This window comes from Denticeps clupeoides, chromosome 3 (assembly GCF_900700375.1).
Source record: "Denticeps clupeoides chromosome 3, fDenClu1.1, whole genome shotgun sequence".
Taxonomy (NCBI): Eukaryota; Metazoa; Chordata; class Actinopteri; order Clupeiformes; family Denticipitidae; genus Denticeps; species Denticeps clupeoides.
Window position 1 is genome coordinate 27,853,195 of NC_041709.1, and position 121,896 is coordinate 27,975,090.

General features: G+C 41.2%; 4 protein-coding genes across 15 annotated transcripts in view; 2 read left to right on the forward strand and 2 right to left on the reverse strand.

Annotated features, from left to right (window-relative positions):
- The window catches only part of LOC114785188 (uncharacterized), a 3,742-nt gene extending 2,561 nt beyond the window's left edge, over window positions 1–1,181 (forward strand). Inside the window, exon 5 of the mRNA XM_028971041.1 lies at window positions 1,065–1,181. Within this exon, the coding sequence (XP_028826874.1) occupies window positions 1,065–1,181 (117 nt within the window). The remainder of the gene's footprint in view (window positions 1–1,064) is intronic.
- A 2,054-nt stretch (window positions 1,182–3,235) lies between these two features.
- On the reverse strand, window positions 3,236–24,682 carry pik3r5 (phosphoinositide-3-kinase, regulatory subunit 5). 3 transcript variants are annotated; one of them, XM_028974730.1, is made up of 18 exons: window positions 24,159–24,682; window positions 19,040–19,152; window positions 17,519–17,616; window positions 17,049–17,117; window positions 16,115–16,253; window positions 15,598–15,667; window positions 14,874–15,048; window positions 14,571–14,739; window positions 11,334–11,402; window positions 10,278–11,125; window positions 9,983–10,108; window positions 9,475–9,603; window positions 6,766–6,859; window positions 5,901–5,977; window positions 4,815–4,908; window positions 4,618–4,700; window positions 4,341–4,459; window positions 3,236–4,136 (listed from the first exon to the last, which is right to left on the reverse strand). In XM_028974730.1, exons 2-18 carry the CDS (start codon window positions 19,137–19,139, stop codon window positions 3,989–3,991), a joined length of 2,607 nt encoding a protein of 868 aa, XP_028830563.1. In that variant the 5' UTR covers window positions 19,140–19,152; window positions 24,159–24,682; the 3' UTR covers window positions 3,236–3,988. The 3 variants fall into 3 exon arrangements, with proteins under 3 accessions (XP_028830563.1, XP_028830564.1, XP_028830562.1); XM_028974731.1 differs by having other exon boundaries at window positions 4,341–4,441; window positions 17,519–17,619; XM_028974729.1 differs by having other exon boundaries at window positions 17,519–17,619.
- A 13,554-nt stretch (window positions 24,683–38,236) lies between these two features.
- Window positions 38,237–79,621, forward strand: ntn1a (netrin 1a). Of its 3 annotated transcripts, XM_028974362.1 has the most exons (6): window positions 38,237–39,394; window positions 64,833–65,021; window positions 70,276–70,425; window positions 71,508–71,561; window positions 75,729–75,803; window positions 78,302–79,621. In XM_028974362.1, exons 1-6 carry the CDS (start codon window positions 38,416–38,418, stop codon window positions 78,628–78,630), a joined length of 1,776 nt encoding a protein of 591 aa, XP_028830195.1. In that variant the 5' UTR covers window positions 38,237–38,415; the 3' UTR covers window positions 78,631–79,621. The 3 variants fall into 3 exon arrangements, with proteins under 3 accessions (XP_028830195.1, XP_028830196.1, XP_028830197.1); XM_028974363.1 differs by lacking the exon at window positions 70,276–70,425; XM_028974364.1 differs by lacking the exons at window positions 70,276–70,425; window positions 71,508–71,561.
- On the reverse strand, window positions 44,615–121,579 carry stx8 (syntaxin 8). 8 transcript variants are annotated; one of them, XM_028974366.1, is made up of 10 exons: window positions 121,438–121,579; window positions 120,526–120,625; window positions 119,783–119,877; window positions 119,353–119,463; window positions 114,705–114,832; window positions 113,777–113,869; window positions 93,672–93,767; window positions 90,251–90,352; window positions 81,514–81,580; window positions 80,530–81,411 (listed from the first exon to the last, which is right to left on the reverse strand). In XM_028974366.1, exons 1-9 carry the CDS (start codon window positions 121,452–121,454, stop codon window positions 81,516–81,518), a joined length of 807 nt encoding a protein of 268 aa, XP_028830199.1. In that variant the 5' UTR covers window positions 121,455–121,579; the 3' UTR covers window positions 80,530–81,411; window positions 81,514–81,515. The 8 variants fall into 8 exon arrangements, with proteins under 8 accessions (XP_028830202.1, XP_028830200.1, XP_028830199.1 ...); XM_028974369.1 differs by lacking the exons at window positions 80,530–81,411; window positions 81,514–81,580 and adding an exon at window positions 44,615–44,640; XM_028974367.1 differs by lacking the exons at window positions 80,530–81,411; window positions 81,514–81,580 and adding an exon at window positions 65,120–65,661.
- Window positions 121,580–121,896: the final 317 nt, after the last annotated feature.

A 121,896-nucleotide genomic window follows, 5' to 3' on the forward strand; every position in this document is an offset into this window, starting at 1 on the left:
TAGGAAAACACTTGTCATGCAAAAAACTGAGGTTTTGCTTTATGTAACTTTAAAAACCATACATTTGTGTGACTGAGTCATTGTTTAATGTTGGAACAAAATAAATGTTAATTGTCTATGTCGTGTGTGGGCTTATTTAAATGCAGACAAAATTAATATATTTAGAAATTTATTTAAATAAATTTAATAAATTTATTGAAATATTGAATAAAACTTACCTTATAACAGTAAATAAAATGTACTATTTTAAGGACAGCTGTGGGTTTATATTTAAGAAAAAATATATAGACTTTATCTAAATGGTTTGAATAAATATAGTTTATACATTAAATAGAATTAAGTAATATTTACTTAATATTTTAACTCATTTTAAGTCATAGTAATGCTTCGCTTTTACTTGATTCTGGTAAGTGCGTTTTATTTAAAATTATAGCAGTAAATTTTACTTGAACATTGTTAGTCCAAATTGTTACGAGGATTTTATTAAGTAAATTTTACATGTTATTTTTTTCAGTGTATATTGGGTACCTTATTGAAAGTACACTGTCCCAGCTCATTCTTGCCAAAGTGGATGAAAAGGTCATTTGGAGATGATGCATCAATTATGTCATTGCTCTAAGCAAGGAACTGCAAGCAAGGCTCCCAGACAATCTCGAAATCTTACAAAACATGGCTCTGTTCAGTGTAAAGGATACACTGAAGCACAATAAAAGCAACACTGAAATTATAAATGTAGCTGAGATACTGGGGTACCAGCCCCAGACAATTGACAAAATTGTTTCACAATGGAGAAACATACATTTGATGAGGTGGGAATAAACTGAAAATACCATTGAGTTCTGGAGTGAAGTACATAACTACACAGATGCTTCTGGGTCAAAACTATTTGAAGAACTTTGCAAAGTGGCACTGAACAGCTGTTCAGCCAAATGAGTGTGGTCAAGTCAACGTTAAGAAACAGACTGTCACTGCACATTCTTAACTCCATACTCCCTGTGCGGTATGGACTGATCCTGGCTGGTGAAACCTGTTAAAAGCATAAGTTACCCTATGACATAAAACAGTTTGGTACCACTGCAGATTACAGTTTTAAAGCTACACCATCCTCTTCTGCTGATGCCAGCTCAGTGACAAAGCAGCTGGACAGTGAAGATGAAGATGATTTACTTGCTAATCTGTGAATCATCGAAATGTAAACCAAAGAATGCCAGATGAAACACTGTACAGCTAACAAACCAAGAAGAACCACCTTCCTGAGAGATGACTAGCAACAAGTTAAATTTCTAGCTCAAATTGTTTTTCATAACTGTTAATGTACTGATATTTGTTAACATGTATAATTGTTGGTATTTTAGGTAACAATAAATTCCAATAGTGCTATAATTGTTGTCAATTTCACAGATGTGTTAATTTCCAATGTTAAAAAGTGTAAATATACAAGTTGTGATTGTTTAAAAGAATGTAACTGTTCATTATCAGTGTTATATTAAAACAAATCTTATCAAAAAGTGTTTTTACTACTTTTACAAATAGTCAACTATATTTTTCATACAAATCTAAATGGACATATTTCAAATAATGTTTTTGCTGAGATGGCCAGTCAATTGGAAACATTAATTATTTTGTATACTACAAAGATGTAGTTTGGAGTTGCGATTACTCAAAAGACGTCATCATGCAAAGTAATAAATAAATAAGAACCTATTTTTTGTGCATCTGGATATAATGTTTTAATGTAATATAATACACGGCGCCTCAGAGTAGAGACATGACGGGCTTACGCTTGTCCGATCATACGTGATGACGTCATTGATATGCAAATGTCATCTGGCAACATTTAGCTACTTTTCATTGGAAATAGTTGGCAACACTGCATTGTTCTGTGGTCGAGTTCTGTGCTCTTAGATAACTGGCAAGCCTGTACTCCCCATGTACATTAGTGATCCTTGGTCACCCATTACCCTGTTCACTGGTTGTCCTTTGTTGGACCATTCTATGTATAGCGCATTACTTTTTTCCACATTCTGATATGTTACAGCCTTATTCCAAAATGAATTAATTAAATATTTTGCCTCAGAATTCTACACACAACAACCCATAATGATAACATGAAAAAGGGTTTTGGCAAATGTATTAGAAAACAGGTTCTTATTGTTTCCTCTGATCTTCCTGATGTTTATGCAACTTGAGAGATGCTGCAAAGATGAATGGGTAAAACTGGCCAAGGAAAGGTATGCCAATCATATTCAAAATGAATTGACTGTGTAATTGCTACCAAAGATGCATTGAGCATGTGATTTATGTACATGTGATTTTCTCAGTTTTTTTATTTTTAATAAATTTGCCAAGACCTAAAGTAAACTTTTTTTCATGTTGTCATTATGATGTGTTGTGTTTAGAATTCTGTGTAACAAAATGCATTTTGTCAATTTTGCAATATGGCTGTCACACTTCCCATTCATGTTCTCTCCTGGATAACAGCTACATCTGCTCATCTTTTGTCGACCACATTCCCTTTCCATGAACATGAAATCCCTGCGTCTCAAGGCTCTCTTGTGACTTTCCAAGTGACGTAGTGATCTTAACCGATAGCAGGTCTTGGGCTGCCTCAAGCCAAAGCGGTTGTGTTAAGTAAGTGACGACTGGGGTCAGCTGACCATATTGTGTTTTTTTTTTTTTTTTTTTTGCCTTTCTCTCTTAAAGCCTCAAAGAACAACCATGCTGCGAGGTGACACAGTGAGAGTGACAAGCATTCCTTATAAACATGTTCCTTCTTCAAAAATACATGTCAGACCTTCTTCAGAAGGAAATGCAAGGTCACTGCGCTGCATATGCATAACCCTGTACATATTAAAATCCCGGTTCAGTCAATGAAATTACCTCTCAATACAGGAGCCAGTGATTGTAATTGTGATACACAGCACAGCACATGGTGCACAGAATGAAATGTGTGCACCCATCACACTTGGTGAGCAGTGGGCAGCCATGACCGCCATGTGGGGACGGTGCTTTGCTCATTTATGCCATTTATCAGCTCAGTGGTACCATGGCAGGTCAGGATTTGAACTGATTACAGAGCTGTTTCCTTACCTGCTAGGCAACCACTGCCATGCTAGGAAATTAGCAGAGGATGGTTTCGGTTTTGATCCACCGGGTTATTATAAAATTTTCCATATTGTGGAGAAACTATGCTCCAAGAAACAAGCAAATGAACGTCCTCAAATAAAGTCAAACACTAGAACAATAGATGCTTTAATACAGTTCTTTATATTAATACAATAGATTTTATCTTTACATTATTTTTACAAAAAAATCAAAAAACAAAAACAAACAATATCAATATGACAAGTGACCAACGCTGTGCGCCTGGATCCCTCATTCATGTTGTACCTCATTCCTGTGTGTACAGTGACACCAAATGTACCTGACAGTGCAATCACCCTGGACATGCACTCACATGTGGAAGGTGAGCAGTGGTCATCCAAGATGTCCACACATACCACGCTACCTGCATTTGTATTTTAAAATAAAACAAAAAATTATTCTCAGAACAGAAATAGGGATCATCTGTCAGTTGGCAACTTAATAAATAGTTCTATACTTTAAAGGCATGGCATAGTTAGAGATAACAGGCTGGAGAGGAACATGGTACTTCATTTTGTTTTGTCAATTCCTGCACTGGTACATCTCTTCAGTAAGAGAAACAGCTGCCTCTGCTGGTCGATAAAACGCTGATGGTGTTTAGCTCTATGCTAAATAAAAATACACTGGCCACTTTATCAGGTACAGTTTAAACAAAGTTGATCATACATCCAAAATTGACAAATTATACTAGTATTGACAATAAAGTGACCAGTTTTTGAATTATGTATATATTGACAGTATGCACTTATATACAGACATATATAGTGTGTTTAATTTACAGGTACAGTTCAAATATGTTTACTGGATGGGTCAGAGTGGGGTCAGTGTGAGATGCCGGAGGAGGTCAAGGCTGGGGACCACCAAAGGTGGAAATGGGCAGGCAGAGCAGAGAGCAGAATGTGGGATGCAGAGGCTGGATCTGGGTGGACAGTGCGGGGTTTCGGGTCCAGTCCACCGATCTGTCTGGCTTGTAGCACACCGAAATGTCACACCTGTTGCCAGACAGAGGGATGTAATCCAAACAAATGTTTTTTGTTATTTGGAGGGGCCGTAATTACAATCAATAATTCTAGCAAATGAAATTGATTTAATCAAACAAAGAGAGGAAACAAAACAATGATAGTTGAAAACATCTATGTTTTGTGAACTTTTTTGTATCAATTTTAGAACTGTTCTAGAGAGCTAGTAGACCCAACCTGGTGACACTTTGCAGAATCTTCTTCTCATCTTGATCTAGGCACACAGCAAAGGTGGTGGTGCTGCTGACACCGCTCACATGAACCTTGTCCACTTTCACCTGTGTGGTTGTGAGTTGCTGTTTGAGAGACATCGGCCATTTTACTTTCAGACTGTACAGAGCATGTCTCAAAACTACATACAGGCTGTTTATTCCAAACTGCGGCAACCACAAGCAGTGCCTCAAGTCTGAGCACGGTCTCCATTAAACCACAGCTTTATGTATTTCCTGCTCACCTGATTATAACCCTTCTTAGATTTTGAGTTCTGCCTCTTGAGCACTTCTGTCATTGTCAGCTGCAGACACTCCATTTTCGAGTCTAGTAAACCACAGAGAGATGCTGTTAAATGAGGCAAAAACATTAAGGGTGGGCCATATGAAACACTGCCATCATCTAAAGTATCATATTTCAGGAAATTCAACTTCTGCATACCAAGCTCCTCTGGATTTCTGCAGGCTTTTGTCAGGTTTATAGATGTGCAAACTTTCTCTGCCCTGGTCAGGTGACTTCTGCCACTAACAACAACCTGAGATAGATGAAAAGGATGGAGGTAGGCAGGAATAGGGCAGCGGTAAGAGAAGGGAAACATTCACAAACTCACATAAGGAAGCACTGATGTTAAGACATTTGGGTTAGATTTAGCACAAAGTAAGAATATCTGGTAGTGTGAATATATATCAGTGAAGATGCTTGGTGCTTTAAAGGTCCCCTGACCATTTTTTTGCTTTTATTTTGGTTTTAGTGGTCTGAAGTCTCTTTCTGAAATTCAGCCTTGGTGCAGAATTACAGCAACTTTGAGCCAGTTCCACAATGAGATTTCCTCAGGACGTGCTGCTTCAGTGTCTGTAGCTTTAAATGCAAATGAGGAGAAGTGAGAAATGTCATCAACACCATTCACCAACCACAATGTTTGGTGCCAACACAACATTTCCCCTTATGAGTACATAAGGGGAGAATTTCCAGTTCTGCCCATCTGAGCTGCTGATCTCTGAATGTGTGAAGCAGAAAGGTGCAAAGCATGCTTTGACCAATCACCATTTCTTGTCACTGCAAGGACCATAGTTACTTTTCATGTCTGGGGACCTTTAAAAACCCTGGATTGTACTTGTTATTAGGTGTGTAGGAATTACTCTAAATCCCTGACAGTGTAAATTCTACAAAGTGTAAAATATGTAAAGTGTAAAAATATTTGATGCTCTACACTGATCTTACAAAATTATTTCCTGCCCAAAAGCAGAGGCAGAAAATGCATATGAAATAGGTTGTTTTCAGAGTGAGTTGTCACAATTTGCGTTGTCACAGTGAGTAGATACTTAGTACATAACTGACAGTGAACTTAACTTTGACATTGTTGTAGGTATTATTTCGTTGTATGAGTTAGAAAAAAATTTAGCAAACCCTGTGGACATTTATGGAGGTTTACAAGGACAAACTTTAATTATTACAGAAAAAATAAATGTTTTTAGAAGTCTCATTTCAGCAAAGGTGCATGCGAGGCTAGATTCCACACTCCCTTACCCTGTTGTAAACAACATCCAGTGTCAAAGGTACTGCCTCTCGGTCTCCATCGATCCCAAACCTTTTGCTTGCAGAACCTGAGTAACCACAAGGATTGTAAAGTTACACCAGGAAGCACACAAAAATATTAGTCCATTTGTCCATTAGCAAACATGTCTGTTTCCCCAGTAAGCAAAAGAATATATGTAAGAGGCTATCAGACGTATTTTATTCAGAACCGATCAGTGAGGCGTTTTGCTGCTTTATTCCAGATGACAGTTTGACCTGCCCCCTGCAATCAAGAAACTACAATGTTTCAGATGGAACAAGATGTTCCTCTTAGATATAGACTTATTGGAGACAGACGGCAGCTAACACGAACACACGTATGGATGCACGCAAAAAACTAGTTTGGCTGTGAGAAAAAGGCTATGCTAAGTTGATGCCTACTGGAATATCAATCAACAACAGTGTGCTGTTTATTACATAACTGTAGCCTGAAACACCATTATATAAAACCAAACCAACCTACCAACAAATTAAATAACTTCATCAGAAAGTCAGTTCATGGATTAAACCCAGTCCTGAACTAAAAGCATTTTTGAATCGAGAACTTCATTGAATTTCCAATTTCTCAAGTATTTACTATTTTTATTATTTAATTTTATTAAAATTGAAGCAGTCAATGATTTAATATATTGTATACAGAGATGGTTACCTCATTTTTTTGTTATTTCCTTCAACAGAGGATTGTGAGACATGCCATAAAATGTTGTCACCGTGACATATTTCAGAAGGAGGGCATTACTGTTAAAGGAAATTGCTAAATTGATAACAGCCAAACCGGCATGAACCTGGGAAGGACGTGCTTGTGATGTAAACTCACCCATGGACTTGATTGCGCGAGTCCCTGCTGTGTGCCCAAGCTCTAAAGAGTGGATGAACACCTCACGCCTCTTCTCACCCCCAGCCAAGGTTAACTGAGCAAAACAATATATATATATATATTGTTTTATATATATATATATATATATATATATATATATATATATATATATATATATATTTTTTTTTTTTTTTTTTTTTTTTTTTTTTTTTTTTAAACACACACAACACACAGATTTTCAGTTATTCCAACAACGTGACCAAAGCATCTACATTCTGGTGCCACAATGTCACATCATCTCACTGAGTGCAGCTCGTCTACTGTTTGGCCTACCAGGAGGTCTTCTCCATGCCCAGCACAGTTAGTTATATGCCACTTTTTACAACGTAACAAAAATACAGTGGGTTGCAAAAGTATTCGGCCCACATTTTGTCACATTACAGCCACAAACATCTATTTTATTGGAATTCTACATGAAAGACCAATACAAAGTGGTGGAACAAAAATCATACATGATTCCAACCATTTTTTTTACAAATAAATGACTGAAAAGTGGGGTGTGCGTAATTATTCAGCCCCCTTTGGTAAGAGTGCAGTCAGTTGTTCATAGACATTGCCTGATGTGTTAATGACTAAATAGAGTGCACCTGTGTGTGATCTAATGTCAGTACAAATACAGCTGCTCTGTGACTGCCTCAGAGGTTGTTTAAGTGAATATTGGGAGCAACAACACCATGAAGTCCAAAGAATACCTCATATTACTCTGAACACACCACTGTTTGTAACACGTACCACCTGATCTTGAACGCAGTCAGCTTTCAAATTATAGACCGATATCAAACCTTCCATTTATATCAAAAATTGTAGAAGTAGTCGTAGCCCAGCAGCTGTGCACATACCTAGACAGTGCAATATCAATGAAGTATACCAATCTGAATTTAGACTTAATCACTGAGACAGCGCTGGTTAAAGTGGCTAATGACCTGCTGTTGGCCTCTGATCAGGGATGCATCTTGCTGCTTGTCCTGCTTGACCTGAGGGCAGCATTTGACATTTGACACAATCTCCTTACAAGGTTAGAAAATGTTGTTGGGATTAAGGGACCTTAATCAGAACCTTTTATGTTTCAGATCATATCTGACCTGATCAGTTTTTAGACATCAACGGTGATTCATCTTCACATAGTAAAGTAGAGTTTGGTGTTCCAGAAGGTTCTGTCCTAGGTCTGTTGCTATTTTCCTTAGACATGTTACCTTTAGGTGACGTCATTCGCAAAAACGGTATTAGCATTCATTGCTACGCTGACGACACACAGTTGTATCAGCAATGCCAGACGAGAGGCAGAAGTTGAACAGAATTGAGAATTGTCTGAAGGACATTATACAGTGAATGCTCACCAACTTTCTTCTGTTAAACAGGGAGCAGATCCTTCTTATATAGAGCTCCGCAGTTGTGGAACTGCTTGCCTGTCAGTGTTTGGGACTCAGAGTCAGTCTCAGTGTTTTAATCTAAACTGAAATCACATGTGTTTCTCTGGACATCTGTTAAAGTCAAGACACACTGTTAATTATTAAGTCCACTTTCACACAGTCACCCTGTCAAACACAGACAGTGTTAAATTCACCCTAGTAAGGCTGTCCTAGTTAGGGTACCGGGCCACTGTAGCACCAATATAACCACTATAACTACATATTTAATTATCAGTCGTACAATGCCACCATCTGTCGCTGCTTCTGTTTGATCTCCCTGAGATACTGAATCAAGCGCACAGACTACTGGTAGACTCCAGTGAAGAGACCAGCAGATAAATCCTGGTTCCTGAAAATGGCTAAACGATGACTTAGCATGAAACGACCAGAGGGTCACCACAGCCACCACCACCATAACAACTAAAGCTTCAGGGATTTTCAAATGGACCAGTAGCATCATAATGGACATGTATTGTACACCATGACACTGGACTTCATTTAGGACTTCTCCACCTCTACAACTGTAAGACATTTTTTTTTCCTTATTGGACAATGACAAACCCTGCACTGACACCACTTGCAGGCTCACTCTACCCTGGAAGGGGATCCCTCTCTGTATCACTCCTTCCCAAGGTTTCTTCCTTACTTTGTTTCTCTCTCCTAGAGTTTTTTTTTGTGTCCAGAGGGGTCAAGTGTGGGGGGTGTCAACTGAAGGGCCTGTCAACTGGGCCCATTGAGACATACTGTATGTGATTATGGGCTATATAAGAAATAAATGTTTTTGTTTTTGGAGTCTGCAAAAGACTTGAGACTGGGGTGGAGGTTCACCTTCCAGCAGGACAATGACCGTAAACATAAAGCCAGGGCAACAATGGAATGGTTTATAAAAAAAAAACTAATTTGTGGCTGTAATGTGACAAATTGTGGAGAAGTTAAAGGGGGCTGAACCCACTGTAGAACAGTGCTCAAAAGATATATATTTCTTAAACTTAGCCCAGCTGGTGTATATATATGAAAAGACCCGGTGTTGTTAAATTAAGAGAAAACAGAATAACAAGGCAATATCACTTCCTGTGCTGCAAGGGTGTATAGCATACATATAGCGTGCTCAGTTCACAACAGAACAAGCTCAACCTGACATCATAAGAGCCTGGATGAAACCCGGCCAAACATCTATATCTGCAATTTCTGCTAGACTAAGATGGAGTAATCAATAGAGAACCTCCAAAAAGACCCTCACCTCTGCCTTGTACAGCTGGATGAGCACCGGACGAGCTGCATTGCGGCAGTAGTACAGAATAAGGTCTGCTAATATGGGCAAACGTTCTTCATTGGAATCATACAACTCTGATTCTATTTTTGATGTTTGCTGTGGGGACAAGACAAAAAATAAATAAAGTTGTACATAATCAACTCAATCAATTACAATTATTAATTGATATTAAAACAAACAATTACACTGAATGCACAGATAGCAGAGACTTTGTGACACTGTACATTGTTAAAAGCGCTGTATAAATAAAATTTCATTGACATTAAATCCTACAAAAAAATGCAGTGGATTTTCATTAAATCTGAAAACTCTTGTCATGGGCACTGACCCCGTAATTAAACTTAATTTGTTCTAAGCAATATGCACATGGAAAATACACAGTCTATGTGTTACCTTTAAATAGCAGCCAGTGAAGAGGAAAAAAATAAACTATAAATGTCAGAGTATCATACTCTGGAGCACAACGGGCTCATACCTGGCACACCACGTCCACAGGCAGATTCAGCAGACTGAGGGTGTTGTGCTCATACCAGGGGTCCAGCATGCCAATCAGCTCGGCAATGTCATTAGTGCTGTCTTCGGAGCATGTGGCTCTCAAGTCCTGAGCGAAAAGGAGCACTTTAAAGCGGTTTTGTTAATTCAATGCTTACCATTTGCATTAAGATTTGAAGGAACAAAGTGGATTCAGAATAAAAATATTATGTATTTAAATAAGAAAGTAAAAAAAAAAAAAACACCATATTTGAGACAGCCCCTCTCAGCGAACTTACAGACAGGTGCTGGACCCCCCAACCGGTACTAGTCTTCCCAGTCTGCACTCCAGCCATGTCCCTCCGAACCGGCACAAAGAAGAAGCGCATCCTGAAGGCCCTGCTGAGGCGTGGGCAGGCCATCTCCTGGTTTCTCAGGCTGCTGTATGCCCGCGCAAGCCGACCGGCCACATGGTCCGCCCCAAACACCACCACCCTGAGCTGTGTGCCTTCCTCGCTCCACTCCTCCTCATCGATGCTCAGGATAGGCCTACGGCGGAAGCAGATGTGGCGCAGCTGCTGCACCTCAGGGACTGTCTGTGTCAGGGTGGGCATCTGCAGCTCGCCGGCATGCAGCCGGACCTGCTGGGGCAGCGAGTTAGAGCGGTGGCTGCGGAATGCCACGTCAGGGCTGCCCAGGCTCTTGCTGCGGCACAGCGAATGGCTGCTGCGCGACTTGAAGAGGCGGGAGAACCGCTGGCTGAGCCGTCCACATGGCTTCACCTTAGCTCCATTTGTACAGGTGGGCAGTAACATAGAGATGTGGCTTTCCTCCTCTGGGTCCTCACAAAAGTCACTGTCATTGCCTGAGGCAGAAAGGGCCGAGAGGGTTGAGCACTCAAACGACGCCACCGACAACGTGGAGAACATGGAGTCTTTGGAAGCGGTGGACAGCGAGGACAGGGTGGAAAAGGTGGATGCTCGGTTGTCCACAACTGTACAGCCATTGCCCATGAATGCCACCTCATCCAGGTCCTCTTCATAATAGTCATCACCCTCATCTTCTTCCTCCTCCTCCTCCGCCAGGCCATTGGAGGGCTTGTAGGCAGACAGCATGAGCTGAATCTCTGGGATGTTGTTGAGAACATCTAGAAGTCACAGAATGAATCAGAATGTTCAAAAAACATCAAGTCAAAACGAAGCGCACGACTTACAAAGAATACAAAACTGCCGAGATGTGCGTAAATGAGTAATTCTGTGAATAATGGTGAGAGTGGCAGGAAGTGAAATTCATAAAGACTGAGGCGTGTAGGTGTGGGTGAAATGTCAGGTGATTCACAACTCTGGGCTGCTTACCAAAGTTGTCCTTATCCCAGTGAAACATGTAGCACTTAGAAGCCGGAACTGGAAGGGTCTGCAACATGCCTAATAACAAGGTTAAAACTTCCAGTTACTCACCCTGAACTTGCAAAGCCATCACCAAAAGAACAATCAGCCATTTATGATTCATGTTTGATTTATTCTTGAAATTATTTCTGGAAACTAATGCATTTTTCCCAGTATAATATGGTAAAATTATTTTGTTCCACACTTCTGCCATATAAGTGAGTATGCGAATACAAATTGTTAACTATAAAATATTAAAAAGATCACCCTTCTTGAGAATTTTATCAAACAATTAATTGTCAACATGTTTTTGGCAAAGATGTTTAAGCATTTAGGGCGGGCGGGCCAATTACAGCAGTCTCCGTTCCGCGCGGCCCTCCTCAAACCCTCCAAGCGGCGAGGTTAAACCGGGTGATGGTGTAATAGTGAATAAAGTCATATTTATTTAGAATTTCAGGGGTAGCATGGATTTATGGGCGCTGCTGCTTTTCAGCAAGGGGTACTGGCATACTTCATATTTGTCAGGTTTGACTGCAGCTGGGCTCATCACCTGAGCCCAATCCGGACAGCAAATAAAAGACAAAGATTTCCGCCCCTTCGAGAGGGACAGCATTTTCGTGGACTCTGAGCACGAACTTCAGTTTCGGTTTGGTATTTTGAGTTCTGGCAATCGCCACACGCCTACGGGCAAGTTTATGTTCTATCCTTTGTTTAAATTGTTTTCGGCCACTGAGCAGCGTTTATGTTTATTAATAAAAACCCATTCCCAGCATGTCCTGCTTCTGCGCTTCCCTCCCCCGTCAGCACACAGAGGAGACAAAATGCTGTCCCTCCCGACAAAAGCGCAGAGGAAAAAAGCAGGGGGAAGGAAGCACCGCGAAGGACGCAGCCCGGCGTGACGAACGCGGACGCCAGGGGAGAGACGCGACACCCATTCTGGTTGAGCGCTTCCTCCCTGGTAAGCCATGGTACGCGGCGCCGCGTGATGTCACCCCCGGGAGAATCCGCGAAACCCGGAAGCGACAGCGTCGGCGGGTGAGGGGGCAGAGCGAAGACAATGGCGTTGGCAGCAGCGAGGAAGTGGCGTGGGCAGTGAGCGCAGACGACGCGAACCCCACGATCTTCGCCATGTCGAGCCAGGAACTCTGCGCTCTGTTGGCCAGGCTCCCCGTGGACTGGGACATCACGGACGATGACAACGAGAGCACGGGCTGCCAGCAGGGTGGACGACCCTCGGAGTCACCAGTGGGAGGACACGTATGACGTAATCGACAATGACGTGGATTTTCGTTGAGTGGTCGGGGCCTGGATGGCTCCACCCAGCGCGCGCGTCCAAGATTGTCATGACATCCGTGAAGACCCACGTGACTTCAGAGGGAACAAGGTCGACACGGACTAGGACGAGGATGACGCCAGGATCGTCGTGAGGTCCGTGGAGACCCACGTCACTCCCAAAGGTGCGACAACAGCGAGGAGGAAGACAGCAATGCGGGGGGTAAGCTGGTGGAACAGGGTGACAGGAGGTCGCCAGCCAGCAACTGCACTGCCGGAACTGCCTCGCAGGGAGTACGCCTTCCCAGCTCCAGTCGACGACCTGCCTTCCCTCTGCCCGGACGTTCCCAGCACATCACCAGCGCCCCCGCATGCTGGAGAAGACGTCCACCACCCCCCCCACGCCACACGCCCTCCACCAACGAGCCCAGCCCCGTGTGGGACAGCCCAATGGTCCCGGGACCCTTCAGTGGGGCAGCAGACACTGATGAGATCACCACCATTCTCGTGTGTCTGCCTGGGTCAGCATGGGGCTGGGGCGCAGCCCTCTGGCAGCAGGGAGAGACAGACAGAAGGAGTTTTTGGGACTTCCTGCAGAGACTGAGCCAGGGATCAAACTCTGCCCCTCCACCACATCCAGCGGCAGTCAGGATCCGGGGCAAAAAGACTCAGCACTGGTGGGCGACGAGAAGGTTGCGCCTCCCGAGATCCTGGCTGTGCCTCCTGAGGAGGTCCCGGAGATCCCAGAGAGGGAGCCAGACGACCCCCCTCTGCTGTTTGTCTCTGTCTGTATGTCGCCCCCACTTCCCCTCTTTGTGTCCACCAGATGGCGACCCAGCAGCGGAGCCGAACCCAAGGGAGGAAGTTCCTGCTGGGTCGTCAGCCCGAGGGACCGAGGCCGCCACGCCTCATCACCTGAGCCCAATCCGGACAGCAAATAAAAGCCAGAGATTTCCGTCCCTTCGGGAGGGACAGCATTTTCGTGGACTCTGAGCACGAACTTCAGTTTCTGTTTGGTATTTTGAGTTCTGGCAATCGCCACAAGCCTGTGGGCAAGTTAATGTTCTCTCCTTTGTTTAAATCGTTTTCGGCCACCGAGCCGCGTTTATGTTTGTTTATTTATTGTTTATTAACCCTATGATGCCCCTTTAATTAATAAAAACCCATTCCCAGCATGTCCTGCTTCTGCGCTTCCCTCCCCCGTCAGCACGCAGACGTGACAATATTATTTAAGGCAAGATGAATGGAGAGATGTACCAGGAAATTCTGGAAAAAAATCTGCTGCCATCTACCAGAAAGCTGAAAATGAAAAGAGAGTGGACATTTCAGCAAGACAATGATCCCAAACACAAGGCCAAGGAAACAATGAAGTGGTTTCAAAGAAAGAAAATCAAGTTGCATGAATGACCCAGTCAATCCCCTGACCTAAATCCCATATAAAATCTATGGAGAGAACTGAAGATCAAAGAGGCCAAAGGAACCATCAAGATTTAAAGACCGTTTCTGTGGAAGAATGGGCCAGAATCACTCCTGAGCAATGCAGACGATTGTTCTCTCCATACAAGAGACGTCTAGAAGCTGTAATCGTAACAAAGGATTTTCTACTAAGTATTAAATAAAGTGTGTTTAATACTTATTCCCTGTGTTATTTGACTTTATTTATTATGACTCAACTTGTACACTTAAATGTTCTGATATCTTTGTATGAATTCAATATTCTCTTTTGTGGAAAATAGGTCCAAAAGGCTTTTTGAGTGTTCAGCGCATATTTATTAGGTAAAAGGGGATTGGTGTAGTGCTGTATTTTGTTACCTGTAAAATTAAAGGATGTTTTAAGGGATTTATGTCACCTCTGCGGAAGTGAAATAATTCACATTCTGAGTAAAACTGTTTTAATATTTATTAAATAATTTTATAATAATCAGTCTTCCTCACCATCAGACTTCCTGCCATTTGATGCTGGGATTCCAAGGCTCTCCCTCAGGTTTTCCAGACCCTGTATCATATGACCTTTGGCTTTGTTAGGGTCGTCCAACGAGACAGCCATTTGTAAAAGTTCTGTCACCAACGAGAAACCTCTCTCCAGCACCTCCATGCTAACAGACTGCAAAAGACAGAAGCTGTTAAAAGAGATAACATATAGGCTGAAAAGATCAGAACAACATTAAAAACAGTGATTGTCATGGATTAAACATAAGCAGAGCAAATACAACAGTGCCTTCTGCTGATGTGGAGTACCTGCAGACTCTGGTGGATGCCGTCCAGTGGGTACTTGGTGCCCAGATTGGACTGGAAGGCGTGTTTAATGAGAGTTATGTAGGTGTTTCGCTGGGAAAGCTGTGTGTTACTCAGCTGCTCTGCAACAGACAGGAACTCAGCAGGAACCTCCGCCGGGTTAATCAACAGCACTGTACTGGAGGGGTGCACATATTTATGCAATGAGAATGTATGCAAATAATAACGAAATAGGTTTTGCAGTGTTGTGTGCTGCTGGTCACTAAATATTAAAAGTGTATTGTGCTACCCAGCTTACAATCAGCCATAACAGTTGAAGAGAACAACATTTATCATCTTGCCACAGGCATCGTGTGGGAACTAGTAAAAGATTTTTCAGGAATTTAAATGTGTAAAACACAAATAAATATTTAAAAATGAAAACTGTCAATAAACAACCTTTAAACTAATGAATGAATCTCCTTTAAGCAAAAGTCTACAAATGAAGAAATATATTCTACTGCTGCTCAGAGAAGAGTCTCTTTCTCTATACACATCATGTCATTGTTTTGTGAAAACAAAAAATTGTGTGTGACTATACTATATATTTTATTAAGAACATTAATATGTGCTCCGATAGAAAAAGAAACTAAAGTCATAGGGAAGGAAGTGAGCCTCACTGGCATTAGTCATCATATACACATTACGATGGTCTTGTCCGTCATTGGAAGGACATTGCAAGACTTACATGGTCTTGGAGCAGTGATGATCAGTGGAGAGACCCTGCTCTTCTCTCACCAGCCGGTGGTATAAAATACCTAGCAAGAACAACCGTGAATGAATGAGGAGAAGGGACATAAATTGCCCATTATCTGTGCACAATGATTTCTTGGTGCCAAAAGAACAGTCATGACTTTTACTTCTCCATTTTATTTATTCATCAACCTGCATCGCTCAACAGTGACACTCAAGGTAAATTGCAGCTTCCCTGCTCCCCTGAATTCAACAAGCAAAATAATCTCTACCAACATATGCACAGTTTTGTTATAATCTGATTTCATTTGTTTTACATTTAGTTAACCTGGACTGCCAGTAGATGGCAGCAGAAGCAGTAGCACAGTGTTACCATGAGGGACATTCTCCACAGTGATAAAGATGCATTTAATCAAAGGTGTGTCTACAGTCGGCCGGCGGTCTTCCTGTGCAGCGCATCTTTGGGTGCATTTTTCCATGGAAGTGTGTGGTTGTGAGAGTGTGGGTGCTACCTGGGGCCCTGACTTCCTGGTACAGCGTGGATAAGAGGCCGCGGCACACGCTGGCATAGGGCTCGGGCCAAGTCAGGAAGCCATGGAAGACCTCAGATGCCTCCACCAGCAGCTCCTCCTCGGGTGGACAGTAGGGGTTCTGGGACAAAGACAGATCCACATCAGAGCAGCACAAACTCACCAGAACACAAACATTAATAATAGATTCCAATAAAGTTGGGATGTTTTGTAAAACTTAATTAAAAACAGAATCTAATGTTTTGCAAACATTTTCCTGCCTAACTAATGTTCAAAATGGATAAACTTTATTGTTCTTTGAATTTGATGCCTGCAACATGTTTCTAAAAAGCTCAGACAGAGTGGTTAATATGCCAGTGTTACATTACCTTTCCTTCTTACACTCAAAAAGCATTTAGGAACTGAGGACTAATTGTTGAAGCTTTGTAGGTGGAATTCTTTCTTGAACTTCAGTTGATTAACTTTGTTCTTGTCTTTTATGCTTCATAATGGACCACACATTTCTAATGGGAGACAGGTCTGGACTGCAGGCAGACCAGTCTTGAACCTGAACTCTTTTACTATGAAGCCACGCTGTTGTTTTTACAGCATTTATCAAAAAAAAATGCCCTTATCCAGAGCGACTTACAATCAGTAGTTACAGGGACAGTCCCCCCTGGAGCAATTTCGGGTTAAGTGTCTTGCTTAGTGACACAATGGTAATAAGTGGGATTTGAACCTGGGTCTTCTGGTTCATAGGCGAGTGTGTTACCCACTAGGCTACTACCACCCCTGTTGTAACACATGCAGAATGTAACCTTGCCTTGTCTTGCTGGAAAAGACGTTGCTTTGATGGCAGCATATGCTGCTCCAAAACCTGTATGTACCTTTCAGCTCTACCTTTCAGCATGCCGATTGTCCTGAAGTCAACACTCACCTGCAGGAGGCTGGAGGTGAACATCAGAGCCAATGGTGCCACCAGTTCATACAGACATGACTCCTGTACCTGAGGACAAATACTGACTGTCACAACACCACAACATTTATTCTATCACCCCAAAAAGAACTGGCCAATAATAAAAGGCATAAATTAAATGAAATGATAAAGGACATTTCATTGCCTGTAGATTTAAAGGTGGTACTGAATTAAGCTGACAGATGTGAGAGGGACGTGGATTGCAGTGTGGATTTTTTTTCTTAATCCGTGTAGTTATGAGAGTATTATGGTCTTGTAATATAACAACCACAAGAGGGCATTATTTTCATCAGCGCCTGCTCTTATTTGCATCAGTGCTTCATGCAAATGATTTCCCATAACTCATGACCTCAGCTGACCCCAAACACTGAATATGGTGAAGTGTGTTTAATTTAAATATGGTCTGACACAGTGCCTTGTGGATCATCTACCTCTTTGGTCTTCTTCAGAATCTGCTGCAGGAGGATGAGGAAGTTCTCTGGATCCCTTTTAAGCAGTTCACCCAGGCTCCAATGATTCATAGACCAGCCTACTGGACACACCCAGAAATATAAACAAAGTGCAAATGCAATGTTAAAGGCTGAGACTCCTAGGACAGAGCCTGTATGCCATCCACGTCAGGCCGTGTGCAGGTAGGATACGAGAGAAGAATCCATGCATAGAAATGTGCTGCACTCAGCATCTGCACCAGTTTAACCGGTGCTGGTTTTTATTTTTCTACTCAAGCAGCAGGAAATGTAAGAAATGAGCATTGATATAAATACGCATCAGGTGGAGCGTGTAGGCGCAACGCACATAAAGCTCCGCCCTCCTGCCTGCACGCTTTGCCCTCTGCCCTGCTAATTGTGGTCGGTGCTTCAGTTTCCCCCAACACTGAGAATGTCAAGTTTTAGACTTCCTTTAATTAGTATCTTGGTGTGACAAAATAGCAGCATCTCCTCAAACAAAACCTGTTCACGAGGTGGATGAAAACACACAACATGGAGAAAGGAAGCAATTTTCATGTAAGTTTTAAAACATTGTGGCCTCCTCAATTAGTTGATGCAGCCATAAAAATCCATAAGTGCTTTGTGCTCACTTGCATATTGGATGGCATCAGAAGGTATAACAAGTACCAATCAAGTACTTCACACCTTGAGGCATTAAAGCTAATGCGTTTTAACAAAACAACATCCTACTAAAATAAGATCCAGTCTGAACGTTTCATCAGCATAATCACGCAGGCATTTATTGTTGGGACATTGACATTTAGTATATGTCCCAGGCCGGCACCAGGTAGAAAAACGTGAAGTGATTGTCATTGTGAAACACTGCAGCACAGCACACGGCCCACAAAACAAAATGTGTCCTCTTATTTTAACCAATCATCCTTGGGGATTCAAACCAGCAACCTTCTGATTAGGGGTCCACTTCCTTACACTCTAGGCCACCAGTGCCCCAATTTAAACTTAGCAAGACTTGTGGGTGATGCACACTGCTTTGAACCAGATGACCACAAAGTTGCAAGTTCACATCTACAACCTGAGCAAGACAGTCAAGACAGAGCTTCTTCAGAGGGACGGTCCCTGTAGTCTCTCTGGTGAAGTCACTCTGGCTGATATATCTTGTCTATGATAAACATGAATGTAAAAAGAAGGAGTATCGCCTCATCATGCAGGGCATGCTGGGAAGGCATGAAAGACTGACCTCTGCCACTAAATTACTGTTGTTTTAAAATTACAATCATTTTATGATGATAGCAAAATGAGATGCTCTAAAGATGCACCAAACGACAACATTCCCAGAGGGTCAGAAGCAACCGAAAACATGAACAGCTGTCGACAAACACTTGATTTTCTTGGGTGGTCCTCCTCAACGCAGGTTCACAACAGAAAATGGCAAAAATAACTGACTGACTTCACTGCCAGCAATTCTGTGTTAGACAATAAGTTAAGGGTAGAGTGTGGTCTTACCATTCCAGGGCTGAGCTTGACCATTTTTGAGACTGAGTCCATCCAAGCACCTGTCAAGGGCATGTTGAATCCGGTCTTCCGTGCACGTGGTGTTTTGCATCTTCAGTCAAAGCCTAGAACAGGAACATTGAAGAACATCATTGAAAAACCCTGGAGGAACTGCCTGGGAAAACTGGTACCTGTTGCATTTTGTTGTCATCCTCTTTACCAGTGCCAAACACACACACAGTGTTCCTACAAAGAACTACTCCACCATCAGGAAGTAAATTGCAGGCTTGTTTTGCATGATTCAGATGGGAGATAAAATGCAAGTATAGGGAAATGCACCAGCCTGTTTCTAGGAACGATTCCATTTATTTCCTGATTGTCTTTAAAGCGCATGTCTAGATTAATAATTAGTCTTCCTATTAGACTCCATTACATTTATCCCAGAAAACCCCAGGTTTCTACCATTGTTTCCCTGAGCAAGACAGTTAACCCTGAATTTCTCTAGGAGGACTGTCCCTGTATCTATTGATTGTAAGTCGCTCTAGATAAGGGCAACTGATAAATGCCAAAAATGTAAGAGGTCATCCAGGGTCAAGGTTTCAATGCTAAATATGTGGATCTGTGGAAAACCTCAAGATGACAGTGAGATTTCCATATGACTTCTATATTAAAAAGGCAAAAGTAAAATCCCCACATCAGTCCCACATTAAATTATTTAGTTCTTTTCCAGACGAAAAAACCCAGGTGTAGTGTGCAGGTCTGAGAAGTTCAACGCTAAGATTAAAGGAAGAATTCATTAATAAATCGAGGTATAGTTTACGTAAAATTACTTATTTTTTAAGACTTGAAACGCCTATCCCCGAAAAAAAAAAGTCCTATTTCATCCGACTCGGGACGATCCCCAAGCACTGACCTTGTGCGCGTCTTGTGCGCGTCCTGCCGAACTGCCACGCGCGCTATCGCGCGGGATCACTTATATTCACCCAGGGCCGCTATCATGTACTTCAGGCTTTATTTAAACCAAAAAATATTGTACATTATGGCTAATGAATATAGCACCTCCCGTCAAACCCACATGGCTTCCAACCTGCCACCTTGATAATTAGACTAATTTAGATCAGGCTGGCAGCTGACCATCATGCATTGCGCTCCGTCAACGACTCGTCTTCTCTTCTTAACACAATAATAACATAAATGTTACGTTTGCATGAGATTAACGCTACTTGATTGTATTTACGATGGGTATATGCATTATTACCTTATAAAATAATTTGCAGCAGTCCCCACCATGCCCCATCATGAGAATATGAAAAGGGTATTTTGAAGATAAGTGTTTTGCCAGCATGACCTGAATTCATCATGCAGCAGATGCATTAGTATATAAAATAGAATTCTTCTAAATGCATTTGGAGGGAAGGACACAGGACTTTGTTGCATTAAAATTGATTCCATGTCCTTAAAGGACAATAAAGAAATTAGATAATCTTGTCGCAAAATTTATCATGATAATACACATCAGCAATATCTGAATATTTTATATAGGCCACTTTTTATATTTTCCCCCCACCTTGCTGAAAATGAAAATCTTACATTACACTTCATTTCTATTTTGAGTGCTAGCTACCACTTATCAGCCAATGCATGTATAAAAATTAATTGGATCAAAATTTACAGTGCAGTACTGAGCAAAGGGTTTTAAGCAATTGTAAAACTAATGAAAGGTTTTCCCAACAGTAACTATGTAATCGCAGTGTAAAAAAACACTAATAAAAATGATTAAAATGTGGCAATAATTTCATTTAATGTTCATATGTATACATATCTCTATAGAGATGTGCTAGAAGAACTGGGGGTTGGTCTCTCTCAACTCTGTAAACTAATGAATGATCTCCTACAAGCAAATGGAGTCTACATGTGGAGAACAATATTGAAATTTATGTGGAGTACAATATGATTTCTATTGACAATTAATTGTTAAATGAAAATAAGGAAATTCTGCAATAAATGGTTTAGGTACAATAAATATTTAAATATTTGGCAGGATTTTAACAAAAAAAATTTTATAAAATTTTTAATTCAATTGGAAATTATTAAAAAATGTTGTTCACAACAACAACAGTAACAAGCAGTAAATAATGTAACTGGCTCACAAGTTTAAAAATCAACTGTGGGATGTGTTCCTCAATCAGCCGCTATTTACAGGTAACTATTTATTCCTGTTCATTACATGACTTCCTGAAACAAAATTCCACACGGATAGGAAGCAGTTGGGTTCCACCTGATGGAAGGTTTAATGCTGGAGTTTTTGGTGACAGTTTTCTTGTGAACAGAGAGTTGAGCCATAAGGATCATTGTGTTGAACCCAGAAGTAGAACAAACAGGTACATCTCCACAAATGGAATTCTTGACAGAAGCAAAAAAGCATGAGCTGGGATGTTTTGAGTATCTACTGGAAGATAAAGTCACAAGAGGATGTGTGCACTAACAAGGCCACTTCCATATTTTGAGAGGTTGCACAAGGGGAAGGAGGAACACAAAAGGGCAGCAGAGTTTGTTGCTCAAAACCTGTTGAATTGTTTCATAAATCAGCATCATCGAATGAAATTCCTTCCTGTCACCTTTTGACCTTTTTCCTAATTGTTATACTTAGATGCTGTGAAGTTAGAAGAGTTATGATTTATAACATGGAAAATAAATCACCAAATATAATGCAAGAAAAGTTCTATTTAGTCCTGTTGGCCAAAGGTTGATAAAGGAGATGAGTCAAGGTATCCTGCACTCTCAGCAAGGAACAGTATCCTGCACTCTCAGCAGTCACTCTGACAAGGCCTGGGAATCTTCTCCTGAGTGCATTTCCAACGGCTCCAAACAGGAAAATTGCTCCCCAGGTCTGGCGAGGAAGCAGGTGCCACTCCATTGTTGTAGTGTGATCGACTCCCACAGTAGTGCAGGCCTCTGTATTGTGCTGCAGCTGCAGATTGATAGGCTGGGATATCCACCCCCACTTGCACAGGCCAACCTCAAGACCACCATCCCAACCCCCCTTCAGTCCCTGGAAACAATTAGACCAAGACCTCCTTCCCTCATAGGAAGCAACTGTCAAAAGACAATGCTACTGCACTGTAAAGGGCTTCCCTTTTCTTTCAATTGGCTACACACACCACCAGGTACAGTAGGAATGCCTACAGTAGGGCATTCATCAAGGAGCAATATTCACCGCTGTCCATTGACATTTTCCCAGCTCGGAGGTCTAGTTTCAGTGGACATTTTTGGCCCTATTTTCACACTGACACTAGCATGGGGATGGTTCCCTGGTGTAAGGTCTGGTCTATAAGCAAATAGATAAAAGAAACAGAAAACATATTCTTTCAATCATCCAGAATGAGGAAGTAGTGTGCATGGTCCTCCAATTAGTCTCTTACCAAGTGGTTCTTTCTTCTTTTATGTCTACTGCCCTGAACATTCATAGCACAGTGCTTAGTGCCAGTTCAAAAATAGCACCTTTCGTGTTGATTTCTCCCATTTGTTATTATGTTCATGTGGTGGAACCCCAGTCCTGACTCTGCAGCCTTCTGAAGGTGGTCATTTGTGGAAAAAAAAAACAATTTGTTTCAGGAAGGTCATCCATGCAAATGTAAACAGTGGTAAATGTCTATTTAGTGGACCGGCTTGAGAGTCACTCGCAGCAAAGCAAACAGGATGAGGTGAAGAATGCAGATTCAACAAAACATATCAACATAACAACAACTCCTAGGTGTGAAGCTCTTTTTTAAAGATGTGCACCATTATATACGTACCATCAGACATCATGTTTGCAGCAGAATGCTCCACTGTTTGCTTTTGGTTGATGGTGCATTAGGATGTATGTCTTGTTCCTACATAAACACACTTCCTGGTTGTGCATTATTAGAATAATAATGATCATGTCAGTGGCTTGAAAGGAGAACTACACTGGGCACTGAGGGAAAGGGTGTGGCCAATGTGAAAACCTCAGTCTATGTTGTTCTAAATTCATGTCGATCCAGCTGTTGAGCAGACTCAGTGCCCCACACCTCTGCAAAAATAGAGGGTTGGACAACTTTGCACAACATTTCACCAAGTTTGCATGTGATATATGGTGGGGGTGGATGACGTGGCCTTTTGGATTATATCAATAATCTTTTGACAGTATTCCGTTCATCATGCTTCCATATATTATGTAATATTCTGGTAAATGTAATTTATGACCAGGTGCACATAGTACCATCACAGACTCTTACTTCCACTCTTTCCTGGAGAGTTGTTGTATTTGGAAATTAGCTTACCAGGTCGACCACCAAACACCAGAAAATTGCAGTTTTAACTGAAAATCATACTATGGGATACAGTGAGTGGGTCTTTACCCACCGTCACCATGTTGTATGTATCATTTACACTGATCCCCATGACATGATACAAGGTGTTGAATGTGTGTGGAAGGAAGCAACTTTCAATAGATGAATCCAGGCCATGCTGAAAAAGGATGCGAAAATTGCGAAAGAATCACTGACATATTTAACATGGTGAAATTGTTCAAGCATTCCACCAACAATAATCATGTGACGATGATGATGGAACCTTTTAGTCATTTGATCTTCTTACACAACTGTTGTCTAACATTTAAATTTGAACTGATCGGGTCATTCTTTTGCCACTTGTTTCATTGCAGTTGACATAAAAGAGAACCACCACTGCATTCTCAAGACCTGGAAGTGTGTATAGGATGCGTGTTTTGAAGAAGGGGTTTTCACAAGACGACCAAGCAACCAACGCTAAAGTCCTTGAAAAGCCCCGGGGTCTCAGGGTGCATTTGGACAGCCACTCGTCTGGCCCAGTTCTCAATGTAGTTTTTGGCCAGGAGTCTGTAATGAATGTGGACCTCTGCCAAATGCCTAAGGAAGGTTCATTGTAATGACACTCCAAACACAATGAGCACCACAGAAGCCTCTGTCCACAACTCTGTAGGACTCTCTTTCAATTCACAATTCCAATACTTTTGCTTAAAATCAAATAATGTATTTGTTCTGTCAACTGAACTTTGTCTAATGTATAAATTGTAACTTGAAGGACCAACAATCTGCAATTATGCGCCCATCCAAGCCCTGATTCCTACCTGAGGCCACTGGCCATGTTGGTCTTGGGTTCTTCAGCTTTGAGCAAATGCCTTGTCTTAAATCCAGCTAGGGAAGAGACTGCATGACCACATCCTCTACCACGGCACCATCACGCTCCTGAGACAGAGAGAGACAACAACAGCCTGGCCACTCGCTGACTCGGGCAAAACAGGAACTTGGGGAGAAAAGGTGCATGAAAGCACAATGAGGAAGGCACGAGGTTGGCTGTGGTCGCCTCGGGGGAGGGGGTTAAACGTAGCAACGGAACTTGTCCTTTGTGTTTATCTAGTTTTTTATGAATTGGCCATGCTGCTTCAAGTTTGCTCAACATTAGTGCTTTTCATTCACCATGATACTGTTATTGACTTTTCCTATTCAAATGCACATATCATGCTGCTTGAAAGTCACCTCTGCATTGGAAATAGTTTATGGAAAAACTGATTATTTTATGTTACAAAGGCATGAAACACATGATGGAACAAAATCTTGAGAACATTGTAACATTTCCCTTGGATAGTGTAACTCATGGACATGCAAATGCAAATTTGTGTCTTCCTTAGTGGTCATCATGCCCAAGATTTGCATTTCACGGTTTACCAGGAAGCTGCCTGTATTTCTCAATGTTCCTTACAGTCAAGATATATCTATGCCCATGTCAAACTCTTCACACTTTAGTGTTGAAATGTTGAAATGTTCAGTCTGGAGCAGTCATCATCAAGACCAGGGAGCTGCAGACAGCATACGAGAACCCGCAGGTGCACAGCGGCAAGGCGGACCCTGTTTGATGGAGAAAGGCCGCCACCTGTGGGTTACAGTGCTGCTGAACATCTCTAACAAGGTTCGATATTGACTGTACTACCTGCCAAAATGAATAGGATGCTAAAAATGTTTTTCAAGGAAGATCAAGCTATCTGGATTGTGCAAATTGTGTATAATCTTATAAATTTATTCATACTAATATATATATATATATATATGTGTGTGTGTGTGTGTGTGTGTGTGTGTGTATGTATATGTGTATATATATATATATATATATATATATATATATATATATATATATATATATATATATATATATATATATTTAGAGGTGGGCATAGATTAATTGGAATTAATCTAGATTAATCTCACTGTAATATTGGAATTAATCTAGAGTAAGAAAGATGAATCTAGATTCTGGATGAATCTACATTAATCTAGATTAATCTAGATTAAAATGGCTCATTTGAATTCTGCTGAAGGCATTCAGAATATGTGTGCTACCCAATTACTAAAAGTAAGTCTTTGAGAACGGGTTTCTCAAGCCAGGTGGCGCTTTAGAACAGGGGCTCATCTCCTGTTTCCAAAATGCATCACAAACTGCTTGAGAAAGCTGTTCTACTATGATAATTGGTGATGAAAATAAATTATGTTCAATAAGATGTACTTGTGTTTACCAACTGTTTATTCAGTTAAATAGCTGCATCCATCTTACCACGTCACGTTTGATGTGGTAATTTCACAGTTCGAAGACTCGTTCTCGCCCCCTACAGTGCAATTCGGCTAGGTATACATCCGCGCTAAAATATCAAGGTGAAAGTCATCATAGTGTAGCAGTTCTTCTTCTGTGTTGTGTAACTTTTTGATTTCGTTTCTTGAACCACAAATGATGAGCTGACACCCAATAGATTTTCTGTGCAAAGTGTATTCTGTTCAAAAAGCAAGGTCGCGTCAGAACATCGCGTCATACATCGCGTCTTTCTGCACCTCTCTACTCACGCCATGTGTCCAAGAGAACTGAACATTAACATAAAGCATTCACAATTTCCAATACTGCATTCCTGTACAAAAAGCAAGGTCGCGTCAGAACATCGCATCACACATCGCGTCTTTCTGCACCTCTCTCTATAATATACAGTATTAAAAGAACATAAAAAAATATTCACAAAATAACACACATGCAAAATATTCCTAATATGTACATAAATTAAAATGAAAGAAATAACTTTTTGCACACAAACCCCACGCACCTCTCACAGCTCACGCCATGTGTCCAAGAGAACTAAACCGGGTCTCAAAAACAAAATAAAAGTCTTCAGGAAATAAGAAAATAAAAAACACAAGAAAGAAGAAATATACTTATAAATCTAGTGTAACCATTTAACTCCGGCACAATAGCTTGCATAGTATAGACCCAGCTCCCAACCCAACTTTGTGAATAGATTAATGGCGATATTTTTTTTATCGCCCGATAAGAGTCTCATGTTAACGCAGCACGTTAATGCCGATAACGGCCCACCACTAATATATATATATAGATTTGTCAAAAACTATAGACAATGACAATATATACAGGTGTCAGTACAGAAGCTATGTAACCCACCAACATCCTGCTTGTATAACTTTGGAAGATCTATAGACAATGAACTAACTATACAAAATATACAGGTGTCAGAACAGAAGCTGTGTCTTTCCTATAAGGTGGGTACATTTACATTTACGGCATTTATCAGACGCCCTTATCCAGAGTGACTTACAAACAATAGTTACAATGACAGTCCCCCTGGAGCAATTTAGGGTTAAGTGTCTTGCTGAGGGACACAATGGTAGTAAGTGGGATTTGAACCTGGGTCTTCTGGTTCATAGACGAGTGTGTTACCTACTAGGCTACTACCACCCACAGACTTGTATGGTTCAGACAAGGCTGGTAAGGGAAGACTGGCGCACAAGGAAAAACTCCACAGAAAAAAAGAAAAAGAAGAAACCTTGGGAAGGAGTGATACAGAGAGCGGCCCTGTGTCAAGGAAAAGTGAGCCAAGTGGTGTCAGTGCAGAGTTTGTGTTTGTCCAATAATAAGGTCTCTTCACTGGAATCTGCCAGTAGTCTGTGTACTTGATTCAGTGTCTCGGAGAAGACAAACAGAAGCAGCGGCAGACGGTGGCATTGTACAACTGATACTGATGTAGTTATATGTAGTTATAGTGGTATATTGGTGCTACAGTGGCTCGGTACCCTAACTAGGACAGCCTAACTGAATTTAACACTGTCTGTGCTTAACAGGGGGACTGTATGGACTTAATAATTGACACTGTGTCTGGGACTTTAACAGTCAACAGATGTGTTTTCAGTTTAGATTTAAACACTGAGACTGAGTCTGAGTCCCGAACACTGACTGGTAAGCCATTCCACAACAGCGAAGCTCTATAAGAGAAGGATCTGCTCCCAGCTGTGACCTTCTGTACTTTGGGTACCAGTAGTGACCCCTCACCTGTTGATTGCAGGGGGCGTGGCAGTTTGTAAATAACTAAAAGTTCACTCAGGTACTGCGGGGTAGCCAGTGCAGTGATTCTAAGATCGGTGTGATGTGGTTGAATTTTCTAGTTCTAGATAGAACTCTGGCTGCAGCATTCTGAACTAGCTGGAGTTTACTCATGCACCTGCAATGACAGAGGTCAAACATTTTCTGTAAGTCTTCACAAGGTTTTAACACACTGTTGCTGGTATTTTGGCCCATTCTTCTATGCAGATCTCGTCTAGAGCAGTGATGTTTTGGGGCTGTCACTGGGTAACATGGACTTTCAACTCCCTCCAAAGATTTTCTATGGTGTTGAGATCTGGAGACTGGCTAGTCCACTCCAGAACCTTGAAATGCTTCTTACGAAGCCACTCCTTCAATGCCCGGGCAGTGTGTTTCGGATCATTGTCATGCTGAAAGACCCAGCCACGTTTCATCTTCAATGCCCTTGCTGATGGAAGGAGGTTTTCAGACAAAATCTCACAATACATGGCACCATTCATCAGTCGTCCGGATCCCTTCGTCCGGACACCCCCAAAGCATGATGTTTCAACCCCCATACTTCACAGTAGGTATGGTGTTCTTTGGATGCAACTCAGCATTCTTTCTCCAAACACGACAAGTAGAGTTTTTACCAAAAAGTTCCATTTTGGTTTCATCAGACCACATGACATTTTCCCAGTCCTCTTCTGGATCATCCAGATGCTCTCTAGCAAACTTCAGACGGGCCCGGACATGTACTGGCTTAAGAAGGGGAACACGTCTGGCACTGCAGGATTTGAGTCCCTGGCGGCGTAGTGTGTTACTGATGGTAGCCTTTGTTACTTTTGTCCCAGCTCTCTGTAGGTCATTCACTAGGTCATTCACTCCAGCTTGCTGACGGGGGAGAGAAGCACAGAAGCAGGACATGCTGGGAAGGGATTTTATTAATAATAAATACAAATAAACAATGTCGCGGTGGCCAAAAATGGGAAATAAAGGGGAGAACTCAAATGAGCCCACAGGCATGTAGCGATTGCCAGAACTCAAAATACACCACAGAAACTCAAGTTCGTGCACCAAGTCCACGAAAATGTAATCCCTCCCGAAGGGGCGGAAATCTCTGGCTTTTATGCACTGTCAGGATTGGCCACCGGTGATGAGCCCAGCTGCAGTCAATCCTGACACCCCGTGAGGTTCTAGGATTTTTGATAACCATTCTTGTAATCATTTTGACCCCACGGGTGAGATCTTGCGTGGAGCCCCAGATCGAGGGAGATTAACAGTGGACTTGTATGTCTTCCATTTTCTAATGATTGCTCCCACAGTTGATTTCTTCACACCAAGCTGCTTACCTATTGCAGATTCAGTCTTCCCAGCCTTTTGCAGGTCTACAGTTTTGTTTCTGGTGTCCTTACACAGCTCTTTGGGTCTTGGCCATAGTGGAGTTTGGAGTGTAACTGTTTGAGGTTGAGTTCAAACAGGTGCCATTAATACAGGTAATGAGTGCAAGACAGAGGAGCCTTTTACAGAATAAGTTATATGTCTGTGAGAGTCAAAAATCTTGCTTGTTTGTTAGTGACCAAATACTAATTTTCCACCATAATTTGCAAATAAATTCTTTAAAAATCAGAGGTGATGTGATTTTCTGGATTTTTTTCTCATTTTGTCTCTCATATTTGAGGTATACCTATGATGAAAATTACAGGCCTCTCTCATCTTTTTAAGTGGGACAACTTGCACAATTGGTGGCTGACTAAATACTTTTTTGCCCCACTGTACCGTGTCTGCGAATGACGTCATCAAAAGGTAACATGTATAAGGAAAATAGTAACTGACCTAGGACAGAGCTCTACTTTTCAATATGAAAAAGTCTCCTGTCTCATAATGGCCTCCATGGTTGAATCAGTGCCCAGAAGTCAGCACTAAAAAAAAGACAATTGAAAAAAACATATGGCATTTGCAAATATTGCAGGAGACCTAATGGACCCCTCATGGATCCAAGATTCACCCAGAAAACAGTGAAGTTTGGTGGCGGAAAAATCCAAGTCTGGGGTTACATCCAGTATGGGGGTGTCTGAGAGATCTGCAGGGTGGAAGGCAACATCAATAGTCTGAAATACCAAGATATCTTAGCTACCTTTTATATTCCCACCATAAAAGAGGGCAAATTTTGCAACAGGATGGTGCTCCATCCATCATAGCCACTCCTTAATCTCCGTAAGATGTTCTAATAATAGTTGGATAGAGTTGAATCATGGTTCAAAGTCATCCCCAAAACAACGAAAAGCAATACCATGTTTTCTCAAGATGGTATGTGGGTCTAGGAGATATATTGAAAAAAGAAAGGGCCCAAGAATTGAACACTAACGGAACCCATACTGGATGGGGACCGCAGAGGACACATAATCATCAACTGCAACACAGAGAGTCCTGTCAGGGTATCACATAAAGGTAAGATTATTGCAACGCATTACTGTGTGGATGCTCTAGTAGGTGCATGAGTAAACTCCAGCTAGTTTAGAATGCTGCAGCCAGAATTCTAACTAGAACAAGAACATTTGACCACATCACCCCAGTCTTACAATCATTGCACTGGCTACCCATCAAATTTAGGATTGACTACAAAATCCTACTTTTGACCTATAAAGCTTTGAATGGTTTTGCTCCACAGTACCTGAGTGAACTCTGAAGTTACTAACGACCCGCCACGCCCCCTGCGATCAACGTGTGCGGGGTCACTACTGCTACCCAAAGTACAGAAGGTCACAGCTGTACTTTGTGTGTGTTTGGGAATCAGACACAGAGACTGAAAACACATCTAAACTGAAAACACATCTGTTTTGTCTGGCCTTGTGTTAATCCCAGACACAGTGTCATTTATTAAGTCCACTTAATTACACAGTCATCTATTCAAACACAGACAATGTTAAATTCACCTTAGTTAGGCTGTACCAAGCCTCTGTTGCACCAATATATCACTATAAACACATATTTCATTATCAGTCGTACAATGCCACCATCTGCCACTGCTTCTGTTTGTTCTCTCTGAGAGACGGAATCAAGCACACAGACTACTGGCAGACTCCAGTGACAAACCAGAGGGTCACCACAGCCACCACCTCCGTAACAACTAAAGGAGCTTCAAATGTACTAGTAGCATTATAATGGACACGTAATGTACATCATGATCCTGGACTAAAACCTACTCTGCACTGTACAGTACCTCCAAACATGGACAGATGCTCTATACTACACTTTGGACCTCTACAACTGTAGGACTTTTTCTCTTCTTGGACAAATCATCACAAACCCTGCAGTGACACCAATTGAAGGCTCACTCTGCCCTGGAAGGGGGTCCTAATTTGGATGGTCAAATTATTTAGTATGAATAATGTTTTAATGGGTGTCACTCAGTACAAAATTTCTAGAATATACTGTATAATTGAAATGTAAAGAGGCAGCATGGGAATAGTGTAAAGTTTGAGAGTGTATGTGCACGTGTGGTGCCTTTTAAAAAAAAATTTACGCAAAAGTGTCTCTCATTTTTTCTGTGTTGCATTTAGGTCAGATATTCCAGTCAAAGTAATAAATAATTACAAATAAATTCATCACTGCAAAATGAATCCACAAAAATGGGTTTTGTTGTGAAGCAACATGTTGTGAAGCTCAATGCTCTGATTTGTGATGATGAAATATTGTTTTTAATTAGCCCAACAATCTAGCCCCATTCATGATTAGACAAAGAGAGGAGAAAAGGTAATGTAATTGTGTCGTCTTAATAAATTTGTATTTGTACCTTGTCCATGTTATGAAGCATTTTAAACCTTTTAAAATACCACTATATGTAGCACCTGTTAAGTGCCAAGGGCACCCATACTGGAACTCTACACATGTGCAGGGGTCATGTAGGGACTTGAATGGCACTTTTAGGGTGTAGCACATTTCCACTGTCTAACCAGACACATTTTCACATTTTCTCAATATAAGGGCACTAATCTAGAGGACACTTTTACACTCTCAGAAAGGGCATGATGGGAAATTTCCCACTGGTTAAATGGCCATCAAGTGCATTAGCCAGCGGGCGAGTAAATGTCAATGTCAGAGACACCAATTAAGACCCCAAATAATCAAATGAATGGCGTGGAACATCGGCTGTTTCTGAACACACCCCACATTTCTCAGTTGGTCCATGAGAGTCTGGATGGGTCAGGCTGGAATGTAGGTGGTATTATGGCCGATTGCTGTGGGAACGGTAAAGAAAAACGGATTTATTCTTTGGGACTGACAGATCTTTTGAATGGCTGTCAGGTGGCATTTAACGGCGATAGGCGCCCCTTTCTGCAAGATTGGATTCACATCAAGCTTGGGGTCGTGAATGCGGCCATTATGCCCTGACCTGCCAGGGCTTCTTAAATGCCAGCTTCATTACCAAGAGAAGCTGTGACAACACGAGTTGAAATTGTCCACTACAGATATATTATAATTCCAACCCAGTTCGTTATTGTCTCATCAAACCTGTCGATCAGTTTCTGGATAAACAAGATTATACTGGTATTTTCAGTGTGGATTTGAATTAACATCAAACATACAAAGGTTAAATGAAACTATCTAACTCATATTTTACAAATAACTGCTTTCAACAGAACCAACATGGTCATTTTCAACCTCTGTGCATTTAATAAATGAAGTGAGGTTAAGAAAGCTGCTGCAAGTCATCATAGAAGGTCAGGTGGATGGGGGAAGATGAGAACGGCAATGAATTAATGTCATGCTACTGGGACCGGGTCATCATAGTGGACATTCTGAGAACTTTTATATTTCTGTCAGCGTGCGAGTTTGGGGATGCACTTGCAGACATTTTTGGAGTGTTGGAACAAGTCATCACACGGGGAGTGGGCACTGGAAGAGCTGGGAAAGTTGACCGGAGGCACTTGGTCTGAGGGAGGGAGGCAGAAGGTGAGTTGGAACGGGAGTGTGGGTCGGGGGGTGGGGGTGGGGGGGCGTCTTGAGTGGCACCAGCAGACACTGTGGGTTGGCTATGGACGGCAGGAAGGTAGGGCAGCTACTTTTATTGCTTCTTTATTCAGTGTAACTGTTTTCAGCTCCACTAAAAGAAAATCAAAAAGGGGTTTCTATTAATCAGACTTGCTTTTGTGAAGACAGAATCATTTGACTGGAACTCAAGACTTGTAGCTCATAAAGTTCCTCTCTAAATGTATGTTGATATTTTATCAACAGCCATTCATTAACAGCCATTATACACTTATAGCATTTTTCAGACGGCCTTATCCAGAGCGACTTACAATAGTAAGTAGTTACAGGGACAGTCCCCCTGTTTTTGCAATTTAGGATTAAGTGTGTTGCTCAGGGACACAATGCTAGTCAGTGAGATTTGAACCTGGGCTTTCTGGTTCAAAGGCGAGTGTGTTACCCACTAGGCTACTACCACCCCTACCACCCCATTTCCAGATACCAGTCAATCACAACATTAACACTCAATTTAATAAATTCTATCATTTTCTACACTGAAATGGATTTTTTTTTTGCAAAAACTGAATTTAGCACAATTAATATATGTTTTTGTTTAGGTGAAATTGATTAATTGTCACATGTGACACACCACACCACAGCACAGCACAGCACCCAGTGCCCAGTGAAATATCCTATCCCCTGAGGGAGCAGTGGGCAGTCATGAAAGGCACCCAGGGAGCAGTGTGTGGGGATGGTGCTTTGCTCAGTGGCACCTCAGTGGCACCTTGGCAGTTAGGGTTTCAAATCTGCAACCTTCCGATTATGGGTCCATTTATTTACCCACTAGGTCATCCACTGATTTAGTGAAGTACATTTCAGTTGTTTATCAAAAATGTTGAATATACTATTTGTTCTCACATTGGAGTTGAAAACCTGAAATCAGTTTAGTCATGTTTGGCCACCACCACTGATCGTTGGATCAGACAGGTCAGGTTAATTTGCATGTGTCCACCAACCAGGAATATGCAACATGGTTAATGTGTTCTGTGTTGATTACTGCATTGGGAACATTGGAGAATGGAATGATCTGAACAAAGAGGTCACAGGGGGGAAGGATCATTTGGGTGATTGCTAGTTCGGTTGTTTGTGTGTATAAAATAACTATACACTAGATGTTGCATTCAACCTCCCAGTAAGTGCCAATCAATAATTCAAGAAACCCCATTAAGTGCAACAAATGTTCCCTTCCATTTGTGGGCTAAGTTATTTCGTTAGCACAATCAGGTACAGATCTCTGTTTTTATCTGGCTGCGCAGATATACTTGGCTTGTTTACGCGCAGTCATTTCATGTGCCTTTACAGCCAATCAATGCATGATATAACGCATGGTGACATACAAAGTAAATAATGATGAGTGGTTTGAGCTTTGATTTGCATGGCGGAGTTGCAGTTATGGAAGATGCTGTTCCGCAGGGTCCCGATGTGCCCAAAGGGTTTTCCGGATGGTTGAGGACGCCTGCCCCACATTCCCATGTCTGATGGCGTTGAAGGTGAGAAGCAGCCGTTCGGCAGGGAGAGCCGGAGACAGACTGAGCGGCGGGCCCCTGCGGACGAGGTGCTGGTACCACACGGGCCTGAAGCGGCCTGCGCAGGACTACCGCCACTCATCCAACATGATTGATGGATCAGTCATCAGGTCTGGGATCTGGACCGGAGATTCATGTTAGTCCTGTGTATGTTTCATGTTTCCTGATCGTGTTCACCTGTGTCTGATAGTATATAGCTGCCCTGTTTGTGTCTGTTCACCGTCGGGTCATTGTTACATGTTACTGGATGTCTCCCAGGTCCTGTTCATCATTAAACCCCTGTTTCGTGATGTTGTGCGTATGCGCCCTTCTTCATCGTCATGTAAAGCCATCATTCCAGATCATCTGCCTCACCATGTCTCACCATCAGACTTACAGAAATAAAGGGGAGAAAGACCCCATTTACACTAGGTGGATAAAGCCTGTAGGTGCTTTTATGCCCAGAGGGGGTTTTTACAAACATACTGTAGGTAAAACTTCCATTATACACTATAATGCATATTCTATGACGGCACCATTTTGTGTGTTTGGCGTGAGCCAAAGGCTTCCTGAATTACCTCTGAATTAAGAATCACCTAAATAACCTAAGTTATGGCTCCCTCACTAATCCCCTGTGCAGTGTGTGAAATGGACATTTTGGATTTTACCTGTGGAAAGTGTAGAAGACTAGCTGAAATCTGCTCTGGCCCATTACCGCAGTTTCGGCACAGCGACGAGACCTGTAGCAGGCTTCTCTATATAAATCGCTGGTTGTCGGACTGGTGCCCAAAAAATAACATGGGCTTTATTAATAACTGGCCAACATTTTGAGGGAAGCCTGTTTTTTAGGCGAGATGGGATCAACCCCAACTGGGTGTGCGCCACTCAGTTATCTAAAAATCTGCCATTTGTGTAGAGCCGGCATCCAGCGTGTACACTATTGACACTCTGTCATTAACTCGATCTATTAAAACGAGGTGTTACAAGAAACATTAAGACTTATAACGAAACTCATAAATATGCTGACACTGTGTCTGTTCCCCAGGCTGGACGGGGTGTCAGTTTCAGGAACTTATTAGTAGCCTAGTGGCTAACACACTCGCCTAAGAACCAGAAGACCCAGGTTCAAATCCCACTTACTACCATTGTGTCCCTGAGCAAGACACTTAACCCTGAGTTGCTCCAGGGGAGGACTGTCCCTGTAAATTCTGATTGTAAGTCGCTCTGGACAAGGGCGTCTGATAAATGCTGTAAATGTAAATGTACCCGTTACCATCATTCCTACTGAACGTACCACCAGCATGTTTGATATAAGAATAGGATTATTAAATGTAAGATCTCTCACACCTAAAACGCTCATTGTTAATGAAATAATTACAGATCAGGGGTATGATGTACTGTGCCTGACCAAAACTTGGTTAAAACAAAATGAATTTGTAGCATTAAATGAGTCTAGTCCTCCTTGATACAGCTATGTACTCCAACCTTGCTTAACTGGAAGAGGAGGTGGCGTTATAGTAATTTATAATGATAACCTTGGTATTACACATAAACCCTGACATGGATTTAAGTAACCTGGTTGTATCTGTGGATAAAGCCCTAATTGTCGGCAACTTTAACATCCTGTAAGAAGATGTTAAAGACCAGCATAAGAAGACCAGCATTCCGGTCTATACTAGACTCAGTTGGAGTTAAACAAAATATAATAGGACCTACTCATGAAGGTGGTCACACGCTCGATCTTGTAATGACCTTCGGTTTAAATATAGAAGACATAGTCAGTCTTCCGCAATCTGTAATAATCTAAGATCATTTCCTCATCGCTTTTAAAATATGTCTTAGACACAAGTACAGCACAGAGGTTCATCAATACCCTACCAGATTTATCAACGCTGATCAACTCGCTGTCTGACTGACCTGGGCAAAACGTAAAAAACGTCTCCAGTCTCTTGACGCTGAGACACATTGAAGTTGTCTGCCACATCAGCTGTGGATCTGGTCTTCAGCCTCTTGATAATCAACACTTTAGTCTCAGGGTGAATCTTAGGCATGTTTGCAGAGGTCTAGTTGCAGTTGATGTGAAGGTCTAGTGTACTCGGGTTCTTTTTATACACACCTGAGACATAACTGATCCATTATTAGTCACAAGTAAAGCTCATATGACAGGGTGACAACACTTATGTCTTTGCAAAAATTTACTCAATGGGCTTTACCAAGCTTTGAATATTAGAATACTTTTTGACAGTTTTGTTTTGCACTGAAACATTATTACAAAAGCTTCCGGGAAATAAATTAGCCATTTCTTGTAAAAAACAATCTTGATTAGAAATATATTTCAGCAGCACTTGAGGTCAGTTTGTACACAAGCGACAAGACTGTTTTACAGGGACTGTATTACAAATACAAATTATGAAAAACTTGGGAATAATCCTGGATTGTGACCTAAAAATGGACAGTTCTGTAGTAAAACAAAGCTTCTTTCAGCTAATGCAAATATCTATGAAATATTTTTTTAAAACTATTTTAAAACCTATTTTAGAAAGGCAGGACTTAGAAATAGGCATACATGCATTCATCTCAACCCGCAATGATTATTTCAATGGCCTTGATGCAGGAGTAAGGCAGTCTGACCTTTCTCGCCTCCAGCTAGTTCAGAATGCTACTGCATGTATTTTAACTTCTAAACGCAGGTATGAACACATAACACCAGTCTTGTCTTCCCTTTATTGGCTCCATGTGCATTTTAATACCCTTCTTTTAATCTTGCTCTATCCTACCTCTTTGAGCTGCTTCAGCCATACATACCCCTGTGACCACTACAGGCCAGCCCACTTTGGTTGTCCTGGAAACTAGGTTGAAGCTTAGAGGAGATCGCACTTTTTCAGTTTACATGCTGGAAGAGCTGCCATTAAATATCAGGCAGGCTTTTTTATTTTTAAGTCACTTTTCAAAACACACCTTTTTTCACTGGTTTTTACTGATCACTGAAAAATCAAAATAGTTTTTTATAGGATTTTGAATATGTACTTCATATTCTTTTATGGTTGTTTTTTTACTTTTTGATTTTTATTATGTTTTATGACTGTACAGCACTTTGGCCTCAATGTGCTTTATAAACAAAATGTATTGGATTCATATCCATCTTTCTAGACCTTTAGTCTAGGGTGTCCATGTTCCCATACTACATATGAAGCATTTTGCTTGTTTTGCTCTGACTTCCATTTTTATTCTATTATGTTCATTAGCTTATTCTTTATGGTCCTGGCAATCTTAGTGATGACTATTTCTTCCATGGTGTCTCATGGTACTTCCTAAAAGTATAAAGGGCCTGGATTTGGATCAAATGTGAAATTTTCACATTGTACCTGCTTGCTTTATTCATTTCATTGGAAAATGTATGTTATTTTTTTAAATCAGAGAATATCAATTTAGATTAGATTAGATTAAACTTTATTGTCATTATACCTGTACAAGTACAGGGCAATGAAATGCAGTTTAGGTCTAACCAGAAGTGCAATAAGCAACAAGTGCAGGATACAGGTCAAATAAGTTATGTATATACATAAGGTGATATGTGCAGGAGATGGATAAATATGAACATATTTATAAAAAAAAGTGTATAGTCAGTGCAATGATCATGTGCAAATTTAGTCACTGAGTTGGAAAAATCCAACAGATAATTTAGTTTAAATGCATGACTTCATGTATCTATTTCACAACTAAAATGCTGACCTTTCTAAATAACACTCAAGACCTGTTGCTTACACTCTCCTCCCAAATAGTTCTTCATATCAGTCTTGAAATTCAGCTAAATACTACAGTTCACTTCAAATTGAACTCAAATATTTTGTTCTTTTTATTTGTTCTGTATCTATAACTATAACTTTAATTCAGATCATCTTAAGGTTTGTTTCTTAGAGTTGTTTGTTACATTGACAAATAACGAAAAAGCTCTTTTACTCTGTACTTTTAAGTGTAGAGTATATTGTATACGTTATTTATACCTTGTGCACCTTGTTAACCTGAGAATTACTTTTGAACTGCACTATGTGTAGTTCTGCAAAGACTAAAAACAGGCTATTTATGGCTATTTATGTCGGCAACTCCTTTTATTCAGGTAGTACGAACTGAGTATTCCTCACGCGTTCTCCGTCAGGATGCGGCCATGGCTCCGTACTGCCGGAGGAGGTCGCTGCGGGACCCCTTTACGCGCTCTGCGCCGCTAATACAGACGTGCTGAAACTCTGCAGCCACACGCAGCGCGGAGAGAGAGGAGGGTAGAGACTAACGCCTTCACTTATATCTTCTGGGCTGTGGAGGGACCGACGGGACAGCAGAGGAGCAGGAGGAGGAAGTGGAAGAAGAAGAATACACGCGGATATTTCAGGAGTCCGCGTGGGGATGCGCGCGCTCGCGTGAGTCGGCAGACAGTCAGGAAGACCGCGCGCTTGTCGGACCACCATGCTGACCCTGGTGACGCTCGCTTGTTTCGCGCCGGTGGGCGTGCATGCCGGGTACGGGATGAGCGTGTTTGCGGCGCAGACGTCCCCGCCCGACCCCTGCTACGACGAGAGCGGGAACGCGCGGAGGTGCATCCCGGACTTCGTCAACTCCGCGTTCGGGAAGGAGGTGCGCGCGTCCAGCACGTGCGGCAGGCCGGCGGCGCGCTACTGCGCCGTGACCGAGAAGGGCGACGAGAGGGGCCGCAGCTGCCAGATGTGCGACGCGTCCGACCCCAAGAAGCACCGTCCGCCCGCGTACCTCACCGACCTCCACAACCCGCACAACCTGACGTGCTGGCAGTCGGAGAACCACGTGCAGCACCCGCGCAATGTCACGCTCACCCTGTCCCTGGGCAAGAAGTTCGAGGTGACATACGTCAGCCTGCAGTTCTGCTCCCCACGTCCCGAGTCTATGGCCATCTTCAAATCCATGGACCACGGCAAGACGTGGGTGCCCTTCCAGTTCTACTCGGCGCAGTGCCGCAAAATGTTCAACCGGCCCAGCCGCGCGCCAATCACCAAGCAGAACGAGCAGGAGGCCGTCTGCACCGACGCGCACACCGACCTGCATCCCCTGGCCGGGGGACTGATCGCCTTCAGCACGCTGGACGGCCGCCCGAGCGCGCACGACTTCGACAACTCGCCCGTGCTGCAGGACTGGGTCACCGCCACCGACATCCGGGTCGCTTTCAGCCGCCTGCACACGCTCGGCGACGAGAACGCGGACGACTCCTACTACTACGCCGTGTCCGACCTGCAGGTGGGCGGCCGGTGCAAGTGCAACGGGCACGCGTCCCGGTGCGTCAAGGACCGCGACGGGAACCTGGTGTGCGAGTGCCGGCACAACACCGCGGGGCCCGAGTGCGACCGCTGCAAACCCTTCCACTACGATCGGCCCTGGCAGCGCGCAACCGCGCGGGAAGCGAACGAGTGCGTGGGTGAGTGAGTCCACTTTACCGACAGGGCGACATTAAAACGTTGCGTAAAGCTGTGCGTAAAGTGTTTTTTTAGACTTCCCGCGGCGATCAGATTTTTTTTCTTTTTGGAGAGCAAAAAGAAATGTTTTTACGACTCTCGAATCGTGACTGAATAATATGTGCTATAACTGTCAAAATGTGAGAACTTCTCAAACCCGTGCAATCGTTTTTTGAAAATTATCTTCAGCCATATGGATTCGATTTCATATTTAAAATTTCCGCCTCATTCCATGTGTAGCAGGGCGTGGAAATTTTTGAGTGCACGGATTTATAGATTTTTATTCATTTTCAAAATTTGAGAAAAAACGAGAAATCGACTATGGTTGGATTCAGTTCGATTAAATCGTTGGGTACTAATTCATCACGCCCGCGGAAGTTATTCCATAATTAATAGGTTTGATTAGATAGTATTTCAATTCAAAATACACAACCTGTAAAAATTGTTTAAACCAAATAAAATGATAAATGTTATTCTTATTGCTGTCATTACTACGTGTAGTGCAACAATATTTTGTTATTCTTTAACAAACGAAATACTGAATTTAATAATACATCTTTAATGAACACCACAGATACATTTGTAGCTTTTTATTTAATACATTTCTGTTTTTTGTTCTAAATTTTTTAAATGTTATTTTACATTTATTGTAGTTTTCACTCATTCAATGCTTTATTTATGACATACTTTCTGTATAACTGTTGTTTATTTTTAAAATAAAAATAGAACTTATTTAAATATTATCTAATTTAATGCAGGAACATTACAAAGTAAATATGCTTTATGGGACTTTTGTGATGATGTAGAGCTAGAAAAATGATGGGAGATAGGGGTGGTTTCATGCTCCATCTCGTTTCTGACAGGGTTCCACTCACACGGTGATGCAAAACCACCCTCACTCCCATTGCGTATTTTGGTTTTGTTATGGATCTGTAGCACCGAGACCCTGTGTATTTATTTGAAGGGACCCCCCTGCCCCACAGTACCCTGAGCTGTTTGACAGGTTATCTGTGGATGTAGCAGGTGGATCTGTCTGTCACAATGCTGCTGCAAAAGTGTGTTTATGGGGCTTTTGCAGAACATTGTTGATGCCATTTTAAATATTTCATGGTAGATTTTCTTGGTGTGTGTGTGTGTGTGTGTGTATGCATTCCTGCGTCTTCCCCACATGCAGCATTAATCGATAACGAGATGCTGGAGTGGGTTTGGTGGTTTGGAAGCAAGTTTAGTACTCAAGTATAAAGTCGATACTGACGTGTGGTTTTGAAGTGCACTCTCCTGATTAACCCTGGGATTCCTGCTCTACACACTGGATAGGGGTATTGATGGACATCTCTAATGTGCTTAGTCTGGAGGTTTGAGGGATGCATGGGAAAAAATATCAGACAAAATTCATAATATGTATTTTTTGTCTTTTTTATTTCTACCAGCATTTGAGATTTAATGAACATTACATTAAATTCTGAAGTGAAGTAATTGTCATTGTGTAGCACTGCAGCACAGCACATGGTGCACACAAAGAAATGTGTCCTCTACATTTAACCATCACCCTTTGTGTGCAGTGGGCTTTGCTCAGTGTGTTAGAACCGGCAACCTTCTGATTACAGGTCCGCTTCCTTACCTGCTAGGCCACCACTGCCTCAGGCCACCACTGGTTATTCATAAAAAAATAATTTAGTAAATTTAGTAAAATTTAGTAAAAAAAACTGTATAACTAGAATTGCAAAGAAGTTGGAAGCTCATTGGAAGTTAATGAGGTCATTATGGTTGTTTATTGGGTGGTTGGTGTTTATGATTGGAAATTGAGGTTTTGGGTGGTAGTGTGGTGGTTATGGTGAATAAAAGGGTCTGTATGGTGGGTTGTTATAAATGGTTAGGGTTGCTTGTGGGGGTAACGGGTAGATATGAGGGGAGGTTGTAGGTGTATATGCGCTGCTTTCTAGGTTTATAAGGGACCTAGCGGGTAAGGATGTGGACTCATTGTTGGAAGGTTTACTGTTCAAATCCCGAACCGCCAAGGTGCCACTGAGGTGCTATTGAGCAAAGTACCGTCCCCACTCTACAATGCTCCGTCAGCATTGCCTTTCATGGCTGCTCACTGCTCACTATGGTTGATGGGTTAAATACAGAGGACACATTTTGTTGTGTGCACCATGTGCTGTGCTGCAGTGTTTCACAATTACAATAATTTTCACTTTACCTCTGGTTAATAATGGGGGATAATACGGCGTTATGATTGGATATGAGGAATGTGGGGAGGTTGTAGGTGCATATGCGCTGCTTTCTGGGTTTGTATAAGGGATCACAGTTGGACAGAGTGTGGTTATTTAGGTATTATTGTTGGTTAGTTAAGCAGCATTCACATTTAAATTAAGAAAATGGGCATGACACACCTGTTTATCATAAATAGATCCCATAAAATATTTATGAATTTGCCCTATATATATATAATATTACAGAATATTTTGCCACAGTTTAGCGTTTTATTTACTTTTTTGTTTGGATGCATTTTAGTGTCTCATGAAGACCAGTGTGGGCTTCTGTTTTTTTTTTTTTTTTTAATCTGGCCATCACCATCATAGCTCTGGTTAATGTTTGAACCGCCTTTGGCCTCTTTATGAACTGGCAGCCTTCATCTTCAAAGGCGGCAGGGCATCAACCGTCCCGTTCCGGCAGACAAAAAGAGTGTGAAACAGAGGCGAAGCTGCATGGCAGAGCAGTTGCGCAGTTTGCACAGCGGCAAATCTGGAAGGGGAATGACCCCAAAGTCTTAGACAGCAGCCTTCGCTCCCAGTCACCACAATTTCCCAGAAACCCTTATCACTGTTTATGACTTGTTTTGTAAACTGCCGTTGAACAGGTTATTTTATTCCCAGACAGTCACACTTCAGCTTATACACATGAAACTGGCCTGAGCTGCGTTTCCACCAGTGGTGTACCAACCATCAGGTGCCAACCAACTTAGTTTGTGCTTGTCAGATGGTATAAAATGTCATTTGCAGCACCATGTGGACAGTAGAATACAGTGGCATCCAGTGTAGACTTTCTTATTTCATTTAAAGTGATGTCCAGAGAGTAGTAACCAACATATTTTGGACCATGAAGCCAAAACAAGTGCCAAGCTGATAACTTTGCAAACTCCTGAAAAGAGGATTTTTTCCCCTTCTGGCGAGATCAGCCCCTGATGTTCTTCTTTTCAGGGGGCTGGCCTACTTCAGCTGCCAACCCAAGGCAGGGTTGATCCCAACCTGGCCATCTGCATCTTGTTTAGTTGGCCGCCATCAGTTGTCCACATGACGGCGAAGTGGAATGTGTTGAAATATGATGTTAGCATTGGTCTATGTACGTAGGGCCTTTGAATGGATGTGTGTTGTATGTGTGAGCCCCAGGGTGAAGGTGCGGGAGACACCGGCTCTGGACTTGAAGGTAATTCAAAGGACACTGGTGACACAATGAGTTAACGTGGACTTGGGAGACTGCAGATCGGAAATGATATTATTAGTATTAGTATTTCGTAATGAGTCGTTTCTATTGTCCTAAATTGTGGCCTCTGGTTGTGCGAAATGGTAATGTTTAGAAACGCAGCATTGCGACATCTGGAGGAGGCACGAGGCACAGTAAATGTAAACTGTTGGATGTTCAATTTTGCATGCCGAAGACAACGCCGCTGTTTGAGACTTCGCAGAACCGGGGGGGCAAAGTCAGCATTTTTGAGGTTTTATCTTGTTGGTAAAATTTGACACTTAATGCATCACAGATACCAGTTCCTTGCCCAAAGAGATGTGCTCTGGCTGCAATGGTCCAGACCTTGACCTTGGTGGTTTGAAGTGGATTTTGGTTTTTGGGGCCCTTCCTCCCAGCCCCTGTAGACATTCAGTATGTCCCATCATGTACTGTACCATGGTACGCTTCTTTTCCTCAACACTGTTTGTAGTCTCAAACTTTAATATTCTCACAGCCTGCTTCAAGGAGAGTTTTCAGTGAGAGTTAAATTGTACAAGGGAACTTCAGGGAAGTCTGAATATGAGTTGCGTTGAACAGGGGGCATGATAGAAACAGAAGCGACACATGAAGTGTCTGTGCCTGTACGTGTCTGCCTGTAAGACCAAGTTGGGCCCTCAGGACATTGACTGCGGCTAATGAATTAATTGAGGCCTTCATTGTTCATTGAGTGCAGCTTGTGTGAGGGGAGTTATGAAAAGCTTTTATGGAGCAGTAATTATAGCCTGTAACGCTTCGACGACTGACGGTGTTTATTTTAGGTGGAGAAAAGCCACAATGTTTATTTTATTAGGCATCCCTGAAGGACGGATGTCAGGATGAATCTTTGGGTGTCATAATCCGCACTCTCAACTGGAGCGGTGCTTTTGTAAGATGAGGGAAAATAAGATTTTCAGATTTATTGTTTTTATTGTGTTTGCTGATAATGCATAAAAAAATTTGTGGAAAAAATAATTGAATCATTTTTCAAAAATAATAATTTATTGCTCAGCTGTGGAGGGGGGATACTGTGACCCAGCGCTTTGAGGTTTGAGGTTCATAAAGGGAGTGGTAAACAGTGAAGGAAAAGCCAGACCCAGTTCCTAGTTCTGGACAGTTGGTGAGGATGGAACTTTAACCAGATTCTGCTCTCATAAGTAATAAAGTCTTGAATTTTTTACCCTACCAGTAAAAACCTATCTGCCATTCTGTTTTCTGCTGCAAAACAGGCAATGCCTGGTAAAACTGACATGCCAAGACTAATTCCACCCAGTGTCACTGTCTGGGTAGATTTTTTTCACCTGGCTGATTTGGGTTGACTTTCAAATGTACACAAAATGGAAACCCATGTGAAGTGTGTTCTGATGCATGGAATGGTATGAAACAAGGTCCCGGATTATTGTGTGAAATACTTTATAAAAGCTCTGTATCTGGCAACACTGATTAAGTCATAGTTGTGTCATGGTTTTCATGTAATTACAATATTCTGAATAAATTCTTATTACTAAAGAACAGATACAACTTGGTTCTGCACACTTGGCTCTGCTCAAGGTGTGACCTTTTGCACAGCTTCACCAGCCGACAGGACCACCTGGACTGAAAAATGAAGGCAGGGGTTCTTTTGTAGGCTCTGAAATGATTAATGGCCATATGAGGTTTCGCTGGCTGTGCTTGTGACAACACACTGCCACACGCTCTTCCCTTGAAGGGTTGCCAGGTCAAGCTGAGCCTGAAAAGGAAACTGGTTGACATGTAAAATTCATCCATTCTGGCCAATTTACTATAAATAAGAAACAAGCATAATATTCACTCTAGTGCTAATTACAGAATTATTACACAAACAGTCATTAGCATAATTCTGGAGTGTTTAATTTAATTGGTGCCAACCATGATAGGTGGGGTGGCCTGGTTTGGTTAGCCCCATGCTAATGCTATTGTATGTTCCCTCCACTGGGAAGTGAAAAGTGAGGTGATTGTCATTGTGATAAACAGCAATCACAGCACACGGTGCACACAACAAAATGTGTCCTCTGCATTTAACCCATCACCTTAGCCATGTGTATGTCATGTAGACATACAAGAAAAAGAGAAATTGCCCAAATGAGAATTAAAATATTGAAATTCCAAATAGCAGCAGCCATTTATAACATCATTATTTTGACTTGCATATTTAGAGAATCAAGTTATTGTTAGCTGCTATTTTGCACAACTTATTTTAATTGATTAGTATATAATCCATCAGCAGCCATAAATGTTACAAATATAACGATTGACAACTGAAAAAAGAAATGATAATTGCAGAAAAGCAAAATGATCCACACACAACATTCAGTATAATCTTCTGTGCCCAACACACAAATCACACATCACATAATTCAGCCTTCCATGAAAGAAATCATGTGTTGTCTTGTGAGGTGTGAAGTTGGAGTCTTTCTGTTTGGTTGTCACTAACTCCTCACTAATTCCTCTCTCGTCATGGCTGAATGTTGACTCTGCTTTCAGTGGAACTCTGTAAATATGATAGTGGTGCTTGTTTGGATTTTTAATTTTGCTATGTCTGATATTCCACCCCCACCACCCGACTTCCCCTTTTTGTTCCGCCCATGACAAAGGAAGGAATTAATTAGCGTCAGTGTCCTGCTGGGAGAGACGCAGGCCAGGCGCAGGCCGCTAATTTGGGATGGATGCTTCATTACATGGAGGATTTTCCAACTCAGCGTGGTATCACTAACTACTTTTAATTGCTGGCCTTTGCCTCTGCTGGAGTCCGAGCTGTGAGGGCACTAAGTGATGTGCAGGTGGGGGGCATCCTGTTGAAGAAAATAAAGTAGCCTACGGGAGAGACTTCCAGTATAAGACTATTATTAAGCTGTAAAAAAGCAAACAAACAGGCACTAATTACTGTGGTGATGAGGAAATTAAGCCTTCACTGCCACTGTCTGTGTTATGAGATGATACAATGCAGGCCGCTAATGCACCAGCGCCGACTCCGACAGAGCGGATGATAACTCAAGGCAGGAGGTAAAACATGCATCCCATAAAGAGCTGGTGCTCCTGTTTTATACTCTACCACCAGCCTCGTATTTTATACCTTCTGCTTGGGCATGATGCTGGCAGGTGATAAAAGATGTGACGGGATGATTAATGGGTCCTGGACTAGATCCAAGTCGGAACCGACCGCTGCTTGTCTACTCATCCACGAACATTAAATATGACTGTAATTTCAATACACAATGTCCCTTGTCATAGATCAAGATCAATTAGGAAGATCTGTTAGGAACAGAATCTCTTGAGCTTGGTTGGATGTTTCTTGTTGTTTTGAGGAGGTTGGGGTTCTAGTTCTACGTCCAGTTGCTGCAGGGTTGGTCTGATAAGGCCGAAATCTAGAGGGAAAGTGAAGGATTTCTATATTTTGAACACATTCTACGACACACTTAAATGATCTGCATCATGGATTCTTGATGACTTTGTTTGGTCTGGTGTTCAGACAGGGCAACATCATGACCCTTCCCAGAACCGCCATGCCCTGTTTATTTACTCCACAGGCTAGCTGAGCAGAGATATAGGATCTGGGCGGGGGAAACAAAATAAAGCAGATCACAAAACAAATAACTATTACAGCTCTAAATTAAATTCATTTTTATATGTTACTACCATATTTTAATCTATAAATTCAGTATAAAAAAATGTTATGTGTTCCATATAAAACATAATAAATTTATTTATTTATTAATTTATTATTAAATATAGAAATGTATTATAAATGTTATTGTAAATGTATAATTTATACATTTGTATATGTGTATGTATATGTGTGTGTGTGTGTACATGTATAAAAATATTGTATAAATATGCATTTACACCAAAGTAAATTTACAATTCATAATATTTACTATTATTTACTAATCTATTTTTATGAAAATAAAAATATATATTTGTAAATATTTATATAAATTTTCTCATCAGTTTTGATGTTTGTGTTTGTGTCACCACTTTTTCCCTCACCTTTGTTCAAGGCCACCTGCATGTTCCCATGCTGTCCTATTGGGGACATTAAAAGCTCATTAACGCCTGGCTGAGCTGGTAATTGTTATTTAATGGAGACACTATTACACTGTCACCGCTGCTAGCATACAGGGCTATATTCTAGCATTTCAACAGATGTATTATTTTTCAATATTACCTAGTAAATAATTCCATGCATGCACGCACAAATGAATGTTTAGTTGTGATCCGACTTGCCGTGGTTGGAGTAATCCATGTCTGCGTGTCCTGGAATGCTAGCGTAGAGAGGGGTGGAACGACCATTCTGAGCAATGTGTCAAGTGTGGTTCTGGCAGAGGTTCAAGAACAATATTTCAGCTGTGGCGTTGTCAAAAACAATCTGGGAGGAAGAAAGCAGCTGCTGAAATGGCCAATAATGCACAGAACCGCTTCTATTGTTTTTTCTGGATAACTACCATTCTTTACAGAATACTGGCCTGCTGCCATCTTCACACACACACACACACACACCACACACAACAGCGGATTTTGTATTGTCAGGGCTACCAAAACGTCTCACTGAAAGATGCATGTATTGATTCTTGTCTAGAGTTGTTACACATGGTTTGCAGAATTTTGTTGAAAAAAGGCCCTTATTACGCCACTGTCAGCCCATGAAGTGAAGCCTCCAGACATGATCAGGGTCTGCAAGAGGCGGATGGTCCAGGAGCAAGTTAAAAGAGGGCACTAAGTGATTCCGGGTCTGGGAGAATGGCGTCATTGGGATCGGTGAAGGAGCGCGGACTGAACAATAAACATGTCAGTGCAGGATGGATCGGTGCTGCAGGCACTGGGCAGTTTTTTTGTCTGGACTGAAGAGACGGGGTGTAAGATGTATGGTGGGGCAGGAGGCCCATTTTATGTTGAAGCGTCTGTGACTATGAAAACGGCTCAGTAATAGAGCAGCCATCTCTATTTACATTCTGACCGCGCCGGGATCCCAAACACGCCATGCTGAGACAGACACACCAGGACTGAAGTGGGAAACTGACACCCTCCTTCTCTCCTACTCATTCCTGTGCTGGTGTTTGGAGGTAGATGGTTTCTACAGCTTTTTTTATTTCATTCTGTCTGTAGGCCTGATTTTGAAAACTATTTCGCAAATGCAATATCATGGAGCTTTGGAGCTTTTCATATTGTGATTATGATATTAACAACAATTTTAACATGGTGATACAGCCAGAACACTTATTTTCTTGCATAATTAAAAATTCTTATAATATACTGTTTCTGTTCTGAAACAGAACCATTAATAAAACGTTCAGAAATTCCATCTGTCATTTCTGATTTTCTATTTGTGGTAATCCAATGTTTTCAATGTAATTACACAAGCTATATAAAGCAAATAAGTTTGCATTTTTGAAGATATGCTTTGAAAATATCCAGGTAAACATTTACCACATATTCAGAAATTCTGATCATTTAAGGCAGGAATATAATTATGCTGGCAGGAAAATTTGTTTTATGGTGTTTTATTCATTTCAAATATAAAATTTGACACAGAACTTTTGAGTTCTTTTTTTAAGTAAAGTGATTGTCATCGTGAAACACTGCAGCACAGCACACGGTGCACACAATGAAAAGTGTCCTGTGCATTTAACCTTAGTGAGCAGTGGGCAGCCATGAGAGTCTCCCGGGGAGCAGTGTGTTGGTACGGTGACTTTGCTCGGAGGCACCTCAGTGGCACCTTGATGGTTCAGGATTCGAGCCCACAGCCTTCCGAGTCATTTACATTTTTTACATTTACAGCATTTATCAGACGCACTTATCCAGAGCGACTTACAATCAGTAGTTACAGGGACAGTCTCCCTGGAGCAATTTTTAGGGTTAAGTGTCTTGCTCAGGGACACAATGGTAGTAAGTGGGATTCGAACCCGGGTCTTCTGGTTCATAGGCGAGTGTGTTACCCACTAGGCTACTACCACCCTAGTAGTCTGCTTCCTTACCTGCTAGGCCAACTGCCCCAACAGCAGACAATTGAATATAATAAAAAGAAGGATGGAACAATTCAGTTCTGGGAGGTCTTATGTGTTGTTTTGCTGTGAAAGTGACATCCAACAATCGCAATCAGCAACAACGTAAAATATAAAAAACAACATAAAATTATAAAAACTGAAAACTGTTATCTTACTAGATAATGAAATAAAAATTTAATTGCTCGAAATGAATGGAATAATACCATTGGTCCCTGACATTAATCACAAATCTTAAATACTACAAGCTATATTGTGGAGATAAATGGAGATGGTAAAAACACGTAGAACTGCAATTTGTTATTCAGCACTGCAGGGGGCGCTTTATGTTTTTAAAATCACTCACACACATTTATTTAATGTTTGTTGAAGTTTTTTGTTATCTTATTCTGTTAGATTATGAGAGACCGGTGGAGATGGGTGCATTATAGCAGCCATCACACCCTCACCTTGACTGGTGCAGGCATGTCCCACAATTACACCTGCACAACTCTAACCTCTGGCTGCCTTCCTGTGCTTGACTGAAGTCATTTTCTCTCTCAATAAATTTTATTGAAAAATCGGCAGCATCAGAATTGTGTTTTGATAAAGCAATGTGAAGGTTTGTTAAAGAAGGCTTGTTAATGGCTGAGGTGACACCTGCTAATGACATCTTCTCTGCCATGCGTCATTCTGCATTGGGGGGTGACGACTGTTTGCTGGGGAGAGGGACCTTGCACCTGGTGTCATGACGTTCATGCTGTATGGCCTCTCAGGAGTGGGGTCATGGGGGACTTTCTTGCCCAGGTTCTCATGAATCGTGAAAGTGAAGTGATTGTCATTGTGATACACAGCAGCACAGCACACGGTGCACACAGTGAAATTTGTCCTCTGCATTTAACCCATCACTTTGAGTGAGCAGTGAGCAGCCATGACAGGTGCCTGGGGAGCAGTGTGTGGGGACGGTGCTCTGTTCAGTGGCACCTCAGTGGCACCTTGGCTGATCGGGATACCCACACTAGGTAGTAGCGTAGTGGGTAACACACTCGTCTATGAACCAGAAGACCCAGGTTCAAATCCCACTTACTTCCATTGTGTCCCATGACAGGGAGCAGTGTGTGGGGACGGTGCTTTGCTCAGTGGCACCTCGGTGGGTCTGGATTCGAAACCGCAACTTTCTGATTACGTGGCCGCTTCCTTAACCACTAGGCCACCACTGCTCTGCATGTGTGCAGCACAGTTGTGCCTTTATGAAAGGCAGACATTTGGCATGCTAACAGATTTTACATGATGATGTGAGGAGCCTGTAGTCACAAAGCTCATATTCTTATTTTAGCCTTGGGAATGATGAGTTCTGCCTGGAATGGTCTGGAAAGAGATTAGAGCTGAAAATAGCATGCTGCGCTCCACATGTTGGCTCACAGAACGTGATAGCTGGCTGCTCAGCCCACCAAAAGGCTGTCTCTTGCCTAAGATAACAGAGGATTCGCACACACTACGCTGGACACAAGATGAATGATCCTGAGATCCAGAGCGGCTGGAACTGACCCGAACCTTCATCCATTGACGGTTGTCTAGGAACGTTTTGGAAATCTTGATCATCATCAAGAAGTGTAAGAGACATTGTGTGAGGATATCAAACTTCTTCAACGGAGGGGGTTTGATGGCTCTATCATCTTCAGACAAGCTGACAGGCAGGCCCTCTCATTACCATTACAGTCTAATATGACAAGATAATATCTACTGCTATCACTGCTCTCGTTTCGTAGGAATGATCTGATCCCTGATTCCAGCCCTGCATGTTCCAACCAACAGCCATTGCCTCTGGCCAAACGCATGCAGTCCAAACACAGCGGGCTTCGGTCTCACAGCAACCAAACTCACACCTTCACCTTAGAGAGATTTTTTTTTGCAGAGTGATTCATCAATTAGCATTAGCATTTTATTTGTGATTTACAATGCTGGTGTGATGAAGAGTGAGATAAAGCAAGAGGAGTCACCAAAGCAGCCACCTCCAATAAAACACGTACAGATGATGTTCTGATGAGTTGAGCTGCTTCATCGAGATAGGCTACCAAAGCGTGAATCAATCACCTAACCCTAACCCTCACCGTAAACCAGAATGTCCAAGGAAATATAAACCAATGTAAATCAGTGAGTCCAAATTAGCCCAACCTAGCCCAGCCTGTGGCTTAGGAGCACATCTCAGTAGGTAGCATGGATCGATAGAACACTGACAGGGTGTTAGCGCTGAAATGCTGCTGCTAACATGTTTTCTGTGATAATTAGTGCGCTCAAAGGGAAATATTCCTGAGGATATGGTGGCTTGTGTGCTGGTCATTTTTTGCTGTTTTCTCTTCTTTATGATAATTGCCGGGTCATACCAAGTTGATTCATGGTTCTTGGTTCTTGTTTAATTCTTCTTCAATCCAGGAAATGTAATTATCACATTAAGATCAGGGATGATAAAATGCCTGGAGTGAGCATGCTATTAACACATTAACTTTATTAACTGATTAACTTTGACAACCCTTATTTTCACATGACACAGAACTGACTGTTTAATAGAACAAAAAAATGAAACAAAAATCAACCATGAAAAATATGTTGTATAGATATATGTCAGATGAATCCAACAACATAAGAAGTACAAATACTTTAGTTGACTTGTAAATAGATTAAATAGGAAAAAAAGGTTGTTTTTTGTAATGCATTTTTTCACACTTGCTGTAACAAACATTACACACTGTGTCTGCACCAAGTCTGAATTTCGGAAAGATAATTAGCGGGCCTCCAAGACATATATAAGCTAAATAAAGGGGACCTTTAACCTCAGAGCAGTCCTGCTTTCCTTTGTCAGCATTGTTTGGAATGGGGACTTGGGGTTACCTCAAACCGACAGGTCTAAAGCTTCTTCATTCTCCCAGGAAGGCTTTTCACTACACTGCCCTGAATGGGGCTGTCAGCATCAGTACATGGCATTTTTATGGTGCAATCCATACAGTATCCTACTGTCCACTGGCTCTTTAGCCTGGAGCTTGAATGGGAGGGTAATTTTTTTATCAGTGTCAGCTGTTGGTGGCCCACTTGTTTTGGGAATTTTCTTGAGAAAACACCCTGTAATCGGGGGTATTGTGAATGCTTCTCCAAAGGCAGTCAACCGAGGGGGCAGGGTGGTCATTAAATGGGTGCTAATGGAAGAAATACAGGGCTATTAGACAGCCCATTGTTGTTACCTTTAGTGCCTTAAGTAGCCTCTTAACACGGGAATGGCTTGATTAGTCCCCCTACGAGCAGAGGAGGACTTTTCTTATCTTTGCCACTTGATCATGGCTCGGTTTGGAGGGGCTGAAAAGGAAGCCTGATGAACCCCAGTTGATAAGTGCTTGATATACATTACTCTTGCTAAATGACCTCTCAGTAGCACATCACACACTGTACTGTGTTCTTCAATATCAACTGTAACATGCCATGTTTATGTCTCATATTTATATTGCCATGTTTTCTTCTTTTATGAACCTGAAATATCCACTTTCACCATCATCTTTAATTCAAACAAGCTCCATACATTTGCACAGGTGGAAGAGATCCAGAAGTTAAGATGTGTTTAAGCAGAGTGAGAGAGGATGGAAGAAGTAAACAGGATGTCATCACTAGGACGGCCATAGGTTTAAAAAATGTTCCTTAAGAACAATGGAATTTTTCCTTAAGAACAATGGAGAGGTTACACACACTGCTACATCTGGATGTGGAGACTCAAGAATCCAAGGTTAAGAAAGATGGATATTAAGTAAATGAGTAAGAATAATCTGGAGATACAGGATGAGAAATAAATATCTGATCAGACTGACAAGAGGAGATGAATGGAGGATGATGGGAGAAATAATAAAAAAAGACATGAGGGAGTGAATTGATGGGGGAAGGAGATGACCAGGAATACTGAAGAGACTGGAAACAGACAGGGCGCTCAGAAAGGAAAAACCTGTCAGAAAGACTAAAGCAACCATCTGAAGACAATTTGAATCACAGCACATTTGGGGCCACAAGGCCTGTTTGAGTCTTAGGTCACAGGGAATACGAACAACGCCTCAGAATTTTGATGCTTTCCTTGTTCCAGGTTACTGTGACCAACCAAAGCTTCATTTTAAATAACTACCTTCATTATGCTTCCTGGGAGAGCGGAGCACATTTTATTAGCGCTCATCATAATTCAGCAGCTTTAATACTTTAATGCTGCCAGTGGCATCATTTCAATGCCGCAGAGGAGGAAATGTAAATTTTTGAGAAACCTGGCAGGAAGTAACAAAAAAGGAAATTGTTTTAACCAGTTTTCTTTTTGCAACTAGGGCTGTAAATCGATTACAAATACACAGAATTTAATCACTCATATTGCAATTAATTAATCACATAAATTGTCCTGTGTGCATGCTGTTTTCGTTATAATGAAATATATTTCAAATCTTTTTGATGTGACTGAAATGTGATGAGACACAACGTAAATGCTGGTCATCTGATGATAACTATGACAAATCATGTATATTATGTAATATATTATGTAATACTGTTGACGAATAAAAATGAGACTCAATGGGGTTCACAAAACAATACTAAAATGACTCTTTCATCTTCCATGTCTGGAATGGATGTGAAGCATTCTTGAGTCTATATGGTAAAAATAATATAACAATAAAATAACCTTGTATTAATTATGAAATGGGTTTGATGAAATTCAATTTAATTAATTAGAATTACATAACTAAAAAAAGGACAAATATATTTTTCATTGAATAAAACAAGACTAAAATGTCATCAGCTCAGACTAAAATATACATGCATAATTCAAACTAAATAATAAGCATTTTACTTGGCTGACACTTGACCTGGCGCAACTTGATGCAAAGACTAGATAGACTAGACTAGGAAAGAGTCAGAGGGTGCATTTGCAGACATGCTTGGGAGTCCAGGAGATACAAGAGGACTAAAATGCACAGAATGCCCGGTTGAAACTTCACTAGACTAAAATGAGTATGAACGTGACAAAATAATAAAAACTTAAATTACACCTTGAAGCTGTCAGGATTGGCTGCAGCTTGAGACACACCTGGGCCCAATCATAACAGTGTTTAGGCACTGTGGAGCAGCCGGTCGGTGCTGCGACATTCTTGGTGAACCCTGCAACTGTTTTGTTGAGCTTTGAGTTCTGGCAATCGGCACACGCCTGCAGGCTAGTTTAAGTTCTTCCCTTGTTTCCCTTGTTTTTGGCCATCAAGCCTGGTTTTGTTTCTGTTACTAATAAATCCTTGTTTTCAGTATGTCCCGCCGCTACGCTTTCTTCCCTAATCAGCTTGCGGACGCGACAGAATGTCGTAGCCCTTTCCAAAAGCTCAGAGAGAAAAGGCAGAGGAGAACCAGTAAGAACTCAGCCAGTCGGAGTGAGTACGGGCACCAGTGGGGAGAGCTGGATGATTGTTTGTGGGTTCGAGTAGTTCTGCAGCGGGACGTGCCAAGACCCAAATGCTGGGTAGAGACTGCTGTTGGGTTGATTTAACCCAATTTGGGTTGAAAATCGGTCTTGGTCTATAACCCAGCGGTGCTGGGTTGGGAACGCGGACCTGAAAGAGAGCACGCACGTCACGTCAACTTCCAGGGACATCAGCAAGAGAAGCCGCCATTGTCTTTGCACCGTTTTTCAAAAAACAAAAAAAAATTTCGGAGAGAAAGCCGCGGGGGTAGGAGACGGACGAGGAAAAAAAAATGTCAGGGAAAAGATGTGGGGGAAGGAGAGAGGAGAAATTTAGAAGTTTTCTGCAAGCTTCACTGCTTAATATCTTGCTAACTAACACTTGCTATGCTAACACTGCTTACATTTACATTTACAGCATTTATCGGACGCCCTTATCCAGAGCGACTTACAATCAGTAGTTACAGGGACAGTACCCCTGGAGCAACTTAGGGTTAAGTGTCTTGCTCAGGGACACAATGGTAGTAAGTGGGATTTGAACCTGGATCTTCTGGTTCATAGGCGAGTGTGTTACCCACTAGGCTACTACCACCCATAATATCTTAATATCTTTCGTCTGCATTGGCGCCACCTATTATCAGTAAGCTTTATTTTGCATATACACTGTGAAAGGGGGTTTTGGGTTTAATGTTGTCTTTTAGAAGTATACCTTTTCTGTCTACATTTTTCAGTTTTTCTCAATTATGGACCTTTTTAAAGGAATTTTGCTGTAAGGAGGAAACCATTTTGTGGATGAACAAGGTGAGTTGTATTCTTCAAAAACTACTCATTAGAAACTGCTGGAATGTTTGTAGTTTGAAACGTGCATTTGAATGTGTGTAAATTATGAAGTGAACAGTGAGCATTTGATACTTGCAGCATTGTGTTTTTAAAGTAGCTCTCTACTTCTCTACATACAGTTTTTAAAAAGTCAAAAGTAAACACCCACTTTCAACATATGCCACATTTTTTTGCTTTACTAGTTTTGTTTAAAGCCACTTTAAAATGCTTTGGAAATGCAAGTACTTATGCAAGAACTGAGCCCTTTCCTTGCTTGCATCAGGAATTGCATTTGCTCTTACACAAGAGGAGGTTGTAAAGGATGAGCCTGACATAAACCAGATAATCCAACGCAGCGCTTTTCACTGAAAGCAGGTTTGTGAATGTGTCCTTTAATGTTTTTTTTCTTATTTGTTTTATATACATCATGTTCAGAGAGGTTTATTTGTGTTATAAATAACTCTGCCTGAATATCAAAACTGAGCATGTTTTATATTTTTCATGTTTACCTGGAGTTTAACAGGATTGTTGGTAGAAATCTTAAAGAAGAATTCTTTGGTGTTCTTGATGAAGTGAGGTGAAAGTGAAGTGATTGTCATTGTGGTGTGTCATTGTGAAATTTGTTCTCTGCATTTAAACCATCACCCTGAGTGAGCAGTGGGCAGTCATGACAGGCGCCCAGGGAGCAGTGTGTGGGGACAGTGCTTGCTCAGTGCTTTGCACACAGTGAAATTTAACCCATCACCCTGAGTGATGACAGGCGCCCGGGGAGCACCTCAGTGGTGCCTTGAACAGGCAACCTTCTGATTTTGGGACCACTTCCTTAACCGCTAGGCCACCACTGCCCCTGATGGGTTGTGTCCCAAGTTTGATGGAAATTTCAAGAGGAAGAGAGGTTGGATAGGAAAGCAATTAGCTGACCTGCTACAACAAACAACATGGGTTGATATTTCTCTTTTCTTCTTGCAATGGTATTGATATGGACAAATAAACTGATATAAGATATACTTCCTTTGTTCTACATTCAAGTGTGTTGTTTACCTCTTTGCAGAGCACAGAGCCAACAGCCATTAGATGCCTTGTCCTGAGAGGACAATCATTCTTGGAGATGACTCGTCTATGTTCTTCAAGAGCAGTTCAGTGAGTAAACCCTTTCTCCATTTGTACCATTCAAATATAAAATGGTGCAATATACCACCTACTGTCACAACATGAAAGACACCAATATATAAACGCACACAAAATAGCTTGTTTACAATGCCTAAAATAAAACCACATTGAATTATAAAAATTATAATTCTATACAGCTGATTGTAGACAAATTGCTGTTAACCTGAATATTCTCTTTTTGTTTTGTTTCTTGCACTATGTAGAGTCTTACTGAGGGAGACTCCATGGACATCCCAGTGGGAATCAGTGCTGCAAGCCCAGCATTGCCACAACTCAACCCTCAAGAGTGGGCATCATCCTAGAGGGCAACCTTGGAATGGAATCACTCACCAACCTGTGCCTCTTGTTTGGCTTTACCTTGGCACTTCACCTGCAGAACCCGAAGAGCTTAAAAACACTTCATTCAGCAGGTAATGCTAAATTTAGGTCGAAGTGAGCTACCTCCAAAGATTCAGAAGCTGAAGAATGAGCAAGCAGGGTAAGACACAATTATGCTTATAGCACAGCTCTTCATTCCTGTGTATGGATTGTTGCACAATTTCTTTGCACTGATTAGAGCAAATAGGCTTGCAGTTGTTCATTTTGTCTGATTCTTTTTGTGCTAGATGTGTCTCGTATTGTATTTTTAAATTTTTTTTTACAGAAGGCACATTTTAGAAAAGTTGCAAGTTTATTCTTACCAAATGATCCTTGTTTTTAATTCCTGCTTTGTTGTGTGTTTCTTACAGATGATTTATTTCTTAGTATCTATTGATGTTTATGCATGATGTAAATGTAATGAAAAGTTTGTGTCAAATTGTGTTTTTCTAAAGTTAATGTAAAGTTAAGTCACATGGACACATTTTTTTACATGTTTTGTCATAAATAAAATTCCATTACTGAAGTATGTATTGCTGTAGAATTGTTTTTATTTTAGTAATTTTAATAACACGTTTCTAGATTAAATTTCTGACCCATTTTGGGTTTCATTCAACCCAGCAGCGTAGTCATTTTTAACTAATAGTTGGGTTAAAAATCATAACCTAGCATGCTGGGTTAAACGTGTCAAAATAACCCAGTGTTGGATTGGTCCCTTTTTGACCCAGCGCTGGTTTACCAAAATAACCCAAATTTGGTTGTTTTTAACCCAGCAGTTTTTAGAGTGTACGGGTCGAGCTGTGGTGAGCAGCGCCGTGGTGTGACGTCGACCCTTAGATCCGCAAAACCCGGAAGCAGCAACGTCTGCGGGTTAGTGGGCAGCAGCAAGGAAGTGACGTGGGCAACGAGTGCAGAGGATGAGACCCCCACAATCTTTGCCATGTCGGGCCAGGAACTCTGCGCTCTGCTGGCAAGGCTCCCCGTGGACTGGGAAGACACAAACGTCGATGAGAGCGACGATGACGCGAGTTGGGCGGTCGGTGCCAGGATGGCTCGTTGCAAGGTCCGTGGGGACTCACATCACTTCTGGTGGTGTGAGGACCATGAGAGAGTGCTCGACAGAGAGGAGGAAGCCATAACGTGGGGGTAAGCTGGTGGAAGAGGGTGATGGGAAGTCGCCAGCCAGGAACTACACTGCTAGGACTGCCTCGCGGGAAATCCGCCTCTCCAGCTACTGTAGCAGACACGCCTTCCCTCTGCCTGGATGTTCCCCAGCTGAATGGCAGTCCATCACCTGTTCCCCCGCCTGCTGTAGAGGACATCAATCACCCTCCACGCCACACAGCCACCATCTCCAACAACGCGCCCAACCCTGTGTGGGACATACCCATGGTGCCTGGACCCTTCTCCGGAGCAGCAGGTACATGCCAGTCCATTTTAGCATCCTGTGGGGTGTACTTTGCTGCTCTTCCCTCACTCTCAGACGCGGACAAGATCACCACCATCCTAACGCGTCTAACTGGGTCAGAATGGGGCTGGGGAGCAGCCCATTGGCAGCAGGGTGAGACAGACAAGATGGGTTATCGGGACTTCCTGGAGAGGCTGAGAGCGGAGTTCGATCAGCCAGAGCCTGAGCCAGTGATCGAACCCTGCCCCACAACCACTCCCAGTGCCAGTCAGGATCCTATGCAAGAGGACTGAGCACTGGTGGGTGGCGAGAGGGTCGCGCCTCCCGTGATCCTGGCAGTGCCTCCTGAGGAGGTCCCGAAGAGCCCAGAGAGGGAACCAGACGACCCTCTCTTTTGTCTGTCTCTGTCTCGCCCCCCATTTCCCCTCTTTGTGTCCACCAGATGGCGACCCAGCAGCAGAGCAGAACCCCAGGGAGGAAGTTCTGATTAAGTTTTTTTGGGGGGGTGCAGTTCGGGTTGCCGGTAAGGAGGGTGGGCCAGGAATGGGCCTGGGTCTGCCTCCAGAGGGGCGGAGTACCACAGAGCCACCTGAGAGGCATGAGGATCCAGCTGGGACAGGCAGAAAGAGAGCCTGCTTGTTCCAATGGACGCAGAAGGGGCTGGCCGGATGGTCTGGTTAAGCCCCCACATTGGCACCAGGGACGTGCAGCGGGAGGGGCTGCATGTGCCCCGAAGGCACCAGCCCGGGGTGCAGTAAAGGGTCGCCGGAGGGTCCAGGACTGCCTCCTTGTGCGGGGCAGGGAACGACGCAAGACGCATCAGAGGGGACGTGCAGAGACAGGACTCGCATGTACCCGGTGGGGGGACATAGCAGGCCAGGAGCCCTGTGGTTGCCGCCCCGCCTTTTCCTCTGATGGTACTGCTGGGGCTACAGGGATTTAGCCCGTGGAGGTGGGGCTCTGTCAGGATTGGCTGCAGCTTGAGACACACCTGGGTCCAATCAGGACAGTGTTTAAAAGGCACTGGAGCAGCCGGTCAGTGCTTGTTAACCCTGCAAGTGATGTGTTGAGTTTTGAAGTGAAGTGATTGTCAACTGTGATACACAGCACACAGTGCACACAGTGAAATTTGTCCTCTGCATTTAACCCATCACCTTGAGTGAGCAGTGGGCAGCCATGAGAGCAGTGTGTGGGGACGGTGCTTTGCTCAGTGGCACCTCAGAGGCACATTGGCGGATCGGAATTTGAACCAGCAAACGTCTGATTACGGGGCCGCTTCCTTAATCGCTAGGCCACCACTGCCCCACCACTGGCAATCGGCACACGCCTGTGGGCTAGTTTAAGTTCTTCCCTTTGTTTCCCCTGTTTTTGGTCATCGAGCCTGGTTTTGTTTCTGTTACTTATAAATCATTGTTTTCACTATGTCCCGCCTATGCGCTTCCTTCCTTCCACGTGACAGACGCAAAGTCTTGATATCACATTTACATTTACAGCATTTATCAGACCCCCTTATCCAGAGCGACTTACAATCAGTAGTTACAGAGACAGTCACCCTGGAGCAATTTAGGGTTAAGTGTCTTGCTCAGGGACACAATGGTAGTAAGTGGGATTTGAACCTGGGTCTTCTGGTTCATAGGAGAGTGTGTTACCCACTAGGCTACTACCACCCTACATCAGAGAAAGACATGCTTGGGAGTCTGGGAGCTGCAGGAAGACGGGGGAATTCAGAATGGGCACTGGGCAGGGACGAGTGGACTGGAGACTAAGGAGTTCTTAGGTGCAGGGACACAGTACAGGGTGGGAAGGGAAGAAGTATGCAGGGATTGATAAGAAGTGGCATCGGGAAACAGGCGAGAGGTCGGTAACATAAATATGCAAATGGAGGGCAGACAAGGGTAATCTAAAAGAAAAGGCGAGCAGCAACAAAGGAACACATTCACAATGATGAGCGGGCAAGTTCTGTACTAAGTGCGTAAAAATATTTTCGTCCGTTTTCCACTCTGGGCATGCAGATACAGGTGCATCAGATGAATTTCAAATCCATGTCATAGGTCAGACCCATACAGGAATTAAAAAATTAATGCGTTAATTGTGTCAATTTATTTTAAGGCTTCAAATATTCTTAAATCTCTGATTCATTTAAGAATATTTGAAGCCTTGTCATTTGATCATAACTTGTTTCATTTGATCATAAAACATGTGCAAGATGATCTGGTGAATCAGACCTCATGAAGAATTACAACCTTTTGTCTCTCAGCAGTCATTACAATCGTAACTCCTATCAAAACGGAGTCTCGTTTGCAGGTTTTTGATGCACCAATGCATTGAATTCATGGATGTGTTATATTACTCATTGCACAACAGGTTTTTTTTTATTGTCCATAACAATTTGGTCTGCCATTTTATTTTTGTAAACCAAGCCTCTTTCAGAAGTTGTCCTATTCTAAATATCTAAACAACATTTTCTTCTCAGAATTACCACATATCAAGAAGGCCAGTATGAAATACAGCAAAATTGGATGCCTACCACCAAGAGGCATGAATCAGGTTCTGATCGTCATTAAAAGACAAAATATATACTGCAGTGTGTGGATAAAATTAATGGTCATCGGCTAGGGCCTGAGGTTTGGCTGGCACTGGAGTTTGGCTGGCACTGGAGTGGAAGAGGTTACTTGGGAGCGGGAGACAGTCAGGGACGGAACAGGACGTACCGTGGAGTGCTGGTAGGAGAAGGCAGCAGGATGTTACCATGTTGGACAGGCGTGGGTCAGGCCAGGATAGGAGGCTGTATATTACATTTTATTTTATGACACCCTTAGTTACCTATTGTGCATTGGATCATGAATTGCATACACAGGATGAAACGGACAAGGATGTTTGTGGTTGTGGATGTTAGTGGTTGGCTGCAGTTAGATGTGTAAAAATTAGTTTTAGATTTTGCAAATGTTGAAAGTAATCTGTATAAATGTAATATAACATACATTCATCACATATTATCTTACACAGTTTTATATTATCTTAATTATACAATTTATTCAATATTCAATAAAATAGGAATTCAATAAAATAGGATTTTTTTTTTGTTGGAGGGACTGGCTTGTAACAATAAAATGTGAATTCTGAGCATCTAATCAGTTTTAAAGCAGAGACCCTTTGTGGATCTGCCAGGAAGTGGGTAGTTTGACACCCACATGGTGGCAGCTTTTGTGTCGACCCCTATTGAGATGCAGCCACCTTGAATCCTGCATGTCTACCATTGGACAGGTGTTAGTGCACACACACACACACACACACACACACACACACACACACACACACACAGACACTCATACACATGGTGATGTTATCATGGCCATCTTTTCGTAGGAGGAAAAAGGCGCTGTGTGTAGCAGAAATATTATGCAGGAAATCTCATAGCTAATTAAATAACCCAGCGGAACCCTACCTCACATTCTCTATTCAGAGTAATCAGTACAAACAGATGCTACAGAAGGGGCTTTTAATGATGTTCGAACCTGGGTTATTGGTGGATGCTTAGGTGGATGGTGGTGTAAATTTGTTGTTTTAGGTATTTTAATTACAATTAAAATGATTAATGTTTTATATTTCTTTGTACCTTGGATGATTCAACATAAATGCAACTAATAAAATGTTTATTATTATTATTTGAATCATCATTAACATTACATATACATATAAGTCCAGCCAGAGCTAAAGCTGAGAGGTCATGTTGACTGGCCATTTGATTAGGGTCCTTTCTAGATTTACAGAACCGCACAGTGAGGGGAACTATTTTAGGTACCTTATGTAGTGGGACCTATTAATATAAGCCTTCTTAAAAAGAGCATCTGCTGCTCTATTTAAGAATATGTTCCTGAAAGAACAAAAGGAGACTTGAGCTCAGGAGGACACACAATACATAAACTGTACTTATCGCAAATGAGTGTCATGGAGGTACCCCAAAATGTCCTGTACTGTATGGAGGGAAACCACCTCATCCCACTAGTCTGGTTAATAATGCATGAGGAGCTGACTTATCCATCGCCTAATGAAGCCAAGTGTGTGTGCACACAAAGAGGATGTCATGAATAAACATCAGGTTATGTTTTAACCTTATTCATTAGTAAATGCACACAGCGGCAGCGGGTCTCTGATGTGCAGGCGGTATTGTGGCAGAATGATAATCAGAAGAGAACCGGGCCTGGTGAGAGCTTGACCTTGTCCAAACCACCAGGCTAGAGACTTCACAACCCAACACATATTTTAATCTACAGGCCAAGGCAGCACAACCACAATTTATACGAGTAACCAGGAATTGCAACATTTTGTTGAAGTAACATTCTCTTTTGGAGTGATAGGGTCTGGTCCCCTGGAGCAAATTTTTAGTCACTTGGGACACATGAGTTTATCTACGGCCCTACCCCTTTAACTTGATGAAAACAGAGACTATTGACTTGATCGTAGTGCCAAAAGGGCTAACGCATGGTCTGAATTTCAGTCTGGACTTTCACAGATTAGAACCTCTTCACATTTTGGTTTATAGATGGAAGTTAGCAGGCTTTTATTGTGACATTTCGTGGTTATCAATAACAGATGAACAAAGCACGACAGCTCTTTTTTTTGGTGAGAATTCCCTGTCTTTATATATATTTAGCAGCTAATTCACACAGGGAACCTGGTGTCACAGGGATTCTTTTAGAGCAAAGTAGAATTCTGCATATGTGTTTTATTTTCACTGACTTAATTTCCGATGATGGTGAATTCCAGAACAATAAAATGGGTGTACACTACCAGTTAAAATTTTTGATGCCTCTACTCTGTGGCGTTATAGACAGTGTTGGGAATATTACTTTTAAAATGTATTCCGTTACAGATAACAGAATACATGCCCCAAAATGTAGTTTGTAACCTATTCCGTTAAGTTACTCAATGTGAGTAACGTATTCTGAATACTTTGGATTACTTAATATATTAAGTAATCCAAAGTATTACTTTTTACAAGTACATGAATGTAGCAATCACAGATAATAAAAAAAGCCCTGTTTTTCGCTAACCATTTCTATATTTATAAAGCTGAAAAGTGGAAGACAAACATAAAATATGCCATTGAAAAGTATTTACTGTTATGGTCACCAACATATTCAATCACTTAGTTAAAATAAAAAGTAGCCTTGCACAAGAAAAATTACCCTCTTTTTGATTAGGACCGCATCTTCCTCGCGGCGGCCAATAACAGCCATCTCCGTACTGCGCGGCCCTCCTCAAACCCTCCGAGCGGCGAGGTTAAACCGGGTGATGGCGTGTCACCTTACACACACTCAGTCCATGTGCACTGTAAGAGTATAAAGATCATGGTGTAATAGTGGATTAAATCATATTTATTTACAATTTCAGGGGTAGCATGGATTTATGGGCGCTGAAACAGAGCGCAACCTTGAGGGAGTGCATGCGCAGATCCGCTAGGTAGCACAACTCAGCATGTTTCAACCGAACACCTGTGTTATGCATGGTCCGCGCAGTGTGGAATTACCAAAATTAGAGAGGAGAAGGATAGCCTAACAAATGAAACTGCCGTGTAATCCATTTATTTTTAAAAAGTAACTGTATTCTGATTATCACTCATTTAAGTGGTAACTGTAACGAAATACCATATTTCATTACATATTTTGTATTCTAAATACGTAACGCCGGTACATTACGTTACTCCCCAACACTGGTTATAGAAACTGGAATGGAGTCATTTAGAAGAATCCAACACATGAAACATATTTAATATTTTTGTAGTAGGAGAAAAGTATGTTTGATGAATCAGTTTTTTCAGAGTTGCCTCTTTTTACCTTTTTTTTGTTTATTACATAATAACATATGTGTATTTCATATGTTTAGATTTGTTCTATAATGTAAGAAATGGCAACTTTGAACCAGTAGTGTATATCAATTAATGTGACTGGTGAGACACACAAAATATTAGGTATAAATAAATAATATAATAAATAATTACAACCTATTACTGTGACATACTGTGACATACCACAGTGTGGGCAACTATTTGAGGTACCTTATGTAGTGGGAACTGTTGATATAAGCCTCCTTAAACAGATGAACAAAAGAAAACTTGAAATCAGGAGGGCACAGAAATGCATAAACTGTACTTCCCAAATCCCAAATTAGGGTCTCAGAGAAAACCCAAAAAGTCCTGTGCTGCATGGAGGGAATCCACCTCATCACGCTAATTTGTATACAGTACAGTATACAGTATTGTATATCAATGAATGTGACTGGTGAGACACAGACAAAAGTTTGTCATTATTAATCATGATTAATCATGATTAATCATGGCTTGTTATTGGGATTAATTTGTGTGTATGTGTAAATATATAATATTTAATCCTGATAATTAATAGTTTAACATTTGTTGGATAATCCCTCAAAATACAAGAAAATACAATCCCATATATTTTAATCATGGTTAAATGAATTGTCAATTTAATGCTGAAATCTCTATGTCTACCACAAAAAAGTAAAATCATAAATCATAATTAACAGAATTGTGCTATACTGATGGTGATAGTAAAGGTATATATATATATATATATATATATATATACACACACACACACACACACACACACACACACACACAGTGTTAGGATATATAATCAGGATATAATCAGCTTGCGGCTTTATGAAACGTTTTTCCATCTTACCAGCCTGTAACTGTAACCTCCACGCCCGGCGCTGCCGCTTCAACATGGAGCTGTACAAGCTGTCCGGGAGGAAGAGCGGGGGCGTTTGCCTCAACTGTCGACACAACACGGCTGGCCGCCACTGTCACTACTGCAAGGAGGGCTACTACAGAGACATGTCTAAGCCTATCTCCCACAGAAAGGCCTGCAAAGGTATGTTACGTGCACAGGTCCTGTTGAAAAGCCTGTGTTTTTTCTTAACTTTCGCCTGTCAGAACTGTAGGAAGTTCCTGATGGACACTGCCGGGAGGAATCCCCACATTCCAGCGCTGCTAGACCCCCATGGGCCTCTGTCAGCGGGCAGGGCTGTGGGATAGAGGGTATTAGGGTTGTGGGTGCGTCTCCTGAAATGGAGAGATTCACATTCATCTCGGGACAGGGGGCTGGGATGGTCTGATGGGACAAGCCAAACAAACAGTTTTGAGGTGTGAAGTGATCCCTGCTGCAGGTCAGATGAGTGAGGGGAACTGGGAGAAGGTGGGGGAGAGGGAGAGCGAGGGGGGAGCACAAGAAAAAGCGAGGGAATAATGAAAGAGAAAACAGAGACGGTTGGCCAGGATGTTCTGTGCAAATAGGCCCCTGGTCACACCCTGACATGCCCTGCATAGTGATACCCATTTACTTCCTCACCCCCTAAACCTGTCCCAATGTTTTCACAAACAGATAAATAGATGGCCTTATGGCCATCAGTCACCAGGAGAAAACATTCAGTAGTGCTTCTTCGTTCTTTGATGATGGGACCTCTTGTTGTTTTAATCTTGGCACAGTCAACATGACCTCAGAGGTGGCGAACCTGAAATGACCAAAACAGTTTATTTGGCTAAAAGTGTTTTTGTTGACTGACGTCAGTGTTTAGAACAGGCTACACAGAGTAACATATTAACCCTCTGCACTGAGCCATATCATTCACTTGCATGGACCCAACTAGCACAGCCATCCTGCCTTATTACAGACTGACATTAACCCCTCTTAGGTGTCCCATCCTCACGCCAGCCTGGAATGCAAACCGACATTCATCATATGACTGTGTGTACAATGCGCCTCTGGGATTTAATTCTTTCGTGATTACATCCTGTCTCAATGGATAAGACTTGGTTCTTTCTGCATCCATTGGGGAAACATCTGCAGGTCAAGTAATAAAAGTATATAAAAATGTACTTTTAAGTATGCAGCTTTGTGTGTGTGTGTGTGTGTGTGTGTGTATACACACACACACACACACACACACAGTATATGCATATTTTCAGAGCCTTTGTTTTCCTCCTGAAGCCAAGGCAATAGTTGGCCCAGAAATGCATTACTTCAGGCAGTGGCTTTGTGTGGTGGGTTCCTCTTGGTCACTTCCCAAGCTTTGGGATAGAAAATGAGTCCCTTCTTTGTTTGATTGATATGAAGCACCTCCTTCACTTGCTGCCACCCTCTCTCTTCACTTCCCTCTCATCCACCTTACACCCATTTAACAGATATAACATTGTCATCCTTTGAGCTCTTTTTCATTCCAGATAAGAGCACCACTTAAATGAAATGTAGAGCATCTATGAACCAGACAAAACCTGAAAACCAAATGGTGCTTTTTACTAAAAAAAGGGCAGCTTACATAAGCATTTTTTTCAACTGAATGTCACTATAAGGCACTCCTGTCCAAAATGGATGGTGGCATGAGGTTAAGGCAAAACCGACTCACGTGCCAATATAAACATTTTTATAAGCCATATTTGGACTACATTGTTGAATTAATGTTGAATTACCCATCCCCGGGGATTTCATTCTTTCGTGATTGTACTCATTGAGAAAGGATGTAATGTTGTTTTATGAGCTTAACTGGTGAGATCTCCAGAATGTTCCATGTAGTGTAATTCGTGATCACTCAGTGAAACCTTATAACTAATTTTTGCGCACTCAATGACTGACAAGTGGAGTGTGCCGAAGTGACATCAATTAAGGCCTGGTGGTTATTTATTGTGCGACCAGTTGCCTCCGTGTGAGACTTCTGGTTTGAGAAAAAAAATGTTCCAAGCTGATCCTTGTGACCACAGTGGCCTGGAGTTTGCCACACACACAGCCGATAAATTCATGCTTCTGCTGGATGCTTTGAAATGTGCATCTTGCTCCTTTCCCTGGCACTTCCATGTTCTAACCCAGAGGTGGAGGATCCATTATATATTATGTATAGAAACTAATTTGGTGAGTCAATTTTTCTTATTAGAAGGTAAAACCTGAATACATGGAGTAAATAATAAAGCATAGAATCTATTCTAGTTATATACCAGTCAAAAGTTTGACACACCTACTCTGTGATGGTTATGGAAACTAAGATGGATCCATTTTGAAGAATCCAGTGCAAGGAACATATTTGGCATTTTTTGTATCAGGAGAAAGTGATGTATATTAGATTAATCTGTTCTTTTCAGACGTTTTTCTCTTTTTACTTTCATGGCTACTTCGTTCACTATTGTCATAATCAAAAGCCGCTTGATGAGATACTCATTAACATGAATGAATGATAAGAAAGTGTTCAGAGTAAACCTGAGGACTGTCGGAAACCATCCCTGTTGTCTAACCAAGAGTCTGCCTGGAGAGACGCAAATGTTTTTTGCCTTGCTTTTTTTTTTTTGTTGTTGTTTATTATATAACCTGACATGTTTTAATTCATAGTATTGTCTTCAGTTTGGTTTTATAATGTAAAAAATGGAATACCCATAAATGACTAGGTGCATACTTACTGGTAGTGTACATATGGTCAGAATTATGATGATGTGCTGTTATCAGCACTGGTTGCTGGTACATGTATTTGAAGAATTAGGTTAGAATAAGTCTAAATATGTGATGTGATTGTTCTGTAGGACAGTGTGTGGATTACAGATATCTATATTTCTACATTACCAGACTATAAATAACTTAAAAATTCTGTGCCTTGATATTCTGGTAGACCCCAACCTCAATTCTTAGCAACAGGAACACTTTCTCTGCCATCACGGATCAGCCATCAGAAGCAAAGCCTTCTGCTGTTGAAGCAATTGGATTTTGCAAATGAGCAGTTCAGCCAACAACACCCAGGTCTGACATGTTTTTTATGAATGCTGGACTACAACGTCATCTTGGGTGGCCTGTCAACAGTTGCGCTGCACCTACTCTATCTTTTCCAAATGTTCTTTCATAATGAACAGTCTTACTCCACTTCACATGGATATTTTCCTGCATGTCCCCTGACATGAACCAGCATTTGATATCGGTCAAAGGGTTACTGGTGTTGATGGCCTTGAGAGATTACAGATGCCTGTGAGGAAACCATAGCAATTTGGCTTCTGTATCTTTTTAAATGTTAAAGTGTTGTGAGAACTAGCACTAGCTCTTCACTAGCCTTTAGCCTGACAAGCTTATCCAACTGCCATTGTTACATTTCTTGGCTAATAGCCATGAAGGCTAGTTTAGCTTTAATAACATGCTTGGTATTATGGACACTTCTCCCAGCAGAGCTTTATTAACCACCAAATATTTTCAAAATATATTCTTTAATGTGGTTATCCTGGTAGCTGCTTCCTTATTAGGCAAATGTGTGTAACATCATGTGTCAACTTTGTTAGTGAAATTTGTGAAGACCCTGTTGTGGTTCAAAAGGCTGACATGGCTGACAGAGCATATATTATATTTTACTTATATTTACCTTGGAGGGGCCAAATCTCATCTAATTATAACATTGTCAAGCCTGTGAGAAACCCTATTCTGGTGCATTGGAGTGGCCCAGAGATCTTCTGGGAGGAGATAAAACATTTACTCAAATTTTATTTGTCACATACACAGTCATACACGGTATGATATGCAGTGAAATGCTTTAGCGACTGCTATAGACGTCAATATTGCAATTATTGCAAGTATACAGTGAACCAATATGCAAATATTGCAAGACTATATTTGAGGGGCCGGTTCCATTCTGGGTGATGCTAGAGCTAACTAGCATCACCCAGGGTTTATTTTAAAGGCTGGTGGGCATAGCCCCTCACCTCTTCTGCACACATCTGGAGAAGCTCCCAAAAGTGCATCCACTTCACTGCAAAGTGGACACTTAAGTCCATTATTTGGCCTGCATCGGGAAGATGTCCACCTGGGGTCCATGTGTGCCACACTTTGATTTAGCATGAGGTCCAACAGAAGTCCTCCTGAATGGCTTTGCTGACAGCCTGATATATGTCATACAAACAGACAGCAATCTTCAGAGGTTGTTGTTCTGCTGAGTGTCTGAAGAAGCAAGTGACAGATTGAGGAGATTGCGCTAATCACTACATGTACTTTAGTGCCTCTCCAGCCAGCACATCGCCTGATAAGGCTGTAAAGGCCACTGATTCCACTTCTTTGTCAGGGTGAGATAAGAGAGGAAATGATACATTACAGGTCCAGACACTGACCTTCACAAGAAGGGATAACAGAAGTAGAGTGAAGGAAGGAGGAAAGGCTGTCTGGCTAAATCAAGATATTTCTTTTGGAACTCAGGAATTTCAACACTGGAAGGACAAAAATTTATAGTAAACATTGGAAAGCCACCCAAGTAAACTCTTCAAGTGACCTTAACCAATTCTGAGACTTTTGTCAATTATTAATTACAATTTTGTTTTCAGCATAGGTTCAGCATTGATTCTTTTCAGTGTGCTCTCTAGCATGGTGTTGCAGTATTTTTCCCTAATCAGGATGTCCCAGGATATTTTTTGACTGCTTTCAAAAAGTAATAGGATCATTATGATAGGGTTTTGATTGGATTAAAATATGTCTATGTGAGGCCTTAAGGAAGTGGCCCTATAATCAGAAGGTTGCCAATTCGAATCCCGATCCGCCAAGGTGCCACTGAGGTGGCACTGAGCAAAGCTCCGTCCCCACACACTGCTCCCTGGGGTGCCTGTCATGCCCCCTGCTCACTAAGGGGGATGGGTTAAAAGCAGAGGACGTATTTTGTTGTGTGGTGTGTATCACAGTGACAATCACATCACATTTACGCCCTTATCCCGAGTGACTAACAATCAGTAGTTACAGGGACAGTCCTCCTGGAGCAACTTAGGTTTGATATTCCCTGCATATTAAACCATATGTCATTTGGACCTCCCAAATTTGGAGGAAATGTAAAAGTATTTGGCATTGATTCAAAAATAAGGTCCTCTATTCGATTTCCTGATGTGGTAAAGACTCACAAGGAGAAGCTCTTCAACCCTTGTTCTTCATAATGATGCTGTACATTCATCTTGACTTTTTGTCCCTCTTCTTCTAAAGCTGAAATTGCTGAATCTTCTTCCCACAGCTCTAAATAGATGTAGGCATTTTTCTCTTTGCTGCTGCTTCTTCTGTCAGTAGGTGAATTTGTTATTAACGTGTGTGTGTGTGTGCTTGTTGCCTCTCATCTCTTCTCCTTTGTTTCTCACAGCATGTGATTGCCATCCTGTGGGGGCTGCGGGCAAAACCTGTAACCAAACCACAGGCCAATGTCCATGTAAAGATGGTGTGACGGGTATCACGTGCAACCGTTGTGCTAAGGGCTACCAGCAGAGTCGCTCACCCATTGCCCCCTGCATAAGTATGTGGATCAGTCTCCTGAACCTTCCCGTGTCTCACCATATAAATCCACAGAATGTGTTGGAGAAAATGGATTAGCCTCATGGCTTTTATTCAAAGACATTAGAGCCAGAAGCAGCCTTGACTCACATGGCTCTGGTTTGGTGCTTTTGTCAATGAAACAGCACTTGGATAAAAAAACAAAGCGGTTATGAAAATGAGAGACCCTCAAGACATTCTTGGCGAGGAAGATGGGGATCAATTCAAACTGTAAACTCACAGGAGCCGTATATCTTCAGAGGTTCCTGGGAAAGTCGTATTAATGGAGTCCCAGTGATCATATGCTTAGTTCTAATTTTACAACAGTTCATAATACAGGATAAAAATGGTGAATGTTTCAATGATTAGGTTATTGAATATAACTCAAGGCTTCATATCCAATTTTGTTTTAATTGGCAAAAGAACCAAAGTTGATTTCACTTCTTTTCACTCCAAAGATTGATTTCACTTAATTTCAGATAGTGAAAAGTTTTTATGTGTTTACATGGATAAATCATTACATTTTCAATTCTTCTTGATTTAGTTTAATATCATTTAAAAAGAAAATTAGTTAAAGATCATTAAACTTAGACGACTTGATTATTTCGTTCATCTTTAATTTAACAAATGTGTTATTTGCATGGCCCAATACTGCATATTCTTTCTTAAATATAATCTTTATCTGTATTATTCATATTTTTATTCATTTAATTCTGCCCAGCTGTACTTGGTTCCCTTTCTGTGACTTTTTCTGATTAATAATTTTAATCAATTGGTTATTGTATTATTGACATTGCTTGTGTGTGTGTGTGTGTGTGTGTGTGTGTGTATATATATAGTCTTTTATCCAGATTCTCTCTGTTTGTACCTGTAAATCCTGTCCAAGTTCAAGTCAAGTTGAAAGAATCAAGTTGTGTTTATACACGTTTGCCACAAGTCACAATTTCAAGTCAGATTTTAAATCATGTCCTATTAGTCCATGTAGGATTATAGTTTTATTAAAGTTTCATGGTTTAACGGTTAATTTATTGTTTAAATCCCTAAATTATTTTATTCTCTTAACAGAAATCCCAATTGCACCACCAACCACCATAGCAACCAGCACCGAAGAGCCTTCAGGTGAGTGAGATAGGCAGGTCTCAAGTTAAAGCAGTAAAGGAAAATTGAGGCCACTGATGTTTCATCCGGACTGAAATTGTTTGCGAACATTTTAATAGCAAGGTCTGGGTCTGGTGGGTGATAAGTGTGGGACTCTGAGATTTGGTAAAACTCACTTTTCTCACACTAGGTCCATGTTTGAAAGGCAAATTGAATCCCTCTTGCCTCATTTTGCAGCAGTTCATAAATATTAAATCAGTTACTCATGGCCTTGGGATAGAGCTCCTTTAATCTTCTTCTCTTCCTTCAATTAATCAGTCTAACTAGCTCACAGCAGGGTGCCAATGGGACTTGTTGATTTGTTGATTTTATTCTGAGCAGAGCTTTTTCGGGCAGATTCGGACGTCTCTTGACATGCAGAGCTTTCTCCCACAATGCTAGAGTGTGGCTGTCAGGTCCACGAGCTGACGAGGGAAGGAAGCACATTTCCACAAAGCCCCTCACTTTTTAAGACTTCATTCAGAAGTCAGAAAGGGCCACACATTAGATGAGTCTTTAAGAGGAAGTTTTGCTATAAGGATCTGACAAATGGTGGAATTTTGAGACAAAATTCTTACAGGAATTTACCCAAATGTTGGGTCTGCTTTAAGTCTTAGTTACTTAAACTACATCGGTTCAGAAGACTGTATGTATTTTCAGTATATTGAGGGGTGGAGCAGACAGGCTTCATGTATTGATGGATGTTCTCCCATCAAATGGACCTGCCAGACCACCCAGACTTTGTGCTCTGATGGTCCACAGCCATAGGATAGCTGTACAATTGGGATAGCTGAACCATTGGGTGGATGGGGGTCTGGTGGTGGTGCCTAGTCTAATCGCTGATTACAAACAGATGTTCTCTGCCTATCAGGGGCATTGGCCCCTCCCACCTGGCGCTCAGTCAACACACTGTCCAGATTGGCCCTCCCCCCTCTGTGAGATTCTGAGGACCTGTGGACTCCCTGCAGCAGGACAGCAGACAGCTGTACAGCAGGTGCCTCTACAGGTTTGGGGTGGAGGGTATGAAGAAATGGATGGACGGCTGGATCGGGGGAAGGGTGTTAATTTGTCTCTTCAGAAATAGGTTCCTTGACCACATGGAGAGGGCTGGAATGCATGGCAAATGCCTCCGATTGCGGGAGCCAGACAAAACACATATTGTGCAGGAGGTCATGGATGGTGTGAGTTAGCAGTCCCCCCCTGTGTCTTTCCCTCTTTCTCTCTCACACACACACACACACACACACACTTGGGAACTGAACGAAATGTCTTCAGAGGAATGCAATGCAGGGAAGATTGAACCCTGCCAATGATGGCAGTGACTGGGGCCAAGACCCCGCAGTGATAGAGAGGATGATAAGAACATGGTGGGGATTGCATTGCAGACTCTAGCATCCTAGGAACAGTGAGATGGTTTCTGAGACCATGATATGGCTTTGTCTGCAGCTTTGCTCCAGACAAAAACTTACTTGCCAGAACAGTGGTGACCTGGCCACCATGGTCCAAAATATTGCTGCATGATTAATCTAATCGCAATCGTAATCACGATGTCAGTCTGTGCAATTACATGAACGCAAAAAGCTGCAATTTAAATGATTAGTACATGGATTGGATTGGCGACATATCTGATCCATTCTCTCATTCTCTCAAAGTTTGCGAGCTGACTGAAGTTTCACGCCGCATGACGCGCTGCATCGTACGTCGACGTTGCCGCCATATTGCGATAGGCGCTGCTGTGGCGTGAAGCGTATACATGTCTATGGAGAGAAGTGCATAAAAATGCATCACTCTTGTGCTGCTTGGGGCTGTACAAACCGCTGTACGCTCCAAACCAGATCCCGGGGGATTACATTTCATAGGTAAGGCTGGACAATTGTTTTGAATATATTTGGCCATTATAAAATCCCGTTTTTATTTATAAGTCTTAACCTTAGCTAAGCTAGGCTAAGATAGCGAAGCTATGCATTCCTGTGTTCAAGTCAGCCTCCAAACAACGTTTTGGCTAAACGTAGGCATTAACTATTTAGACTGTTCTTAGCTGTTTAGTTAACTTTTCTCAAACTTTGAAGGTTTCCTAAAGAAATTCACCTCAGTTTACAAATCTTAACCTTAGCCTTAACCTTAACCAAGTCAGCCTTCAAACAACGTTTTGGTTAAACATAAGAACTATAATACGGGATTTTATAATGGCCAAATATAATCAAAACAGTTGTTTTACTAGGGTTTGTCGTTCGACAGTAATGTAAACAGTTTTTTGTGATTTATTTAATTTTGTAGAATATTGTATTTTGAAAGCACTGGGCATTTTAGGTTGTTATAAGTAGTTTGTATGTTTCACTTTGAAATTAAACATTTCACTATTAGTATGTGACTTTTCATTGATATACAAGCAAGTGTCCTTTATAAGTTGTAAAAACCCAAGCAGAGACATATGGTAGGAATAGTTAAGACATCTGAAATGTGTCTTCTGCATTTAGTCCATCACCCTTGGTGAGCAGTGGGCAGCCATGAAAGGTGCCCGGAGAGCAGTGTGTGGGGACGGTGCCTTAATCAAGGTGACCTCAGTGCATCTTGCCAGTTTGGGATTCGAACACGTAACCACCACAGGGATATGCTAGCATCATTACTCCATTTAGTAGTCATACCAGCTCCCTCCCAGTGGTTGTACAGTTTGTTAACATTAGCATTAGAGTATCAGATCATATACAAATCAACGTTTGACCCAGTAATTCCTTCTGTATGCTAATCAAATAATTACCGATAATGATATCAGGTCAGAATGGGAAGGATCCCCTGAATCTTTGATGATTAGTGGTACTGATTTTCACTTGCTTTATTTTTCCAATGGAGATAGTTGCTTTTGTATGAACTCGTTCTGTCAGTGTTATGATTTAATCTAATGGGAAATGAGAGGGGCATCAAAGAGAAGTATCACGATGGCATCAAGGGGACCATGGCAAAACAAAAGCACCCTGTTCCACAGCCCTTTCTCATTTAGATGGTAATCAGGCTGTTCTGATATGGACTCCTCTGTCTCTTTCAGTTTACCGATGGTGCGCATCTTGCTTTCACCTTTAATTGCACTGTTCTTACTGATTCGAAGTTTACTAACCCCCACCCTTGCTTCTGCAAGTACCCCAAACCTCACTTTTTTGTGGGTGGTTGGGCATTTTCTTCTCTTTCCACGGTTACCCTGGTAACCTCATTCACACAGGATATAAAGGGAGAGTAAAAGGCAGGCAGAGAGTGAGAGGTGCCCAAAACAATGAAGATTGTTCATATTCAGACAAACTGAAAGGTCTTCTGCTTGCCCAAGCCGCCCCTCCCTCGCCTACAGCCCGCTTTCCCTTACAAAATCATGACAATATGTGGGTGGTGACACTGGATCTAATTTGTGTTTCTTGGAAAAGGAGTCAAAAAGGGAGGGAAAGGGATGAGATTCATCTTTCTTTGAGCTGGGTCTCACATTGTTAAGCACTAGTTGCATCAAGGTTAACACAAGTCACCAACATGGGCTAAGGGTTAGTCGTGAGGCAGGCAAGTTAGCGATGTTGAATCAGCACTTTGGAGGCTCCCCCAATATTTATTTGTTCACCCCTGGCAGAGCAGACACCAAATGGCTTCACTCTAATGCTTCATGGGCTGCTAATTTCCTCCCTGATCTCCCTTTGTGCGAACGCGACCCTGTGGAGCCCCACCCACCCAGCACCCCTCCAACACCTCTCTGAACCCCAGTGCAATAAATGCCAAATCCCGACACTGACCCTGTGGGGAGGTTGGAGGGGTTAGGGGTCTGCTGGAGCAGGGTGGAGGGTGGGCATTTATAGGCCTTAATCAGCTCCTTGGTGGTACTTTCATAGCAGGCAAGGGTGGGGGGCTCCTTTTTTTGGTAGCAAGTGGGCACAATGGGTGCGGCCCCTCTGAGGTTGAGGGACACAGATGGACACAGTCTGGAGTGCACGGGACCTTTTGTTTTCCCCTTTTCTATAGCGCTTAGGGCACCCTGCTCAATGCCCCATAAACCCTATTAGGGTGACACAATTGAACAGGGCAGATGGGCATCTCAAGAGGCTAACGGTTCTTTCAAAAGCCCATGTACAAGTGGAGAGCCGTCTCACTCTCTGTCCCTGTCTGTCTTTCTACATGTAGACTGTGACTCCTACTGCAAGGCATCAAAGGGCAAGTTGAAGATAAACATGAAGAAGTACTGCAAGAAAGATTACGGTGAGTGATCTACACACCCACACACACACACACACACAAACATATATAAACACAGTGTACATCTTTATTCTTTGCAAGTCCCTTTGGCATATTGTGCTGATTGCTCACTTGGGCTTTTCAAGAAGGAAGTCAAAGGATCAAACAGAAGGAAAGGCCATCAGAGGAAGGCTTATAGAGCTCCAGGAGGAGCTGACCTTGATGGACGGCTTAGCAGGTTTTTAAGAGGAAAAGCGGATCAGGCGGAGCACTGCATTGGATGGGAATAGGAGGTGTTGGGATGGGTGGGTGTCCTCATTAAGGGAAGATCCCGGGCCAATCAGGCATTCCTGTGTCCAGAAGGAATTCGGCTGTCATTGAAAGGCATCAGATGTTCCATCCGACCTCCCCCTTTCCCACCAGTGTCAGGAGGTGGGGGTTAACAGGTCAAATGAGGCACCGCCATCCTCAAATGTTTTAACAGATTTAGTGACATACAGAGACAGGCACATCTGGCCTGCCACATTTCTTTTTCCCTGAGATCCAAAAACCTGTTTCATATAATGTGACAAAACTCAAAGGGCCAAGCAAAAGTGTATAATTATGTCCATTTCAAACTAATTTGAGATGCTGTAAATGTAAATTAGATATATGTGCAGAAATTGAAGGCAGTATAAAAATTAGATGAGTGTGATATGATGAGGGGGCAGAGGTATCTTAATGTTCCAAAAAGAGGGTGTTATACAAGTTTATCTAATAGTAGGATGAAATATCCATAGTAAAATAATCACTTTACTCATAATTTTGTTGGAGAGACTGGTTGAGTTAAACTAAATACTACATGGATTTATGATGCTGATGGAGCCATACAGTAGAGATCTATGTGCTCTGTCTGGCCAACTGTTAATGTGTTAAGGCCTGTGGGCCCGAGGGCCAACAAGAAGCTTCCCTGCAGCCCCAGTACAGCAACATGATCTCAGCTCTGTTGTCCTGTCAGCACACACACACACACACACACACATAGAGCCCTCAGCCTCAGATGGCTGGATGTGGGAGGAAACCCCTACTGTTTCCTCGTTACAGTCCTCCTCACTCACAAATTACTGCCAATTTCCTCCCTGTGCCTCCCCTACTGTGGCCAACTGCCCAGCATGGCCCAGACCTGATCCTCTCCTCCGCCAGGGGGGCTTTGTGACATGACTGAGAGGGACAAAGCGGCGAGTGCCTCCATGCTGGGGCTCTGGACGCATCAGATGTGGTCAATGAGATTATCGGTAAATCTGAGAAAGGATTCACTTTAAGGGGCCATTGTGCATTTTCTACATTTCATATGAAGAACCCAGTTAAATTGCAATCACTAATAGGTTCACTAAGTTTGTTTCATTAATAGTCATTTGTTATCCCATGTCTTTGTAGTTATGTGTACATGTGGATGTGGAGTTAATCATGGTAGTAAGTGGGGTTTGAACAGCCTTTCATTTAATTACAGTTTAACAATGTATATGTATGTAATGTATGTAACAAAGATATAAACATTTCATGAACATGGAAACAACCAACAGTCAAAGGAAACACTTAAGAAATAAGAAATAGACATTAAACATATGCATTTTAGGGACCTCCCAACTGACTGATCTGAAGTCTTCTCATCTCCCACTCCTTGAGTCATCTCTGCATTTTCCATCAGTCTCCAGAGTTCTGTCTTTGTTTAAGGAAAATCTGATTTTGGAAAGGTAACTTTTACCAGGGAAATTTATGAGACGGGCAAGAGCTGGAGCGCTTCCGCTGTTGACAGATGCATTCCCAGCTGTTACAGCCGTGACAACTCGAACTGAGAGGAGGAGTGCTGGGCTGGACTGGGAAGGAGGAATGCACAGTAGAAAACCTGACCACTGATGCCATTTCACCTGATGGTCTGCAAACTTTTTTTTCTGGTGTAGATATGGTGTAGTGTCACCAAACCAACAGTTCTCGTAGTCACGTTCTCCACATCTACATGAAGGACCGAAGTGTCATATGACACAAAGAACAGCTCTACCACTTCTCTTTTTGCAGTATGACTAGTTGACTTATTGATTCAATTCTTTGGAGGTTCCTTTTGACATTTTAACAAAGCGAAGAACAAAAATGACAACAGAGGATCCTTACATCTGAGATTCTCCATAAAAGATGATTTTACATAAAAGATTCTTTACCAAACTTTTTCTTTTAATTTGAGTTCTTCTACTGTTTCACGATCCTGTACTGTTATTTGTTTAACATCAAAAACAAAACTAATTAAGATGTACCTTAAAATTACCTTTGTTGGAATTCATGCTTTTGAAAACAATATTAATGGTGGGATAATATAGTGGGAAAGGTCAAACAAAAAATATTTCACTTTTTGTGCAATGAATACAGATTTTATTTTTTAAAAATAACTGACAAAAACCTTTTATAAATGACCTTTTTCACCCTGTTCTAAAAAAAAACAAGCCTGTTCTCAATGCATCATTGACAAAATTCTTCTTCTACTCCCTCAGCTGTTCAGGTTCATATCCTAAAGGCTGACAAAACAACTGAGTGGTGGAAGTTCACCGTCAACATAATTTCCGTTTACAAGCAGGGCGAGAGCCGCATCCGCCGTGGTGACCAGTTCCTATGGGTTCGCACCAAGGATGTGGCCTGCAAGTGTCCCAAAATCAACCCGGGCAAGAAGTACCTGCTGCTGGGCAATGATGAGGAGTCACCCAGCCAGGGTGGCATGGTGGCAGACAAGGGCAGCCTGGTCATCCAGTGGAGGGACACGTGGGCTCGGAGACTGAGGAAGTTCCAGCAGCGCGAGAAGAAGGGCAAGTGCAAAAAGGCCTAAAAGTGGACAGGTCTGGACAAGGAGAGAGGGAGGGAGGGCCACAACTGGACAAAAAATCAACAAAAGACATTGGCTTGGGACAGACTGCATGGAAAATTGGCATGAAGAGATTAATAGGCCAGTTTCTAGGAACTTTCTGTGAATGAGCTCACCCAGCAGTTCTTTCGCTCTGAGGATTTTGCCAAGTTTGCACCTACACCAGTGTAGAAGGTAGTTTTATTTGACCGTTCTGACTCGGCACAACTTCTTCATGTCTTGGACAAATTGTAATGACCAGTCTGATGCTAAACAAATCACCAGCATAAGAAAAGAAGACTGGGGGGAAAGGGGGCTCATAATAGGTATAGCAAAATGCATCATTATTCCTGAGAATTATTTATTGTATCAAAATCAACACATTCTATCATAAATCATTCAAATCAGAAATGTATATGTAAACAGTTGATCCATAAAAGGTCTCACAATGTTTTGGTCTCAAGGTAGAACTCTGCACCAGGTTGAAAAGTTGTATTCTGTGACAAACACTACACAAGACGGAAAGTTTTTTGGTTTGCGTACGCACATCACTTCGTTTTGTCTGGGTTGATTCTCTTTATTTTGAAATGTGATGGTTGATGCCTGTCTCGATGCTTATAACGTCCTCTGCAAGCAAAATGATGAATTAAAATTTCTGGACTTTATCCAGACACTTTCTGTGTGTGAGCACAACAAACAATCCCCATGTGACCGCTGACATCTGTATATTCAGCCAAATTCATCCCATCTATGATTCTATGTCCAGAAAAACAGTATTATTTTTGTGGGTGAATTTAGGAGAAGGTATGTAATAATTGCAACAGCTATCTGCACCTGAATTTCTGTCTTTTTGACACCACTGGAATATGCAATTATTACTGCATACATATCAGCGGCGTGAAAAAAAAAAAAAAATACCACAGATGTAAAAGACACAGTGACTATTCTCTCATCAACGCAAAAATATTGTATGTAACATAATATTAGTCTGCAGCTCAATTAATTTCATCACAGTGTACATATCTATTTGGGCTTCCCATGTCCAATGGTCCTTTTCTCTGTTTAAGTTCACACCTACTGTCTGGTCTTGTGAAGGTACTATGAAATGGTGCAAAAATAGTCTGTTAAGTTTTTTTTTTTAATTAGCATATAATATTAACTCACAGTGATATTTTTATTTGCTTAAAAAACTTTTTATTCACATTTTATTAATTCCATTTTTATTAGAAATAGTCCAACTTTTCTATCTTTTATTTTGGAGAGCATAAAGAGAGCAGATTAAAAAAATTATAATCGGATAAAACTATTTATACATGATTACACATTACTGTCCATCTTTGTATCAGTGTTTGCAATAATCATTATCAAAATCACGTTTGTCACTCACTAATTTCAGATCGTTCTATCGGAGCATCACTTCCTGTCCGAACTCACATGAAATGTAAATTTTACTGTTTCCAATGCAAGACATCTGCCATGTTGTTTGATTGTGTGTACTAATATATATTGGTTATTATATGGATGTATTTTATGACATTAATGTTGTTGTTTTTTACTGTTTAGATTTTTGTGATTCATAAAGCAGATGACAGAAACGCAAACTACTGAACAGCAGCCTGGTAGAGAAAATAAATCCTTTTATCTCATCACTAGGGTTCTATCTGTCCACTCTCTTTGTTGTTGGTGGACAAAGGGATGATCTGGCCCAGATGGTTTTAGTTTGGGGTGTGGTGCATAGATGTCCATCCACAGTTGAAGACAGCCATCAAGACAGATGCCTTGTCTCAATATTCTAAGCCCACAGTTCACAGGGACTGGGCGATTACATTAATCACAATGTTATTCAATTCATAGGTAGGAAACAGTCAAAAATATTTTTATGAATAGTTTAAAATCATGTGACATTTATAATGATAAATGGCACAGACAACAGTCATAATTTGGTGGAATTTGTTAGTTCAGTGGATTAGATGTAAATTTAGGCTACACCACAATATGTAAAACAATGACATAAACATATCACATAGTCTTAATTAAGAAACTGAATGTACTTAAAATATAAAACTAGTGCATCTTTACATTTAGTTACATTGTACATTTATTTGAAGAATGATTTATTAATAATTACAAATTTATTAATTTGGTACATATATATATATATATAAATGATGGATATTATCATTAACATTCATAGTATCAAAGTGAAAATGTTGCTGTTAACTAAACACTTATGTTCTTGCATTATGAACAGTTCTACTAAGTCACACTGCTAACATGATCCATTAATAACAAAAAAATCCAACAATAACAAAAGAAAATCTGACAAGAATCAGTGGTTTTACCATTGTATATTTACATATGAATTTTGGGACATTGTGTTAATTATCAATATAGTCTTACAAGACAGAATTGCTCCAATTATGAGGGAAAACAATGGTGTAATCTGTAGCATGAACACATAAAATGAACATAATATTATCATGGATCTTCATGGACATAATTGGGTCAGGACTGAAACTGTACGAGTCTTTGCCTAAATTGTCTTCAAGAAGTACAATGCTCACATATATTATTTATTAGATTTTTTTTTTTTAATTTAGACATTTGCTCATCCAGATCAGAGTGTCTATTAACTGTAAATTTCATTTATTGGAAACTTTTAGAAACATACCTATAATGTACAGAAGTGGCAAGTCAGGTCAGGTGTTAGGACCACCCAAACCCAATCAGTATTCTGCACAAATCATCTGCTTTGCTCAGCAGTAGCTTCATTTTCACACAGAAAGTGAGAAAAAGAAGAAAATGAGGAACATGATTGAGCATTGTGCTCTCTAAACCATCCAAGTTGGATTATATTAATTTTATCACCTTCAAATCGGCCAGACAGCCACCACGATTATAGCGATTAGCAGGAGAACAATCACTGTCAACATTCCTGCAATGAAGGAGAAAAAATCTGAGGTTAGACCACCACCACAACTACAATTTCCTAAAGCACTAATGAAATTAAAGACAAGTGCTTGAAGACGTTCATGAGTTGTCCATGAACAGAGTGGTCTGTGAAGGAACTACTGAAGCTTTACTGTATATAAGTTGTAGTTCCTGAAAAACAAGAAGTGTCAGATCAAATAAGACCAAGATGGTGCCCGTGTCTACATTTGCTGGTTCTAATGGGGGAAGGACCTGTTGGAATGGAACCACACTGCTGAGCTTTAAAAATGCTGCTGTTGGTGCATTTCTCCAAAAATCATCTGAGCTCTTCCAAGTAAAAGTTTCAGGGGTAAATGTGCCCCTGTGGTGTCAAATTTCAAAATTTCTAACTAACAACCAAGCAAGCAGCAGATTTGTTCCAGTATATAGCCTAAAATGAAATACCCAATCCCTTTGCACTTACATGTATAAAATAGTCACATGTGTCTTAATTTTGGGTTCATCACTAGCGCTCAAACTGTCCCAATCACAGGAACAATCACGTTGAAGATGATACTCTTATTGCTCTTCAGATTTTCCACATAATGAAGAAGAGCTTCACATCAGATGTTCTGAATCAAAGAGAACACATTTTGTTGTGTTACTGTGTGCTGTGCTGCAGAGTATCACAATGACTATAACTTCACTTTCAGATATATTCACCACTTTACAGTTTTACCAAAACTATTCTTCCACATCAACATAGTTATAAAAAGACATTAAAAGTCCCTCATAGTATTAAGTGATGCTGCCGGTCGCAATACATGGCTGGTCTTCTATAACTCTGGGGTCAGAAACCTGCAGCTCTCCTGTCACACAAGGTTTAATAAAAAATCTGAACTCACTCAGAATTATAGTTGTTTTTGCGGCCTGTCTTAATTTTAGTTTTAGTCTAGTCTTTGAGTCAAGCTTTCATTTTAGTGAAATGGATGGGAAATACTGCATAATAATAAAACGATTAAATGAAAGGAAATACCATTAAGTCTAGTCTTTGTCAACGAAAATGAAGAGATATTTTAGTACTGTATACTTTATTTTAGTATACAATACAGGCCAAAAGTCACAAGTTCTCATTCAATGTGTTTTCTTTATTTTTATGACCATTTACATTGCTAGATTCTCATTGAAGGGATCAAAACTATGAATGAACACATGTGGAGTTATGAACTTAAAAAAAGTGGAGACCTGGCCTCCACAGTCACCGGACCTGATCCCAATCGAGATGGTTTGGGGTGAGCTGGACCGCAGAGTGACGGCAAAGGGGCCAACTAGTGCTAAATACCTATTGGAACTCCTTCAAGACTGTTGGAAAACCATTTCAGGTGACAACCTCTTGAAGCTCATCGAGAGAATGGTGGCTATTTTGAAGAAACTAGAATATAAAACATATTTTTTTTGTTAAGTACATAACTCCACATGTGTTCATTCACAGTTTTGATGCCTTCAGTGAGAAGCTACCATTGTAAATGGTCATGAAAATAAAGCAAACACATATTATATATTTAATTATGTTATTGTCACATGACCAGCATTTGTGTTGTGTATGGTCTTGTTTTAGTTACGTCATAAAGGATTATTAAGATATTTCACCAAAGATTTTGTTGATGAAAAAACTACTCGGAATGTACCATCCCTGTACACTTCTCCCTGGATGCCTGTCAGGCTGCCCACTGCTCACCAAGGTGAACAGTTAAATGCAGAGAACACATTTTGTTGTGTTACTGTGTGCTGTGCTGCAGGGTATCACAATGACAATCACTTCACTTTCAGATATATTCACCACTTTACAGTTTTACCAAAACTATTCTTCCACATCAACATAGTTATAAGGAATTGCAATCAAGAAGAAGACCACTGATGTCCAGGTTCTTGTGTAAGCTGTCATGGTTAAAACCAGAGATTTTTTGTCTCACATGTTTGCCTTTTGTACTCCAGGTTTACATTTCTGTCATATTTTGCCTGACTTGCTATGCATTCCTTAGCATTGAGTAACTGCCCATGGGCCCAAAGGGAAACAAAAAGCAAGCAGTAGATGAAGACAAGCGGAATTAATTGGGTGTGTTATTATGAAATGCCAGTCCTCCTGCAGCTACACGTCTGTAGCAAGAAATTGTTATACCCCTCTCCCTACCCCACCCACCCAAATTCCACTGGGCCAAGGTTACGGTTAGAATATAAAATGGTGAATATTAAACCCTGTCCTGCATTATTAAGCTGAAAACTCAATGCTTGGAGCACAGTCCAAAAAGAACCAATCATAGTCCTGGAGGACCCCTAACCCACACTGTACACTCACACACAAGCCCGGCCTCCTTTTATGTCTTAACACTGCAATGTCCACATTTGCTGTGCAAAGAGAGAACATTCAGACTTTCTTCCTTGCCATTTGATCACACAATGTAAAGACACTGCTGCTGATTTGGGGGACTGAGGAACTTATGTGAGCAACACTTTAAACTGAAGGCTTATCGGATGTGCATCCTGAAGGACAGGAAATGTTTCATACACTAACTGGAAGGACACCTATCCTTAATGAAAGCAATGGACCTCCTTTGTTGGCTCCTACAAACCAAAAACCTCTTGCTTTGGAAGTGAGGTGAATGAGTCAGGAAGTACAGGCTGAGAGGATTTGGGTTTGAGAGGGTGGAGCTGCCTGAGCACAAGTCTTTGTTGGAAATAACTAATCCTATATATAGAAATCCACCCCGATTGAACCTTTGTTGCCCATCTCTGGTGAAAAGGAACTTTTCAAAAGGAATCTTCTAACTTTTACATGTCGCCTGGGATTTTCCTTGCAGGCACTTGACTGTCCTGTCACAGCATGATAGCTTTGTTCAATGACACAAAATTCATTACAGCAGGACTCTTGATATTGGCAAGTGTGATTTCTGTTCCTGGTTGATAGAGTGGTGAATTCCAGCAACTTGAGCAGCAATGAAATCTGCGTATGTCTAACGTATGTTAGAACTTTTTAGCCCTTGTTCTGCAGGAATGAGGCACAGTGTGAGTCACGCCAGTGCCATCGACACCTTCACACAGGAAAGGTTCCTTCAGAGGCACTGACCCACTACAAGGACCAGCCTCATCTCATTTTGGTATTCAGCTTGGCAACAAAACATAGAGGCAATTTGACAGTCCCAGCTACTCATTCCTTCAAGCATGCAACCTCACATGACTTACAACTCTACAAACAAGTCCATTCTTTGTGCAAATCCAAGTGATGAACTCAAAAATCATGCACAGAAACATTATTTGTCTTTAGAAGACAGTGGTAACAGACAACAGCTGTTCTTGAATTTGAAGTCAGTTCTTGAATTTGAAAAGTCATTCTGCTACCACAACCACCAACACCATAATGACTAAAGCTTCAGGAATTTTCAAATTGGCCATTAGCATTATAATGGACAAGCAGTGTAGACCATGACACTGGTCCAGAGGTGGAAAAAGTACTGAAAGAAATTAATTAGGTAAATGTGTGTTTACTTTGCTTAAATTCTACTCACGTAAAAGTACCTATCTAAAAATCTACTTGAGTAAAAGTAAAAATTACTTAATTTAAAATTTACTTTCAGTAAAAGTTAGTTACTTTTAATTACTTGATGTAAAACGACTAGAGAGGACTAGTCACACATCCCATACAGTTTGTATTCAATTTTTAGGTGGTATAATGTTCAGACCACCCCATAAAACATTTTTAAGCACAGTTGGCCACAAAAAACAAATTATGAATTGTATGGTCAAACGCAAACACTACAATAAAAAAAGAAAATAAAGCCAAAATCAAATCTGAAACAGTCAAAATTCCTTATTAACAAACTGCTTTTTGTTCTTTCTATAGCAAACATAAATATATCAGTTGTCTTTACTGACAAATAAGCACACTGATATAAGAAATTAAATAAAGCATCCTGCCCCACAGAATACTACAGTATTAGACTATAAAGCTCTTGGTCAGTTTGAGCAATATAATGTATGGAATACACAGGCAAAAAGTATATACAGTGCATCCGAAAAGTATTCACAGTAGCGCATTATTTTTCCCACATTTATGTTACAGCCATATTCCAAAATAGATTTTTTGAAAAAGAACCGTGTGGTGATGAGAGAACAGAATGTAGAATGTAGCCTGCAGAATGTAGCCTGCAAATGGTGTCAGTGCAGGGTTTGTGACGATTTGTACAATAGGAAAGAAAGAATGAAATAATAATAATAAGTCCTACAGTTTTAGGGTTGGAGAAGTCCAGAATGTAGTCCAGTGTCATGGTCTACATTACATATCCATTATGGTGTCACTGGTCCATTTGAAGATCCCTGAAGCTGCAGTTGTGGTGGTGGCTGTGGTGACCCTCTGGTTCGTTTCATGCTATGTTCTCGTTTAGCAGTTGTCAGGAACCAGGATTTATCTGTTGGTCTCTTCACTGGAGTCTGCCAGTAGTCTGGGCGCTTGATTCCAAAAACAAACAGAAGCAGCGGCAGACGGTTGCACTGTACGACCGATACTGAAATATGTGGTAATAGTGGTATATTGGTGCTACAGTGGCCCGGTACACTAATTAGGACAGCCTAACTAGGGTGAATTTAACATTGTCTGTGTCTAACAGGGGGACTCTGTGATAAACTGGACACTGTGTCAAAGTGAAGTGAAATGAGTGTCTAGGACTTTAACAAAAAGCCAGAGAAAACAGATAGGTTTTCAGATTGTATTTAAACACTGACACTGTGTCTGAGTCCCAGACACTGACAGGCAAGCTGTTCCACAACTGCAGTGCTCTATAGGAGAAGGATCTGCTCCCAGCTGTGACCTTCTGTACTTTTGGTACCAGTAGTGACCCCGCACCCATTGATCGAAGGGGCCGTGGTGAGTCGTAAAGAACTAAAAGTTCACTCAAGTATTGCGGGGCGAGACCATTTAGAGTTTTATTGGTCAAAAGTTGATGGCTAATCAGTGCAGTGATCCTAAAACTCCATTTTCTGTTTCGCTGTTAGTGCCCGTGTGACACCCACAAGCACAGGTTCACTTGAGGTTTTGGCAAATTTATTAAAGATAAAAAAAGAGAAAGTAGTTGTACATAAGTATTCAGCCTGTGCCATAAAACTCAAAATTAAGCTAATTTGCCTCCTGATTCCCCTGATGCTTCTGCAGCTTAACTGAAAGTGAAGTGATTGTCATTGTGAAGCACAGCAAGCATAACACAAGGTGCACACAACAAAATGTGTCCTCTGCATTTAACCCATCACTTTAGTAAGCAGTGGGCAGCCATGACAGTGGGCGCAAGGGGGGCAGTGTGTGGGGATGGTACTCAGTAGCACCTTGGACGATTGGGATTCGAACCGGCAGTCTTCCAACTACGGGTCCGTTTCCTTACACGCTAAGCCACCACTGCCTTTAATTGGAGTCAAGCTGTGGAAAACAACCTGTGGACGTGGGAAAGGCACACATCTGTCTATATAAGTTACCACAGTTGACAATTCATGTCAGAGCACAAACCAAGCACAAAATCAAAGGAATTGTTTGTAGACCTCTGAGACAGGATGGTCTCTAGTCACAAATCTACAGAAGGTTACAGAAAAATATCTGCTGCTTTGAAGGTCCCAATGAGCATAGTTCAAAACCACTAGGACTCTTCTTAGAGCTGGCCAACCACCTAATCTGATCAGGGGAGAAGGGCCTTAGTCAGGGAGGTGAGCTGAATCAGATGTTCAGTCTTTCAGAACTCCAGAGGTCCTCTATGGACAGAAAAACATTCTAAAAGGACAACCATTTCTGCAGCAATTTAACAATGGTAGAGTGTCCATATGGAAGCCACTCCTTAGTAAAAGGCGCATGGCCTGACCATAAGAAACAAAACTCTCTGGTCTTTGGTATGAATGCCAGGTGGCACGTTTGGTGGAAACCAGGCAACGCTCATCATCAGGCCAATACCATCCCTACAGTGAAGCATGGTGGTGGCAGCATCATGGTGTGGAGATATTTTTCAGCTGCAGGAACCGGAAGACTAGTCAGGGTACAGAAAAAGATGATTGCAGCAATGAAAAACAGCTTTAAGCGCTCTCGAACTAAGACAGGACAATGGCCCTAAGCACATAGTCAAGATATCAAAAGAATGGCTTCAGGACAGCTCTGTGAATGTCCTTGAGTGACCCAGCCAGGACTCATACTTGAATCCGATTGAACATCTCTAGAGAGATCTTAAAATGGCACCGACGGATGTATTTAAGCCATTTTTAAATATAAAAAAAATCTATTTTGGAATATTCCCACAAAAAATGTGGAAAAACAAATGCGCTGTGAATACATTTACATTTACAGCATTTACCAGACACCCTATCCAAAGCAACTTACAATCAGTAGTTACAGGGACAGTCACCCTGGAACAATTTAGGGTTAAGTGTCTTTCTCAGGGACACAATGGTAGTAAGTGGGATTTGAACCTGGGTCTTCTGGTTCATAGGCGAGTGTGTTACCCAGTAGGCTACTACTACCCTTACTTACTTACTACTCTACCTACTACCACATGCTTTCAGGTTGCAGGCTGTACAAGTTTAGACTACTACAGACACTCAGCACTGATCATTGTTTGTGTCAAACTAACTGTAAATTTGTTAGAACATATGATGGCTTACTCTGTGCTTGAAGTGATGAATGGAGCATTATTATTTGGGTCAACAACATTTTCGGAAGATTTTGTTACAAGTAGCAAAATAACATGAAGAATTCCCAGATACCTTTTCATTGATTGTTGTGTTGCATTTTGTCCAGATACAATACGACTATTTTCTGATTGGCTATTGTGTAGGCCTTTTTGTTTTATGATTGGCTGGTAATTGACCAGCTCTAGGACCCACGGGCATTTCATTTTTTACTCATTAACGTGTTTTTTTTCCAATGTAGCAACGTATAATACTTAAAAAGTAAAAGTAAAATTACCTATTTAAAAAAACGACCTATTACCTATTTAAAAAACTACAAATTACTCACAAAAACTATTCAATTACAGCAACATGAGTAAATGTAATTTGTTACTTTCCACCTCTGCACTTGACTATACCCATTGTGCACTGTCCAAGTACCTCTACACATGGACAGATGCTCTATACTGCACTTTGGACTTTCCTCTATCTACACCTGTTAGAATATTTTTTTTCTTGGACAAATCATTACCAACCCTGCACTGACACCAATTGCAGGCTCACTCTGACTCACTCCTTCCCACAGTATGTCCCTTTTTTGTTTCCTTGTGTGCAGAAATGGTCAAAGTCTGGGGGGGTGTCAACTGTAGGGTCTGTCAAAGCCCATTGAGACATAATGTATGTGATTTATAGCTACATAAGAAAAAAGGTTGGTGTTGCTCTGACAAAGACCAAGTTGTTACTACATTTACATTTACATTTAGAGCATTTATCAGACGCCCTTATCCAGAGCGACTTACAATCAGTAGTTACAGGGACTACTTAGGGTTAAGTGTCTTGCTCAGGGACACAATGGTAGTAAGTGGGATTTGAACCTGGGTCTTCTGGTTCATAGGCGAGTGCGTTACCCACTAGGCTACTACCACCCTACTACTAGGGGCTTCCTGTTATGGAGTGATCAATACAGACCAAAGGTGATGGAAGAAAATGCAATGGTAATACACTAGATCTCAATGTATTTGAGCCTCTGCAGGGCATAGCATGAATCGCTGTTAATGTCTTGGTACCAGAAACTGAAGGAGAGCTTCAGAGGTCTTTTGGAGTGCATGATACATGATTAGGCAGCAAATGGTTTTAACATTGTGGCTGACTGATGTTTGTAACCAAGCTGTTTAATTAATGGCCAGTACAGATATGCTTTTAGGTGCTGATGAGTGACCATAAAATAATGGTTTTCAAATAAGCAAAATCGCAAACTGGTATTAAGATCTCATAGAATTTCCTAAATTGCTCCAGTATATACTCTTGGCACCCAGCATGAATGAGAGAGAGCTTGGAGACAAATGGCATGGGGAAGCTCACTTTCAGCACAATGTGCCCAGTGACAGGTCTGGGATTGTCAAACAAACTCCCCCTGGGGGCCGCAGGGGACAAGTAAATGGAATTATCTGTAAAATTAGCTTCTTGTATCATGCTCCACCCCCCGCCTGTTACCGTGGCGTCGCAATGCAGCTATGGTTTCCCAGGCAGCAAGGGTCAGGCCTTACTGGGCTACCTCTAGCTACCTCCATGGGTTACCATGGGCTACCTCCATGGCCCTCTCCCCCAGCTGCCTTTTCTATTTACATGTCCCACCTGCCACAAACAGCATCCCACAAACTGAAGAGGTCATTTGTTAAACTGGCCTTGTTAATTTAGGAAAAATTGCAAATGTAAAGTGTCGCGCTGTGTATACTTTCCAGATGCAGTGTTTGTGCTGTATGCATCTCTTTCAACTCAAAATTCCTACATGCCAGCAGGAAGAAATCCTCCATCACTCCCAGGTGGCCTGTCTGCTTTCTCCTTTAGCACGGTGACTGAATCTAAGGGTCTGGCATTGAAATTATTGAGATGTGGGACACGTCTGGACTTGATGTCCCAGCTCACAGAGTGTGGCATGGCATGAAAAGAGGAAAATAGGGTGCACTGCCCTTGTAAATCTGCAGCAGAGGCAGATCAAACTCACCGCAGGAAGCAGACTTCACCTCCACCAGCTTTACTCGCCGTGTCTCACTGCGGATCCTGCTGTCTGTTTTGTCCACGAGGTTTGTGAGGTCATCAATGATCTCTGAAAGAGTACAGAGAAAGAGTGTAAAAAATTCTCAAACATACATTGTTCCTTTACAGGCATTTGTGGCTTCATGGCCTATACTGAAGTAAGCTGTAACCACGGCAGACTCCTGCTTTTGATTTGCTGCCAGCCTCATGAATGGCAATGTGTGAAGGCTCTTGCCGCCTGCCCACCACCATCATTCCCAGGTTCCTCAGCTCAAGCTGGCGGTAATCTGCTCTGCCTGTGCATATCTGTGGGCCTGAGTGGGAACGTTTCACGTAGGCAGACAGTTGCTGGAACCCTTTGATTGATGAGCGTGGAATTGATATTGATTTGATAGACACAAGGCTGCAAGCCAGCAGATGCACACACATACACATTAACTAGTTGATGTATCTTATTGAAGAGTTTTCCTAAAGTCTAAAACGATCCATAAATGTAACCTACAGTATGTGTATAGAGAACAGGTATGGTGAACAGTTGCCGGTTTATTTTAATGGTTTAAATGAACTGTAAAAATTAAATGCACATTTAGCAAAATAGAGTGACTTGGACTCCACACTGATTGTCAAATTCACAAATTGAAGCACTTAAATCTCATGATTATTTGAAGATGTATGCCGCTTTTACTGTTTTACTTTTAATTGAACTAAATTTATGCAGCCAAATAAAAAAAAAGAACAAAAAATTAACTAAAAAATTAAAATGGATGGTCATAAATTCCATATAGTCTTGCATAATTTTAAATGCATAATGTTAAATAAAGTGCACATAATGCATGACTGAATATGTAAATAATAACCTCAATAATGAATCAATATTATACACATTTTTTCCCAGGGAGATGACTATGCGATAATGGATAGATTAACTTTTGATGAAATGTAGATAAAGTTATGATTTATCATTTCTCCTGCAACCGCATCCTGAATTGAACCAGATAAATCAAAGTACATGAGCAGGGGAAATTACTGCCTCTTGCACACTCATTTTAATCTGACATTTTGCGCACATTTATCATTATTGGTAAGTGTTAAGAATGAAAAGTCCAGTCTGACATATTTCATATTCATGGCTAGAGCATCGTTATTCACTGATTACAGGTCCAGACCCTTCTGCAGCTGCATTTGCTGGTCCATGGTCAGTGAACACCACCACTGGAGAGAGTTCAACAGATATGAGCAGAAAAATGGACAGTGTATGGCCTATTGAGTAAGAAAATGGACCCATTATCAGAACTGAGGTGCCCCCCCCGGGTGCATTTCATGGCTGCCCACCAAGGGCAATGGGTTAAAAGCAGAGGACACATTTCATTGTGTGCTATTCTGTTTTTCACAATGACTTTCACTTTGACTTAAAATAAAACAAATGAAAGCTTGAGAGAACAGAGGGAGCAGCAGTGGGACCATGGTTGTTCCATTAACCTGAGTTTCCTGTGCTGTGTTTCCTTTTGTATATGCCTATTTGGTAACATCTACAGGCGCAGAACTCAAAACTCAATAGATCTGGGCATTTACACAAGATTGATGTTTTATTGTTAACACACATTCCCTATATTCCTACAAAACGGGACCTTTATGGGACTGCAGGTTAGGGCATGTCACAGATCAGTGTTCAATCAGTTCTGCAGATCAACAGAATGCAGGAAGTGAGGTGAACGTGGAGGGAAATAAGACAAAAGCATCGCCACAGACAGATGCAGTTTACTGTACACAAGGAAAGCAGGAATAATGGTGGCATTCCTGCACCGGCGCTTTCCCCTCGGGAATGTGTCACACATAAAAACAGCAATTTGGAAAATGGAGAAAACAAAGACCTACTGATGATAGCAGGTAAGATAAAGATTTTTCCCTTTTGCCGCATTTGCTGAATGGGGAGGTGAGGTGCGAATCTTTCAGCGTTGTTAATAAGTGCAGTCTAGACGTCTTTTCCAAATTACACTCGCAACACAAAACAAGGAGATTAAAAGAATTCACTTTTGTTTTGTGAAAAACAGACCAAAAGCCCAGTCTGATAAATAGTGTTTATGTGGTTGAGAGAAAGTGACAGGAAGGCAAACTGACAGAGAAAGAGAGAAATGATATAGGTGGACAAATGCCTGCCCCCATGGACCTGAGACCCAATCACATTAAAAGTATTTACATTTGCATTCAGTTGACACATCCAATCTGTATAGGATCCCAGAAAATTCTACAGCCAATATGCAATTGTAAGGCAAGAAAAAAACCACCCTCACAATTCCAAATGCATCCGTAATGAGGATTATATCTAAAGTTTTAATAAGATACAACTTAAAAGTTAATAAGAAACCAAAATAGGAGGAAAATGACAAAAATATATACATATGCAAAAAGGCTCCTAACTGATCTGCTTCTGAAATACTGCCATTGGTGTTTTGGTACATGGACAGAACAGACACAATAAACATAATGAAACACACTCTGCATTTCCTGCCACGCATCCTCCCAACTCATTCACTTATAGATGCATCTATAATCCATTCTTGTGGATGACTGTCTCGTTTCCTGGGTCTTGCTATGGGTGTTTAGAGTTTTAGAGTTTATATGAAGAAAGTGAGCCACCATGGTGTCATCTACTATCATTTCGACAACAGGATGCAATTGTGGTGTTCACATGATACACATTCTCAAAAGGCACCCATCTCCGAGCCAAGCAGATATTTTGATTATCTTTCATTTGCTTCCTGGTTTCCAGGAGGATGCACTTGTTAAGAGGTCAGTTTTCCGGCCGGACATTCAGCATAGAACTCCATTTCAGTCTGGTGTCGAGGAGACCGGGACACAAATCCTTCAGAGGAGAATATGGCAGAAAAGGATTTTACTTGTCCCATCACTCCCTGCCAGCGCCAGTGTCCATTTCCAATTTTGTTTCCATTTGTGACTCACTCCGGTTTCTGTTTCCCATTAACAGACCGCTCTTATCTCATGCACAACGGTCAACACTGTGTTTAAGGGACGAGTAAACAAAAATTTCCGATGAAGCCATGTGTCTTTAATTCCTCATAACATGTTATGTTGATGAGTGATGATATTCCACTGACATCAAAATGGCAGGATGGAGTCGATTTTACATAAAACATGCCCACAACTGGAAGTTGAAGTGAATGAAGTGCGGGTGAGAGGCTGGCAGGTTCAGGTGTTCCTGTAAGGTTTTCTTCTTTTGTACCAACTTCTTTTGTACCTACAAGCAGACCTGACATGGCTAAAAATCAAACTTTCCCTCAAGCTGGACCTCGGACATCAGTCAATGAGCAATCAAACTGCAAATCTGAAGCCCTGCCCGCAGAAGTCATAAAAGTTTCTGGGTCACTCACCCATCTTATATAAGGACTGTATAAGAGGAACGGTCAAACGGTGCCAGGGTGACCACAGGACTCCACCTTCCTTACTCCAGTGATTGCTCCAGGGAACTGAACAGGACAAAGAGCACAATCATTCCTCACAAACTAGTTGGCCTAGTGGCAACATAACCAAGGAAAACAGTCATTACCGGAACTCCCCCACACCAACTTTTTTCATCCCTGTGGATACTCCAAATGAACTCACCCAGAGGATTAATGCATGGTGCTTTAAGCCCTGAGAGGAGCGTTGAGCTGCCTCCAATATGCCGTAGCAACTGCAGGACTGCACCCGCTATGCAAAAACCTATGGGGCTGAAATGTTTGCGCAACTCTGACAAGAGAAGTGAAAAGACAATATACAAGCACTCTCTTGCAATCAATCCTGCCAAGCTGTTCCAGAAGGAAAAAAGCTGACCGAATGTTTATTTGCTCTGTAATTGTTTACAACGGCTGAAGAAAATGCAATGCTGTGGTCAGAAATCCATTCTGGTGTTTATTTTCCATCAGGGGAAATGTGTGCCGATTGACTCCCCAATCATTGATTAAACAACTCAATCCGCGGCCTCTCCTGCCCAAACTTGTCCAGCATTGTGGTTGGTGTCTTTACAATAAAATCCCACTTCAGCTTCAGATTGTGGTACAAACTGGTATATTGCTCCCTGTGCAGTCTGGTAGGCTCTTTGGACTGGAGGCCTGTCCTACCATGTGTTCATGGCTGGAACTACATGTGTGATACATGTGTGATGACTGAGATGCATTTGATATTCATCAGTATATGTGACACTAAAGAAAACAACATAAACCAAATGCAAACAGGAAGACTTAACAGAAGGGTTAGAAGGCCACTGAACTCTACACTCCAGTCTACAGTGACGGTCATGTGAAATGACAAACAAGTAAAGAGAAAAGCCCTGTCAAACATTTATAAAACTTCAAAATACATGTAACAAAAAAGTTGTTCATTTGTGATAAACTATTTATGTAAATCCTCAGAACGCCTGACCTAAAACTAGTTCTAACTAGTGCCAGTTCAAAATGAGTGGCTTGAAAAGGCCAGGTATAGAGAACAGCACTCACACACTTTTTTAATTAAAACTAAAAAAAAAAAAAGAGAATTGACAAATGTCACCTTATGAACGTGAATCTGGACCACTTTCCAAATTCTTAATCTTTGTACATGATCCTTTTAGAATCAAGAACTTTTGCATGGGCATTGATGAGTGAATATACTTGAGTATTGGGCTTTTGCAGTCATGCTCTGAAATAGCGCAATTAAAGTGTTGAGTTGTAAGCCTCTGGTGAGGTGCTCCTGTGCTCTGATCAGCCTCATTGCAGGGTGGGACCACTATACAACATTTTTTTTCCACTCGTCGGTTGTAGGGAATGGCCTACCTGAATCCTGCCAACTCGACACCGGCACGGGAGATTCATTGTTGTGCAGGCAGCCAAAAATTGATTTACCACCCTCTCAGAAGAGGGGATCTGGCCTTTAAAAGCTAGACTTCAAAGGCTGTTCTCAAATCGAAAGCGTACCATCCACAGAGCATGCTTCATGCCTGCCACTGAAGCCAGACAGGAAGTCAGCCAACAAAGAGAAGATGTAATGAAGAAGGGGTTAGAGTTGTCCTGCAGTAAAGCAGTCTGCTCAGAGGATGCTAACAGATGAATCTATCCTCACAGGCTCAGCGCAATTTGTCCATCACACCTAAAACAAGGCCAGCCAGCACCTTCTCACAGGACAGAGAAAATAAAATCCTATCAAAACCAGAATGCTGGAGCTTCCATTCACTCCCTAAAGTCAAAGTAAAAGTGAACACACAGAACTAATGAAACAGGCATGCAGTAAAACTATAAAAATACATCATTACATATTCCAAACATTTTACTTCCTCAAGATACCAAAGAAACTTTGCTGTTTTCATCAAGAAAATCCAGAGAAAAACACTTCAGTGTTAAAAGCTGATAGTACAATAAAATGTAAATGTAAAATTAATTTCCATGTCTTGTATTATCTTCCATAATGGCTGCCAGATTTAAAATCTGTAAATTGACTGTAAAAAAGTGAAGTAAATGGATCACCACCTAAACACCATTGATGCTTTATGCTGCAATGCTCCACATGGGGGAGGGGCAGTGGTGGCCTAGCGGTTAAGGAAGCAGCCCCATAATCAGAAGGTTGCCGGTTCGAATCCCGAGCCGCCAAGGTGCCACTGAGCCCAGCACCGTCCCCACACACTGCTCCCTGGGCACCTGTCATGGCTGCCCACTGCTCACTAAGGGTGATTGGTTAAAAGCAGAGGACACATTTTGTTGTGTGCACCGTGTGCTGTGCTGTGTATCACAATGACAGTGACTTCACAATGTTTTTATTTATTACAAAACTTGTTACACCTCAGTGACAGAAGCGGAGGAGCAGGACTGATTTCCAGCCAAAATCTGCTGGCTCTCAGAGATGCTTGAAGGCTCCTGTGTACACAACACACCATGAAGCGGTTTGGGAACCTACACAAATCAAACAAAGCCCAAGACATTTGCGTTTCCCCTGGGGCAGTGATTGCACATCCTGGGGATGAGAATGACAATTGACTGAGCTATGGAGGAACTTTCATCCACAACAACAACAACAACAACATTTATGTAGTCAGTGTCATGGTCTAGATTACGTGTCCATAATGATGTTACTGGTCCATTTGAAGATCCCTGAAGCTATAGTTGTAACGGTGGTGGTGGCTGTGGTGACCCTCTGGTTTGTTTCATGGTATGTCCTTGTTAAGCAGTTGTCAGGAACCAGGATTTATTTGCTGGTCTCTTCACTGGGGTCTGCCAGTAGTCTGGGTGCTTGATTCCGTGTCTCGAAGAAAAACAAACAGAAGCAGCGGCAGACGGTTGCACTGTACGACCGATACTGAAATATGTGGTTATAGTGGTGTATTGGTGCTACAGTGGCCCGGTACCCTAACTAGGACAGCCTAACTAGGGTGAATTTAACTTTGTCTGTGTCTAACAGGGGGACTCTGTGATAAACTGGACTTTATAATTGACACTGCGTCAAAAAGAAGTGAAATGAGGGTCTAGGACTTTAGCAAAAAGCCAGAGAAAACAGATCGAAGGGGGCGTGGCGGTTCGTAAAGAACCAAAAGTTCACTCAGGTACTGTGGGGCGAGACCATTTAGAGCTTTATACGTTAAAAGTAGGATTTTGTAGTCGATCCTAAATTTGATGGGTAACCAGTGCAGTGATTGTAAGACTGGGGTGATGTGGTCAAATTTCCTGGACTCTGGCTGCAGCATTCTGTACTAGCTGGAGTTTACTCATGCACCTACTAGAGCATCCAGACAATAATGCATTGCAGTAATCTAACCTTGATGTAATAAATGCATGGACCAACTTTTCTGCATCATGCATTGAAATGATATTTCTTATTTTCGCAATATTTCTAAGGTGAAAGAATGCTATCCTAGTGACATTATCTACGTGTGAATTGAGTGAGAGACCTGCATCAATGATGACACCTAGATCCTTCACTTCAATACTCGGTGAGATAGAAAGGCTATCCAGGGCTATTGTGTAGTCAGCCAGTTTATGCCTGGCTGCTTGAGGCCCAAGTACAAGCACTTCTGTCTTGTCAGGGTTTAACAGGAGAAAGTTGGTGAGCATCCACTGTCTAATGTCCTTCAGACAATTCTCTATATTATTCAGCTGCTGCCTCTGATCTGGCATTGCTGACAGATACAGCTGTGTGTCGTCAGCGTAGCAATGAAAGCTAATACCGTGTTTGCGGATGACGTCGCCTAAAGGTAACATGTATAGAGAAAAAAGTAACGGACCTAGGACAGAACCTTGTGGAACACCAAACTCTACTTTACTATGTGAAGACGAAACACCATTGATGTCCACAAACTGATATTGGTTGGTCAAATATGATCTGAACCATTCAAGAGCTGCTCCCTTAATCCCAATAACATTCTCTAACCTGGCAAGGAGAACAGCGTGATCGATAGTGTCAAATGCTGCACTCAGATCAAGCAGGACAAGCAGCGAGATGCGTCCCTGATCAGAGGCCAACAGCAGGTCATTAATCAGTTTAACCAGCGCTGTCTCTGTGTTATGATGAGGTCTAAATCCTGATTGATATACTTCATGGATATTGTTACAGTCTAGGTATGCGCTCAGCTGCTGGGCTACGACTTTTTCTAAGATTTTTGATATGAACGGAAGGTTGGATATCGGTCTATAATTTGAAAGCTGACTGCGATCAAGATCCGGCTTTTTAATCAGGGGTCTAATGACTGCTACCTTGAACGAACGTGGTACGTGGCCGGTGCTAAGCGACGAGTTAACAATTTTGAGGGTAGAATTTGTAATAGCGGGTGCTATTTGCTTAAGGAACCTTGTTGGAATCGGTTCCAAAGCGCAAGTACATTGATTTGATGACAAGATTAATTTCATTAATTCATGCTCTTTAATAAGGTTGAATCGTTCTAATCGGTGGTAGTCTATTAGAAGATTATTTTCCATGGAAATATCGGCGGAGCTATTTGTTGTGCTTTTAATCTTCTCTCTATTCACGACAATTTTAGTATTAAAGAAATTCATAAAATCATCGCTACTATGATGATATTGAGTGGTAGTATCCGTTTCTGTCTTATTCCTGGTTAGTTTGGCTATAGTTTTAAACAGGAATCTGGGATTATTTTTGTTTTTATCTATTAACGAGGACAGATATGTTGATCGAGCTGCGCTAAGAGCCTTCTTATAGTTAAGTAGGCTCTCCTTCCAAGCTATTCGGAATATGTTTAATTTACTTTGACGCCATTTGCGTTCTAATTTCTGGGCGGTCTTCTTAAGTGAGCGCGTGTGATCATTATACCAAGGAATTAAGTTTTTATCTCTTACTATCTTCCTTTTGAGGGGAGCGACTATATCTAACGTACTACGCAGTGTTAGTTCTATACATTTGGTCGCTTGGTCGAGTTCAGCGGGGTCTGACGGTGAGTTTATCAGCATTGATAAATCTGGTAAGTTATTAATAAACCTCTGTGCCGTACTTGATGTAATTGTCCGTTTGTCTCTATAACAAGGGGGATTGAGTTTGTTGTGTCTGAGACATATTTTAAAAGCGATGAGGAAATGATCTGAGATCATTTCAGATTGCGGAAGAGTAACTATATCTTCTATATTTAAACCGAAGGTCAACACAAGATCGAGCGTGTGACCACCTTCGTGAGTAGGTCCTGTTATATGTTGGTTTCTAATAAAGACACAGCTTGGGTTCTTGGCCCAATTTGGCCTCTATGCCCCAACCATCGCATGACCTGAAAGACATTTTAGTCCAAAATCTAAAAATGGCAGGGACTTGTTGATGTTCACACCAATGCACGTGGTATCAGATGAAGAATTCTTTTCACTCTTTTTTCAAAATTTTACGTTGTCACTGATATTAATCCTGTTTTTCCCTAGCAACAAACTGCATAAAAGGAGCGGGAATCTGCCATTTTCTACATAATACATAAGAGATAATGACAACTGATTAGATTTTCCCCAAGTGTCCACCACTTTCCTAAAAGACTACTTAAAAGGTACAGAAAAAAGGTCAAGGAGCAAAAAAGGCAAGGAAATTGAAAGCAGAGATTAAAGTGGAATTAAAATGGAAATATCACTTGAGAAATAGTGATATCTGTAAAGAGTGCTCGTCCCTCCTCTCTGCTCCTCTTTTGCATTATAAGCTACTCATCAAAATGGAGCGTCCTGGGGAAATCTCATTGTGTGACAGGCTCAAAGGGGCTGTAATTCCGCACCACAGCTGAATTTTGTAAAGAGACTTCAGATATAGTATTATGGGACCACTATATAAAAGCAAAAAACCTTCAGAATAGAGGACATTTTAAAAACATGGAAGTCATGGAGTCCCAGAAAAAATGTCTCCAGAGTATATAAAAATGAAAACAGAAAAAGCTATTACTAAGAAAGGAAAGGGGTGAAAAGTATATGAATTAAATGGTTTGTTAGAATGAGAGATTGATGACGATGTCACCCGTAAGGCTGAGACATGCAGTACTGTACACTCAGATGTGTAATTACACTGAGGACAGAAAGTGAAAGGAAAACCGCCTCCGAGGTTTTGAACAAAATAACAAACTCTAACTGACGTTCTGTGACACTCACACATGGCCGACATGCCTTTAAAGCCCTTAACATGCCTTTCTGGTTAACCACCACTGTCAGTCTGGGATGCATGTGACCATCTCCCCTACTGTCCCCTGGTGGTCAAATTCAGCCAAAACACCAGAAGTTCTGAGAAGTTCTGCAGTGCTGCTCTTTTGTATGTCAAGTCCAAGGAAAGGAAAGAGGTGATTGACTAATTGTTACTAGAAAATACGCCTGGTCAAACAAAATAATATTAAAATAATTACTCAACAGGTAATGGCAGAAACTGCTGAGATATTATTGTCACAATATGAAAAATCGATGTAATATTTTCTACTTAGACCAGGATGCTTATTTCAAAACTCTCTCTCTCACACACATACCCACACACCCTACTACTGCAGCATCAACTCCAATGATTAGGCAATTCTATGGATGTCATGAAATATTGAAAATAAATTTCTGACCAGCAGAATGTCAAATTATAATTATGGTATTCAAATGACCCAAAACCCACTCACAATAAGTTAGGGATATTGTTATTTACATGAGTGCTTTTACTATTTGCTCTGAATTTGTATAAAATAAGTAAAAGTTCCCATTGATATTACCAATAATGTATGAGAAGACACCCCATTTTCATAAGTTTAATATTAATTACCCCAAATACTTTGACAATAACAAAATTTGACAATGTCAGTAACGGGTGTTTCCACCATTTGCCACAATGACAGCTTGACAGCAATGTCTCATGCACCTCACTATCCTCATGATGTTGTTCTAAGGCAATGTGTTCCACTCTTCCACAAGTACTAGACGAAGTTCTGCCAGGTCACGTGCCAGGTCACGTACAATCATTCAGTCTCTGCTTCAACTGGTCCCAGACGTGCTCTATGGTTCAGGTTAGGGGACATTGATGGATACACCATATGAGGCACTCCAACTTCCTGAAGCTGTGACGAGCTGTGACAAATCTGCCACGATATGGTAGTGCATTCTCATCCATGAACAGACAGTTGGGGGTGTGCTAGTGGAATTGGGGGATGATGATGGGTTCTATGATGTCTCTGAGGTAAGAATGTGCAGTGACTGAGCCTTGTACAATAACCAAATCTGTTTTGCGCTGACTGGTGATGCCTGCCCAGACAGTTGCACCCCCGGGGACCATGCTGACCTCAGCGTATCTCTCACCTTGCCTTCTCCAGCAATGTTGATGACCATTATTTTTGTGCAAGGTGACCCGAAACCCGACGGTAGACCACTGTTGCATTGTCCAGGTCACACGGTCTTGTGCCTGCTGCAAATGTTCAGTGGAGTCACCTGCAACAGTCGTCTGACATTCAAGCCAAAGCAGTTGAGCCTGTTACGAATGGTTTGTCTGGAAACCATTGTCTGGGGCTCCACTCCTGGGTCTATTATAAACCCTGCCAGTAGTTCTGCGTCTTGATGCAAGTCTGCTGATACCAGCTTTTTATATCCACAGACTGTTGAAATGGATGCCACACTGAGAAAGATTGTCTCTTGGTATTGGCCCCAACATAAGGCACACCTGTACACAATGAGACCATTACATGGAAAACACAAAATTAGGTGTGTCTATCACCCCAATTGCCTCTCTATCCTAAAAATGTTTGAAGTAAAACAAACACCATATGTATGACATCAACTATGTCTCTCACAATATCCCTAACTTATTGTGAGTAGTGTAAAATTAGACAATACATTTTTGTGCTTTCCTGGGTCCATCTAGTGATTGAGAACACAGGCAGGCCTTCTCAACTTTGATTATTAAAGGTCCCTTCAATTATTTAGCCTAATTTAAAAGCATTTGGGGGAAAAATTATATGCAATAGATCACTGGAAATAATTCAGATAATCAATGGATGAAAAAACGTGTTTGGAAGTAGCTGCAGATCAACGGACTGTGAGTTTTGTAAAAGCTTTGCACATCTAATGGCTCATGTTCTCCATGTTCATTTCTGATGCAAAAGGTTAGGGTTAGGGTTTCTAATGACAGGCCGGCTCTTTATCGCTGGCTTTGGGCCCTCAGATCATCATGTTTATTCAGTGGATTCTGAGCGTAGTGGGGACATCAGATAATACATCAAAGACCATAAGAGACTCAAAGGATTTCCTCCAAATGCTTCTTTTTGGATGTTGCAGTCTCCATAGGCTTTGCTCCCTCGGGGCAATTAACATCAGCCACTACACTTGTCGTTGGCTACCTCCTTCTGTTTTCCCAGCTGTGGGAGTGAATGTGGGAATGGACACCCCCATAAACTTGCCCATGTCTGCAGATGTGCCCTGCACAAAAGTGCACTTCAAATTCCAATGCTAATCACAACTCCTACCATTTACTCGCTAAATATACCAACAAACTTCAGAATGAAGGGGTCTTGACAAAAATAACAAGGTGTGAAAGAACAGCATCTTAGCCTTGCAAGAATTCACCACAGACACAAGTGCTAATGGGGCATTACTCAACAGAAGCGCATGGGCCAGGATGAATAGCCTTTAATGAGTTCCTGTTGGGAGTGTTCGCAATGGTGAGGCTGACCATCTCCAGCCCACAAACCCAGCATGTAGACGTCAGTGAAAGTTTATGTCAGGAGCCATAATGGGACACTTTGTTGGAGTTGGTTAACCTGCCGGCATCAACTTGGCTTCAGGCCAATTTCCCAACCATCATTTATGGAATTGGTTTCCGGCAGCTTATAGCTGAAGTTCCTTTTGAATGGTACTGGCTGAATAAAGCTTGGTGTAAAGATCTGCAACACAGAGTGAGAGATTGTTAGACATTTAAAAACAACCTCAAACACAAATGGGAAACACATGGCAAAGGCAAGTCGTCATTAGAGCCTCATTCTGTGGGATGACCCACACCGGCCTTGGAGGGAGTGAACCGCTGCTTGCTGAGTAGCAGGCTGTTGGATGTCGGTTCCAACCCGGAATGGTAAGCGCTAAGTAAACAAATAATTTTTTCCACTTCTGTCACTCAGGGATAGGGTATTTATAAAAAAAAAAAAACCAAAAAAAAAAACCATATTGACTGGGAATCCATCTACGGCAGCTGAAAATGCAACCTTTATCTTCTGCAGTCTGGGGTGACCTCCAGGGGAAAAATTACTAAAATATTAAGAGCAGACACAACTCACGAGCGTTAGGTAAACACCATCTAAAAGCTGAACTGACCATATGTTGGGGATTTCTGGGATGTCATTGACCTCAAAGACTGGATCGAAAACTTTAAAATGTCCTACTTAGCATCTGATGAGTTAAGATATGCAATAGCAACCCCTGTAAAACCTTGCACTTCATGCAAAAACAAAAATAATGTACACATTTCAACTTTGTTTCACCTCACATGTTTCTACGGGAACCTATTCTGAATCTGGCTCTAAGTGAAGCACTGCTGTTAGCTTGTTTGCTATAAGGTCAAAGAAATCCTCAGGATTTACATAAATAGATTAAAATAGGGCTTATAAAAAAACAACACAAATTCCAAAAAAGTTGGGAGGTTCTTGAAATTAAAAACAATGAAAGCAATAAAAGTATCAAATCACATGAGCAAATATTTTATTCGCAACATCGCAACATGTACGTTCTAAGAAGCGCTAATGTTAGTTAGCAATCATAAAAATTCAATACCTTGTAGAAGCTCTGCTTGGAGAACTGCAGTTCACGTGAGGATGTTTTCGGTTAAGGTGCTGTAGTTTTACAGTGTATACACTACACTACGTTGTCCACCTTACGCAGCGTAAAATGGTCCCACACTTTAGACATTTTTTGCCTTTTACGCAAATCTTCATTTTCTGCCATCTTTTGAAATGTGCTTCTGGGCATGATTTGAGCCTCTGGAGCCTAATCAGTTTTTGGAGCCTGATACAGTTTTCTATCTGCTAGAGTCTGTGGTCATGTTTTTTGTTTAATGATGTAGGCAGATAAATTCAGCACCTGGACTCTTCTAAGACAAAGTCATGCTGTTGTAAAAGCTGCAGTTTTGCATTGTCCAGCTGAAATACACAAGGTCTTCCTTGAAATAGACATCGTCTGGAGGGAAGATAGGTTACTCTAAAACCTTTTTATACCTTTCCTCATTAATAATTTCTTCCAAAACATTTTTGGGATTCAACATTCTTTATGTACAGCAGAGTCTACCAGCAGGCAGGTTATAATGCAACTTGGACTTCTCTCAGTGCAAAACACTATTTGACAGCTGTTTTAAACACTTCAAGGAGCAGAGTCCTCTGTGGTATTGTAACGAGGAAATTCTGTTCATGTTTGCATACTTAATTTTTCAAGTGTGAAAATCACAGAATGGGTGAAACCATGACAAGTTTTAGTTTGACCCGCTAATTAGCTGTTTATTAATTTGCTGTCCACTTGGACAGAAAAAGTTTAATTTTGCATATAAATATGCAGTGTGTTTCCAGGCAATCTGGATATTGTTGTTTGGTTTAAATGTAAGCTTCTCTCATTTGTGGGTTTGGGGACATCTGGATGTGATCTGAAGACCCAGCCGGAGGAAGGGGAAATCCATACGACACGCAGCAGAAATGAGGCCAAGCAACACATCAACCTTGACATCCATGCATCTCTTTTAACACCACTGCTAGCTGTGGCCAAACTAAAACCTGCACATGAGACACATGACAAGAAAAAAACTATTATCAGATAAAAATAAACGGGTCTTTTTTTGGGACCGCAGTGAACATATTTCCTACTTTGATCATCTGCTGTAAATGGATTGCCAATTTTCACACAAGGTCACTTGGTATAATGTGTTAATCTGAAACAAATGCATTAGAATTTGTCACCAACACACATTTTGGACAACCAAAACCTACAGAGTGACTATCTTTATTTACAAATTTTGCAACTGCTGTGTCCTGTTACTTTTAAGCACTGTGATGATTCCAGTAGTGGCCTATCTGGTACAAAAGCAGACTCATAACTGAAGGGTTGCCAAGGTGCCACCGAGCATTGCTCTGCTGTTTATCTCAATGATTAAAAAAAAACAAAAAAAAACAAAAAAAAAAAACACTGTAATGAATATCCAAAAGCTAAAATGGAATTCCATATAGTTCTACTAAAAATGCATTATTTCTTTTACTTCATAAAAAAATATAGATTTGCTCAGAACAGTATATTCCTTCCTACAGAACAATATATATGCATTGGTTATATTTATATATGAAATATATGAAAAACATATGAAATATATGCATATTTCATATGTTTAAATGCCACATAAAAAAGTCAATTACACAGGTTCATTAAATGTACATACTGTTTCCTGTAGTGTGTCCATTATTTATATAGCAATAAGCGGTACAAGCTTTTTTTGGTGCATCAATATGTAACACCTGCCTTCATCTCAGATATTTCAGAATTTATTTCCTTATTCACTTAAAAAAATGTTTTCCAAACATCTGTTGCAAAGCAAAAATAGACTAAGTGATTAATAAATAAATAAATAAACAAACAAACAAATAAATAAATAGTCATGCAGGCAGCCATGGATCACTCCTTCCCGCCATCTGGGAATTCCTGCCACTGGCTTTTTTTCCCCTTCTTCATGTGGGTCTTGATGCTAACGACTGTCACAAGCGCACATTCATTCCAGATGGTGCCAGATGAATCAAAGCCAAGATCCACCAGACAAGGCAGTGGCGTGTATAATGGGAATACCTCCTAGATGTTTTATAGCATCTACAAAATACAAAAATGTAAAAAGTCCGTCTAACAAAAACACCAGGCCGCGTCACAAACCCAAACACTGCAAAGTCGGACTTACTCCCCAGATCACTGGAAGAATTTGTTCAGTATCATGGGAGCTTCAGGATATGATTAATGATCTATGAGCAAGGTGCAGTAGAGCTCGCTCTTTGGACATGATCTCACTGTCAATTAAAACATTGCGCTCAAAAGCCCGTCTGAGGCCAGTGCCAGACACAAACAGGTCCGCTCCATTGTCACACAGACAAAGCTGCCAAATTCAGGCCGACTGAACTCAACCACCTGGCGCTCAGCCAGAGCAAACCACATGCGGAAACATTTAGACGCTAGTTTAAATGCTCGTTTAGGTATGTGGCTTTTCTGTAGCAAACAGACTCTCACTATCGCTGTAACTGACATGGCCCGTGGGCTGAAAAGGACAACTTAATCAATCATGACCGTCACGCTGGACCAAAAACTCAAGATAACTTCTTTCCAGCTAATGTCACCATGACATCTTCATTTAAAATTTAAACTGGGGATTTTTTTTAAAGTAATGTCAAGACATTAATATGTGACTAAATGACTACATGACTAAAATTAGCAGACTAATAATGATTGAACATACAGCATTTTAAAGTGGTTTGATACACTTGTAGAGGTGAATATGACTGAATTCGTTTATTTAATGCTTTAAAATAAACACAATTAACACAGGTGCATTTTGTTTTCGACCTATGACACAAATGTGAAATTCATCCTAGACAGAGACAATCCCTACATGAAGATGGCGTGTGAAGACTGTGTCATGACATCATTTGCATTTCATTTACATAATTTTCAAATATGCAATAAAAAAAGAACATAGTAGAAATATGGCACGACCATATGAAAATATTTAAATATACACAGTATTTTTGCCTGCATCATAGGGTTAGACGTAGAAATGTTTAAAAAAAAAAAAAAAAAACATTTGCATTTAATAAATAACTAAATTGCCCCAGAAAAGAAAGACAAAAATCTGAGGCTATCTGCAGTATCTTCCTGCTGCTAGGACAGTAAAAGAATGGATTTACATTTACATTTACGGCATTTGGCAGACGCCCTTATCCAGAGCGACTTACAACGTGCTTAAGTTACCAATGGATGAAAGGAAGCAATATGCTGTCTGTGATGCCTGATTGATTAAGTCATCTTCTTCACCATTCCCATGAATTGGCCGGGTCTCATGCATCCTCAGCAGGTCTCAGTACTGGCCATTCATCTTTCCACTGTTTGGCCGACATGACGGGAGGACCCTTCAAGTCTTTGCTTGACCCCCACACATTGCCATGGCATGGAGACGGACACCAGCACTCCCAAGGGCTGGAAAGAGCTGGGAATGGGACATGATGGATAGTGGGAGAGATGTAAACAGGAATATTTTGCGCCTGTCCCCTTGCCTTGTTTTTTGTCACGCCATCATAGGGGACTGTTAGCAAGGAATGACACTTGTAGGCCAATGATCCCAGAATATCACTAGAACATTTTTCAGAACCCTCATTAGAATGTTCCAACATTCTAAATGACTTAAATAGAAAATGCTGCACCAGCAGGAGAAGCAGGAAACTTGCATCGGGAATTTAAGATTTTAACGTTTGTTTGTAACTGAAACTTTAACTTTATGTTTTGGTTATGGACTATTTTTACAAGATTAATGAAAGACCAAATCTTAAAAGGTTAGATGTATTTGCACTATGGAACTATGTAATACAATATTCTGTGAAACTATTTTGGTTTTACATTTTAAAAAACTTGCAGTGGAAATGTACAGCCCTGGGGATCTAAGATCCATTATGATTAATTATTAGATGGCATACCACTAGTTCAATGAGACCCTAGTGGTTCCACTTGTCCTTATTGGAGTCATTGGTGAAACAGCAACTCTGGCATATAAACACATATTTGTACCAAAGATGATGTTTGATAAGTCCGTGTCTAGACTTTTCTGAACTTTCTCAGCAGACAAGTGCCATTTTCTTTTGGTGCTTAATAAAACAGTGACCCAAAGAGCAATTCTAGAAGCAAATACTAGCAGGTGGACAGAGACTGACAGCTTTTTCTCCACACATAATCCTTTTGGAAAGTGACAGATTAAAACTCAAGTATCTCCAACTTTGTGACCAACCCAAATAAGATGCATTACAAAGTCTAAATCTGAGTGAAGTGTTGTTGCTTGTCTGGATGAGCTAATTTTGTGCAAATACTGGTAAAAACTGTCTCATAACACTGGACGTGTTGCATAGCAACACTCATATCCACTTCAAGAGCAGACACAAAGGGTCATGACAGGAATATCTGATGAAGCTAAATATTTTTTAGAAGAGTAGTCATCCAAAGGCAGTGTCTTGTAATATTTACACTTTTACTTCTGAATAAATAATGTCAGATTTGATGTGGAACATCAAATAATGTGAACCATCACTTCAGTTTATTTAATATATTTGTTTACCTCTCAATATGTAAAATTGTTACTAATTTCAATTACATTCAAGGCAAATCATTTCATAACCCAGACATTCAAAGTTCAGTTTATATGTTATATTGAATAGTGCATCAGGCATTAAAATATTAATATACTGCAAGACATTTTTAGTACTGGCTATCATATGTTAAACTTAACCATTGTTGTAATGTGCATCACACCATCTTTGACATTTTATATATATATACTTTCTTTAATTGTTGCACAGTTTTGACACCCATTATAGACTGAAATATCTGGTTCAATAGTTTTGTCTGAATGCTTATAGAGTTCACAGAATTTTATTGTGGACGTTCATTATAACAAGTGAGACTAGTTGTCTGTGTCCCATGCATCACATCGCAAGTTTTCAAACTGCATGTATGGTTTTTGTCATAATTTTATATTGACCTACCCACTAGTAAGGCACGACAAGTACAACATACATGTTACACTTGTCAATAGTTCTGACCACTAGTTATGGGGAAAAAGAACCTTGTGTTATCAAAATGTCCTGTGCATCATGTATAGAATCTTCCTTTAACATCATAGCCTCATGAACAAAATCCAACGTCCATAACCAAACCGACCTTGTAGTACACAGTGATTGTAAGAAACAGGGATCTATATATAGGAAGCTATATTTCCTTAAATTTCCACTGAAAATGTAAGTATGTTTATCTCAGTCCCAAGATGTCTATAGCAGTGCCTAGATCATTTGAAAATACTGCAGTAATATAAGGGGTCAAAGATTGATGACTGTCCTTTAAAAATTGTGTGTTCTATTATGTTTAATTTCAGAATTGCTATTGCCTTAAGCATTTACATGAGTTACATTGATAACATCAAAGCCGTTATATATAGATATATTACCATTCATTATTTAAATAAAAATTCCTTGTCACAGAAGCACTTAACTTTGATCTGTATAAAGTTTAGGAGGAACAATTCTGAAACAGTGACTGCACCCAATGACGAAAGCCTGTACCAGTTACTTAGTAGTCACTTTCTGAGTCATGTTCTGAGCCCAACTGCACACTTAGTTAGCAATCCGTTCCAACACTGTGCCCCTTCCAAAAAAGGAGCAAATGGTCAGCAAGGTCAAAGGCCATTAGAAAAACTGAAAAGACACAGACACAGCAAAGAAATGTAATCCTGACAGATACTGGACTAAAATTAGTGGTGGGAAAAGAAAAGGGACACTGATGTCGTAGGAAACTGTGATCTAATCTTTCTACCCTTTATATAACTTTCATCTATTTTCCCTACTTAATAGTATGATATTTTCCTAATTGCACTTTTTGCATTGTCAGTTGAGCTATTTAATATCGTTATACCCCACCAGAGCTGTTTGCTGTAATACTCAAAATTAAATTTAGCCTAAGCACTTTGTTTCAGTATCCTTTTGATGCATGTCCTGCAGCGTGTACCTTGTCTTGGAAGGTCACCATCAAAATACACAAAGCTTTCTCAGCATTTGACTCCAAAAAAAAACTTAGCTGATCAATGTAAGACAAGATTTGGAGGTTTGGGTGAAAGCAAAGGTTGGAGGCAAGGTAAAGTTTTTCTGTCGTTTCAGTATTTTTTTTTTTTTTTTAAACGACAAAGTAATAAAACCACAGAAAACCAAAATGGATAGTATATCTGAATGGCTGGATTTTGCTCGATTATGGAACAGATTATGAACATGTTAGTTAGTCTACATTATACTGAAAATGCTGAATACTAAACTGCAAAAAATGTCAAAGTTTATTTTATTTTACAATAATACATAAGGAGTAGACCACAATACAAGTATTATTGTACTAAGGTAATTTTAATAAATAAATGTAGAAACAAAGGTTTTATGCAGCTGTGTTTAGTATAATTTTTGCATGATTTGGTGTAGTTTGCTTTTCTTTCATTCAGAACAGAAACCTAAAAAAACATCAACACCAGCTAGTTCAGGTGTGGTGGAAAGTGAAAAGATGCAAGTGGCCTCCAGGACCAGGTTGGTGATTGGTGCACTACAGTGGCTTTTCCATTAAGTTAAATCCCTAATTTAATTCATTTATGGTTAGCTACACTGAAATATTGAAAAGACTTTTTGGCTAATCTAAAGTTGGGCATCCTCAAAACAAAACAAGATAGTACCGCTTGTAATGAGCCCAATGATTGGCAGTAAACATCATTAATCCATTGTGTTTATTTCTTGTTTTACCTTCATAAATCATTGACCCTAGACTAACAAATAAGCCCCATGCATAGGAAAATTGTGTCCATAAATTGTTCCCAAAAAAACTGATCTAGACACATACTATATTATATTTGGGCCTCTTAGCACCCTACCACACTAGGCCCTGTGGTGCTCTTCTTGGTGTAAAGAGGGATTCGTTGTGCTTTAAATTGAAGAGCATGAGGCAAGCTAAATCCCGCCTTTAAATCGAGCGAGGTGGATCACTGGGCCAACTACAATCAGCAGGCCTCTGGCGTTTGAACTGTGTCCCATTCCGCTAGCTTCTTGCCATAATATATCCATCTATTTCCACCTGCCTGGCACCCTGGAGACCCGAGATGTTGTCCATAACTCACCGGGGCGCGAGACATTGCGGGGGTGGTGAGGTGAGAGCCAAGATCCCGGTGCTGGTGAGTAATAGCCTCATGAACTCTGAGACATGGTATAAATAAAACAGTCAGGGGGCTGCAATCAACTGGAAGATGTCCCTCCCCCCTGGCCAGTTGTCTCTCGGCACAAGGCAAATAAATGTGGTTTTGTACTAACCAGCCAGAGCCATAAAACCCAAGTTTTGATGAGCAGACATTAGGAAAAAGTATAAAAGGCACCGGAGGGAGGACATGACAGCCAGTTCATATCAAGTCTGAAGTCCTTGTTAGTAGCAGGACTCTAGCATTCTCGGTTACAGCTCTCCCATCCACTGTTTCACCACATTGGAAACACTGACGCCATGCACTTTACGCAGAGGACCGAAACACTTGGTGGATTAAAAAATAACAAATCCCACCTCCTCCTGCGGTCAATAACAGTAAAAGGAGCAGAGGGTAAAAATGAGGGAGGAGGGAAAAAAAGCAGATCGGTGGCAGCTGGTGGAGTCCAGAGACTCCACATTTCCCAGCAAACAGAGAAATCCGGGCCACTTCCAAGGTCATAAACTGCGACTCATCCAGCGATGGCCAGAAAAGCATCAAGTGTCCACTGCTGACCCAGACCCAGGGTCCAAGAACAAGCATAGTGAGAGGGAATTATGGACAAATGTAATAAGTTTGGGAGGGCTAGAATCCCGACTCGGTACAGAAAAGGCCAATCACATGCGGGGGAAGGAAAAGCAGCATAGATATGAATGGCCTGACACTGTCGTGCACCTAACCCTTGCCAAGAATATGAATGAGGAACTTTTAGCTCAATTATGATTCAGGGGGATATGTTTTTATTAATTTTCTGAAAAATATACTTATAAAATTTTTTTGTAATTTGAAGTCCTTTTTTCTTAATGAAAATATGATACAGAAATGAATAATTACAACAATGTACAGTGCATCCGGAAAGTATTCACATGAAAAAACTTTATTAAAAATAAAAAACAGATATTGGAGATGATTGATTTGACATGATTTGGAAAGACACACACCAGTCTATATAGGGTCCCATAGTTATGTCAGAGCACAAACCAAGCATGAAGTCAAAGGAATTGCCTGTAGGCACAACTCTGGGGAAGGTTACAGAAAAAAATCTGCTGCTTTGAAGGTCCCAATGAGCCCATATTTTCAATCATTCGTAAGTGAATGAAGTTCAAAACCACCAGGACTTTTACTAGAGCTGGTCGGCCACCTACACTGACTGATCAGGGGAAAACGGCCTTAGTCAGGGAGTTGACCAAGAACCCAATGGTCACTCTCTCAGTGATCCAGAGGTTCTCTGTGGACAAAGGAGAACCTTCTAGAAGGACAACCATCTCTGCATGGTATAGTGGCCAGACGGAAGTTATTCCTTAGTAAAAGGCACGTGCCAGCCTGCCCAGAATTTGCCAAAAGGCACATGAAAGACTCTCAAACCATGAGAATAAAATCCTCAGGTCTAATGAGACAAAGATGGTGTAAATCTTGGTGTGAGTGCCTGGTGTCACCTTTGGAGGAAACCAGGCACTGCTCATCAACAAGCCAATATTATCCAAACAGCAAAGCATGCATCAGCATCATGTTGTGGGGATGTTTTTCAGCTGCAGAGACTGGGAGACTATTCAAATTCAAATTTTATTTGTCACATACACAGTCATACACGGTATGATGTGCAGTGAAATGCTTTTTGCAACTGCTACAGACCACAGTATTGCAAATGTTGCAAGTAAACAATGAACCAATATGCAAATATTGCAAACATAACCAAATATTACACTTTTATGTCTTTAACTGGTAGGGTGAAGGTGTGCAAGGTGTGTGGCTTTCCCAATCAAGTCAGGATGGAGGGAAAGATGACTGCAATGTACAGAGACCTCCTGGATGAAAACCTGCTCCAGAGTGCTCTAGAACCCTGGGGGCATCTTTCAGCAGGACCCTAAGCAAACAGCCAAAATATCAAAGTATTGGTTTCAGGATGACTCTGTTAATGTCCTTGAGTGGTCCAGCCAGAGCCCAGACTTGAATTCAGTGATGGTGGACTTTCTACAACTTTCTCCCATCTCCCAACTGCATCTCTGGAGTTCAGCTTTGGGTTCTTCTTTACCTCTCTCACAAAGGCTCTTCTTCACTGATAGCTCAGTTTGGCCAGATGGCCAACTCTATGAAGGGTTCCGGTCGTGCCAAACAACTTCCATTTAAGGATTATGGAGGCCACTGTGCTCCATTAAGTGCAGCATAATTTTTTTTGTAACCCTGGCCAGATCTGTGCATTGTCACAAATCTCTGAAATCTTGAGGCAGTTCCATTGATCTCATGATTATCATTTGTTCTGACATTCATTCTGAGCCGTAAGGTCTTATATACACAGGTGTGTGGCTTTCCCAATCAAGTCCAATCTGTATAATCAAACACAGTTGGACTTAAATAAAGGTGTATAACCATCTCAATGATAATCAGAAGAAATGCTGAGTTAAATATATGAGTGTCACAGCAAAGGGTCTGAATACCATGTGATATTTCAGTTTTTCTTTGCTAATAAATCTGCAAAAATGTTTTTCTGTCAATAAGGGGTGCTTTGTGTACAATATAACAAAGAGTGAACATTTTAAAGGGGTCTGAATACTTTCCATACCCACAGTAGTTTACTTGAGGTTTCGGCCAATATCTAATATAATATGTATTACATATATTAATATATAATTTTTTTTTTTTTTATAAATTGGCTAAAACCTTAAGTAAACTTTTTTCATGCTGTCATTGTGGGTGTTGTGTGTAGAATTCTGATGAAAAATGCATTTAATCCATTTTGGAATAAGGCTGTAACATAAAATGTGGAAAAAGTGATGCACTACACAAACACAAGTGTACATGTTTCTAGACACAAACATACATATCACAATTCTTCATTTATCTGTAGGTTTGACTGTAGCTTATGCTGCAACATAACATTATATGAAACAACCACAATTAGCTCCACTGCAATATATTAAAAAATAAAGTTTTTTACAGCACATGAACCAGTGCACAGGACCAATGGTTGGAAGACTTGGAACAATAAGATGTTGAGAAACTCTACTGTATGATCCAGGCTTCTTACCGTTCTGCTCATCCAGCTCATTGCCAATGTCCTTTCCCATCTGTTTCTGTCTGCTGATAACGGCTGCCAATGCGTCCAGGCCGGCATCCTGGACTGCAGAGAGAAACCAAGAAAGAAAACCGTGACTTCATGCAGCATTTACCTCCAAATGTACAAAAGCCAATCAGTACCCAGCACCTGCCAGCTACACCTCAAAGCGCTTCATTCTGTTCAGCCCCAAACGCAGGGCTCATGTTGGGTTCCTCTGAAATTTGGCCATTTGGACAGAGGAGTGACCTCACAGGCTGGTGGGCTCAGGATCTGACACCATGTGCGTTTAATGAGACGCTTACTGCACCTTCCAAGCGCTGCATCATTGCGCATGTTTCAGCTGAATTCCCATTTGATGACGACGATGCTAAATTCACTGTTCCAAGAACAGAAAAACCTGGTGCATGGTTTCAAAATTGGGCCTAAAAAAAGTGCATTGGAATTCCATGTTTTAGTTTTGCAAAGAGTAGTTCTACTTTACAGATGACTATAATTTTGTGTTAAAACTTCATAATGCTCAGTTGTGGGTATCTGCAGGACTGTTAATTTCCCTGACAACCAGTTCTGTAATATATTTCACTCACACACACATATTCACTATCCTTAACCACATAGTCTTGTTACTCAGGGTCACGGGACAGCATGCAAACTCAACATACACAGCCAGGGCTAAAATTCAAGCTCACAATTTTGCAGGTTGAGGCCACAGCGCTAGCCGCCATGCCAGTCTGGCCAGATTGAGCTCTATTTAGCACTTTTGATATAACTGCTGAAATGTATCTTAAAACCACTGTTTTTTTCCCTTATTTGTTACACACTACACTTCTTCCACACTATTTTACTATTTTTTAATTCTTCTGAATGTATCAGAGTGCAATGAGAGAATCACCCAGCTAACCTTCAATAATATGCTGCTGCTGCTGTTTGATCTCTCCGAAGGTCAGGCCACACGTCTCGGACTCGTCAATCAGCCAAGGGTTGGCTGTGGCACCTGAAGCCCCTCCCCCAGCTGGCATCAGACTTGACCTGAACAGGTATGCCAGCACACATACAGTTAACCTGTAATCAAATGCGTGTGTGTGGTGTATGCGGCACACTTTCGCCACTGGAACACACACTGAAGCAATTTTCCACATTTCCGACAAAGAACAAAGTCTAAGAACAAATTTAAACTGGCTAGAAGAATTCCGTAACACACATGCTGAGCGATGAAGCCGTTTAAATTTTTTTTTTTACTTTTTTTCTGGGTAACAAACAGTGTTGTTTTGAGCTGATGTAAAAATGAACATCCTGATCTGGATGAAACAGTGACGCATCAGAGTAAACAGACCATCTGTGTTCTATAAAAGATGCAAACCACAAATACCAAAGTAAAAGTAACTGGGCAAGTCGATCTATTAGAATTCTATCTGCTCAGGACTCTGAAGTTAGGGCAGTCCACAAAGCGAAAACCACCACTAACAGTCCAAGGTTCTCAGTTCAGCTCTCACATGACATGAGGGCGGGCGGAAGGGCACTCTGCTGAGTTGCACCGAAGGCCACAACTGTGGTCTAGTGCATTTCTCGGGGTAATGAAAAAAAGCTGAGTGTTGGACCCCAGGGCCGTCTTGTGGCCAGGAGCTGGTGTCTCGGTGGAACAAGCAGTCAGTGAAGACAAGGAGTGAGGAGTCATGTACTGGTCAGACAAGGAAGTCACACATGTTACTTCTAAGACAGAACAAGGGTTCCTGTCATTTTACAGAATTTACGCATTTCTAGAAGCCCTGAGGAAAAAAAACTGGCATGATACAGATGTAAATCCAGACTTTATATGTCATTTATCATCTGCATGCAAAAGCTAGTGGCATCACTTGAATCACAGTTCAATTAAGATTACCAGCTGATTTTTAAAAGTAACAATTCTGGATCATTAAATACATTTCCAAAAAATGACTAGCGGCCATTTATTTTACTCTTTACATCAACAGCTTTGTTTTTTCATGAGCTGAAATCAAAGATCTGAAACATTTTCTACATACACAAAAGACCCATTTCTCTCAAATATTGTTCACAAATATGTGTAAATCTGTGTTAGTGAGCACTTCTCCTTTGCAGAGATAATCCATCCCACCTTACACGAGTGACATATCAATGTGCTGATTAAACAGCATGAATAATACATAGATGTGCCTTAGACTGCCCACAATAAAGTGCCAATCTGAAATGTGCACAGAAATCCAGAATCTGGTGTGGCCACCCCCTTCTAAAACGAACATCCCCCTGTTCCATTCCTTGTTCTATTTTATTAATGACTGCATAGGTCTAGTGAGTAAAATTCCATGAGAGAGTGCACTTGCCAATATTGGCAAATGCCTCCCAGAGGGCGCCACAAATGAAGGAAGGGGAAAGAAAACGTGTTTCTTAAAACTAGTTTGTATTAATGTGTCTTAATATGAAAAGAACAAGACCACATGAATTTACCTGAGAAGCAAAGCCTATTACATAGAAGTAGTATTAATATTAATGATACGCAAATTTGCTGAGGCCACCGCGGAGCACCCTCCCCTTCCCCCTCCACTACAGCAAGCCAACAGGGTTAATATTAGTCAGGTTCACAAAGCATTTTAAAAGGTAACTGGTAAAAGGTAATTTGGTTGCAAGTAAGCAACTAATGGAAAAGGTCCTCAGACCTGAATATTATTCAAAATCTGGTGTGAGTTAAAGAGAGCTGTCTATTCTCAGAAGCCATCAAACCTGAATGAAATAGAGATGTTTTGTAAAGAAAAAAGGTCCAAAATACCAGAATCCAGACTCTTAATGGAATTTATAGGAAGCATTTAGAGGCAACTACTGACAGATCAAATATGATTGGCAGGGAAAACATATGCCTTATGCCTTAAATGAGAACATGCAAAGTTTTCAGATATTCCATTAAGTCAAGGTGTACCTTAATGTTAGAATGTCGGGAGAGCTTTACGTATCTTTGGACAGGACATGTCAGGCTGGACTTCAGGAACTCATCATTTCCTCTGCGGAAAGAGGCAGTGAAGCAGTTCTCCACTCTTCTGAAGCGTTCCTGAAGATGCTATTAATCCACCGGTGCCTTGGCCGGGTCAGCCATCGGCGCTAATCTCTCTGACATGTTTGGTAACTCTCGTGCTGCGCAGCGGCGCTCCACTTCCTCCCGGTGCAGCTTGGCAGCGTGAAGATTAAAGTTTTATCCAATTAGCCTCCCACTGAGTCCGCCAAGTTAATCAGACAGATCTCCGCAGAGGAGGCGTCACACTAGAGTGCAGCCGGCAGAGAAGACGTGATTCCGAGGGGCCCGGCGATTTAACTAATTACAACTTCTTGCATCATGATCAAATATAAAGGAGGTGAATGTTGAGAAACGAGGGGGTGGGGGTGGCAAGACACAGTTGGGGGCCTTCTAAGCTAGGCGCCTTGTCCCTTTTACTTGATTAGTGGCTAATCTTCCACAAACGTATTGTTTCACCAATACGATACCCTTTCCCTTATGGCCTCAAAGAAAGAATGAACGAACTCTGATTGTTCAAGCAAGGCTAATACCCACCACTTCTAGACAAAGACCACCCACTGTGTTCCACCCCACAATCACCCCCCCCCAACCCAAAAAGTAAAAAAAAAAAAGGCAACATTTTTTGCAAGATATTATAAGAGCAGATAAAAACTGTTTGATCATCTAATGGATTCTTAGATAACATCTGATTTGGCTATAGGACCCCCAGTAAGTGATCTATAAGAGACGAAAGGGCCCTGTCGCAGACAAAACCAGTCAACATATCTGATAGAATCCCAGGGCTAAATTTACACCTGCACCCACCCAAATGCATTTTCCAGGTGGCTATGGAGCATGAAATTCTCTGAGATGCATAATAAGACAGATGAGCTGGTAAATCCAAAGTGTTGTTAAAATCCTAAACTGAGCCTGTCAGCACTAAGGAGAATTTTATTTAGTGGTCCATGAAAATTAGGCCTTTTATTACTCATTCTATTTAATGCGGTCTGGAACAATTGCTTTCAAAGCCCACATCATTAACATTTCCTCTGTTATTTTTGATATCCTGAAAAATCATTTGATGTCAGGCAGTGCCATCCACTGGTGCTTCCTTACATGATACAGAATTCTTAGGTCGTTGGTTCAATTCTGGCTCGAAGAATATCAAAAAGCATTCACCACCTGCAATTTGCATTATGGTTCAACAAAAGCTGACACTTGCAGTCACACACCAGACCACTCATTTACCACTCTGAAAAAACACTGAAAAAGCTAAATGCATCTATAGAACACATGTAGTGATAAATGTACAATTAATTAATGAACAATTAATGTTGCTCAGTTTGATGCACATAATACACTCACTCTAATTTAGATCTCCTTTTTATTTTCCTGTTATATTTTGTTGTTTTAATTTCAGCTCAGTGATGCACTTTATGCACAAACACATTTTCTGAATTCTTGTAGAATTCAAATTCTACTAAATGTTAAACAGATTGTTAATTATTGTTAGTTATAACTTACAAGTCAATTTTGTCTATATGGACAGTAAAGCTGCTGTGTTAAATGCGATTCACTTTTGTGTTGGGCACCTGAGAAAAAAGTTAGATGCACCAGTGCAACCAGTGAAAAAAGTTAGGGGTCGGCAACCTTTTACACTCAGAGCCATTTGGACCCTTATTCCACAAAAAAGAAAGCACCGAGAGCTGCAAAAAAGCTTGCTTGTGAAATTGTATTTATGCAAAGAAAATAGTGTTGGTGGGGTGGCAGGGGGTTTGCCTTAATGTATCGGCACCATGTATTTACATTTATGTAATTCATTATGTATGCTACTGCTACACAACTTACTTATCAACGTATAGTCAACATATGCAAATCATTAAACACTAAATATTGCAAACAACCGTTTACTCACAAAAGAGGCAACTGATTTTAAAATGCTTTTCTAATTAAACAAACTGTTTAACAGCTCCGATGCGGGCAGCCTGGCACACATAAGACAAAAAAATAAACATTGTAGTAAAATGCAGTAAATTAAGTACAATAAATTAATCCACACAGCATTCCGTCAGTTTTTTAAAGAGTGTAATTCTTCTGACATCGGGAATTGCACTCTTATTCCCATTATTATGATGAGTCACAGGAAGTCCATGTCACTGTTACAAAATAGCAGTTTTGCCAGACCAGGAGGGGTCAGGTCTTGTGGTCCAGACCTTGCACCCAGCTGTCACTTAGATTACAAATAATGCACATTCTCAGGATATAGCCGGTGGCGTGCCTTGCTTTGATTCCTACACTTTGCAAGTGGGAAGTCAGATCAGGGAAGAGTGGGAATGGCCCTGCGGAACGAGTGCCAAGCATGTGATCACCAGCCTGGCACAACTAATGAACAAGGTGATTTGGGAGTCAACTGACCAGAAAGTGCAGAGGAGACTTCCGACGGCACAGTGGGTATCGGACAACGTGGTCAGGTGGGAGTCAGGTCACTTCCACTCACCCTGTTTACCGAACAGTTCACAGCTGGATGTTCTCCACCACAAGTTCCTACCTGGAGGGCTCAAAGTCGGGGGTTTCCCCTTTGAACGTGGCAAGAATCTGCCTCTCCCTGGTCACCAGGTCATCCACCAGGTTCTGTCGTCTATCTGCTTCAGACTGCAAGCTGACAGGTTTTTTGTTAAGGGTCCAAAAGAACTGCTGTAAAAGCGCAGGTATTGGTTTATGGAAGCACACTGCCCACTACAGGCCAAATGAACAATTACATAAAACCTTCTCCTTTTGAGTTAAAGAAATTATAACTTTTCATCCAGTTGCAGGATTAACTAAACAATTTTCAATTGGATTGAGGCTGGATGTGCCTTTTCCCAGCAGCTCTGTGCTTAATGTTTTGCCTAAAATGTATTATTTGTATCACACTACATTATCCACTACATTTATGTCCACATCTGTAGATGATATATAAACAGCATATGAAAGGATACATGCGGTGCTGAGACAAGGCTTGGAGAAGGGTCTCCTTCAGGTGGGTGATGTTCTGGTTCAACTTCTGCATTGAGGCTCGTAGAGTCATATTAATCTGGTGAGACGACATCCACAACAGTCAACACTATTATCCCTCTGCACAATTCAGCGTTTTTTTAAATAGCCATCACCGGCTCTCAGTGTGTTTAAGGCATGTAATGTATATGGAAATTAAATAATAACTAATTATGAAAAACAACTAAAAGGATGCATGACTGTGAATCACACTTATGCCACTAGCAGAGTGTATTAATAACTATGATGATGACCAAAATAAAAAAAAAGAGACATTCGGGCATGTAATGATATATACATTATTATATAATTATAGAAAAAAGTATATTATATATTATTGTTTATATACATTTATTAAATTCTGTGCATACACATAACATATTTCAAAAATTGTTATATATAATATACCTTTGTAAAATATTAAGGGGTGAGAACCATATGGGCACAAGGGAATGATAGTATAAGTGGCTTGTTGGTACTTCAAACAAAGTTATTTTGTTTTTAGTTTAATAGCCATATAACTTCATTCATATCCGTTATGTTAAGTCCTCCCCTCGCTGAATTAATTTTACGTCAGTGTGGAAGAGATTCCACGTCACAGATTATATCACAAGTCCTCTCAGCCAATCAGAATGTTGAGTTAGATCATTTATTCAACCGATCAGGGTTTGAAGTAATTAATGTTCACCTTCGCCGCGTTTCCGCCTGTTCTCTGTTGCCTGTTGCGCTCATGGATATTTTCTGCAATTTCTTGCACAAGTCGGCATGTGGCGTTATAGTTCTGTAACCTGTCAACAACAACCACAACAGATGATTAAAAACAACACACAAATGCGCACGCTGGGGGCAGCGTGGCCTAGCGGTTAAGGAAGTGGCCCCATAATCAGAAGGTTGCCAGTTCGAATCCCGATCTGCCAAGGTGCCACTGAGCAAAGCGCCGTCCCCACACACTGCTACCCGGGCGCCTATCATGGCTGCCCACTGCTCACTCAGGGTGATGGGTTAAATTCAGAGGACAAATTTCACTGTGTGCACCGTGTGCTGTGCATCACAAGTGTATCACACTTTACTTTACAAGCTATCTACTAGCAATGCAACTGGCAAACATTGCGTGCATGCTTTCATTCTTTGGTGCTATAAGACGGAACCCCGAACCAACACGCACAGTTCCTCATTCCCTATTGATCACGAGATTGCTGCAAGGACAGACATTTCAGCGTTTTCTTTCATGACCAAACCCCACACAAATCCAAGCTAAACCCCAAGTGGAAGTGCGAATCTTAAAAAATGTATACACACATGATTGCCCACGTTACCGGGCTAATAATTGTTTTAAAAGCATTAGCACGCACTGTAGCTGATAGCAAGAAGTAGGATTGCCGAAAACCAAAAAAAAAAGACGGGCACAAATGGTCTCATTTCTCAATGTTTCTTTGTATCATTGACATAATTTCCTGAACCACAGAAAATCTTTTTTTTTAAACCGATATCCAGTTACTGAAGTTAGCGAGCAAGCTAGCCGCGTTATTTCACAGCAAACGGTACACATGTATACTAAACCGATACAACGCCCCTAAAGCGAATGATTAAAGGCGCTCACCAGTGGTCCTGGGACATTATTTACTTGATTTTTCAGATCAGTGTGAACTCTGACAACACTGAATCCCGAACCCACTTCCTGTTCGCTGGACGTCAGAACGGTGGTCTGCGAGGAACAAACCGTGTAAAAACGACAAAATCGATTAAACAACACATACAGAATAAACTCTATAAAGTTGTTACCTATAATATGTTACCTATATATCAGCCTACCCTATAGTATTTTAATATGCAATATAATTTGTTTCTAAAAAAAAAAAAAATTATTTGTTTCTAAATAAACAAACAGCATTTGTTTATTTAGAAAAACAATATGTCTAATATCAACAACAATGTGAATAAAAATATTTGTTCATATTTAACAATATCACTCTAAAAAACAGAAGAAACATCTAATCCCTCGAAAAATCCTAGATGGATTTAAATTAAGACACAAGTGAAACAGAGGCCTGGATAAAAG

What these genes read in the sequence shown, in the direction of transcription:
- pik3r5 (XM_028974729.1), bottom strand. Translation starts at nt 19,139, where the DNA reads ATGCAAAACACCACGTGCACGGAAGACCGGATTCAACATGCCCTTGAC. An exon ending in CATCACTGCTCCAAGACCAT is followed by an intron (nt 15,049 to 15,597) that starts GTAAGTCTTGCA and finishes GCACCCCTCCAG; the next exon opens with TACAGTGCTGTTGATTAACC. An exon ending in CTGTGGACGTGGTGTGCCAG is followed by an intron (nt 9,604 to 9,982) that starts GTATGAGCCCGT and finishes TTGTCCCCACAG; the next exon opens with CAAACATCAAAAATAGAATC.
- ntn1a (XM_028974362.1), top strand. Translation starts at nt 38,416, where the DNA reads ATGCTGACCCTGGTGACGCTCGCTTGTTTCGCGCCGGTGGGCGTGCAT. An exon ending in GGAAGCGAACGAGTGCGTGG is followed by an intron (nt 39,395 to 64,832) that starts GTGAGTGAGTCC and finishes CCATCTTACCAG; the next exon opens with CCTGTAACTGTAACCTCCAC. An exon ending in GTACTGCAAGAAAGATTACG is followed by an intron (nt 75,804 to 78,301) that starts GTGAGTGATCTA and finishes CTACTCCCTCAG; the next exon opens with CTGTTCAGGTTCATATCCTA.
- stx8 (XM_028974365.1), bottom strand. An exon ending in GCCTTGTCTCAGCACCGCAT is followed by an intron (nt 119,464 to 119,782) that starts GTATCCTTTCAT and finishes AAAACCTGTCAG; the next exon opens with CTTGCAGTCTGAAGCAGATA. An exon ending in ACAGTCCTTATATAAGATGG is followed by an intron (nt 90,353 to 93,671) that starts GTGAGTGACCCA and finishes GTACTCTTTCAG; the next exon opens with AGATCATTGATGACCTCACA.